The sequence below is a fragment of the Trichosurus vulpecula genome, chromosome 7 (assembly GCF_011100635.1).
Source record: "Trichosurus vulpecula isolate mTriVul1 chromosome 7, mTriVul1.pri, whole genome shotgun sequence".
In the NCBI taxonomy this organism is placed as follows: domain Eukaryota; kingdom Metazoa; phylum Chordata; class Mammalia; order Diprotodontia; family Phalangeridae; genus Trichosurus; species Trichosurus vulpecula.
In genome coordinates this window covers 263,206,850-263,331,055 of record NC_050579.1, presented here as the reverse complement: position 1 = coordinate 263,331,055, position 124,206 = coordinate 263,206,850, and the positions used below count along the sequence as shown (strand labels likewise).

The 124,206-nt window shown below is 42.0% G+C and overlaps 5 protein-coding genes across 7 annotated transcripts; 2 read left to right on the top strand and 3 right to left on the bottom strand.

The window, feature by feature from the left end:
* The first annotated feature begins 28,671 nt into the window (after window positions 1-28,671).
* On the top strand, window positions 28,672-41,225 carry LAMTOR4 (late endosomal/lysosomal adaptor, MAPK and MTOR activator 4). 2 transcript variants are annotated; one of them, XM_036767077.1, is made up of 4 exons: window positions 28,672-28,746; window positions 30,715-30,795; window positions 40,570-40,687; window positions 40,912-41,225. In XM_036767077.1, exons 1-4 carry the CDS (start codon window positions 28,744-28,746, stop codon window positions 41,007-41,009), a joined length of 300 nt encoding a protein of 99 aa, XP_036622972.1. In that variant the 5' UTR covers window positions 28,672-28,743; the 3' UTR covers window positions 41,010-41,225. The 2 variants fall into 2 exon arrangements, with proteins under 2 accessions (XP_036622972.1, XP_036622971.1); XM_036767076.1 differs by lacking the exon at window positions 28,672-28,746 and adding an exon at window positions 28,836-28,865.
* Window positions 41,226-41,436: 211 nt separating this feature from the next.
* Window positions 41,437-45,380, bottom strand: TRAPPC14 (trafficking protein particle complex 14). Of its 2 annotated transcripts, XM_036767074.1 has the most exons (11): window positions 44,750-45,380; window positions 44,475-44,570; window positions 44,263-44,392; window positions 43,969-44,055; window positions 43,683-43,803; window positions 43,439-43,586; window positions 43,249-43,331; window positions 42,986-43,149; window positions 42,692-42,846; window positions 42,279-42,472; window positions 41,437-42,167 (listed from the first exon to the last, which is right to left on the bottom strand). In XM_036767074.1, exons 1-11 carry the CDS (start codon window positions 45,134-45,136, stop codon window positions 42,014-42,016), a joined length of 1,719 nt encoding a protein of 572 aa, XP_036622969.1. In that variant the 5' UTR covers window positions 45,137-45,380; the 3' UTR covers window positions 41,437-42,013. The 2 variants fall into 2 exon arrangements, with proteins under 2 accessions (XP_036622969.1, XP_036622970.1); XM_036767075.1 differs by lacking the exon at window positions 41,437-42,167 and having other exon boundaries at window positions 42,314-42,472; window positions 42,748-42,846; window positions 44,750-45,191.
* Window positions 45,381-46,207: 827 nt separating this feature from the next.
* Window positions 46,208-54,528, bottom strand: GAL3ST4 (galactose-3-O-sulfotransferase 4). The gene is made up of 4 exons (XM_036766091.1): window positions 54,509-54,528; window positions 53,698-53,805; window positions 53,147-53,462; window positions 46,208-47,293 (listed from the first exon to the last, which is right to left on the bottom strand). Exons 2-4 carry the CDS (start codon window positions 53,802-53,804, stop codon window positions 46,223-46,225), a joined length of 1,494 nt encoding a protein of 497 aa, XP_036621986.1. The 5' UTR covers window position 53,805; window positions 54,509-54,528; the 3' UTR covers window positions 46,208-46,222.
* Window positions 54,529-56,655: 2,127 nt separating this feature from the next.
* GPC2 (glypican 2) lies at window positions 56,656-62,605 on the bottom strand. Its single transcript, XM_036768834.1, has 10 exons — window positions 62,452-62,605; window positions 61,700-61,858; window positions 61,123-61,445; window positions 60,798-60,878; window positions 59,164-59,326; window positions 58,845-58,975; window positions 58,571-58,717; window positions 58,316-58,455; window positions 57,966-58,141; window positions 56,656-57,010 (listed from the first exon to the last, which is right to left on the bottom strand). Exons 1-10 carry the CDS (start codon window positions 62,603-62,605, stop codon window positions 56,766-56,768), a joined length of 1,719 nt encoding a protein of 572 aa, XP_036624729.1. The 3' UTR covers window positions 56,656-56,765.
* A 4,960-nt stretch (window positions 62,606-67,565) lies between these two features.
* Window positions 67,566-109,685, top strand: STAG3 (stromal antigen 3). Its single transcript, XM_036768833.1, has 32 exons — window positions 67,566-67,669; window positions 68,789-68,902; window positions 69,243-69,339; window positions 73,292-73,368; window positions 73,647-73,851; window positions 74,854-75,005; window positions 93,582-93,655; window positions 93,791-93,914; window positions 94,544-94,642; window positions 94,899-94,978; window positions 95,319-95,426; window positions 96,104-96,212; window positions 96,511-96,616; window positions 97,001-97,104; window positions 97,419-97,511; window positions 97,628-97,717; window positions 98,006-98,206; window positions 98,372-98,442; window positions 98,548-98,635; window positions 99,029-99,109; window positions 99,216-99,308; window positions 99,443-99,611; window positions 99,737-99,870; window positions 100,414-100,515; window positions 101,151-101,299; window positions 101,533-101,661; window positions 101,764-101,921; window positions 105,304-105,472; window positions 107,769-107,873; window positions 107,975-108,065; window positions 108,994-109,062; window positions 109,324-109,685. Exons 1-32 carry the CDS (start codon window positions 67,574-67,576, stop codon window positions 109,330-109,332), a joined length of 3,546 nt encoding a protein of 1,181 aa, XP_036624728.1. The 5' UTR covers window positions 67,566-67,573; the 3' UTR covers window positions 109,333-109,685.
* Window positions 109,686-124,206: the final 14,521 nt, after the last annotated feature.

The following is a 124,206-nucleotide window of genomic DNA, read 5'->3' as shown; positions in this document are numbered from 1 at the left end:
AAAAATAATGGAGCTGTCCATAAAGACAGAAGGAAAAATGAAAAAAATTATGCACAAGGATACCATGAAAGGAACCAAAAATCCCACAGACTCCTCGCCACCCCCAGAAAAAGAATTATAGAGATTTCCATCGAACAATAGCAGGAAACTAAAATGACAAAACAGAAGAAAACATTAAGAATTAATATAGGTCCAAAAAATTTTAGTGTGAAATTGAAAAACAAACCAACAGCAGAATAACAAACTTAGAAGACACTGAACATTCTCTCCAAAGGAGAAAAGGTTCTGAAAGAGAATGTGATGGGTTTGGACTTTGAAAGTATAGATGTGAAAGATTCTTGGCAGAGTAATAGTGACTAATATTTATATAGTGCTTACCATGGTATCAGGCACTGCACTAAGAGCTTTAGCAATTATCTCAGTTGATCCTAACAACCCTGTTTAATAGCTGAGGAAACTGAGCCAAACAAGTGACACAGCTAGCAAGTCACTGAGTTCATAGCATTCTGTCTACCACCTAGCTGCAAGAAAGTCAGAAGTAAAAAATATTTTGAAAGAAATAAGCATTTATATAGTGATTATTATGTGCTAGGCAATACATTCTACTCTTTTTACAATTATCTCTGATCTTCATGATGACACTGAGGTAAATGCTATTATCACACCCATTTTACAGTTGAGAAAATTGAGGCAAACATATTAAGTGACTTGCTCAGGGTCACACAGTAAATGTCTGAGTTGAACTTGGGTGTCTTAAGTATCAGACTTGAACTCGGGTTTCTGTGATTTCAGGCCCGTTGCTCTCTCTCCACTGCACCACCAGCTGCCTCAAAACAGAATACCAATTCTGTTCTAATTAAAAAAGAACACATTCTTCACAAGTCAAACCTTGAAGACAGAATGCACAGAGACAACCAGAAGGATGTCAGTTCAAAAAAATCTGAATCTCATAAGAGAAAGTATCCAAAAATTCTGAATAAAGATAAACAGAGCACAGATTAATTAAATCCAAAGATTGAAATAGGAAAAACAAACACCACCCTTGAAACTCTTTTTTTAAAAAATTTATTTTTAGTTTTCAACATTCACTTCCATTAGATTTCGAGTTTTTAATTTTCTCCCCTTCCTTCCCTTCCCTCCTCCCCAAGATGGTGTGCAATCTCATATAGCCTCTACATATACATTCATATTAAGCCACCCTTGAAACTCTTAAGACAATTTCAATATCAAACTTTTCAAGCTAACAGGGGAGAGACCTTCAAACGTGAAAGAACACTAAATAATCTTTAGAAAGAAGAGCATGGAATAGTATATTCTAAAGATCAGGCATTCAAAGTAGAACCTCAAATAACATTCTAATGAATTTTTAAAGTGAATGTTCAAAAAGATAAATGAGGTATTTCTGCCAAAAAAAAAAAAAAGGAAACAAGCAGAATATTTGACTTGTAAGCACTGCAAACAATCCAAATGAAGGTACGATCATTAAGAAAAAAAATCAATTCTCTCTTGTTTATAGGCTATTGCATATATAAAACAAGGAATTGACCTGAGAGATAAAAGAACAAAGAAGGGTCCTCAAGGGATAACAGTAACCTAAGGGCCTAAAGATTAATGGATAATTTAAAGATTCAGGTGAAGGAACTGAGGAAGAGATGAATCAATATTCCAGGGATTTATTGTCAACTGATTATCTTTTTATGGAATGGATAATTCAATGGGAAGTTGTATGAATAGGGAGGGAGGAAATAAAGTAGGGGGCTGGAGCTGGACCATCTACTGAGTTCATATGTGAACAATGAAGCTTCCGAAGCATAGGTATTGGCAGCCAGGGGACAGAATTAAGATCCTAAAGAAACTGAGATAATACCATCAGACCCCTAGGGGCCCCTGGCCAGGACCTTTATGCTGAGAAAGAACTAAGGTAGCTATCAACACTGCTGACCACCTTCCCTAGTTCCCTTCGGCTAGTCTCTGAGGCAGTGATTTGGTGCATTAGTTTCACATCCTTGAATCTCCTTTTCCTCACCAATAATGATCCATGCCCTGCCTCCCACTATGAGGACCAAGTGAGATAAAAGTGCTGGAAAAGTATGGTGCCCGGTGCATGAGTAAGGTAGTAACAACATGCGAAAGCACGTAAGTATACAACGCTATTTGTCCCTCGTTACCGAGCTTTCCTCCTTCCATTCTCAGCCCCAGTTCATCACTGAAGAATTTATGTTGTATCCAGGCCTTGGTATTCAAGTCTGATGAGACCCTGGAGTATGGGCTCTTGGGAATTCTCAAAGCTTTCCCAAAGGATTTCTAAACAACTAAGAGACTCTGGGATTAATTCCATTTGCCCTTGGACCCAAGACATTGGCAGGTGTGCTCAGTGGGGGCAAAGGAGAGAAAGTGGTTATTCATTTCCTTGTGCAAAATGAGGTCCTCCGGGTTGTCAGATACTGGTAGACTGGTGCTCATGTCCCAAGCATCCACAAAGGCCATGCATGAGAAGGCAATTAAGCCGTAGGATGAGCCATATGTTCCCATATCTTAGACTAGTAGCTGGAGCTGGCCAACTTGATCATTACAAGTGTACCAGGGGCACAGGCTAACAGTGCAAGGATCCCTCCTAAGCAGTAGACAAAGATGTATAGAGAGAAGATGGGGAAATGGGCATCCATGCCAAGCACCACTATGATGCCTGTGCCCCCTGCCAATCCTGCTATCTCCCTGACTGCAGAGTGCAATGAAGCCCGAGGGGTGTGGGTTGTATGCGTAGGCCACCCATGGAGACACCATGGTGGGGAGGGGACAGGTCTACACTCTGTGACACTTCTGCCATCAGTGGGCCTGTTGGATAGAGTACATGAAGATCAATAGGATTCAGGGCTGTGGAATGAGAGAAAGAGGGAAGGAGTCAGGAGACTAAGATAGCCCAGGCTTCCATTTATTTATCTTGCTAATTCTCTCTGTATGGTTGTTGCAAACTATTTCCAGCATTCCAGTGTAGAATGCTGCTTGCTATCCACTCATCTGAATCCTTCAGATTCAGGTTATAAAAATATCTCATGTTTTGACAAAGTGATTACATTCACAGCTCCGTAATGTAGGTAATGAAATTTTTATCCCTATTTGAAGATAAGGAAACAGCTTTAAAGAGGTCGTGACTTGGATGAGATCAAATAGTGATTGAGTGGAGGGGTCTCCAACCTAGGTTTTCTGACTTCAAGGCCAGTGCTCTTTCTAACACGCTACACTTCATCTCAAGTCCTCACTCCACCAAACCTTCCTTGCCTGTTCTGATAGCTGAATTTGCATAACATGGACAATCTATATGGTAGACATCCTGTTATACACAGGAGCTGGAAATCAGGCCATTCTTTCCAATTCCTCCATTTTACAGATGAGAAGGGGGTCTTGAACCCAGCTCCTCTGCCTCCAGAGCCAGTGCTTTTTCTAATGTATTACTCTTTTTTAAAAATGTATTTTATTTCTAATTTATGGAACAAAACAAGCACTTCCAGAACATCGTATAATAAAAAAAAATGATTGCACATGAAACTGCAGATCTACCTTGTACAACTTGCTATTCCTTTTAAACATACAACAGTTATGTAAATTTCTTTTTTTCTTTTTTTTCTTCCTTTCTCCCCCCTCCCATCCTAGAGACGGTCACCATTAGACACAAATAGGTATATATAAGTAAAATTATTCTACACATACTTCTATTTACCAGTTCTTTCTCTGGGGGCAGGTAGCGTCTTTCTTCATATGTCCTTTATAATTAATTTGGGTATTTATAATAATCAAAATGACTTATTCACTCAGTTGTTCTTAGAACAATATTGCTGTTACTGTATACAGTGTTCTCTTGGTTCTGTTCATTTCATTTTTCGTTATTTTGTGGGAGTCTTTCCATGTTTTTCTAAAATCATTGAGCTCATCATTTCTTATAGTACAGTAGTTTTTAATAGTTCAGCACTATTCTTTTAACTCTCATCAAAACAATGCCTTTTTGATTTTTTCACATTTACATGTTCTATCTGCCAAATAACTTCCTTGAAGGCAGGAGCCATGCCTTACACACATCAATCGCCACAGGACTTTCACAGTTCTTTTCAATTCAGAAGGCATTCAGTAAATGCATGCTACTGACCAACCTAGGCATTCTGTCTGCCAGCACCCACTCCCTTGACAGGACTGTGGCATCCTGTCCATACTCTGATTCTCCTGCTCCTTTCTTTTCATGGTCACCTACAGGGAACAACATCCTGCGGATACTCCCACCGTTATCAAAGAATAAAGTTCCCAGTCATAGGGATGATGTGGCCAGCCAGGCAGCCCAGGATGAGGTCAGCAGAAGGAAAGTAGGGACCAGAACAAGATAGAGAGGACCACAGGTCTTGGTAGTAGAAGCCAGAAGGTACTAAGGCTGGGAGTCTGGGATTGTGTGGAGGTTGGGAAGACAAGGCTGCAGAGAGGGAGAAGAATCAGTGAGGTCTGAGAGGAAGAGGAGGATATATCCACCCACTGTGGTACAAGAGCTTCTTCCTGAGTAGTCCATTCACCCTGACTGCTGTTTCCCTTAGTGGCTACTAACTTGTCAACTTCCTACAGAGATGCCAACAGGGTAAAACGTAGAGGGCTTGGACTTCTGGGTAAGCCCACAGCAGGTGGGGCAAAGGAGTTGAGGACTGGCACATGGGAGAAGAGAGTATGACAAGGTTGATCAGTTGAAGAGGGGTGGGGGCAACAGCAAAGCCATAAATTTCACCCCTGTGAGGAGAGAGGTTTTGCAGGGAAAGACCCAGGAGAATGGTGTTCTTGGCAATGACATTGCACGTATTAGTATCCAGAGAAGGGAATCAGGGCATGGAGTGGGGGAGAGGAGTTCCCAGATACTGTTCAAGAAACCAGTAGTATGTCATCATGTACTTGGTCACATTTCTGTAACAACCACTTGAATGCCCAACTAATTCATGGCAGGACAGGTTAGCTGGCTGAAAACATAACCAAACTTCACCTGACTCTGACTCCATATAATTACAGGTGACATCTTTGTTCCTTACTGGCAAGGGTTCCACATAGCCTGGAAATATCCCATGAAGTCAAATGTGGCCCAGTGCTCTCTCTAGACCCACTGAAACATTTCTACCACCTCACTGGAGTGGATCAGCAGCCCTTTATTCTAACTTCTACAGTCCAGATCAGGGGAAAGGACATAAGGTATGTGCGTTCTCATAGTCCTTCACTGTTCTCAGTGTTTCTGTCCCCAGCCTCTAGCCTAGCAGATGAGTCTGGAACCAGTCCCTACCATGGGACTTGGGCTTGCCTCTGTGGTTCCAGGCCACCAGAATGGCCTTCCAGAGTATAATTGGCCTGGAAAGATCCCCAAAAGTGATGGGTAGAGGTAGAAGGGCAAGGAGAAGCTAAAAGAGTTCTTAGAGTTCTTGGCCAGGACAGGAGATGGGTTGGAGAGCTCCTCAGGAGGTAGGTACCAGGGGAAAAGCCAGGCTGAGTCAGGAAACTGGGCCTAGAGGTAGAAGATAGTTATTTCGGGATGCATCAGGAAGATGAAGTCGAGATAGTAGATGAACTAAAACGGAAGAAAGAGGAAACTGTCACATGTGGTTTCCTTCCTCAATATCTATCCTTTGCTCCTTCCCCCAAACCTATCTTAATCCTAAAGGATTACTCTTCTTTAGCCTTTATTTTCTGCTCATGACTCAGACATGATAGGCTTGGCCTCTCCCACTACTACTTTCATCAGAAGAAGAAATTCATATTTATAAATGATAAGTTTATTTCCACATTTCACTGAAAGTCAGGAGATGACAACACCGGTCTCTTCACTTTCACCCCCCTATTTCCGGTCACAATCCTTTGCTTTCCAATTTGGCCCCACCAATGGTTCATCAGTGCAGGATGTGGGGGACCTCATCCAGTCTTTCAGGATGAGAAACCTCCATATTGTTTTCCTGGCTTTATTTGCTTCATTTTGCATCAATTCATGTAAGCGTTTCTATCTTTGTCTGTGGCCATCATGCTCATTGTTTCTTACCCCAGTTATATTCATGTACCACAATTTGTTTAGCCATTCCCCATTTGATGGGCATCTACTTTGTTTCCAGTTCTTTGCTATCACAAAAAGTTCTGTTATTAATATTTTCATGTATATGGAGCCTTTCTTGTTAATGACTTCTTTAGGGCATATGCCTGGCTCTGGAACCTCTGGGTCAAAGACATTTTAACTACTTTATTTGCATAATTCCAAATTGCTTTCCAAAATAATTGTTCTGATATACAGCTGCACCAACAATGTAGTAGTGTGCCCATAGAAGATATTTTACTGACACCCGACCTAGTCCATAAAGTAATAAAAATGTTCAGAGTCAAAAATGTGCTTGAAAAAGCCACCGGTCTAACTTTGCAAAGGCTGTCTGTCCCCCATGCCTAGGACACTGCTTCTCCTAAAATCCCTAGCTTAGAATCCCCTTGCATAGACTTTGTGATCCTTCTAGTTGTTAGTATTTTCCCCCTTCTCCTATTATCTCCTCCTTATTTATCCATGGACATGTTATAACCACATCTTCTCCCCCTCCCAGCAAAATCTAACCTCCTTAAAGGACTATTTTTCATTTTTTCCACCCCCCAACTCCCCTGGTTTCTTTCAAGTCCCAGCTAAAATCCCAACTTCTGCAGGAAGTTTTTCCTGTCCTCAATGTCAGTGCCTTCCTTCCCTCTAAAATTGTCTCCAATTTACCTTGCACGTGTCTTAATTGTACCTAGTTGTTTGCATGTTGTTTCCCCCCGATTGTAAGCTCTTTCAGAGCAGGATTTGTTTTTGGCTTTCATTAACGCGGTACCTGGCATATAGTAGGTGCTTAATAAATGTTTATTGATAGTGATTTGATTTGATTTTGTGTTCCCCAGCATAGTGCCTTACAAATAGTCAGTGCTTAATAATGCTTGTTGAATCAAACTGAATTTAGTTGGATGAAATTTATCTGCTCCTGAATTATCATTAGAATAAGAGAAGGAGGAGTAGCAGCATTAGTGCCCTGGTCAGGGGATGGGTGTTGCTTTAGGGTTTGAGGAGGGAGATGTAGAGGAACTTTAGAACTGGGATATGGGGGGCAGCCAGGTGGCACAGTGAGTAGAGCACCAGCCCTGGAGTCAGGAGGACCTGAGTTCAAATCCGGCCTCAGACACCTGACACATTTACTAGCTGTATGACCTTGGGCAAGTCACTTAACCCCAATTGCCCTGCCAAAAAAAAAAAAAAGAACTGGGATGTGTAAAATAAACAAAAAATGGTTAAGCCCAAAATAAGCCCCAAGTAAGTGATGATAAAGGAATACTTACCTTCATTTAATAAGTTTGAGTCACTAGGACCAAATGAATTACATACATCTCACGGTAGTAAAAGAATTTGCATATATGATTTCCGAGCTCTTATCACCGATCTTTGAAAAATGGTGAAGAGTAGGCTAGAATTTAAGTTTCTCAATGGCAAAAACTATTTTGTTTGTTTGTTTGTTTTTGTACACCTAACCCTAGTACAATGTAGATAAATGTTGAATGAATTAATGAACTCAAGATGGGCAAATGTTACCCCAGTTTTGAAAGAGGGTAGAAGATGAATTCTTTTTTTAAATTAAATTTTTTAAATTTAATTTATTTATTTATTTATCATTAATTTATTAATTAATTTATTTATTTATTTTTAGTTTTCAACATTCACTTCCATAAGTTTTAAATTTTCTCTTCTCTTCTCTTCCTCCCTCTCCCCTCTCCCCTCTTTCCCCAAGACGGCATGCAATCTGCTATGGGCTGTACACATACATTTTCACATCAGTCATGTTGCATAGAAGAGTTATAATGAATGGGAGAAACCATGAGAAAGAAAAACAAAACAAAACAAAAAAGAAAATAGTCTGCTTCGATCTGCATTCTGACTCCATAGTTTTTTCTCTGGATGTGGATGGCACTTTCCATCATGAGTCCTTTGGAATTATTTTAGGTCCTTGCATTGCTGAGAAGGGTTAAGTCCATCAAAATCAGCCATTGCACACTGTGCCTGTTACTGTGTACAATGTTCTCCTGGTTCTGCTCTCTTCACTCAGCATCGGTTCATATAAGTATTTCCAGGTTTTTCTGAAGTCCACCTGCTCCTCATTTTTTACAAAACAATAGTATTCCATTACATTCATATACCCCAACTTGTTCAGCCATCCCCCCCAATTGATGGGCATTCCCTCAATTTCCAGTTCTTGGCCACCACAAAAAGAGCTGCTATAAATATTTTTGTACATAGAAGATGGATTCTTAAATCTATTCCAGTAATCCTGCCTTCAATTCCTCACAGAATCCTAGACTGTATTATGAAATTAATTATGAGCCCTTAGAGAAGAGCTGGGTTTACATGGGTTTACAAAGAGCCCATCATGCCAGAATAACATTTCTTTAATGAAAGATTGCCAGATTGTTAATATAGGGGAATGACATTAACATATTGTACCTGAGTTTCAGCTAGGCATTTGGCAAAGTCTCTTGTGCTCTCAAAATAGAGAGATATGGATTAACTAGGTGGATTTTAGACCTAGGTGAAAAACCAGATCCAAAGGGTAATAATTATTACAGTTCAGTTGAGATCTCTTTCCTTGCCCCTGTCCTGTTTGCCATTTGCACTAGTGACTTGGATAAAATATAAATAAAATAAATATAAAAATAATAAATAAAATATAAATATAAATAAATACATATCACATTTACAGATAACACAAATTGGGGAGCAAGAAATACTATGTTGGATGACAGAATTAGGATCCAAAAGTATCCCATAGGTTAGATAGAGAGCTATGCTTAATGAAGTATAAGGAGATACCTGGAAATCAAAGAAAAAATGATAATTAAATCTAATTAGGTAATTGCATTTCAACTTTTCCATTGGCTTCTGTTTGTGTTAGGACATGGCAAAAATATGTTAATTGTTAATTAAAGGAAACAGAGCAAACAGCTTTGTTCTATTTAGGGATAAGCAACATTTTCTATAAATAAAATTTATTTCCTTTGCCACTGAGTCCTCAGTGCAGTTTGCCACAATGATTAGCTGAGACAGTGACTAAAAAGAAGAGAAAAATCAGTGCTCTCACTTTCAGTGAGTATGGAGGGCAAGAAGAATTTTCCAGGGATCTTCAGTTATTACATTTCTGCAAGAACCAACTAACAGATAGTATTCCATGAATGTGAAACCCCTGTATTTGGGCAAATGAATGTTTCTTTTGCTTTTCTTTGATTTTCAACTTGTCCTATGTACTCCAAAGAGCAGAAATGAGGTAGGAAGTAACTGTAACTATAACGTAATGGGAGTGTTATTGTTATACTGAATGGAATTCTTTTTCTTTTTGGAGGGGGGAAGGCAGGGCAATAGGGGTTAAGTGACTTGTCCAAGGTCACACAGCTAGTAAGTGTGTCCAATGTCTGGGGTCGGATTTGAACTCATGTCCTCCTGACTCCTGACTCCAGGGCTGGTGCTCTATTCACTGTGCCACCTGAATTCCACTGAGTGGAATTCTTAAAAAAAAAACAAACCCACAAACAATTTATTGGCTGCTCCACTCATTATATCAGAGAGAGTGACTACTGGTCAGGCGATTTCCTCTCTCTCTGGCCTCCAGGCTCCCCTGAGGATGTGGCTGTGTCAACCAGGAGAAGCCCACTCCTCAAAATGCGGAAGAGTCCAAGCTGAGTTGAAAGCAGAAAAGTTTTATTAGAAGGAAAATCAGACACCAGTGCCCAAGGCACTCCAGTACAAAGTCCAAGGGAGCCCACAGCCCAAGAGAGGCAAGGGAGATTTATGCTTGAAAACTACAAAGGGTAGGTGCAGGGAGGGGTTGGAAAAAAGAATGGACAAGCTTTCCCAGGAACAGGTGGGACACTGAAGCAGTTTTGTAGGAACATTTGACTGCAAGGCTGTTTTGCACCAGTTTTTTTTTGGGGGGGGAGAGGGGGTGGGGACAGCTTCGCAAGGTCAGCCAGCAGACACCAGCAAAGGCGTCTGGTAGTGAGTAAGACTGGCTCACTGCAAGCTCCTGATTGGCTTCTTTCTGGCAAATGGGTTTATTGTGTGTCCAGTGTGCCTGCCTGGTAAGATACCTCATAGAAAACTGATATATTACTCTTAGGGATACTTCCACAGCTGCTAGGATGCTGACAATACCAATCAGACTGCCAGAGTCTAGCCAGAGGAGAAAGTAGAGATGACACGGCAGGTGACTAAGCAAAAATTCCCAGGGAAAATGGCAAGTGGCTGTTCCTGAGAGAAGATCAAGATATCTTCTGACAAAAACTTGGAGACAGTTACAAGAACTGATGCTAAGAGAAGTGAGCAGAACCAGGAGAACATTGTATCTGGTAACAGCAACATTGCGCAGTGATCAACTTTGACAGACTCAGCTCTTCTTGGCAATACAGTGATCTAAGACAATTCCAAAAGACTCATGATGGAAAATGCCATCCACATCCAGAGAAAGAACTATGGAGTCTGAATGCAGATTGAAGCAGACTGTTTTCTTTTATTCTTTCTTGTGGTTTTCCCCTTTTGTTCTGATTCCCCTTTCACAACATGCCTAATGTGGAAATATGTTTAATATGATTGTATGTGTATAGCCTATATTAGATTACATGCTGTCTTGAAGAGGTGGGGGGATGAAGAAGGGAGGGAAAAACATGTGGAACTCAAAATCTCATAGTGAATGTTGAAAACTACAAATAAATAAGCAAGTAAACGAATGAATGAATGAAAAAAGATACCTTTTGACCCTGAATCCTCTGATGAATTGCTTAATGACACACACAGAGAGTGGTCAATATTCTAGCACTCTATAATGTGATGTAAATAGTAGCTCTCCTCTGTCAATGGCCTCTGAGAGTATTAGTTTCCTTGGAAAAACAAATATCTGAATTTAGCCATTAAAGAATTAGTAGATGTTATAGCCAGGCCTGGAGACGGTTGATTCCCTAAGTAGCATGACACTTGGAGTTTTATCACTTGTCTTTTTAATTACAATTTCTTACACTAAAAATATTCTAAACTACAATGGGAATGTGTTTCTTTTTGGGTCACACAGAGAAGAAAGTAAGAATCTTTTAATAGGAAATGAAATATGAACTATATTTTGGGAGATTTTTGAAGAGGTAAATTTAAGAGGAGCTTTTGAAACCGCTGAAAAACATTGAAGCCAAATGAAAACATTTTGTGATGAATTTTTGAAATATTGTATATGAATGAGATTTTATACCAAGTAAATGTAGAAAGAGAAATGAAATTATGCAAAAGGAAATTAATAGCATAAAATCACACTCACATAGAGTACATTATTAATGGCAGAACCATTTTATGAATACCCAGAATTAGAAGGGAACCCAGAATAAGTGTGTTTTTCTTAATTAAAATACATTTTACCACATTGTTTTTTTTTCTGTCTAAATAGTTCCTCTGCAAAAGTTCTACTCCCATACCTCAGAGTTTTTTCTTTTTTTCTTTTCCTTTTTTTATTTTTGCAGGGGGGAAGGCAGGGCAATTGGGGTTAAGTGATTTGCCCAACATCACACAGCTAGTAAATGTGTCAAGTGTCTAAGGCCGGATTTGAATTCGGGTCCTCCTGACTCCAGGGCCGGTGCTCTACTCACTGCACTACCTAGCTGCCCCTCCTCCCATACCTCAATCATGGCATGGAGGTGATGCTGGGCTTTCAAAGGCTGTGTTGATAGAGCACAGGCTCTGACAGGTTGTATCAAACCGAGAAGGCCTTAAATGTTGTCCCAGCGTGAGACTATGACGAGCTGTCTAAGGATCATCCTAAGGAAGCACAGAGAGGTTCCTCACAGACAGGTGGCCTTAACTGCTCTTTAGACTTTGACACCATTGATCACCCCTATCTACTAGATACTCTCTCCTCTCTAGGATTTCATGACACTTCTCTTTCCTGTTTCCTCTCCTGCCTGCTGTCTGACCACTCCTCAGTCTCCTTTGCTGGATTGCCATACAGGTCACGCCAGATACCCCTGGTTGCTCCCCAAAGGTGCCTCTTGACCCTTTATTCTATCTCATTTGGTGAGCTCATCAGTTGCCTTAGTTTCAGTTATTAGCTCTATGCAGATTATTCCCAAATCCACATAACCAGCCCTGACTTTTAGTCCCCCATCTCCAATTGGCTATTGGACATCTTAAATTAGATGTCCTGTAGACATCTTAAACTCAACATGTGCAAAACTAAACTCTTCCTCTTTCCCCACCTATGACTTCTCTCTTCCCAGCTTGATGACTGATCTGAAATCACCACCATCCTCCCAGTCCTCCAGGCTCACACCCTAGGTATCATGCTTAATTCTTTATTCTATGACTCCACACATACAATCTGTTGCCAAGTTCCATAATTTCTACTTTTATGTCTCTCCTTAATGTTCTCTTCTCTTCGTTCATATAGTCACCACCCTAATGTGGGCGCTCAGCATCTCCTACCTAGATTTCCTGCCTCAATGCCTTACTAATGATCATTCTAAAGCACAGGTATGCCATGTCACTCCCCTACTCAAAAAGCTCTGATTCCCTCCAGGACCAAAAAGAGAAAAACAAGGAAGGCAAGGTGAGAGGGAAACTAGGAGAGAAGAGATTACTTACTGCAACCATAAAGACCAGTCCCAAAAACAGTCTCCTTGAACCACCTGCCCTTCAAGCTGCCTAGCTCCTTCCTAGTGTCAGATAAGGATTCAACTAGACACTGAAGTGCTGAAAGACCAAATACATTCATTCTCCTTTACCTTGAAGAGGAAAATGTATGAAGAGAGTCAGATTCTGTTCTTTTTTAAAATTTTGTTTTATTTAATATTTTTTCATTTTCAGCATTGATTTCCACAAGATTTTGAGTTACAAATTTTCTGCCCATTTCTACCCCCGCCACCTCAAGATGGCATATATTCTGATTGCCCCTTTCACCAGTCTGCCCTCCCTTCTGTCACCCCACTCCCCCCCCATCCTTTCTCTCCTTACTTTCTTATAGGACAAGATAGATTTCTATACCCCATTGCTTGTATATCTTATTTCCCAGTTGCATGTAAAAACAACATTTTTTTGAGCATTTGTTTTTAGAACTTTGAGTTCCAAACTCTCTCCTTCCTTCCCTCCCCACCCACCCTCCTTGAGAAGGCAAGCAATTCAGCATAGGCCACACACATATCATTATGCAATACACTTCCATAACAGTCATGTTGTAAAAGACTAACTATATTTCCCTCCAACCTATACTATCCCCCTTTATTCAGTTTTCTCCCTTGACCCTGTCCGTTTTCAAAAGTGTTTGCTTTTGATTACCTCTTCCCCTGATCTGCCCTCCTATCTATCATCCCCCCTCTCTTATCCCCTTTCCCCCTACTTTCCTGTAGAGTAAGATACTCAATTAATTGTCTATGTTATTCCCTACTTAAGTCAAATCCGATGAGAGCAAGATTCACTCATTCCCTTTCACCTACCCCCTCTTCCCTTCCAATAAAACTCCTTTTTCTTGCCCCTTTTATGTGAGATAATTTGCCCCATTCTATCTCTCCCTTTCTCCTCCCAATATATTCCTCTCTCATCCCTTAATTGTATTTATTTATTTTTAGATATCATCCCTTCATAGTCAACTCACCCTGTGCCCTTTGTCTATAATATGTATATTCCCTTCAGCTACCCTAATACTGAGGTCTCATGAATCATACACATCATCTTTCCATGTAGGAATGTAAACAAAATAGTTCAACTTTAGTAAGTCCCTTATGATTTCTCTTTCCTGTTTACCTTTTCATGCTTCTCTTGATTCTTGTATTTGAAAGTCAGATTTTCTATTCCACACTGGTCTTTGGCAGCTTCTGTTCTTGAGAGAGGCAAGGTAGGCTTTGCCAAATGACATCAATCATTTTTTGTGTAATGGTGAGGGACAGCATTCCACTGACACTAGACTATCCTACTGTGGAAAAAGAATCCACAGTATAATGGAAGATATTGTGGAAGTCTAAAGACACTAGGGCCTCCTAAATTTTATAAGAGCCATTAGTTTGAGGAAGAGTTCTTAACTTTTATGATAAGCTGGAATCACTGATCATATCTTACCAAGGTTATGCTTACATTATTAGTGTTCTTCTCTGAAATATTATAAATTCATTTCTGAAACCTGCAGATTCTGTCCTTGTTATCTGTGTTTGTCCGATATTGTTACTTCTTATTATAGAAAGGGAAAAAAGGCATTTAGTGGAGTTGTGAACTGATTCAACCATTCTGGAGAGCAATTTGGAACTATGTTCAAAGGGCTATAAAACTGTGTATGCCCTTTGACTCAGCAATACCACTTCTATGTCTGTATCCAAAAGAGATCATAAAAATAGGAAAAGGACCCACATGTACAAAAATATTTATAGCAGCTCTTTTCATATGGTGGCCAAAAATTGGAAATTGAAGGGATTCCCATCAGTTGGGGAATGGCTGAACAAGTTCTAGCATATGAATGCAATGGAATACTATTGTGCTATAAGAAATGATGAGCAGGCAGACGTCAGAAAAACCTGGAAAGACTTATATGAACTGATGCTGAGTGAAGTCAGCAGAACCAGGAAAACATTATACACAGCAACAGCCACATTGTGTGATGACTAACTTTGATAGACTTAGCTCTTCTTGGCAATGCAAGCATCTCAGGACGGAAAATGCTATCCACATCCAGAGAAAGAACTTTGGAGTCTGCATGCAGATCAAAGCATATTATTTGCTCTTTTTTGTTGTTGTTGTTGTTGTTTTGTTTCTTTCTTGCGATTCCTCCTATTGGTTCTAATTCTTCTTTACAACATGACTAATGTGAAAATACATTTATATGAATGAATATGTAGAGCCTATATCAGAGTGCACACCATCCTGGTGAGGGGGGAGGGAGAAAAATTTAAAACTCAAAATCTTACGGAAGTGAATGTTGAAAACTAAAAATAAATTAATTTTTAAAAAGTTCAAGAAGAATTTGCTGAGTTATCAAATCACAGGTTTAAAACTTGATTTTCCTTTAAAAAGTGCTAAATTAATTTTGGCTTGGGATTAGGACAGAATTTTCAACAATTTCTGAAATGGCTCTAAACATACTTCTGCCATTTTGTACTATGTATTTATGTGAAGCAGCATTCTCAGCATTGACACTTATAAAACTAAATGTTGATCAACTCTGAAAAATGTTGAAAATGCTCTACATCCTGCAGTATCAAACATTCCACCAAGATTTAATTTTTTATGTAAAAATAAACAAGCACATCTATGTCATTAGTATGTAAATTTGCTTTCATCTTTAATAAATGGTAAAATTATGTGTATGCCAAAGAATTGTTTTAAAATAAATTTATTTCTGATTCATTATCAGTAAATGTTTGATTTGTGTACCTATTTTATATACCTATATACCTGGGGTCACATAAAAATTTCTCAGGCAAAAAGGGGTTGCTAATGGAAAAAGTTTAAAAAGCCCTGCCATAGACAATGAAGTAATAGCAATACTGAACGTATATGCACCAAGTCGTATAGCATCCAAATTCTTAGAGAAGTTAAGTAAGTTATAGGAAAGAACAGACAGCAAAACTATACTAGTGGGGGACTGTAACCTCCCCCTCTCAGAACTAGATAAATCTAACCACAAAATAAACAAGAAAGAAGTTAAGGATGTGAATAGAATTTTAGAAAAGTTAGATATGATAGACCTCTGGAGAAAACTGAATGGAGATAGGAAGGAATATACCTTTTTCTCAGCAGTACATGACACCTACACAAAAACTGACCATGTATTAGGGCATTAAAAGCCTCACAATCCAATGCAGAAAGGCAGAAATATTAAATTCATCCTTTTCAGATCATGATGCAATAAAAATTACATGTAATAAAGGGCCATGGAAATATAGACTTAAAATTAACTGGAAACTAAATAATTTAATCCTAAAGAATGAGTGGATCAAACAACAAACCATAGAAACAATCAACACTTTCATCAAAGAGAACAACAATAATGCAAAAACAACATACCAAAATTTTATATCTCTATATTTGTATGTATATATATTTTATATATGTATTATATATATAATTTTATATCTCTTTTTATATCTCTAAATGCTTACATGAGTAAAATGGAGAAAGAGGAGATCAATGAATTGGGCATGCAACTAAAAAAGCTAGAAAAAGAATAATTAAAAATCCCCAATTAAATACCAAATTAGAAATTCTGAAAACCAAAGGAGAAATTAATAAAATTGAAATTAAGAATACTATTGAAGAATAAATAAAACTAAGAGCTAGTTTTTGAAAAAAAAAAACGATAAAATAGATAAAACTTTGGATAACTTGATTTAAAAAAAAGAAGAAAATCAAATTGCCAGTATCAAAAATTAAAAGGATGAATTCACCACCAATGAAGAGGAAATTAAAATAATAATTAGGAGCTATGTTGCCCAACTGCATGCCAATAAATCTGACAATCTAAGTGAAATGGATGCATACTTACAATAATATAAATTGCCCAAATTAATAGAAGAGGAAATAAAATATTTAAATAACCCCATTTCAGAAAAAGAAATTGAACAAGCCATCAATAAACTCCCTAAGAAAAAAATCTCCAGGGCCAGATGAATTTACAAGTGAATTCTACCAAACATTTAAAGAACAATTAATTCCAATACTGTATAAACTATTTGAAAAAATAGGCAAAGGAGTCTTACCAAATTCTTGTTATGATACAAGTATGGTGCTGATACCTAAACCAGGAAGAGCCAAAACAGAGAAAGAAAATTATAGACCAATTTCCCTAATAAATATTAATGCAAAAATTTAAATAAAATATTAGCAAAGATGTTACAGCAATCTTTCATGAGGATAATACACTATGACCAGGTGGGATTTATACTAGGAATGCAGGGCTGGTTCAATATTAGAAAAACTATCAGCATACTTGACCATATCAATAACAAAACTAACAGAAATCATATGATTATCTCAATAGATGCAGAAAAAGCAAATGACAAAATACAACACCCACTCCTATTATAAGCACTAAAGAGCATAGGAATCAATGGTGTTGTCATCAAAATGATAAGCAGTATCTATCTAAAACCATCAGCAAACATTACATGTAATGGGAATAAGCTAGAAGCATTTCCAATAAGATCAGAGGTGAAACAAGGGTGTCCATTAACACCACTGCTATTCAATATTGTAAAAGAAATGTTAGTTTTAGCAATAAGAAGAAAAAGAAATTGAAGGAATTAGAATAGGCAATGAGGAAATAAAGCTATCACTCTTTGCAGATGATAAGATGGTATACTTAGAGAATCCTAGAGAATCAAGTAAAAAACTACTTGAAATAATTAACAACATTAGCAAAGTTGCAGTATATAAAATAAACCCACATAAATCATCAGCATTCTATATACATATTAAAGCCTATCAGTAAGACGTAGGAAGAGGAATTTAGTTTAAAATAAGTGTAGACAATATAAAATATTTGGAAGTCTACCTGTCAAGACACACCCAGGAACTATATGAACACAATTACAAAACACTTTTCTTACAAATAAAGTCAGATCTAAATAATTGGGAAAATATCTGTTGCTCATCAGTAGGCCAAGTTAATATAATAAAAATGACAATTCTACCTAAATTAATTTATTGATGCAGTGCCACACCAATCAAATTACCAAAAAATTGTTTTATAGAGCTAGAAAAAATAATAAGATTCATCTGGAAGAACAAAAGATCAAGATTATCAAGGGAATTAATGAAAAAAATGCAAAGGAAGGTGGCCTAGCTGTACCAGATCTAAAACTATATTATAAAGCAGGAATCATCAAAACTATTTGGTACTGGCTAAGAAATGAATGGCAAATCAGCGGAATTGTTGTGTTTGTCCTTTGTTCTCGAAGAGGACCTTGATATCAGGGAAAGGATGACATGACTTGCACCTGACTTTGATTTGAGTGAGAGAGGGCTATGCAAGGTCACCAGCCTCACTTTCTCCTCCAGAGCCATCTGGGTCCAGTGGCCTGATATTCACTAGGATGACTGGAGATGGCCCAGGATGTATTGCTAGACCCTGGCCCTTTCAGGCTAAGGTCTTTTGAGGTTCTCACTTTGAGTGAGGTAACACCCATTCAGTGAAGAAGTTAATCGAGGGATGGCCCCTTTCATCAAAACTCAAAAAAAAAATCAATGTGGGAGAGGAAGATTCTCAGGGTTCCTGGCCAAAAAAGAAACAGTTACTATTTGCCTTTAGTCATCGAAAGGGAGCATGGAGAGGAGGCAGGCAGAGGCAGAGGCAGAGGCAAGGCTACTCACAGGTTGTGTTTGTCCTTCATTCTTGAAAGGAAGGCTTTCCTGTGGCTTTGCTGGAAGCCTCCTGATTGGTAGAGACCAGAGCTGAGAGAGCTTTTCAACTTCTCTGCTGATTAGAGGAAAGCTGTAGTCCTACCTACATCCTGAGAAAGGGGGAAACCCTCTAATGTGATATGGTAAGACAAAAAAGATTATGTGATCCTCAGTTGCATTAAGAGAAGCATAGCTTCCAGGAAGAGGGAGGTGATAATCCCATCGTACTCTGTCTTCATCAGACTATATCTAGAGTATTAGGTTCAATTCTGGGTATCACAGTGTAACTGAAGAATGTCCAGAGGAAGGTGTGAGAAATGTGCTTGCAAAGGAATAATATATTAATTAATAAACCCAGGAAGGCATTTAATTTTGTTCTTGCAAGAGTGGGTAACCTGAACATAGGCATGCTCCTTTAAGGCAAATACACAATTTTTATACCTTGCCCCCGATTTGCATTTCGCTCCTCTGCTCCCAATGGCTGGGAGTCATAGGGTTCTCAACCTATCCAAAAACGCCTAAAACCTACACACGTGGGTCTCTGTCTCCGATTATATTTCCCATTTCAGGCCCCTCTCCCCCGCCCCATTCTCATCTCCTTTACACTTTGACAAGTCATAAATTCTTTTAAAGAATTTCTTCAATTGATGTACCCTGGCTGTTGAAGTTTCCTTCATCATTAACATAAGAAGAGTCCCAATATACACGACAGGGTTGTGGAATGAAGTTTTCCTCTGGACTTTGGGGTTGTGGATGCAGAAGAGACAATTCCTGGATTTTCATTCAAAGTATTCAAAGGAAGGAGGTGTTCACCCTCAGATATATTGATAAGGAGGTTTATGTAGTGAAGTGTAAATCAACATTCTCAAGACTTTCCCTCCAACCTATTTTCCTGCATTTGGCAGCAAATAATAATCTTCCTAGTATTACAGGTAATACATATTTTCTGTGGAAACATAAGTTCAATTCATCTCTTACAAAGGTAAAAAGGAATCTATGTCATAGGTGTATTAATTGAAGAAACTGGACATGTTTAGCTGAGATAACAGAACACCCAAAGGGCTGTCATATGGAAAAGAGCAAGACTTATTTTGTTTGGTCCCAGAGGGCAGAAGTAGAACCTATGAATGACTATTGCAAAAAGGTAAATTTAGACTTAATGTAAAAAAAAAACCTACTTGACAATTAGAGCTGTTCCAAAATGGAATGGTTTGCAAAAGAAGTAAAATCCCAAATATTACAACCCATCCACAAACCTGGGTCACAACCTTCCCACTAACATATACAAGATACATGAGGAAAGTGGGGCACACGCTTAAAGAAACCCAACAAGGAGGTACTTGACTGAGGAAAGCCATGTGCCTGGGGCAGCTCACAACTCTAGATTATGGGCTTTGGTATCCTTGGTCCCTTAACAATTTCTACTCCATGAAAATGCTTTTGTGCAGGTCGCTCCTCCTCTGGTCTTGATCTCTCTCTAGTGAAGTAGTCTAGTGAAGGTCTACCTCTACTGTTGAGCTGCTGAAGCACTAATGAGCTCTTTTTACTCAAAGCCATTCTTAACAGTGAGTTTGAGAATGTTCCCATGAGCCAGAGAACTGCCAAACTCCTCCCTTCTGCAGAAACAAAAAACAACAACAACAAAAAAACCCAAAACCCCAGGGAATTCTGCTTTGTCCAACCAGCTCTAAATTTCTTCTTACAGTGAAGTGCAGCACACAGAAAAAAAATATACAAAACCAATTTTCCCTCCTTTTTCTCTTAAACCACTAGACAGACACCTCTCAGGGGTTTTCCTCCATCTTGGTCTGTAGGTGGCACTAGAGAGCAATAACTTGGATCATTGTACACAACAACAGAATTTGGCTCTTCTACTATCACTAGAAAAACTGAAAAGCTTTCTCAGCTGACCCAGCCTTACTCTAGCCAAACAACAAAGCAAAACCTCTCTCCCAATCAGCAGACTATCAGCAAAACCACTGCAAAGCCTTACTGTCAGTTCAGTTTAGGTTCTGTATTCTGTCTTTTATAAACACTATTTCTCATAGCTGTCTATATATTGTCACCAGTTTTTTGTAACTCCTTAGTTTAGCCCACTCTCCAGGTTCTTCCTCTATCTTTTCCTATAATTTGAGAGAAATGATTAATAACAAATATCTTAGGGAGATTCAGAGTTCTCCCATTCTTCCAAAGTCCTGATTTTAAGCTCAGTTGCTTGAAGGACATTATTGATAACCAGATTGTTGAGGGTTGAGGGAGCTCAGGTCCAGGAACCACAAGACCGGAGTTCCCAGAAAGGGGTCATTGAGAGGGAGTGCCCCTCAAAGACTCAAGTACTTAAGAGGGTCGGGGGTGTCTGGAATGAATTCATGATCTCAAACATTCTTCATCAAGGTGGCAAAGATTTATTATGCTTCACAGTGGGCAAGAGTTCTTAGGGAACCTGCAACCTTACAGGGCTACAAGGAAAGTTTAAGTACGAGATTTGGTGGTGAAACCTGTCAATTAGGTGTTTTGGGGTGGGATTAAGGAGTAGTTAAGGGGTGGTCAGTTCTTAAAGGAACATGCACTTTTTGTATCTACTGTGCAGGTACCTTACCCAGAGTTCACTGGGAAATAGCCCAAGGGGGGGCTACTTGGGGGTGTGGTTTTGACTGTGAAATGTCACCAAGTCAACAAAAAGGTCATGGATGACTGGGAAGATCCAAGTGACTTCCATCAAATGTCTTGTTAGACAAGATGAACATAAGGGAGTATATATTTGACTGTGTCTAGGATACATATCAGGAAGGTCAGTAAGTAGTAAATATTGTTATGTCCCGATGCACAGCCAATTAGCAGTACATAGGGAGTTGGACCAATAAATTCTGTATGTGCAGCTGGCCCCAGTATCAGGAGGAGAGATAAGTGTTTGGCTAAGGCATGCTGCCCTTGAACTGGAGAGGGACTGCTAGGGCCAATGCTTTGAAGCTAGGGAGAGATGTGATTTTGGAATTGGAGTCCAGGCACAGGCACTCAAGCAGAGACTAAGGAGAAATGTGATGTTAGAATTAGGGTCGAAGCACAAACACTCCAGCACCCCATCAAGACTGAATTAACTCTTCTCATCTTGGTCAGACCCCACCCAATCTTACAAGGAATTTAATCTTCTACTCAAGCTTGGGTGGAGGCAGATCCTTTTTGTCCAGATAGCCCAAGGCTGGGAATGGTCTGAGTGTAGATATGGTTTCTCTATGAGCGAGGATGTCACTCTCAGCTCTTCCAAGGGGGTATAAACTGTGAGGCCACTGCCATGATTGTCTTTGGTCTAAGAAAGATGGCCAAATGATTATCCTTTTATTAATAGTGTGCTGGCCTTATTAATAAAATAATTAAATTACCCAGAAATTATGTTTCTCAAACTTTCTTAATGGTCGCAAATTTCTTCTGCCAATTTCTTCTATAGCTCCTGGTAGACAATGATTCATTTTTATCTTATGAGGTGAAATTCAAGAAATCCATCTTTTTACTAAGCATGAACTCCTAAATCCTTATATAATTCTCATTATTCCCAGTTATTTTATTTACAGTTTCCCAGTTATAAACTCTAAAAATAGTCATATGCAAATGAGTTTATAGACCACAATGTAGCTGTTATTGTAAAGAATGATTAAACTTTTGTTTCCATAGAAATCATGTAATACATGATTTGCAAACCTAAGGAGTCATACGTGTCAGAAAATCTCTCACTTATTGGTTACTTATGGTTAGTGCAGGAAATAAACTGGTTGTAGAAAATGTAATTGGGGATGTTGCTTCTGCATATCACTCATCAGGTTGTTGACACCTACTTATCAGCACACTTGAGAGCAGACATTCACTTCTTTGTTCTCTGAGTAAACCCAGAAAATGCCTTTTCCTGTGTCAACAATTACAAAGCCTGGTGAAGCTCCATTAAGGATGAGGTGCCTTAACCCAAGACACTATCTTGAATAACGGGACTTTTCTTATGTTAATGGTAAAGGAAACAAAGATATCCTGGGTTGTATTTTCAATGGACACTTTGTCAACTCTTCTATCAATTGAGAAAATTCCTTTCTCAAGCTATAGTTAAACACATATGGAGATCATAAATCTGAACGATGTAGACATCCTGAGTTGGGATTGTTCTAAAATGTATTTGGGGCTTGTCATTCTTTTACCAAATAAAGTATAAAGAAAAATAAAGATGAGGGGCTGCTGAAATGTGGGGAATAGGAAATGTAAACAGGAGTAGAGACTCACATGGGGAAGGGGAGATGGGGTTAGGTGTTCCAGATGGACTGTAAACCCTGCAGTACCCAACCAATGGGAAACCAAGGGAGGGATCTGGTTTGGGACAGGAAAAGAAAAGATTGATTTTGCACTGCAAGGGTGTGCCTACTTATTGGACACCCATTCTTGCAAGACTGTAAATAAAGTCATTTCCTGGCTTCACAAGCAAGGTCGCAGAGTTCTTGGCAAGATGCACTTATTTCTTACATTATTATATTAGTAATTGATCTATCTTCAAACATATCCTCTCTGCACATTCATCTGAGGGCATGTCTTTATTTGATTGTTCAACCACTCTGTCTCTCTTCAGTGTTTTATGTGAGACTATGTTTTTTTAGAAGTTGATTGCATCATTTTTCCATGTAGAAATATACTTTTCCTTTTTTTTCTTTTTTTGTTTTTGGAGGGGGGAGGGCAGGGCACTTGGGGTTAAGTGACTTGCCCAAGGTCACACAGCTAGTAAGTGTGTCAAGTGTCTGAGGCTGCCCTTGAACTCAGGTCCTCCTGACTTCAGGGCCAGTGCTCTACTCACTGTGCCACCTAGCTGCCCAGAAATATACTTTTTCTGCCTCTTTCAGCAACCAAGCTGTTCACATATCAAATGAGAAGTACCTTACACTTTTAAAAAACATCTTTCACTTGACTTTGTCATTCTTTCAAGATAGTTTCATATACCTTTCTTCTATTTTACTGTCAAACTCTTAGAAGGCACTCACTTCTCAACCTCTAGTAATCTGATTTCTGATCCTTTTGCTCAATTGAAACTTCTCTCTCCAAGGCTACCACTCATTTCTTAATTGAAAAATCTCCACCTTCAACCTCCTTGACCTTTATACATTTTATTTATACTGACAAACCCCCAGCTCCTGGTCATTCCATTCTCTCTTGAATTCTGTGACTCTACTCCTTCCTGGTTCTCCTGTTACCTATCTATTTGTTCTCAGCCTCCTTTACTGGATCATCATCCATTTCTTGCCCCCTTAGGATGAGTAGTTCTCAGGACTCTATCCTGAGTCCTCTTCTCTCAATACACTCTCTTCCTTGGTGACCTAATCTGTTCCCATAGGTTCAAGTATGACCTCTACACAAATGCCACCCAAACCTATAGATACATCTCTGAGCTCTAGGCATAGGGTAAAAGAAAAGTTCTTTAGCCAGAGATTTAAAAGTCTTCCATAATGTCTCCCATGGTCTAGGAACTCATTAGTTTAGAACCCCTCTGCTTAGTTTAGTCCAGGGATTCTTAACCTTCTTTGCATAGACTTTTATGTCAGACTTGTCTCCTTATTTATAAACCAGTACTCCTTATTTCATACTACTCCCCTCACACTCTTTACATGCTAGTCAAACTGGAGTTTTAGATGTTTCTCCACCTCCTGTCTTCATAAATTTGCCCTCCCCTCAGCCTCTTAGAATCTTTGTCTTCCTCTGAGTCTCAGCTCAGGTTCTTTCTATTCTGTAAAGACTTTTTTGCTCCCCCAAATTGTTAAAGCTCTCTTCCTTCACAATTTTTATACCACACTTTTTTGGTGTCGTGAGTAGAGTAGGCACTTAATAGTAACAAATGGTTATTAGCATCATAGGATCGTAGATTTGAAGCTAGAAGGTAGGCCATTTAGTCTATACCATTCATTTGACTGATAAGAAAATGGAAGCCCAGGGAATGTAAGTGAGATGCCCAAAGTTACATTGGCCATAAGCATCAGAAGTAGGCTTTGAATTCAGATCCTCTGGATCTGGACCCAAGGCTCTTTCTGCCAGATTATGCTCACCCTTTTCAGACAAAGGTCCTTAGTATTAATTTCTAGCCAAGTTAGGGGCCCCGAATTGCATTCAGACCTTCCCTTTCTCAGTATGAAAAGTGTGTCCCTTATCCATCATAAGCCCCTCTGGCAGAGTCCTTGAGGCTAGGGAAAACACTAGTGTCTCTTTCCACTTGCCTTCCAAACTCTCCTCATCTCCCCACAGTGATTAATACCTGAGCCTCAGAGAAACCAAGGGATAGATAGCACTAGAAATGCTAGACAGGGAGAGGTAGACCTGTCAGCCACTGCTGACAATTTTACTGCAAGAGCAAATGCTTGTGTCCATGTTACATTGATTTCTCATTCAATTTTATTGCTTTCAACATAGTGCTCAGGTATGTCTCATTAGGAGGATCTCTAGAATAAGGTATAAAGTTCCCTGAAAGTCAATTCCTCAGAGAATACAAATTCCTTTCATCCAAGTTCCTTTGTCCTGAGCTCCTTATCGATGAGGTATTATCTGAGAAGCAGATGATTCTTGGTACACTCAAGCAACAGATGGTGACGAGTTTGAAGATGTAAGAAGAGTAAATGATAGAGGTTTGAGCCAGTATATCCCAAAGGATATGGATGAGACTGGCGTTTCTGTGGCCAGTCTTTCAGTACATATACATTGGTGGAGAAGGATGATAATAAATTGAGTGAAGCTTTAGGAGATGGGGCAGAAAATGGGGAACAAAGTGATTTGGAAGAAAATGATGAAAAACAACAGGAAAACGGAGTTATTGGTGCTGTTTCTGTTGATGAAAACTTTTTTAATGGAGAAGATTTAGATGAACTAGAATAATTAAACACACTTGATTTAAAGGAATGACAACAAGCAAATCAGATAAAAAAAACTGTCAGCTCAACATAAACTGAAATTGACCACATCGATTTCTTCCCCTCCTTTCCAGAACTCTTAAACAGGACGTTTATGGTTTCTCACACTGATTTGGGGAAGGTGAAAAAAAAAAGAAATATTCACTTCTATCACCTCTATTCCGACCTTGACTACACCACATAGGGTCATAAGTAATCTGAAACATAATGGTCATTACAGAAAAGATTTTGTAAACAATTGAAATAGCAAGCATAACCACTTTTTCCCAATTTGTGAGTTTCATTGGACACGTGTTATTACCCAGCACAACAAACATTGAAAATATCACTCATTTAAGCTGTATCTTTTAATGAGTGATTTGATTTACTTTGTATTTATTTTTTTTAAAACGACATCTTAAAATAAGAGCACTGTTCCTTCAGAAATACACTACTTATGCAGATTCAGTGTTGTGTTTCTTTGAACACTTGATCAGATGGACATTAAAGATGCAGGTTCTTTAAACTAACAGCATCATCTGGAATGCCTTCTTTAAGCCATTTAACATTTTCCCTCTACCTTTTTTTTGGCGACAAAGTTGTAAATAAAGACCACAAGCGTTGTAACAAACAAACAAATAAACTAGCCATTCTCTTCTCCAGGGCTCCAATGCTCTGGCACTGATGCTGTATCTTTGACAAGGTATGAACTCTTTTTGTCCTTGTCGTCCCTATTTTCATTATGTAGATGATTACTGGTTGATGATTCACAGCTAGTTTTTTAATGCCAAAGATACCCCTTGGGTTTGTCCTTTAAAAGACACTTGGAAAAGATGGGGATAACTATGGCAGAGTGCAGCATTCATTTTACTGTGTTGAGATGTTTTTGCTTAACTGTTCAATTCTAGGTTGGGGGATGTATATCCAGCAATGACTTTGATATAAAAATAAAAGGTATCCGTGAAACTTAAAAAAAAAGAATAACTCCCCCTTTAAAAAATAATAAAAGGATGCTGCACAAAGACTCCAGAGACTAGAAAACTGAGGTCACACAGGCCAGTGAGGCAAGGAGGTATACAGATTCATTTCCTGGGAGGAAGATCTGCAAAATCCATGTAGCCTCTCTAAGGAACCATGTGAGCCCTCCAGGAAGCATTATATCCATTGCCTAATAAAGAGGACAAAGCAGCAGAATTCTTGGATCACACCTAATATCTAGACCAGGGATTCTTAATTTGGGATCTACAAACTTGTTTTAAAAATTTTTTTGGTAACTATATTTCCATATAATGTTTTCTTTGTAATCCTATGTATTTCATTTTGTGCATTTAAAAACATTATTCTGAAGAGTCCACAGCCTTCACCAGATTGTCAGACACAAAAAGACACAAAAAACCTATGCAAAAAAGGTTAAGAATTGCTGGTCGAGACCAAGCAGAGGCATTTCTGAGTAGGGGAATTCCTGGACCATGCCAATTTTCTGGATCAAGCAGAATTCCAGGACCAAAAAGACAGAAGCTTTTTGAACAAGCAGAAACTTCATCCAAGAATCAGCAAGGGACAGAGACACAGTGAAAGAGCAAACCTAAATCACCTTCCTCACTGGTACTGTGAGTTATATGGACTGTGCAGGTCTTATAGAGGTATAGTAGCTTCCCCAACCTGCTAAATGAAGAAGCTCCGGGGAAGCTCAAAAACCCATGTCACAAGACCTACAACTCTGAGTAAACCTCCCTTTTGCTACTGGTAGGAGTGTGAATATCAATTAGATACCAGTTTCCTAGGCATTCCCCCTCCCTTCCCCAGCAGTGTCAGTACTTACACCCCAGGTCTGAGCTCCCTGCTTCCTTTTTATTTCTCACACAGGTTGTAAAAAATTTTATTTTTTAAATTTATTTTTCTTATTACATTTTAAGTTTCAAATTGTCTCCCGCCCTCTCCACCTTGCACTAGAAAGCCACCATTTGAAAAAGAAAAAATCTATTATCTATCTATCTTTATACACACACACATATGTAAAACTATACTACCTAAACTTCTATTTATCGATTCTTTCTACGGAGGTGGATAGCATCTTCCTTCATGGGTCCTTTGTGGTTGATTTGAATATAATACTCTGAATGGCTTAGTTATTTACAGATATTTTAAAAACAATATTCTGTTATTGTATACCACATTCTCTTTCTTCTGCTCATTTCACTCTTCATTATTTCATGCAAATCTCTCTTATGTTTTTCTAAAATGAACCAGCTCATCATTTCTTACAGCACAATAGTATTCCACAAGCTCTGTGCTTCTTGTCCCCAATGCCTGTTCCTATTTGACAGCGATGAGAACCCTATAAAAAACTAACGGGCTTCACCTGTACTTGCCACTTAACTCCATCCAGGACCCAAGGGCCTGCCCTGTGTTCGTCTTCTCTGATTGCCCCTTCGTTTTGTATTTCCTCTCATTTACTGAAGCTTACTTTTTTCCCCCACTTTCTTTCTATACTCTCCCGTCTTGTGCTGAATTTTGCATGGTGACACTCCACCTCCCAGCCTCTCCAGGTCTCTTCTTAGAAGCATCGGCTTTCGTACAGAATTGTCACTAATGATTTCAGCAGACGCACTTAAATCCCGAGTCTTTGACTTAAGGAATGTAGAATATAAAGATTGTGACTAGTGGCCCCAAAATGACTGCTTCTTGAGCCTCTTGGGTTTTTCCTCTGGCAACTAAGTATCAGATAAGAGAGATTGTGGCCTTTCTCTGTGCAGAGAATTCCCTAGACCAAAGAAATCGCAGATTTATTAATAAGAGTTTTGAGGGACACGTACACTCAGTAACTGCAGGCTGTCTATGGACATAGGGATGGCTAGGTGGCGCCGTGGACAGCGTCTGGAAGACATTAGTTTAAATTAACCCTGGAAAGGTCACTTAACCTCTGTCTGCCTCAATTTTTTCATATGTGAAATGGGGATAAAACCACCTACTTCCCAGTTAAGTTAATATATAAAAGTCTTTCGCAAGCCTTAATCAGTTCCTCTGAGGGCACTATGTTTTTCTATAGAAAATAGTAAGCGCTACCAACCATAAGCAACCCCCAATCTCGATCTCCGGCTCCTTTAATAACCCCGCCCCACTTTCCTCCCCATTCCCCAAGCCCAGCCAATCATTCCCATAGTTAGGGGTGGCGGGGGAAAGGGAGAAACGAAAGGAACGAGCGTGCGCGACCAATAGCCAGCCTGGGGAGAGGAGGCGTGGAAGCAACGCGGATAGGCTGAATTTTGAGTGGCGTCTCGATCGCCCAATCAATGAGTGGTGTGAGCATGGTGCCCAAGTCCCTACAGAAAGGAATGGTGGGGAGTAAGGAGGCCACGTCCCGGCACGTGATATAGGTGACAACCCGGAAGCGACCTCACTTTTTGCCAGCTTTCTCCGCACCTAGGGCTTGAGATGGTGAGAAAGCGATGGCGCATGCGCATTGGTCTTTCCCTTCCCTTTCTTCTCTCCTTCTCCCCTTCTCCCCCTCCCCCCCAGCGCAGCGCCCCATGCCCCCCCAACCGCCCTTCAAAGAGGTGGCCCCGGGGTGGCGGGCCTGGGGGAAATGGAGGTGGCAGAGGATGCAAGGGCCTGGGAGTGGGGGGGTGGTCGGGTCTGGTGGAGTCTCGGAGGGAAGAAAAGGGGCCGGAGAGGGGTCTCCTGCCAGGGGGGTGGGCGGCGTGGGGAGGTGGTGTTTTTTCTGGGAGCGATGGGATGTGGGCTATGATTTTAAAGGGAGGAGGCCGAGGCGGGAAATGGCCCGTAAGGGTTGCGGGCTGTATAGGGTTTCTTCTCGGGAGAACAGAAGCTCTTTGAGGACAGGGCTTAAGCCATTTTTGTACCCTCAGTGCTTGGCACGTAATCACCGCCTAATAAATAAATGCTCGTTGATTTGGAGACGGAGGGGAGGGGGTGGGAGAAAGAAATCCCTTCATTTTTCACCCGGATAGCTCCTGCCCCTCCTCCTTCGCACCCTCTCCTGACTGCCCGGCCCCTCCAGAAAGCTTCGAGAGGACGGAATCTGTTTCAGTTTTGTCTTTCCTAGTAGTAACGTGCCTAACAATCGATTTATTAACTAGGATTAAGCATTCGAGGGCTTGCTTTTCTCCGACTGCTGGGGATAGAAAAAGGGAAGCTGGCCCTGCGCTCAAGGGAATGACTTTGTTTTGGGGAGGACAGAGGGACACGGGCAGAGCAAATTAAATGCAAATTGTAATTTCTAAAAGGGAAGGCCCTAGCAACTGGGGCAAACTGGGGCAAACTACGTCCTGTAGGACGTAGCCCTGGAATCGAGTTTTGAACAAAGCTGGCGTTCTGTTAGGACGAGATTGTTGTCTGGGAAGGCAGTGTGGTGCGGTGTCACGAATGACTTGGAGTCAAGACCTCGGTTCAATCACCCACCTTCCCGGTTACCTGTGAAACCTTGGCTTAAACTTTCTGGGCTTCATTTTCATCATTGGTAAAATGAGGGGGTTGGACTAGATAACCTCTAAGGTTTCCAGCTCTAAATAGATGACTCTATGATCCCCTGAGTACGTTCTAAGCAAAAGCCCTCAGACTGTCCAGATTGTAAGACAGGAGAAAGAGCGCTGGCCAGCTTGGTTGAAAAGAGTAATGTGCAGTAAGCCTACAAAGAGGTAGGCTGGAGCCAGATTGTAGAGCTTTAGAGAGCTAAGGGAGGAGTTTGCATTTTATTTTAGAGGCAAAAGGAAGCTGTTGGAGCTTCTGAGCAGGAGAGGGATAAGGTCAGACCTGTGCCATAGGACCATCGATTTGGCAACTTTATGGAAGATACATTGGAGAGGAGAGCCTTGAGACAAGGAGATTAGAAAACGGAACTCACATAAGTGAATGATCAACTTTTGTTGTGATTGAATTAGCACATCGAGGACAGGGGAAGATTTAGGTTTGTGAGTGGAAGGGAAGGAAACAAATCCGAGCATGAGGGAGGGAAATCAGGCACTTGGGCACTGAGTAGAAATAGTGTATTGGGCATCACAGCATGGCGAAAAGACAGCTGGACTGAAAATCAGGAGAGACTTCAAATTCCACCTAAGACACTGTGTGACTGTGAGCTAGTCCCTTAACTTCTCTTGATTCTGTTTTCTTATGTTTAAAATGGACACAATAATTAACCTGTAGTAATTACTCCCTACAGGGTTGTTGTAAGGATCAGAGGTGCTTGCAAAACCCTATATAAATGTCAGCAATTATTGTTTATCCTAGTCTAAAGTCTTGGCAAGGTGGGGAGATGTGTAAGGAAAATAGGGAAACAGGGGAGATGTAGCACCAGCAGCAGGAGGAATATAGTTTGCAAGTAAGTTGGAAAGATCTCAGTTTAGCTCTCTTAAGTCTGATTTTTCCCTTCTCATAATTTATTTCTAGACATCTGCATTGACCCAGGGGCTGGAGCGTATCCCTGACCAGCTGGGCTACTTGGTACTGAGTGAAGGAGCCGTGCTGGCGGTAAGTCTTAGGGAGAAAAGTAGAAAGACGACCTGACTCTTGATAGCTCCTTCATGATTTTACAACCTTTCCATTTATCTCTTCCTTCCTATAGCTTCTCCTAATTTGAACTATGTGCTATAGTTTGATCCATAAAGTATGCATAATCCTTATCTTTAAGTTCCCATGAATTTAACTATTATCTCTGTGCAGATGACTCCCAAATCTATGCATCTCTGCCTTGTATTCCAGTCTCCCATCACTAACTTCCTGCTAGAAATCCCCACCTGCATATTCTATGGGAATCTCAAACTCAGTAAGTCCAAAACAAAACTCATTATCTTTTCCCATAAAACCCACACTTCTTCCTAACTTACCTGTTTCTGCCAAGGGCACTATTATCTTTTCATTTATCCCAGGTTCAGTCCCAGGAGACATCAGTGGATCTTTACTCACTCTCACCCACCATGTCCAATCAGTTGCCAAGTCTTGTCAATTCTTTGTCCTAAATGTCTATCCCAATCTCTGCTCACTCCACAATCCCTGTAGCCCAGTTTATATCACCTCTCTCCTAGGCTCTTGCAATAGCCTTTCAGTGTGTATCCCTGAATCAAGTCTCTCCCTTCTCTAGTCCTTCCCCTCCATCAAATTGATATTTCTCAAATGCAGATCTATGTCGTTACCCTGCTCAAGAAGCTTCAATACTGTTTTATATTTAAAGTTTTGACTTCAGTCTGAAGTTATTCTCCCTCACATACCACATTCCAGCCAAACTGGCCTACTTAGTGTTCCCAGTACACAAAATTCCATTTTTTGCCTTCTTAACCTTTGCAGGCTTACTTTACCAGGCTGAACTCTATCCTTAGAATTTTCCCCCTCCTTGGAAACTCTACCTGTTTAAGGCTCAGCTCAAGTATTACCTCCTTCAAAAGGCCTTTTCTGATTCCTCTGCTTGTTAGTGCCCCTCTCATCAATTTGTATTTATTTTGGATCTCTCCTGAATGTACTTTATCAGTGAACATAGGACTGTCTAGTAAACTGTGAAGACCTTGAGGGAATAGGCTGCCTCTTTTGTTTTTGTATCTCAATTGCAGTGCCTGGCACATAGTAGGTCCTTAATAAATGCTCATTGATAGGTTAATTCTAGCTTTCATAGTTGTGTCGCAGTTCTCCTGATTCTTCTCCTAGATGTTTAGCTCCTCAGAATCCTTTGCTGGATTATATCCATATCTTGCCCCCAAATTCTGGCTGTCCCCCAACGCTATGTGCTGGGCGCTTTTCCTTATATCCCCTTGCCTAGTTCTACATTTTCAGTTTCCACGTACAGATATCTCCCAAATTTATCCCAAGAGAGTGTGTGTGTGGTCGTCCAAATCCCTCTCAAGCTTCAGTCCTGAATTACCAACTGCCTGCTAGATACAGCTAGCTACCCGAATGACTCATAGGTACCTCACACTGCACATCTAAAATGAAACTCATTTTCTTTACCTTTCCCTCTGCCTAAAACCAATCCTCTTCTGTTTCTTTTTGGTATGTTATTATCCTGCCAGTCACCTAAATTCAAATCTTGCCTCATTCATTCCCTGCCTCCTCAAATCCACAATTCCAGTCATTTGCCAAGTCCTGTCGGTTATACCTGTACAACATTTCGTATCCATTCCCTTCTGTTCACTAGGCAGCTAGCAGCCCAGTTCAGGCCCTCATAGCTTCTGCTTCTCTGGGGGAAGGATGGGTAGCAATCTCTAATTACACCTAGGACCAGCTCTTTTAGGACCTGAAAGAACTTACTTAAACATTGAGTTCCTGACCACTGTAGTCAATGCAGAGAACCTTGGGAACAGATTCCAAGGCCTAGACATTTTTTCTATGCTGCTCCTGTGCATGTACTTTTTAGAAATGGGACAGGGAAAGCAACCCAGGCATCTCTACTACTAGTTAGGTACCTTAACTGAGGCCCACAGGGTTGAAGAGGTGGGAGAGAAGTGGAAAGAAAACAATGACTCTGAGGAGACTGGGGATGAAGAAATGTCCTCTTTTTTTTTAGTTACAAATTTATTTTTTATTTTTAGTTTACAACACTCAGTTCCACAAGTTTTTGGGTTCCAAATTTTCTCTCTCTCTCCTCCCCCTTCCTCTTCCTCCCCAAGATGGTATGTAATCCAGTGTTGGTTCTACATATACCTTCATGTTGAACTTATTTACGTAATAGTCCAGTTGTAAAGAAGAATTATGACCAATGGAATGAATCATGAGAAAGAGGAAATGAAACCAAAAAAGAAGGGAAAAAAGCAAAAAGTTTGCCTCAATCTGCATCATTCAGATTCCATAATTCTTTCTCTGGATGTGCATAGCTTTTTCCATCATGAGTCTTTTGGAGGTGCCTTTGAACCTTGATGAGAGGAGCCAAGTCTATCAAAGTTAGTCTTACAGATACCATGTATCTGTAATCATGTGTAATGATCTCCTGGTTCTGCTCCTCTCACTCAGCATCAGTTCATATAAGTCTTTCCAGGTTATAATGAAGTTCATCTGCTCCTCATTTCTTATAGCACAATAGTATTCCATTACATTCATATCCCACAATTTGTTTGGCCATTCCTCAATTGATGGGCATCCTCTTGTTTTCCAATTCTTTGCCACCACAAAAAGAGCTGCTATATTTTTGTACATAGTGGTCCGTTTCCCACTTGTGTGATCTCTCTGGGATACAGCCCTAGAAGTAGTATTGCTGGGTCAAAGGGTATGCATATTTTTATAGCCCTCTGGGCATAGTTCCAAATTGCTCTCCAGAATGGCTGGATCCATTTACAACTCCACCAACAATGTAACAATGTTCCAATTTTCTCTCAAGCATTTATCATTTTCCTCTTTTGTCATGTTAGCCAATCTGACAAGGAGAGATGTGATACCTAAGAGTTGTTTTGATTTGCATTTCTCTAATCAATAGTGATATAGAGCATTTTTTCCCATGCCTATAGATATCTTTAATTTCTTCCTCTGAAAACTGCCTGTTCATAACCTTTGACCATTTCTCAATTGGGGAATGACTTGTATTCCTATAAATTTGGCTCAGTTCCCTGTATATTTTAGATATGAGACCTTTATCAGAGATACTAGTTGTAAAGATTCTTTCCCAGTTTTCTGCTTCCTTCCTAATCTTTGTTGCATTGACTTTGTACAAAAACTTTTCAATTTAACATAATAGTAATTATCCATTTTGCATTTTGTAATACTATCTTTTGTTGGGTCATGAATTCTTCCCTTTCCCATAAATCTGACAGGTAAATTATTCCTTGTTCTCCCAAACTGCTTATAGTATCAGCCTTTATTCCTAAGTCAAGAACCCATTTTGACTTTATTTTGGTATACAGTGTAAGATATTGGTCTATGCCCAGTTTCTACCATACTGTTTTCCAGTTTTCCCAGCAGTTTTTGTGAAATAGTGAATTCTTAACCCAGAAGCTGGATTCTTTGGGTTTATCAAAAAGTAGATTAATATAGTCGTTGACTCCTGCATCTTGTGTACCTAACCTATTCCACTGATCCACCACTGTGTTTCTTAGCCAGTACCAAGTAGCTTTGATGACTGCTGCTTTATAATACAGTTTAATACCTGGTATGGCTAGGCCACCTTCCCTAGCATTTCTTTTCATTAATACCCTAGATATTCTAGACCTCTTGTTCTTCCAGATGAATTTTGTTATTACTTTATCCAGCTCTGTAAAATAATTTTTTGGTAGTTTGATTGGTATAGCACTAAATAAGCAAATTAACTTTGGTAAAATTGTCATTTTTATTATATTAGCTTGGCCTAACCACAAGCAACTGAGGTTTTTCCATTTATTTAGATCTGACTTCATTTGTGTGAAGGAAATATCCTTTCATTAAAAGGACAAGGGTCAGGCCCTGAGATTCCCACTTCCTGTTTCTTTCCTGTGCACTGGGTGTCTTCGAGAAGCCTGTTATTTGTTGAAATGTTTACATGGAAATGTTAAAATTTTGATTTGTAGACTATTTGTTCATGTTTAATAAAAACTGCCTTGGTATGTAGAACAAAAATAAAATCAAGGTCAGCTGTATCTACGATGTTTCTTTGATCATTAGATCAGGAGCCTAGTAATCCTGTCCAAAATCAGGAAATACGGTTGCTTTCTTTTTGAGATTTCATCTCCTCAACTTGCCCAAGGTGGAAGTGCAGTGACCACCAATGAGCATAACCCCTCTGCTGACTGACAGAAACTTTGACCTCTTCCATTTCCAAACTGGGTCAGTTTGCCGCTCCTTAAGCAGCCTGGTGGCAACCGACTCCTCCCAAGGACTCAACCATATTGTTGCCAGACTTGTTGCAGGTACTCAAGCAGCTTTAACTCCACTGCTGCTCAAAACTCCAGGGCTCTTCTGCCTCCCCAGTAACAAGGATTATAGGTGTGCACCACCGTGCTTTCTTGTGTAGATATTTACTAACTACATCAGTAATGAGAACAGAGTCAAAGTCAAACTCACTAGTTGCCTAGTGATCACTGACAGTAGCTTATCAGTTATGCCTTTCAGTTCTTTCAGTACCCTGAAGTGTTATCCAGGTGACCTGGACTCATTAAGGGTTTCACCTCTAGTAGTCATCACTGTGGTTTCCTTTCCAGTTAAAAGACCATGCCCCTTGTTAGAGAAAACAGAAATGGTCCGTATTTATTAAGCACATGCCCATTCAGGCCAAGGATACAAACAGAGTGAACTTAAAGCCCCTACTCGAGAGGAATTTACATTCTAACAAGACAGAGATGACCATCCGTGCCATCTGTTATTGTTGCCCCCTCTCCTCGGAGCAGTAGATTATCTCTTTGATCCTTAGGGAAAGAGCTCAGGGTTGGAGTAAGGTTGTCCTCCCCTCTCCTGCCCCGGATACTTAGGAACTGCGATCAAGAGCTAGTCACATATGTGTATTTGATGAATCTCAGTTTCCTCATCTATAAAACGGGAAGAATAATCCTTGTATTACAAGCTTTGGAGAGTCAATATGAAGGTCGAACGAGAGAATATAAAGTGGTTTGCAAAAGAGTGCTCCATAAATACCAGCTCTCTTCGTCCCCCCTTCTCCAACATAACTTAGACTGAAAACAGCCTTTGAGGTTTATATTCCTTCACCAGTTTCAGCACCTCCTGGACGGACCATGCCATGTACTCATATTCCTCCTGTTACCTGCTTTCTGTCTTCTGTCTGTATATTTAAAAAAACCTAACTTGGCTTTTCACTTCCCTGTGCCCATAATTAGTCTCTTTAGACAACTCCCACTTTTCCTTCTCATTGGATCTTCAGAATTTCATTTGAAAATTTCCCATCCTTCTGGACTCACGTTCCTTGTAGAATTCGGTTCATACGATCTCTCCCAATTCTTTCTCTGGGTCTCCTCAAATTAAAGGGGGAATTGTCAGAATATGCCCAGCTTTCATCTTCTGTATCATAAATTTTAAGATAAAGTAGTAAATTCAGATTCCCATCATTCCAGCTTAGCAAGAGCAGTCGGGAACATGGTTTGAAGCCTGAGTACGAGATTTAGTAGCTTTGTAACTGGACGTCACTTTCTGAACTTGTTACCTGTAAAATGAGGTTATTTGTCCTCTGTACTTCGTAGGGTGGTTGTGAGGAAAGCTTTTTGGTAAATCTCAGGGCATCATATCGGTGTAAGTTTTACATGTAAAACTTATAAACTGAACCACAGAATAAAGAATTGGAAGGATACTTCAGCTGCCATCTAGTTTAACTTATGGCTAAAAGTATATCTCCATTTAGAACATAAATGGCAGGTGGTCATCTTCAACTGTAAGACTTCCAGTAAGGGGAAGCTCAACAACTCCTAGGGCAGCCCAGTTCCACTTTTTGAACAGCATGGATTGTTTATTTTTCCTAACATCATGGCTAAATTTGCTTCTTTGCAGCTTTCACTCTTTGTTACCTCTAGAACTAAACAGAACACTCTCTCTCTTAAACATGACAGTCCGTCAATATTTGAATACAAACATCATGTCTCCCCTGAGTCATCTGTACTCCAGGCTAAACATGCCTTCAGTCAATGCTCATATACCATACATCCTACTTGTCCTCTGGACACTTCCTGGTTGTCATTGTCTTTGGCTTGGTGTCCTGAACCTAAAAGAGTACTCCAAATACGACTAGGGTAAAATACAGAGGGACTATTGTCTGGTTATTGGAAGCAGTGTCTTTTTTTCTTTTTCTTATTTAAATGCCTCTCTTCTCAGTCTTGTTACAGATTTTTTAAAGGGCATGGGGTGGGGGAGGGGCTGGGAGGAAGCCCAGTAAAACCAAACGGTATTAACTGAGTTTGAGGGTACATATGATGTTCCACACCCCTATTTCCCCATACTTCTGCAAAGAGGGAAGGGAGGTGGATTTTCTTCCTGTGGACCAAGCTTGGCCATTGAGTTTTGTTCCCTTTGTGGTGCTGTCATTGTGTATATTATTTTCCTGGTTCTGCTTACTTCATTCTGTGCCAGTTCGTATTAAGTTTTCCGTTGCGTCCAACAATTCTTTATATTCATCATTTTATTCCATTACTAAATGTACCACACTTTGTTTAGTCATTCTCCAATTAGTGGGAATCTGTTCTATCTCACTCAGCCAGTATTCATTTGGATATACAAAAAACAAATACAATCCCTGCTGTCAAGGAACTCATATTCTCCTGCATGCCTAGGGGGCACAACATGTACATACATAAACAGGCGGATACAAGATAACTTGGGAAGGCACTAGCCATGAGAGTCTTGGTTTTCCAAGCCTCCTGCTGAAAAAAGTGCTCAAGCTGAATCTCAAGGAAGCCAGGGATTCTCAAATGTGGAGGTGAGAAAGGGGAGAGTATTTCAAGCATGAGAGCCAGTGCAAAGCGTGGCATTGGGTGTGTTACATGTGAGAAATAGCAAGGAGGCCAGTTGGGTTGGAGCAGAGTACGAGATTGGGAGTAATATTGGAAGAAGATTGTAAAGACAGAAGAGGCTATGTCATACAGATCTTAAATGCCAAACAAAGGAGTTTGGGAGACACTTAAGTTGATTGAGTGGGGGTGTAGCAAGGTTGGTTAGAGCTGTGCTTTTTACGGTACTCACTTTGTGTGAAGGATGGATTGCAGTGGACAGATTTGAGGCAGTGGGAGCAATTAAAAGGCTACTGCAGTAGTACAGATGATGAGTTGCCTGAGGTGGTGACTGAGTGGAAAGAAGAGCATCTATCCGAGAGATGGCATTTCTTCTATCTCCACAAGATTTGAAACTGGAACTATTATGGCCAGTTTCTTAACTTTTTTTATCACAAACTCTAAAAGGAAGTGTTAAGTCCCCCCCCACCCCCAAGCCAAATTCTTAGCATTTCCACTCCTGGGGCACCAGTTCCTCCCTCAGTGAGAATCACATTCCATGTAGAGTTTGTTGTTTTGGGTTTTTTAACCTTTTGAAGGATGAAATTAAGGCAAATCAAGGTTATTAGCTGCTCTGCTTTTGGCAGAGAAGAAAGATTTCCAATAGACAGCTGGTAATCGTGCCTGAACTCATCTACTTACTTTTTCCATCTAGTCCTTCTCTAGTGCACCTTGATGACAGAGTCATTGGCTTCTTCCTCATGTGGTTGTTACCCAAATGGTTTCTTTGTTGTCTCCTTGACTATTTCTCACGAGAATAACATCTTAATAGAGTACCTACCTCTTTTTATCTGTCCTTAATAAGGTTTTTTGGTATTTAACAAAAAAAAACCCAATACACATTTATGAGGCAAAACATTGTGTTAAGTATGTAGGGAGAAACAAAGATTAAATATGAAACGTGGTCCTGCCTCCATGGAGCTTATGGTATATTGCTCCTGATGAAAGAAAGTTGATGTTAAAACTATCGTGAAGAATTAGAATTCCACATTCTCCTTCACACCCTTGGTAAAAGGATAGATCTACTCAAAATCAGAATTTAGACTAAAGACTGCCTAGTCTCTAGGGCCCAGAGTAACAAAGAAAATTATTAACTTAAGCCTATTTCCCAATAATGGCACAGTGAATAGAATCAGGAAGATCTGAGTTCAAATCCAGCCTCAGACACTAGCTGTGTGACCCTGGGAAAGTCACTTAAGCCCTGTTTGCCTCAGTTTCCTCATCTGTAAAATGAGCTGGACAAGGAAATTGCAAATTACCCCAGTATCATTATCAAGAAAACCCCAAACGGGATCACAAAGAGCTGGACAAGACTGAAAAGACTGGCCATTTCCTAATAATAAGGCATAACTATCCAGAGCCATATTCCACGTATGGGTATCAGCTGGCCTCCTTGTGTTCCTTTTCGCTTCTTGTGTAAACTTGGGCATTTGCGTATAGATGTTTGAAGCTATCAATTTATAGTATTTAGCTTTGTTGATATACTTTGGCAGTTTTCTCCCTTCATCCTTTTTCTTTAATGCCCTTTAGATTTACATTGCAAGACATCCAACAACTATATCGTTAGGCTAAAATTTAATGTAAATATAAGGCAATATTATTTTAGACTTGAAGTTTGAAGTGACTGTGGAATATTCAAATAAAAATGTCCAGTAGGCAATGGGAGGTGAGTCTAGAATTTGGGAGATTAAGCAAGGCTGGAGATGATAGATTAAGAATCTTCTATGTAGTGTTTGTTAAAGCCTTACAAGCGAAGGATTCAACATATGCTATTTATAGAACTCTGTGTAGAAGCAAAAAACTAGAACTAAAGTGAATACCCCTTTATTGGGGAAATGGCCAAATAAATTGTGGTACATGAACACAGGGTAATACTCTTTGTGTCATAAGAAACAAAGTATATGAAGAATAAGGAGGGGGAAGGCAGCATGGGAAGACTTATTAAGCTGATGCAAAATGAAGTAGGTAGAACCAGGAAAATGACATCCACAGTGACAACTGCAATGGACGTCCAGAGAACAACCAAAACAATAAAAGCTGAGAGTTGTATAAATGGAGTGGTTAAACTTGGCCTTGATGAAGAGATGTGAGAATGCATCTTTAACCATTTTTGGATATGGGGGTCTGTGGATGTAGAACCTGGCATGTATTGTGAGCTTTGATGAATTTTTCAGAAAATTTTTTTCCTCTTATAAGAGATGGTTCTGTAAGTTGCATTAATTTTTTTTTGCTTTTTTTTTTTTTAAAAGAGTTGGGCTTTCTAGTAGTGCGATCCTTTGAATCATACAGGGAGTTAAGAGAAGAAATGAAGGCTACAAAACAGTGAGCTAAGTGCTAAACTAGGTCTGTACAGCATCACCCAAAGTGAGAGAGGACAAGGTACTCAAGGTGTTGGATGTTACAGTTAGTCAACAAATATTCATGAAATACCTTCTGTGAGTTAGAAATATAAACAAAAAAACAGGTCTTTATCATCTACTGGAGGGGGGGGGCAGGGAACCACAGAAATGGGGGAAATGAGAAGTCTGTTGGGTTGGACAGGATCGATAACCTTTGCATATAGTTTCAGTAGACTGAAGGCTATAGAAGCCAAATTGCAAGGGGTGTTGGGAATGAGAGAGGGCAAAGGTAAACCACTAGTCCATCCAAGTGATGACAAAAGAAAGTTATGTGGTTGGTCACCAGAATAAGTAGCGGGTGCAAACAAAGATTTTTTTTTTGGTGTCCTCCCCCACCCCCCTTCCCCTAAGCTGGCCAAAAGGGGGAGGGGGGGGAGGGGTGTGTGTGTGTGTGGTGGGGGTCACTGATTAAAAATACTGTTTTGTTCGTGTGATCCTTAATTTTTGGTCTCAACTCTTTTATCATCTAGTCATCTGGTGATTTGGAGAATGATGAACAAGCAGCTGGTGCAATCTCTGAGCTAGTGAGCACAGCCTGTGGTTTCCGGTTGTACCGTGGCCTTGACATGCCCTTCAAGCGCCTGTCTGGTAAGCCCCTGACCCCTGGAACAGGAAAGAAGCTCTCACAAATCTTCTTTCCTCAAGAAAATATAAATCCCCTCATTGCCTCTTCCCCAAGTTCCTGGCCATTCTTATTCTGCCTTTTTACCTAATTAGAACCATTCACACTCAAGTCTCCAACCCTCAGGGTGGGGTCCTCTGGCTTTTGATTCTAGCCAACTTTTTGTCTTGGGGGGGGCCTTTGTTCCTAGTGGTCTTCGGGGAACACACGTTGTTGGTGACTGTGTCTGGACAGAAGGTGTTTGTGGTGAAAAGACAGAATCACAGCCGTGAACCCATCAATGTCTGAGACTACAGGGGATTGGAGGGGAAGGTTGAGATCTCTGTAAGCTTCCTGCTTTTCCACATACCCAATCTGACCACTTCCCCTAATAGAATCTAGGCATTCTACTTCGTCTTCATCTCTTCTCCCCCATCCCTGCTCAGTGAGGCAGAGGGGATCAGGGCAGCAGGGACGATCTCCCTTCTTTCTAATAAACATGGTGTCTGACACTAGTACCCTTGGGGTGTGTGTGGATATGTCCTATTTCTTTCTTCCCTTTCTTAAGAATAATATTATCTTAGGTTTACAGATGGAAGGGATCTTAGAGACCATTTAGTCTGACCCCTCACAGATGAGGAAACAGGCCCAGGGAGTTAAGTGACTGGCTCACGATCACCCCAGCCCTGACACTTCTGCCCACTCCTTTAATAGACAGACAGCAATTAATTTCTCCTTCCTCCTGGGCAGACATTTAATGGTCTCAAATTTAGTTGGAAGCAGTAGGAGGAGACATGAAGAAACCACATGGACAGACAAAAACCTTTAAATTAAAGTGCTTGAGGATATAAACATGAATTGGGGGAGCGGAGGGAAACATGAACATCGCTGCCCCCCCCCCTCCACCTGAGTCTGGGGGGCAACCATTGAGATCCACTGAATCATTACCACCTCCCAAATTCAGCCCCTGCTGGTTGGGGGAGGGGAATGTCATAGGCATAAGAAAAATATTTTGTAAACTTAGAACCAGAAAGGGGGGTGAGGGAGAGTGGGGAACAGAACTGGGGATGGGACCAGCCCTCCCAGACAGGAACATGAGGAAATACTGTTGGCTTTTTATCCCCCAGCTCTAGTTCCCAATTCAACTTCAACCCTTTCCTTTAAACAGCAGACACAGACAGACAGCTACATTATCTCCCACATGTTCCATAGGGAGCATCCCAGGAGAGACAGCAGCCACAAAATGAGGACCCCTTCCAGGGGGTTTCCAATTTCTAGGAGTGTCTGAATAGGGAATAGGGATCCAGCTCTCCCTACTTGACAGGTTCAACCACCAGGACCTTGCACTCACGCTTGGCAATCTTGTCCAGAGAGAGCATGGCCTTATCCGGAGGCAGGTAGAGGGGACGGCCTACAGGGGAGGCCACAGGGGGTGTGATGGCACGGCGTTCCATCACACTGCCTGACCTAGGGTATACAGCAAGTGGTTAGTGGATGAACGCAGCCTTGCTTCTGGAACCTTCCCAGGTCCCCAGATACCCAGAACACTACTAAGAGTTCCTTTTCCTGGCTTCATACCTCATGAGGTGGCTTCGGGAGGGCTGCTGGTGGGAGAAGGACTGGGACCGGCCCAGGCTACCCTGATGTCTCTCCATGAAGTCTCGAACAGCAGGGCTGCTAGGACTGCTCTTTCGTGACAAAGGCCGGGCCTCAGGTGGGGGGTGGGATACACTGGCAGTAAACTGCAACTTCAGCTTCATGTGCTGGCTCAACTACAGTAAGGAGACCAGAAGGGTTAAGCATCTGTACTCCAGCACCCTTGCAGTGCTGGAGAAGCCTTGATCTTCCTTTCTACTGGAAAGTCTTTCTTAAGTTCTAGTTTCTACCTCTACCATGCTGCAGCTTTCAGTTTTCCATCCACTCTGAAATCCCCTCTACACCAGTCTTCAAGGTGTCCTACTTCTCCCCCCACCTCCATTACCCCTAGTTACCTCAAAGAGTCCAGCCCTTAGGGCTTGGAAGGCCACACTGAAAGTAAGCGCAGTACCCTTTCTGGAGAAGCCGAGATTGTTGAGAGGTGTGTGACAAACAATAGAATCCAAGGCAGCCTGCATAGCCCGGCGTTCTTCTTCACATAGCTGCTTTCCTGACAAGAGGGGTAAAAAATAGGTCAGTAGAATTTCTAAGACCTTTCATTCTTATCTTTGGTTTGTGGGCCCCCAGGACCTAAGCTGTCTTCCTCTCTTAAAGACTCCAGTTGCTTGGACACTGGCATGAATACCTACCAGTTTGTGCATTCTCTGGGGTCCAGACAAGCCTAACAGCAAGGAAGTCCTGTAAATTGTTGAGCAGTGTATAGGTAACAGTAAAACGCTCGTGTACTCGCACGGGGGATTTACATGAGGCAGTCATTACAAAACATGGACGGTCCAAACGGATGCTAGGCAGCCTGAGGTAGAGAAAGCAGGAAGAGCAGAAAGTGAGGTCTGCAGAGGAAAAAGATGGAGCCTACTACCCATGGGGGATCTGAGAAGTGGGGGATACTCACCGATAGTGGGTATAGATGCTCTGGGTAAATGGTAACTTAGGCGTAGACCACTGTACTATAGCAACCAGAGACACCTCTAGGCCCTGAAGAAATAGAAGGAACAAGTGTTCTTTAGAGAACCTTCCTTTCATCATTCATTCTACAGAATACCTAATTCCATCCTCCTTTACACCCCACCCCCTATGCTTACCTCCTGGCCTTTTGGAGGGGGTTGTTCACCTGCCCTCAGTTGGAACAGGAAGTTATGTTCCTCCAGAGCACTAAGGGGGCATGGGAAACAGCCAGAGGAACCAGGGAGACGACAGAAGGAGCCCATGGAGACCTCCCCAGACTGGTGACTAATTCAAGAGGAAAAAGGGATAGGACATGATATAACAGACCCTTCCAAATCCCTACCCTGTTCCTCCCACTTGTTCCCTTCCTCTCAGCCTCACCAGACGTTGTCCACCAGCAGCACAGAACCATCAGGCATGACAGGCAGATAACTGGCATTGAAGTTTGGGAGGATGCGGATGTCCCAGATAGAAATTTCCTCTTGTGAGGAACTATTCAGCACTGTAAGAGTTAACTGGATTGCTGAGGTTCAGGGCACCTGGATCCCAACCTTATACCCCAAGGACTCCACCCTAACCCCCCCTCCCCAAAGCATCTATCTTAGGTCCAGTCATTCAGGCCCCCAAGCATCCCTCCCCACAGAACACAGGCAGCCAGCCTGCTCACCCTTGAGCACTGTCAGGTGTTTTCCAGCCACAGTGATTTGTCGACATTTCAGAACAGGAGGGGGCAGTAGGGTCAGCAGGGTACTCACTGTAAAGTGAAAGTAAGGACGGATGGATTAGTCTAGTAGCTGTTAATCCAAGCTGCTTCACCTCTTCCCCATCACCCAGTCCCACCCCAAAAGTTAATTGTTTTTCCCCCAACCTGGCACTTAAAAATATATCGCATGCATCCCAAACCCTCTAGCCATTGAAACACGTGTGCCCCTTCTCCCTAGCTTGGCTCTGAATTCCACACCTTGGGCCTTGAATGCATTTTGCTCCCCTCGGAATGTCTCCCCGGGGGCCCGGGTCTGCAGCAATCTCAGGTAGCCATGATCTCTGACCTCTGCTGTCTCAACCTCCCTTTTCCACACAGTAACTACAATCTGGATGAGGGAGAGACAGACAGATGGATTCCTGGGGAGGGGAGAGTTTTTCTGGTGGGCAATAGCACCCTCCCCGTCTCACCTTGGCCTTAAGTGTTCCTGGGGGTAGTTTGTCCAGTGAAATGGTTAGTGGAAAGATGACTTCATCTGTGGACACAATTGGTTCTTCCACAGGCAGCTGAGGGGGGCGAGTTCACAGAGGTCAGCAAGGCGTTACGGAGCTGTCGGTCTGGAGCCTTCAGTCCCACCCCCTTCCTGGTGTGCAGCGCCCACGCCCAGACCTTTCCCACCACATCCAGCCTCCCCCCGCCGCCCCGAACATTTACCTCGTGGGCACCCGCACCCCTGGCTCCTCACCATGGTTGTTCCCCCGCCTGTGGCAGGGCCCGGGCCATGGGTGAGAAGGGGGCTGCAGTCGGAGAAGAGCCCCGCAGCCCCGGGGGATTGCCCGTCCAGGTCTCCGCAGCCCGGTGCCCCACTTCCGGCGCTGACCGAGGCCAGGGCCGCCAGGGCCGCGGCTAGTTCGGCCCAGGTACCTCCGGGGACTGCCCCGGGCCCGCCCCCGGCGCCCGCCTCGGCGTTCCCTCGGCAGCGCAGCACCAGCAGGAAGCGCACGGTCTCCCCCAGGTAAAGGTGGTTCCTCCGCGGCAGCGCCCGGTAGCGCCCGGGATCCCCGGCCAGCTCCGCCCGGGGGGGCAGCGGCACCGCGGGGAAGTACATCGAGTAGTCGCACTGGGACTCCATGGGCTGCGGCCGGGCCCAGCCTGGGGCCGGGGCGGGGGGGAGGGCGCCCCGGGACCCGAGACCGCAGTGCTGCGGGGGGAAAGATCCAGAGCCGGGGCCGAGGGGGCGGGGCGGAGGCCGGACGGAGCGGGAGGAGGCTGCAGGCTGAGGGGCGGGGGCGGCGGCCCCGGGAGCCGGTTCAAGGCGAGGGTCCCGCCCGGGAGTAAATCCGGAACCAAGAAGGGGCGGGGCCGGAACCCGGCGGGGGGGGGGGGGACCGAAGGGAGTAGAGGAAGAAACCGGAAATGATGGAGGGGGCGGGGCTTCCGGGGTTCTCCCGAATTTGTCTGGCAAGACCTCGGTGAGATCCGAGGTTAACTTCTTGTGGGTCCGGTTAGTTCTCCCTCCGCGCCCGCCCCCGTACTCTGGGGACTTGGAAGGCTAGCCTAGGAATGCTGGATTTGAGACTTCAAAACCTGAGCTTCACTCAACTCATATTTTCTTTTGGGGGGTGGGGGCAGGCACTGGACTTAAGGTTTTCCCAGTTTGTGTAACTCCCTGTGTGGTTAACTCGCTCCTGCGGTGCAGATCTGGGATGTATAGTCCCAGTCTCCTGAGTAGTTTAGTGACTTGTCCGTGGTCACACAGCTAGAATGTAGCAGAGTTCTACTGCTCTGCCTCCCTAATGGGGTTGTTGTGAAACAAATGAAATAATGTATGTGAACTGCTAAATGTAGGTCAGCTCTCGTTATTTCATTATATTCCCCCTTCGGATTTCAGCATCAACCAGCACTTCTGCATGATGTAAATTTCTGAGTTTATTTCACATGGTTCCACCACTTTTAACCTTTTGACCCCTCCAGGGAGTTGAGAATTGCTACATGGAGCCTGCCATGGGGGCTTGAAAAGGAAGCAGTAGGAGGTGATAGGGGATAGATATCTGGAACCCTAAGGGGAATGAGGAAGAGTTGGGGCCTTGGAGGCAGTGGGGCCCTGTTTGGCACTTGCTGCCAAGGAGCTGCAGGATCTACAGATTGCCCTGTTCCTTGCCCTCTTTGGCTACCCCAGCCCTTTTATTGTTAGATTCTGTGTATCTCCTTTCCAGTCTCAGCTGCCCTTGGGGCCTGGGCTTGTGGCATTAGGAAGGTGGGAAGGAGACTGAACAGTTTTGGGAAATTGCTTGGCATCCAGCTTGTCTTTATACTGCAACTCTGGAGTGGCAAGGCGCTCACACTCTTCGTGGTCTTGGGGGCTCAGTCCCTTTTTCAGTACATAGCCCAGAACCCCCCGGGCCCCGAACTGGAAAGGACGAAGCTGGAGGTTAGCTATTTGACTAGGGTCCACAGCTCCTCCCCCCAAAAGGCAGTGGGATGCCAATGCTGACCTTCGGGCCCGAAGTTTGGCTACTGCTGAAGCAAGCCTCACCCTTCCATAACGGTCTGCACGGTTCCATAGGCTATGATTGAAGTGGACATAGAGAGCCCAGTCTAGGTTGTTCCAAGCTCTAGCCCGAGCAACCAATTGTTTATCGTTGATTCCACCATGATCTTTGACCCCCTTATGACCTTTGACATTCTTCATACCAGTTGCCTGGGCATTGTGTACAAAGCCTACTACATCATCCAGCCCCCAGCACAGGGCGTCTGCCAGAAGCACCAGTGACTCATCAAAGTATTCTGCCACCAAGACCAGGTCAAAGGTTGAGTCCAGCCAGGCCAGAGCCCATTGGATTAAGGATGAAGATACTGAATCTGTTATAGAAGTAGGACTGAGGGACATGGAGTGGTCAGCTGCTTGGACACGGGATGTAGGATGGGAAGGAGATTTGAAGAGGGAGTTGGGATCAAGTTTTGAGGGTTGGGAGACAGAGCTAGATGGCCAAATATGTATGTCTGAGGACTTGGTTCTTTTGAGTGGTTTGGGATGCCTCTTCAGTGCCCTTATTTCTCGGGGAAGAGGGAGGCCAAAATCAAACCAGAGCAAGTTCCGGGCATAGTGGTCTCCACGGCCCCCTGGCCGGTAGAAGGCTCGTGGTGAAGCCAGGAAGGCAGCCAGAGATGGTGCTGCACGGAAAGCAGATGATACAGATTTGTAGTAGGAGAAGGCAGAAATTGCCAGTGCTGCAGGATCTCGGACAATGGAGAAGAAGAAACTGTCAGGGGGCATGACCCGGAGTACCTGTAGGGCATAAAAAGGGATGTAGAGAGAACAAAATGGGGAGTCAGGAAAGCAATAGGTGGGCTGTTATCCTGGCACCTCAGTTTCACCATTGCTTCATTGCTTAGTATTGTAGTAACACAACAGCCCCCAACAGGTCTCCTTACCCCAGTCTCTCCCACCATCTTACATACCACAGCCAGATTAATCTCCCTAAAGCACCACTTTGGAGTACTCCCCTGTTCAGAACCCCTTATTGACTTCTCAGTGACCTAATAAAGAACCTTGGTATCAGAGAGTTCACTATTTGACCACTACCTGTTTGTCCATCCTTACGTCCTACTACGTGTCCTAACTACAAACTGGATTACTCAGTATGTCCTAAATTTGCCTTGTGTTTTTTCCTTGCCCAGTGTCTTTGCTCTTGCCATTCATTCCCTTTACCTACAATATTCTTCCTCTATGCTCTATCTATTAAAATCCTATTTTGTCATTCAAAGCATAGGTTGTGACCACCCCAAGTTAAAAATAACTTCCTCCTTTGACTTAAATAGCACTTCGCAAGGCACACGTGACATATTATCTTGTACAGAGACATCTCAATTAACAAGCACCTCTAGGGATAAAGCCTGTTTAAACTGTCTAGGTATAGAGAGAGTGATGGAAAGTTCTGGTTTCAGCACGAGGTTGGTGGAAGAAAGAAGAAGGTGTGTCTCTCAGTTACAGGTATTTCAAGGGTGGCTGAGCTAAGGCCTGATCTCTGCTGAGGGTCTCAAATGGTTAAGTTCCCTGGAAGCAATAATACCTTAAATTACCTTGGAGAGGTTACATTGGCCAGGCTGCAGCCTCAGGGTCACTAAAAAAGTGACTCGTGGGCCATTATCTCCCCCTACCCCACCCCCATACACCACATATACTTTGCAATCTAGCCAAACTGGCCTTCTGTGCCTCCACTGGCCCCCTATGCTGCTCCCTCCTTTTCTCTGCCTCATATAATCCCTTTTTTCCTTTAAGATGCAGCCATTTTCTTCACGAAGCCTCTCCTGACCAACCATCTGCTATTGCCCTCTCCCCCCAAACTACCTCGTACCTAATTACTTTGTGTGCAGTCATGATGACCATAATAAGACTATCTGACATTTGGGCTGCTAGTGGACACAATGAATAGAGTGCTAGGCCTGGAGTCAGGAAGAACCATCTTCCTGAGTTCAAATCAGTCCTCGGACACTTAACTGTGTGATCCCAGGCGAGCCACTTAACCCTCTTTGCCTCAGTTTCCTCATCTGTAAAATGAGCTGGAAAAGGAAACGGCAAACTACTCCACTGTCTTTGCCAAGCAAACTCCACATGGAGTAATGAAGAGTTGGACACTACCGAAAAAAAATGTTTAGAGCTGACATTTCTATTATTCCTGTGTGCTCTACAGTTAGATTATCCGATCCTCACAATAACTAACCCTGAGAGATAAATGCTATCATTATCCCCTTTCTACAGATGAAGAAACAGACAAGCGGAGGTTAAGGGATGCCCAGGGCCAAGCAGATAGAAAGTGTTCAAGGCCAGATTTGGACTTGGGTGCTTCTGGCTCCAGGCCAGTTGCCATATATGATAGATATTAATTTTATATTTATGCCATATACATACAGTTTTATATGTATTTGTCTATCTCATTAGATATAACCTCATTGAAAGTAGGAATTCTTTTCCAAAAGATTCATGATGGAAAATGCTATCCATATCCAGAGAAAGAACTATGGCGTCTGAAAGCAGATCGAAGCACACATTTTTCTCTCTTTTTTTCTTTCTTTTGATTTTTCCCTTTTGTTCTGATTCTTCTTTCACAACATGACAAATGTAGAAATATGTCTGATATGATTGTACGTGTATAGCCTATATGAGATTGTAAACTGTCGTGGAGGGAGGGAGGGAGAAAAATTTAGAACTCAAAATTTTGTAAAAGTGAATGTTGAAAATAAAAAATAAATTAATTTTAAAAAAGAAAATAAAAAGGAAACCACAAACTATGTTTAAAAAAAAAAGAAAATAGGGATTGTTTTGTTCTTTTTACTTACATTCCCAAGAGCCCAGCATAGTGCCTGGCACATAGTAGGTGTTTAATATATACTTGTAGATTGACTGATCAATGATTCCCATAGATAGCAGTGGACCACGGAGCCACATGTTGTTTGGGGGCAAAGAAAGACAAGGAGAGAAAGGGCATCTACAGCCTACCTCATATATTACTTCTGTCTCTGGTAACAAGCTTTCTGAAAGGAAATATATCAGTGAAGCTTAGCCTCTTCAGAACAGCAGCATGGCTATAATGTTATGTCTCTTTAGATTGGAAGCTCCTTGAGGGCAAGGGACCACATCTTACCTACATATGCCTATTGAATGGTAAAAGCCATATGGTACAGTGCTTAGCACAGCGTATCATATCCTGTCAAAGGCTTTAATAAAAGTTTACTGAATGAGTGAAGAAATATATGTTAAGCGCCTGGCAGTAACCCAAGAATCCTCCATGGTTCTCTTTCTACATAGTAGACTATCAGAATATATTATAGCCATCCACTAGGGTGGTCATATCTTAAACCTCACCATCCCTTTTAACTTCACCTCCAAGATTTCTTAAACTCCAGAATTTCCCTCTGATTATAATTGCCTATTCTTTTTCTTCCTCTTCTCAATCCTCTTAAACTTGACTCAAATACCTAAGATCTCTCAATTCTTTCCTGTTTTCTAATTCATGTGGGGAAGCAATTCCTATGGAGAAGGGGCCCCAGCCATCCTCAACAACTGCCAACTAACTGCTACACATATAGAAAGAGAAAGAACCTGGAGGCAGCATTTATTTTATTTTTTTATTTATTTTTTTATTTTATTTTTTTTGGCAGGGCAATTGGGGTTAAGTGACTTGCCCAAGGTCACACAGCTAGTACATGTGTCAAGTGTCTGAGGCTGGATTTGAACTCAGGTCCTCCTGACTCCAGGGCCAGTGCTCTACTCACTGCGTCACCTAGCTGCCCCAGGAGGCAGCATTTATCGGACAAATCAAATTATGACCACCTTGACTACTTTCTTCCCTCAGATCCTGGTAGAGTCAGCCTGGGACCCTGTGTCCTAGAGACTTTAGGATAGCAGTATACACTGCAAAGCACCAGACCTGCTTCACACTCAGTCCCCACACCATCACTGAAGGGAGAAGCCATGGTGAAGAGGGGACCCATTATCTTAATCGCCGGTGACAACTGCTGACTAACTGCCACCAACAGTCCAACTGGTCTGCTTCTAGGCCAGCTCTCTCAGCAGTCATCCAGGGAAGAAGCTCTTGTGTAAATGGGGACAGCCACCTGTGCCAACTACCAAACACAGAGCAGGCAAGCCAGCCTTGCTGAAACAGTGGGCACCCAGAGAGAGAGACAGGAGGCAGAATGGACCAGGTAACTCAGACCACCACCAGTACCACCACCTTGACCTTCAGATCTCCCTTCAGATCTTGATGGATCCAAAAGCCTTGGAACTAGCAATGCTTCCAGCCCAGTGCCCTCAGACATCATTCTGGGAAGCAAATCCTGTGGCGATACAGCCTTGTGACTACTTCTACACTACACAAGTTTCAGCCATAGCTACTGAAGACCAAGAAAAGAAAGTTCTTGCAACCAAAGACTTTGGTCAATGGCTCAGCATCAGAAACTTATTTTATCAGTGGAAATGACATTAAAAAAGAGGCCTCTGCTTTGCTACTGTGCCCTGAGGACCGTGGGACTTTTCCATTTGACTTGTAGCTGAAATCTTCCATATTTGTTGTTTTCCTGATTCGAATATGAGCTCCTTGAGAGTAGGGACAGTATAACTTTTCTATTTGTATCCGCAGCCCAGTGTTCTGCACATAGTAAGTATTTAGTAAATACTTCATACATTCCATCACCCCTGTTCTTAAATACTTTCCCTCTCTACTCAGTTTTGCAATAATATCCAGTCATTTTGATAACATCCACTTCACCTGAGCCCTCATTCCTACTCTGTTGATCTGCTAGTCTCCAATGTGGGTAACAACATTTTTTTCTCCTATCCCCCAAGCAACTGAATGCCACTAAGAGAATTCAGAAAACATGCTGATGGGGTCCACTGGAAATTTATATTAACTTCAGGGGACCCCCATGGCTAGAGAGCATTCTTTTCTCTCATTCACTACAACAGCTGTTCTTAAACCTTATCTTTTCAAGCCTCCAACTCCATTTCTCCTCTCACCTGTAGCAAATGTCCTCACTTCCTATTTTACTGAGATGATGAAGGCTACCAAATGAATTCCATCAACTTCCTTCTTCCTCTCCTCTCTTGCTTCACCTATCTCCTAATACTTTTCATGCCTACTGAAAAAAAAGTACTAACTGGCATTCAAGGCTCTTCACAATCTGGTTCTAGTCTGTCTACCCTTTTGTATTCTACTTCCTTTCACATCCAGTTCTCTGCAGCTCTCTATATAAAGTGTTTTGCAAACAAAGGATTTCTTCCAGATTTCTCTTGAAATCGCCCACCTCAAATTCCACTTCCTTCATGAAGCTTTCCTGGATGCCCCATAACTGAAAGAGATCTTCATGTTCTCACCATGCTGTGTCCACACGCTTCCTTTGTACTTGCATATATTACATTCTACTTTGCATTCTATATTTACATGTCTCTCATTTACATGCCCCATTCGATAGCTGCTTGAGGGCAGAAAACTTAGATTGTGTGTTATTTCTTTGTGTAACCCCCGAGTCTAGCATGTTGTTCCATGAATGTTTGGTGAATTGTATTGATGATGAAGGCATGATTACTCAACTGGTCTTCCTCAAATATAATTTCCATCATATCAGAGAATGAATATAAAGCATTTTGCAAATCTTAAAGCTCTTTATAAATGTCACTTGTTACCCTCATCATCATTATCACATCTTTCTCTGAGCATGGCTCACTTACTCAGTGGATCAAATTCATACTCAGCCCGACATTCAAGGTCCTTCTTTTAATTCTCGTTTTCTCACCCAGTCATATATCTCAGTCCTTAATGTTCCCCAGAACAGCTCTTCTGTTGCAGATAAGCTTGTCACTGTTCCATATATACTTATTCCCAATTTCCTTGACTTTGGAGAGGTGGAAGAGTTGGACTTTAATCCAGATGCTACTTATTACTAGCTCTTATTACCTTAGGCAAGTTATTTCCCTTTTCTGGGCCTCAGTTTCTTTTTTTTTTCTATAAAAGGAAGGAGTTGGACTAAAGATACTCTTAAGGTCCTTTCTAGCTCTGACACAGTTTAATTCTAATGCCTGCCTTCCTCCTTGCCGTTTGTCTCTAATTAGTACATCCTATAAAACTCTTCTCCTCCAGGAGGCTTTCTCTCCTTTGCCTGCATTCGATCAACACCTTCATTCTCTTTTCACTATAATTCTTTATCCTAAGGCCTCTTCCTGTGTGTCATGTTTTCTTCCTTACCTTCCAGTCTCCCTCCTAAACAGGGCTCAGTACACAAGGGACTGCTAGTAAGTGACAGAAATAGTTGATAAGAAAACACGTCAGGAGGCAATAGATAATTTGGGGGCTAGGCCAGAGGGAAAAGGGATGTAATATAAAGAAATAGGTTTTGAGGGGGCATGAGGTAACCAGTGAGAGTATGGGGAAGGGAAAGAGGATCTAGAGGGAGGAGACAAGCAATGAGGAGACCTTAAGAGGCTCAAAGTACACATGAAATTCCTAGAGGGAGAACCAGGTAAAGGTAGAGTGTCAGAACTTGCCTTGGAACAACTAACGTGGAAGGAAAGAAGCACCAGGTAATGAGACAACCCTACTTCTTGTGCTCCCATTCCCACTCCCTCCATCCTTATCAATCTTACCTCTGGTAGGTTAAACCTCATGTGGTGACAGAGGATGTGGAAGGCAGGCTGGGGTCCCCCACCATGAGGATGGTAGCCTTTTACTGAAGTAGCCTGGAAGGACTTTGGGTACCCAAACTGGTAACGGACAGGAAGGGCAAAGCGTAGGCTGTGCCGGTCCCCATACTGATGGAGAAGGCTTAGTACAGAACTGCTCCCAGACTTATGTGTCTTCAGGAATACAAGCTGCTGCTGAGGATGGCAGGAGGGGGCCAAAGAAGAGCCAGGGGAGCCAGAGGTAGAGGCCCACAGTTGGGGAAAATGTAGCCCAGGAGGCCTAGAGAAAGAGGGGAGAAAGGGAGTGAGAGATGCGTAGCATTTATTTGGCACACAGTATTTATTGATTTTATTTTATTTGGAGAAAGGTCAGGGAAAGCATAAGATCCTCCTTTAGGGTAGTCCCCATTATGCTAGAGTTTTTTCCTTTGCATCCAGAAGGCTCAGAAACTGGAAGGGTAATATTGGGGTCTGGAGCCAGTAATAAAGGAGCATTGGGAGTAGGGGGAGCTCACCTCCTCTGGAAGGGCCATTGCCAAATCTGGAGTACTAATCCAATGGTCACGAAGACTATCAAAGCAACCCAGAGACCCCTGGACCCCCAGAGCCAGAGACGAATCATCCTGATGGGAGGACGGAAGGGTCAAGTAAGACACAAGAACACAGACAGAGAAATTGGTAGATTTAGAAAAAGGCATAGAGAATCGGAGCTGTTTCCAGATGGGTAATCATTCCCCCTCCTCATTCCTTCTTACCTCTGGCTCTGGATGTTTCCTGAGTTGGCAGATTTTTTACACCCTCAGCGTCTGGAAGGGAGTGGGGGTGGGGGTTGGGAGAAGGGGCTAAGATTATAGCCAAAACCTGAGTAACTTCACTTTCTTCATCCCTTGCTCTCCATTGCCTTCAGGCCTCCTTGTCCTGATAGATTCTCGATTCAGCTTTCACTCCTCTCACTGCACCCATCGAATTGGGTCCCCTTTCTGTTACTGATGCCCTTCAGGAGGTGAGAGTGGGGGCATAGGGCCCCTTGTCAGCACCACCACCCAGGGCCCCCACATGAGGGGAAACTGATTGCCTCCCAGCCTCATCTGTCTCTCTGTCTCTGCCTTCATCCCTAATCTCTTCCTACTTCCTGACTGCTCTCACAACAGTGGCTAAGAGAATTTTAGAGAAGGGTAAGGAGAGGGTGACAGATGAAAAATGATGGAGAGTGAGACAGAGCTAGGTCAGCTCTATTAACAGACAGTAAGAGATTATCCCTGTCATAGAGCCATAGAATTTTAAGAGTTGTAAGGGACTTCTGATGTCATGCGGTCCAGTTGCTGCCTGAAGCAGAAATACTTCTGCAACAACTGGGGCAAGTGTTCGTGCCGTCTGGACTTGAAGACATCCAGCGATAGGCAGCCCACTCCATTTTTGGATCACTTTAATATAGTTAGGAAATTCTTTGTAGTAAGCCAAGGTCTGTTTCTCTGTAGCTTTTACCTTGTCATTGGCTCTTTGAGAACAAGTTGGATCTCTTACTCGGACTCTTTTCCAAATCCCAAAAAGCAAGCTGGCTAAGTTTGCACAGCTTCTTTGAAGAGAAAGGGAATGCTTGGTAGGGAAAGATGAGAGAGGGAGCGTGAGGATAAGGAAAAGGCCCCGTGGTTAGACAGCTCTGATAGAGTGGGTGGAAGAGAGGGATTGCTTGGTAAGAATGTAGGAAGGGGACTGAAATTCAGGTATCTCTTCCTCTTCACATTCCCTCAGCAGAGAACAGACAGCCATCGAAGTTCTATATAATCCTCCATGCTACATCCCCCCACCCTTGTTGCTTCTTGAGGTTCCAAATCCCTGACCACAGCCTCTCCTCTGGAATGTGGAATGAAGAGATAAAAAGAGTGGAATTCATTAGGGGGTCTGTCACCAAATTATGGGGCAGCATTGATACAGAGCCTCTGAGAAAGACGGAGAAATAGGGACAGATATCCCAAGAGAAAAGAGAGTGGGGGGGAAGGAAGACAAATGTTCACATTTTCTCCAGACTACCAAGTTGATGGGCAGGGAGGCTCAGCCTCAGGCTCCCACATGTACATACTATAATCACATCCTCCGACATGCTGACAGACAGCCTTCTGCCTACATCGTCTCTGGGACATTTGCCGTATCTACTACCACTTGACATACCTGCCTTTCTTTTCTCCCCATTCATACTTTGTAGGACTCACCCTAATATCTGAGCCACAAGTTCCCTATATTTCAGCGCTTCTACTCCTCTTTCCAGTCATCTCAACCACAGCTGTCTATCCTAGCTGAGCCCCACATCCACCCATCAGTGTAATATCTCTCCACCAGCTCTCTGTGCCCGAGTTTGCCCCCTCCCCGAAACCTCCCCCACTACCCCGCTGTATATCCCACCCCTACCCCCCATCATTCTTTTCCTCTTGCCTCTTGGCTCACTAGCGTCACTTACAAAATTGTTCCAGGGGAGTGGAGTAGAGAGCTAAGCCCCTCTTTACCTCTCCCCCCAGCCACAGCTTGCTTCCTTGGAACTCGATTTTTTCTTCAGAACTTTTTCCCAGTTCAGCTCCGCCCCAAATTCTCTTCTCCCCCTCCCTTTCCCTTTGTCCAGACTCCATCTCAGCAGCTGCATCTGTGTGTCTTCCTCTTTCTACATCTCTCCCAGCTGCTCGCCTCCTCTTTGCATCTTTCTTCCTCCCTTCTCTGAGTCTCTGCTTTTGCCCCCCACTTCAGTTTTAGAAATGTGAAAGGAAAAAGTAAAACAGATCCCAACACCAATAAAACTTAATCAGTAGGAGAGAGAAGTAGAAACAAAAGTCAGAAGAGCAGATCTAGTTGAGACGTTTATAAGCACGTTAAGAGACAGGAAAACAAATAGGCAGCGGCAGACGCTGTATGCAGAGAAGCCAGACCTTAGGCTCTGAAGTCCCCACTACAGGCAGTTGGGGGCAAGATCAGGGATGACTTTGGGAACTAGATACACCAAGCAATCAAGTGATACACACACAATATCCAATAAGTTAACCATTTATTTGCAGAATTAAAAAAAATTAAAACATCAGAGGAGATGGGGAGATGGAGAAGGGGAAGGGATAATTATAGTGATAGGTTGTTGTTGTTTTTTTTTTCCATTTGTGTTTTTCTTTAATAAGAAACGCAGAACTGAAAAAAGCCAACGGACCCTCTAACCTCCTTCCTACAATCAAGGTGGCCTTAAACCCCATTTTTTCCCTTTCCCTCCCTTCTCCCCAGTTCCTTGGATCTACCTTGACATTGACAACCCTATCCACCCAAAGGATTAACCCTCCCAGCCCCAGGCTGGAGAGGCCTAGAGAACAACCCCCCCAATAAATACCCCCCCCATCCCCTATCAAATGGAAAAATAAATATTGTTTGACTCCCACCCACTTGTCCAATTGAATTTGGGACTCCAGCCACTCACTCCATGCTCTTAGGTGTCCCTACTCTGCCCACACTCATTTGTTCCCTTTAGCTCCTCCTACAGGGCTTTTGCGGAGGAGAAGGGAAAAGGGTTATTAACCTTTTAGTTGCTAGGGTACATCCTTTCTCTTTGCCCCTACTACCAAGGCCTGAGCAGGACCAGGGCTAGGGGTAGGAGAAGTAGAAGAAGGAGGTGGGTAGGAAGATTCCTGGAGGCCACCCCGCTCCTGGCACCACCGTGGTTGTAGCGACCACTGCCACCACTTCCTTTACCCACAGGAGCATCCCTTCTGGGGGGCCGGGCTGGTGGGGCCACAGCTGCTGCTCTTGCTGTCCAGTCATCTGCATAGGGCTGCCCTTCCCCAGAACCACTAGCATCCTCATCTGAGGGAGAGAATCAGAATGTCAAAGATGGAAAAGTCCTTGTAGATCCAACTGAACTATGAGCTGTCCCCCAAATCCAACATGCCATCTCTAGTCTTTGCGCATTCATATAAGCCAGCCTCCATACCTAGAATACACTTCCTTTCCTCATACCTGCCTTTCAAAATCCTTATCTATCTGCAAGGCTTGGCTCAGGTGCTATGTCCTCCATGAAACCTTCCTTGATTGCCCCAGTTTTTAGTGTTTTCTCTACTAAAATTTTTCTAGAGCACTTTATGAGCTCTCCTTTACCACCCCACCCCGGCCACCACTCCCTACCTTGTATTTACTTATCTGTATACATTTTGTATCCCCTAGTTGACTGTAAGTTCCTTGAGGGTAGAGACTGCTTCATTTTTGTCTTTGTATCTCCAGTGCCTAGCATAATGCCCTGCATGTAGTAAACTCTTCATAAATATTTATTTAATTTAATGTGTCCAGTCCCCCCATTATAAAAGTACTCAACCCCCACTCATTTTATAGAGGAAGCTCAGAGAAAGGAAGCGAATTTTGCCCAATGTCACAGAAGTTGTAAATCAGGACTCCTGCCTGCCTCCAAGTCTAGTTCTGGACTACACTGTCCTCCATCTAATTGTGGGGAGGATAGGAACAGGCACACAGAAATGGAGACAGGGAAACAACACCAAAGGGACATACAGAAAGATAAGATGTCAGGGGAGGGAGTGATGGAGAAAAGGACAGGAAGTAGTTATGGACCTTAGGGGAGCTGGTTCACTTTGGCCATCAGGAAGATGAATCAGTTAAGAATTAAAGGTTGGAGCTTTGGTTAAGATTAACAGTGGGAGCTATGGGCCATGAAGGGGTCAGGAGTGAGGGGAGAGGTCAAAGTCCCTGAAAGGGGTCAGTGTCAAGTCAGGGGTCAAAAGTCAAGGTCAGATGGGAGAATGATCCTCACCTGCATCTTGAAGGTCCAGGTCATGCCCAAGGGCGGCTGCTCTCATTCGAGCTGTGGCTGCCCGCAGCTGCAGCCTCTGCCTCCTGGTAGAGAGGCTGGGTCCTGAGACGTCCACTTCCAACTCAGGATTTTTTATCTGCTCAGCCAAGGAGCTCCCTACGACAGGCGGAAGGTACCTGGACCATGAACAGTCAGTAAGCATGGTTTTCTTTTCCTCTTTTCTCTCTGTCCTACCCACTCTTCACTTTCTAACTACCAAACATCCCTACCGTCACTCCATAATTCTCCTCACTTGGATCTTTGTGGCTCTTTGCTTATGCATTACTCCCCACATCTTGAGAGGGTCTTACCGTCCCCATCCCGCTCCTGTCCAGCAGGGCATTGCCTCCTCTGTAACATCCATTGACATCCGTGGGTCTCCACATAGTGTTAGGGGCAGCCCTGTCCAGAAACCCCGGACCCGCTGCAGCCGCTCCCGAAGCTCCCATACCTGATGGGGAGGAGAGATGGAGCTACGGAGAATGCAGGGCCCTCTACTTTTCACAGTAGTTCATGTCATCCTCATTCACCCTCATCCACCTATCTTCTGTTAGAGATTCCCTCACCAGCCGGGGCAAATTGGTTCCTGCAGCTGTGGTGGGCCACTCCTCCTCAGGAGGAAATGTCCACAGTTGATTGACCTCATCCTGGGGTGAAGGAGCTCTCCGAGAACGGACAGGTGCTGGATGAGGACCCCCACATCCCTGAAAAACCTAAGTGGTACAGTAAAGAAAAGAGTTCAGAAGATAATTAGTTGCTGCCCCTTTGCTCCTTTCTAGTAATAATGGCAATACTCTCACTTTCCCTTGGTAGAGTCCCTGGACTCTGATCCTCTGATACCTGGGCTGAAATCCCCACGCTGTTTTCCTGCAGAAACATCAAACCCTCTGAGATTTTAACTCCAATGGACTCAGATGCTAACTCAAAGGAGAAGGGCCCTTGGAGCCTCTCTGCCAGGAGCAAGAGTGTGTCTGGTAGGGAGGAAAAGAGACAGGACAGTATGACAACCCTTTATCCAAGATTCTTTCCACAGAGGCCTTAATGTGAGGATATTCGCCTTTTAGACTTCCTGGTTAGCCTTTCTCAACATCTCACCCCTCACCTATGCCCTTTTCACCCTTGTAGTCTCACCTCCCAGTACTCCCTTGGCCCCTCTCACCCAAGTAACTTCCCCAGTCTGGCTCCAGCCCCCCTCCACTGAGACAGCCTCGAGCCACATTGATGCAGAAGCCCCGACAAGGCCGCAGGGAAGGAGCCCCTTGGCACAGGGGACAGCCAGTCAGACGCATTACAGCCTGGACGCAGCCCTGAGACATCGGCACCTGGGGACAAAGAACACCACCACCATCATCATCAATCATCAACAACAAACACTTATTAAGTAATTACAATTTGAAGGCTACGGTGTTAGTCACTAAAGGAAATAATGGAAGCCTAAGACATACTTCATGATCTCCAAGATGTACAATTTTGTTGAAGAAAGATATTAAAAGATAAATGATGATATTTGAAGGCTCTGTGATTTTTTGTCAGCTTGGGAAATTCCTAGAATTGTAACCTATGACTTAGTAGATTATCTTAGGAAGTTGCTTAAGACACACTTTCTCAGTGCGACTTTGGCAAAATCACAGTATCAGAGGGAGGCTTTTAACCCAGGTCTAACTCATTCCAAGCCCTGCATGCTTTCCATGATGCCAAGCTGCATTCATTAACAATGATCTAATGTGTGATGAATATCAATGGGAGGGTAGGAGTTCCTGAAGAATAAGAGATCACTGAGGACTAGGACAGTCAGAGAAGACTTCCTGGAGGAGATGACCTTAAGGGTGATGTTCAGATAAGTAGAAAGAAGGGAAAGGATAGATATTTTAAGTGGAATGGTAGGAGCAAGGGCACATAGGTAGGAATGACTTTTGGTATACTGAACTCAGGGGATAGTACCCCCTTTGGTCTAGCTGGAGGAAAGGATTCAATGAAGTATGAGACATGGTTGAAGGCTTGGGTTTAAATGCTAGGCTATGGAAAATTATCTTGTACAAAGCTTGAGAACAAGTAACAAGGGTTGGAGGCTCAAACGGACTTGCAAAAGCTGAGCCTTAAGATTTCAGTATGAACACTTACATTTTGATAATTGGCAAATACTATAAACCAGGACTTGACTTATTGTTTTGTTGATTGTCTAAGGCTTAATAAAGTGATGGAGAAAATGTAAATAATGCTTATTAAGCTTAAAAATATGTTGGGAGGAATACTTTTTTTTTTTTAAACCAGAGAGCCAATTGTTAAACATTTACTAGCATACCTCAGGTTAGAAATCAAAGCAATTAATCTCCCAAAATTCCAAAATAGCCATAGTCTGACCGATATTATTAATCAATTTTGTAAAAACACCATCTTAGATGAAACAATGTTAAATAGCAGAAATTTTCATAAAAACAATAGTATAAAATTGGACAAAAAGCTAACTTATGTCACAATGAGTTTCAGCAATCCATTATGGGATTCTGTTATAATACATTAGTAATATGATATTACTGTGAAACGTTAGTCAAAGGCTAAGGATGAGGGACAATGCTTATGTGACCTCCAGAGAGGCCAAGAGAGCCAAGAGTCAAAGGAGATTGTGGTAACTGGAATTTGTCTCTTAGCCCAGGACAGAGAAGGGACCTAGTCCTTTTACCATAACACAGTAAGTAACATGGGTCTGTTAAATTAAAATCTCTCTATTGGAGTCTCTCTCTGGTCCCCACTTCTTTCTCTGGGGCCTCCTTCTTCCCTGATATTCTTACCAACCTTAAGGGCTGAGCTGACCACATCTCTTCCAGTTGCCAGTCCCTGGACGAAGGCACGAGCAGCCACGAGAGCTCGAGTTACCTAGTCAAGAAAGGGATATGGGGGAAGTAGAAACAGTTAGACTTTAGAAAAACGGATCTTAAGATCTAAGGGACCTTAAGCCCCAAGGCTGGTAAGGTTTGAAGAGGCTAATTTTTTGTTATCCAGCTGGTATGAAGGGATCAGAATCTTGGGGAAACTGAGTCTCACATAGTAGTAAAATCAGGAGTTTGAATAAGTACAGACTTGTGAAGGTTTGTAGGACCAGAGTTCGGCTGCCCCTTACCTGCAGGCGGAGGCGTCGAGGTGAGTCCCCGAATGGCTGTAGCTGGCCATTTGGGGATGCGGACAGGCGTGCAAGGCAAAGCAGGTAGTCAGGGGGAAAACTATACTGCGGATGCAGCAGGGGAAATGCCCTTTCCAACAGCTGAGCCCAGAATTCAGACAAGGCATCATCTAATCCTGCACTGGTCCCCCGGTAGTGGCCACGTAGCTGTGAGAAGAGCTCACTGAACACTGGTGCATGCTGGACAAACAGGCGGCCGTATGAGCGAGAGAACAACTGGGAGAGGGAGCGTTCAGATGCAGAGAGCAACTCCTGGAAAAACTCTATCAGACATAAGGATGGTGGGGAGTGGGGAGGGACATGGGAAGAGAGTGACCAAAAGACAAGAGACAGGCAGACAAGAGGAAAGGAGAGCAAAGAGGAAGAGACATAGTGAAGAGGAAGAAAAAAGACAAATTAATTTGGAGTTCCACTGTTAAGGTGCTAAGGGAAGAAGAACTGGTTATCTTGAGAGGAAAGTGGGTGTTGAGCATAGAGGGAATACAAAAAAGCTAGGTTTTTGGACATAGGTCCTCACCGTTGAATTTCCGATGCCGGGCGGCGAAGGTATGTACAAGGAAGGATCCACTCTCCTCCACCAGACCCCGAAAGGTATCTTCTGTCTCTCTAGTCAGCTTCTGTTCTGTGTCACTGGAGCAGCATGTGTATTCCTGAGGGCAGATCCGGAGATGCTCACCTGAGGAAGAGTGATATTTCACAGGGAATATTATTAAGAAAATTTCTTCCCTCTCTTACCCTTTTCCTTCCCTAGCTGGACTGCCTGCCATTGTTTCCTCTTGACTCTGTTCTCTCTTCTCAGTAGTCACCAGCATTCCTCAGTTCACTGGCCAATGGCCATCTATGGTTTCTGCTCAAAAGGAAGCCCAGATGGACAATGACATTCCCCAACCATTAGCCTGACGCATTCCCAGGGCCGCAAAAGTCTCATAGGATGGGGAGTTATAGGGGAATAAGATTAGGTAGAAACAGGAGAGTATTGTTATGACTCGGTCTCAGGCATGGATTTATGGGAGAAGTTGCTATGGGAGGAGTAGAAAATCTATTATATGATTGAGAGGGAAAGGGTCTGCAGGAATAGGGGGAGAGGGGCTTTCGGACAGGGGGTTCAGTTATCACGGGCTTGGGCACAAGGGGGTCTTCAAGGATGTGGGGTTACTATGGAGTAACCAAAGAGGGGATTGTTACGGGATAGGGAGTGGTCTTTATTAAGGATGGGCTATGACGGGACGGGGAAGAGTCCGTTCCCCAGCCTTCTTGTTCTCCCCTTACCAGAGATCAGTGTGGAAGGCAGTAAGCTCAGGCTGTAACCCCGGGCCCCCAGCACCTGCCGGGTCTCAGCGCAGCTCCGTGTGGCCTTGGCCTCGCCCCCCGGCCCGGGGCACAGGGGCAGCAGCAGGAGCAGAAGGGGCCGCAGAGAGGACATGACTGCGACTGCCTCTGGGAACGGGAGTGGGTCCGAAGGATGAGGGAAGAACCACCTGAGCGTGCAGAGCCAGCTCGGGCTGTGGGACCACTTCACCGTCCAGAGAAAGAACAAGCCTGAAAAACACAATTGCCCAGCGCTGTTGCGGGTCCAGGCGGCAGCGGTGGAGACAATGGGAGCCGGGAGCCGGCCAGGAGGCAGGGCCAGAGGCAGATCCACCCAATGAGAGTATGAAACTGGCCTCAGGGGCGGGGTCAGGGGCGGGACTCAGCCAATGTGAACGAGGAAGACTACCCACGGGGCGGGACATAGCAAAAGCAAGTGGGTAGGTGAGATCGAGGAGGTGTAGCCCGCGGTGCAGCTCAACCAATGGAAAAGGACAACCAGGTTTGAAGGCGCTAACCAGACCCTGGGCAGGGACCGAGCCAATGGGAGCCCAGAGCCGGGGATAGAAGGCGGTGCCTTCGGATAGATTTGCACTAAATAGGGGGTCGGGGTAGAGTGGGAGGGAAAAGGGCGACCCACGTGACAGCTTCTCGAGGGAGAGTCTGACACGTGGATTGAGAAAGACTGGCGGTTAGAGCGTGGCGGGCACGTGTCCTGGGTCCTTAGCCCCAACCCCAGGGACCGGGCCACTAGGTCGGCGCGTGCGCAGAAGTCTCCTCGCGACTTCCCGCGTTTTCCTCGAGGACTGAGATTCCGGAGAACTGGAGCCTTCAGGTACTGGCGGGGAGGGAGGAGCCGCCCCTTACGGGACGGGACTCACCCCTCCCTCATCCCTGAGGGGCGGGGATGCGCCCCTCTCCTAGACGGGCGGCCTTTACTTGAGTATGTGATTTCTGACGGCGCCTATTTTCTTCTCCCTTGCAAACAAGCTAAGGAAAAACCCTGTACCTGTCGTATATGAGGTAAGGAGAAAGAAGGAGAGGGGGGAGAAGCAGCTGCCGAGACTGGCCGGGAGACCCTAGAGGCCGGCGGCGGTGGCAGAGGAGGGGGAGGACGAGGAGGGGGCGGGGGAGGAGGAGAAAGAGACCACGGCCGGCGGGCGGGAAGGCAGGTCACTCGGTGCCACATTGGGGCTGGGTCGAGCTGTGGAGCCGAGCTCCGGCAGGGCCCCCAGGTCGGGCCTCGGGGGCGTCCCCGGGAGACCCGGGGTCCAGCGGCCCAGCCGCCGCAGCAGCCCCGGAGTCGGTGAGGGTGGGAGCCCCAGGACAGGATCTTTCCCATCCAGTGGCCCAAGAGTGAGGGAAGCTCCAACACTTTACGAATGGTGTCGCTTCACCTCAACGAGGACAGGGGGCGGTAGGTGGGTGGGGTGGGAAATAATATCGCGAGGTGCTGCTGTATAAAATGTTCATTTGCTGGTTGTGCTCCCTGATAGGAAGGTTTGCTTTGACTCCCCGCCCCCTCCCCCTCCCCCTCGCTATTTCAGGCTACTTTGGCGGCTGATTCCTCTTCTTCCCGGATCCTCCCTTCCCTTTTAGCTTTTTTTTGGAGAGTACCCCTTGACCCCGGAAGCAGTTGGCCCCTTACCGGTGTGGCGGTAGACTATTTGTCACATGCCCTCCATTAGCGGCTGTACCGGGTCTAGGACAGGGAGAGGGACTCCCCTCCGAGGGTTTCTTTGCAAGAAGAGGAGGCTCTAGTCTGGACTAATGCAACACCTTTCATTTGGTCTTTGCGCCTCAAGTTTCTCCCTTGGCAATGGCTCACCTGCCGTTATGACTTTTGTAAAGTATTGAGGTGCCGGTATCGGTAGGTTTCTGCCCCCAACCTCTAGGATAACGGAGAGAGGCCTCTGTCTGGCGTCTAGGGCTGCTCACAACCGTCTTGTTAAGCGCATCCATTCAGACTGCATTTCCTGCCTCTTCCATGGTTGTCTCTGCACCGTTTGTGCCAGTGCCTCCAATCTTCCCTTTCCTCACCTCAGCTTCTTAGGGCGACTCACGCTGCTGTATGCCTTCTTCAGGAGGCCTTTCCCACACATCCCCCAGCGGCTTGTACGTTCACCTTCCGTCTGAGGCTGTGTGCTTCTTTTGTGTATCTAGATATTCACTTATCTCCTGATTTAGAATTTGAACTTCTTAAGAACAGGGACTGTTTTTTTCTTACTCGGTATCCCCAGTGCTTAGCACCGTTCCTGGCACACAGTAAGCGCTTAATAAATGCTTTTTGACCGGCAAGAACTTGAACTTGAAATGGTGTCCCCTCTGCCTTCTTCAGAATCATCACTATGCCAGTGATGCGCTCCTCCTCCCAGGGCCATGGCTCCTCTTCCAGTTCTGGATCACCTCCATGCCAGAATGGGAGGCCAGCTAGTCAGAGGCTGTCATCCGCTTCATCTACCTCTTCTGGCAGTGTTCCCTGGGATGAAGAGAGGAATTCTGTTTTGGTTTCAGATGTTGGGTGAGTAGGGCCGAGGAGTAATTGTGTAGCCCTGTGCCTGTGTTCTGCCTTTGTCTGATCTCCATGAGGGTGGGAGAGCGGAACTTTATGTGTCTCCCCCAGTACTTAGCAAAGTGCCTTGCACATGGCAGATGCTTGATTAGTTATTATTAAATGAGTGAATGAATCCCTTCTATTTTCCCAAACTAATCATCTCTTATTGCATTAATAACAATACAATTATATTTTTGTATAAGAATGGAATAAAATCCATGTGGGTTCAGAACAACATGGCCCAGAATTTAGAGTGATGTTGATATAGGAAATGCTTTGTAGCATAGCACATGTTCGATCGTCTGTTATTCACTCAACAGACATGTATTTAGTACCTGCTACTTGTAGAAAACCGTTGAGCAAAGTAGATTATTTTACGATGATTGAACTACTCCTAAGAGTTCACAGTCTACTAGCGTAAGATATGCACAAATAGCTACAAGACAAGCATGTGATAATGATTTTTTCTTCTAACAAATATTCTGTTGTCTTTTCTGCACTATAGTTATCATATAATTAATCCTTCTGTAGCATTGCACGTTTTTATACATTATCAGCCAACATACATTTATTAAGAGCTTCCTGGGTATCAGGCATTGTGCTAAGTGCTGGGGAAAGAGCTCATATTCAGGTGAGGGTGGCAACATTCGAATAACTATGTACATACAAGATAGATACAGGATAAATTGGAGATAATCACAAAGGGAAGACATTGGCATGAAGAGGGATGGGAAAGGCTTTTTTCAGAAGGTAGGATTTTAGATGAGACCGGAAGGGAGCCGGAATGCAGAAATTAAGAGGAAAAGCATTCCAGGGATAGGGGACAGCCAATGAAATGCAGAGTTGGAAGATGGAGTATCTTTTATGAGAAACAATAAAGACACCATTGTTACTGAATTGTAGAATACATAGAGGGGGGAGTAAAGTGTGAGAAGACTGGAAAGGTTGGAAAGAGCTAGGCATATGTCTTCTTAGCTAGGCTGTAATCTCCGAGAACAGGGACTATGGTCATACTCATCTTTATGTTTGTCCTAGGGCCTAGCAATGTTCAGCATATTGTAGGTGCTAGGGTTGCCAAGGAGAGGGAGACATCACTTAGACCTGAGAGCATTAGAAAAGATGGATAAGATTTTTTACAGGTGGCAATCAGGGTGGTAAATTCCAGCCAAGGGAACAAATACGAGCCTTCTATGATGTAGACATCAGTTTTGGGAAGTATATTCCTAACTTAGTCTGAACTACCTGTTACAAATTTGTTACCTGTAAATTTATTGAAAGTATTCTTGAATACTTCTTTTATGCCTCCAGTTCTAATGTGTTAAGTTTGGGACAATAACTTACACGTTTGTCTTATCCACAGAATTCATCCATATCCCTTTCTCTGAGCCTTTATCTTTCCAAACACACATACGTAATCCAGCTTTAACAAATAATATATCCTCATTTCATCCCAATAGCTCTCAAAGACAAGGTTTCTTAACCTTTTTTGTGTCATGGATGCCTTTAGAAGTCTGATGAAACCTGTGGTCCTTTTCTTGAAATGTTTTTAAATGCATAAAATAAACTACATAGAATTATAAAGAAAACAATTTATTTTAAATACAATTGTCAAAATATTTTTAAAAAACAAGTACATGGACCACAAGTCTATGAATCCCTGTTCTAAGATTATGTTACAGTTATTTTACTGATTTGCTGGTACATGGAGTTTCCATACTGGGGTTTTTACTTCAGTTCCACAATGAAGAAACTAAAGGTCTAGATACACTCTCCTCTCTCCCCAGTCTTTGTGGAATTTATTTCATTGGCTTGATTATTTTAATCATCTTCCTTTTGAATCATTTTTACGGGGTCACTTAACATTGCTTTTGGGGAATATAACTAGCAGTGATGCTTTAAACTAACCAAGTTCAATTGGGCCTTTAATATGTGTCATTATACTTTAAAGGGTACAATTCAATTTATAGAATACCTAAGTGTTCGGCTCGTATGACCAATATAGCCATCTTTGACTCCCTGGCACCATTCTCATGTTCCAGGGTCTGCCATTCCCATAGGCAGGATAATTCCTATGCCAAATTGGGCAATTGCATGTATTCCAAGGGATCTCTAGGAAGGAATTGTATCAAAAACTTTTTACTTATTCGTTCTTGGGTCTCATGCTGTCAATTGAGGGATAGGGCTATACACCTCTGGCTACAGTAAACAGACCTCTCCTTTCCTTAGAAAAGATGAAGGATAGTTAGCCCTGGAGGGCAGATATTTTTTTCATTGGGGAGGGAGAGGTTGCAGGGGTGGGGAACCTTTGGCCTCCAGGACACATGTAGCCCTCTAGGTCCTCAGGTGCGGCCTTTTGACTGAGTCCAAGTTTTATAGAACAAATCCTTTTATTAAGGGAATTTTTTCTGTGGAGTTTGGATTTAGTCAAAGGTTCCACATCCCTGCTAGGAATTAAGAAAGAAATGTAACCCAGTTTCTTTACTTCTGTATAATAGAATGGGGATGAGACATTATAGCTAAGGGGAAACCATGCTCTCCCATAGGGATAGTGATGATGACTTCGAAGATGTCTGGAAGCAACAGATGAAGAAGAGGGCGGCCAGAAAACAACCCAGGACCATCCCAGTGAGTCCTAGTCTTAATGTTCTGCTTTGGAAAATGGGGGTGGGCAAATGAACTGATAGAGAGATGTCGAGGATGGGGTTGATGGAAATGATATCTGAAATTCATATTGAGTGAGACAGAACAGAGGTTGGGGATAGTGGAGAGGAGAAATAAAGCTAAAGAAATAGAAAAAGGGGTAGAGCAGTAAGGATATGGAGGGACCAGGAATAGGCTTTGGGGGCACTGGGGGAAAAAACAACAATGATTGCTCGTGATCCAATTCCATTTAGCTATTAAATAACATGCAAATCAGTATGATAAAGGAGCACTAGCCCAGCAGTCTGGAGATTAAACTCTGCTGCTACTTAGCTGTGGGACCTTAGGCATGGGACTTCACCTTCCCAGACCTCAGTTCTCTCATTTGTAAAATGAGAAGTTTGGACTAAATTATCTTTAAGGGGCCTCTCATGTTAAAATTCTGTGAAATCAATTTAAAATGAATTGTGTCTTTAGTAGCTTTAAAAGCTTCAATTTAAGCTAAGAGCTGAAATATTTCCCCTTTGGTTTGTAATTTCTTGTTTACTCTTAGTAGATGGGGTGGAAGAGAGGAAAGAGGGCTGGAGCTAAACGTTGTTCTTTTTTCCTTTCGAACTCTGTTTTTTCTTTGTTGATAAAAGTTTGTTTTGATATCAAACATACTTCTCAACCAACTCTTATAAAGTACATCCTTGAAAACTGTTAGTCAGAATTTTCTAATAGCGTGGTTTGAACTTGTTGTACATTTCACTCTTATTAAAAGAGAGGACGTACTGCAGCTTGAATAGTTTGGTACAAACATTGTACATTTGAGCTGATGAGTGTTGTTTTTATTTTCAAAATCATCGTTATTGTTCTTTTGACTCTGTTCCTTACTCTCTGTCACTTCATGCAAATGTTCTCATGATTTTCTGAATGCTTCATATTTATTATTTTTTACAACAGAGTAACATTCCACTACATTTAGTTTCTTTAGCCATCACTCAGTCATTGTCCGCATATAACCTTTACCCTTTTGTTGCTCATGGTAGCATTGTTTGTAGCATTTTTGTACACAGTGATCATAATCTTCCATTCTCATACCCTTTCTCTGCACTTCCCCAGGTGGCTAAGCGTCCAAGAAAGGGGTCCCGAAAGGACTGTGATGGACTTAGGAATCAGAAACCCTCTGCTGGTGATCTCTTAGAGGCTGTGAAGACTGCCAAGAGTGCCATGCAGGTAAAAGTCACAGTTCCTGATCACTTTCACTTGTTACTGACTTACTCTTTGCCTAATGGGAAGATAAGGCAGGTGTCTGCAGCCTTGGATTGGTATAGATATTTTAATGGACTCCATATTGGACCTCAGGGAAAACTCTCAAACATTGAGGCTTGGGAAGTGAGGTGGGGGTGTCTCCTTTCTGGAGACTTCAGGATAGGAGACGCCGTGATTGTGGGCTAAGGAAGGAATGAGCTATAGCATAAGCCAGGGAAAGAACTGGGGTGTGAGGTACATGTCTGGATTTTATCCTTGTCACCTCTCAGTTCCATTTTTTCCTTCCTGACATTTCCTGCTCTAGGTTGTGGTGGATGACTGGCTGGAGGGCTACAAGCACAATCAAGATGCAGGATTCCTGGAGCTCATTAATTTTTTCATTGGGGCTTGTGGGTGCAAAGGTAAGGAGACTCCCCCTCTTCTTAATCCTTTGGCCTATTTTCCAGCTCTCCTGAATTCCCAGGCTGTTACTCTTTCAAAATAGATTTCCTACTCTACTTCCTTCTGTGCTAAGCCCTTTCCACAGTATCAGAATTGAGTTAGAAAGGACTTCAAGTGACCAAGTAGTTCAATCCATACATGAAAGGAATCCTCGCTATGACATAACCAGCTACCTACTCTCTACTTGACAATCTTCAAGGAAGAGGAACCTACCACCTCTTTTGGCAGCCTATTTCACTTTTGTTTCTGCCTTCTTGGGCCAAACAGAACACGTTTAATGCCTCCTCCATATGATACCCTTGAAATACTTGAAGACAGCTATCATGGCCCCATAATCTTCTCTAGTTTAAACATCTCTAGTTCAACTCATTTTCTGTGATATAGATTCAAGGCCCTTCACCATCTGGATGCCTCCTCTGGACATTCTCCAGATTATTAGTGTCCTTATTAAATCAGGGTGCCCAGAGCTGAACACAGTAGTCCAGATAATGGAATGGTAATCTAGGTGAAATACAAAGGAACTATCCCCTCTCTATTTCTGGAAGCTGTGCTTCTTTTAATGTAACCAAAGTTTGGAAATAGTTTTTTTTTAGCTGCCACATCATACTGAAATCCCCAGATAATTTTTTGAATAATATTTTTTCCCAATTACATGTAAGAGCAATTTTCAACATTCATTTTAAAAAATTTTAAGTTCCAAATTCTCCCTCCCTCTCTTTCCTCCCCCCTCTCTGAGATGGGAAGCAATTTGATATAGATTATATATGTTTAATCATGAAAAACATATATCCATGTTAGTCATGCTGTGAAAGAAAACAGAATAACAAAAAAAAAACCCAAGAAAAAATAAAGTGAAAAATAGCATGCTTCATTCTGCATTCAGACTCCATCAATTCTTTCTCTGGACGTGGGTGTTATTTTTCATCATGAGTCCTTTGGAATTATCTTGGTTGATTGTATTGTTGTGAACAGCTAAGTCATTCACAGCTGGTCATTATACAATATCGCTGTTACTGTTTACAGTGTTCTCCTGGTTCTACTCACTACTTTGCAGCAGTTCATGTAAGTCTTTCCAGGTTTTTCTGAAATCAGCCTGCTCGTCATTTCTTATAGCACAATAATATTCCTTTACGGTCTTACACTACAACTTACAATCATATATGACAACTTCCCAGATAGTTTTTTAAGACTGTTGTATAACATGCTTCCCCCATCTTTTATTCATGAAATTGATTTCTTTTACCCAAGGCTAAGAATTTGTTTTATTCTTATTAAATTTTATCTTGTTAGATTTAGCCCAGTGCTACAAGATCCTTTTGCATCTGGACTTTGTCATCATTAGCTCTCCCTCCCAGCTTCGATTCTTTGCAGATTTGATAAGCATGCTATCTATGCTTATTTGGGCACATTATTGATAAAAATTTTTGATATTGATCCATGTTATACTGATGCAAGTTTTTGACAAAGTTATTTTCAGTAACTTAGTACTTCCTTTTCTAGATTTTCATCAACCATATCCTTAATGATCTGTTCTAGAATTTTCCTAGGAGTCAAAGTCAAGTTCACCAACCTAGTTTGTAGATTGTCTCCTTTTCTCTTTTGAAAATTGAGACATTTACCCTTCTCCAATATGGTGGCACTTAACTTCTTTTTCATGACCTTTCAAATATTACTGTCTCAGTTCCTGACTGTGATTTCACTGGCGTAGGAAGCTCCCAATGAGTCACTACTATTACTACTACCATCACAGCTAGTACCCTTACTACTACTACTACTATCACCACTCTACTACTACTACTACTGCTAGCTAGCTAGCATTTATCTATAGCACCTGCTATGTGCCAGGCACTGTGCTAAGTGCTTTGCAAATATCATTTGATTTATCACAACAACCCTGGGAGGTAGGTGCTTTAGTGTCTCCTTTTATAGTTGAGGAAATTCAAGCTAATAGAAGTTAAGTGACTGGCCAGGGTCCCACAGCTAGTAAGTATCTGAGGCCAGGTTTTAACTCCAGTCTCCTGATTCCGGGTCCAGTGCTCCAGCCACTGTACCTCGAATGCAGGTCAACCCCTTCTCCATAACTTATAGCCTTACAACATTGCCTCCAGGCAGCCTAACCTCCAGAGTTTAAGTGATGTGCCCAAAAACACATAACACATTGGGATTTAAATCCAGCTGTTGCTGGCTTTGAGGTCAGCCTCCTAGCCAGTATACCATTCTGCTCTGTGTTTATGATGGTTATGTAACTGAGTCAACATTTTATATACTACAGGAGAATTCAGATGATGCGCAGCAGAGCTTCAATGGCAGTCCTCAGAACGTTGTTACTGCTTACAAAGGGAGGAGAAGAGGTGCAAAAGGAATAGCCTTAGTGTGTGTCCCCTTGGCCTTTAGTCAAGGGCAGTGCTTCCATAGGAGAAGCTTTGTACTGGCCCAGGTCTCAGGTGTAGAGAGGGTTCTAGACAAAAAACCACCATGTCCCTAGTAGAGACTGCCCTTTCTTCCACAGGGGAAGACAGTAGTAAAGATGAAAATTGTGAATGTTGGGAGAACTCTGCCCACTAATGCCCTGTGAGTTTTTGACTTGTTTTGGAAAACAGCATGAAAATATATTAGAATAGCCACCAAATTGCCCAGACATTTACTCTAAGCAGGGTAGATAGGGAAATGTCACCTAGAAGAGCTAACATTTAGATATCACCTTAAGGTTTGGAGAGCACTTTATGTATGCCATCTTATTTGATCCTCAACCCTGTGAGAGGGATGTTGCTGCTTTCACTTTACAGCTGAGGAAAACTAAGCCAAGAGGTTAAGTGATTGGATTTGCCTTACAGTCAGTGTCTAAGGCAGGGTTTGCACTCAGTCTTCCTCCCTGCAAGTTCAATGCTCTGTCCACTATACTACCTAAAGCCACCTTTTTTGGGGGGGAGTAGCAAAGAACTGAAACAAAGCAGAAATTCGTTGATTGGGAAAAGACTGAACAAACTTAAGATAATTTTTTTGCATTGTAAGAAACTATAAATTTATAAAAAATTCCAAGAAAATTTGGGAAGATTTGTATGAGCTGATTCAGCATGAAATAAGCAGTACATGGAAAACAGTTTATAAAATAACCACAAGTATGTAAAGAAAAACACCCCTATTCAGTACTATCACCAGTCTTGAGCCCAGAAGACTGATGGTGAAGCCTCTTCCATCCTCTTTGCTGAGAGATGGAGGGATGGTGCAGAATGAGGCAGATTATTGCCAGTGGTTGATGTGTTGGTTCTGCATGTTCATTATTACAAGGGAGAGGGAGGAGGATGCTGTTGCAGGGAGTGGTTATTGGGAATTGACACTGTATTGTTTTTGAAGTATCAATAGAACTTTTTTTAAAAAAAAGTAAGTGCAAAGTCAGCACCAAAGGAAGAGAAAGCCAGTAACACAATGTGCTATAGGTGAAGATTAAAGGACACCTGGAAAACAGCATGAAAATATATTAGAATAGCCATCTCTTCTTTCCTCTCCTGTTAGTTTCCTCATTTGTCCAACGAAGGAGTTAAACTAGACAACATTTCAGTTCACCTAACCATAGCAACAATACTATTTATATATTGTTACATAAATGCATTCTGTACTTTATCCTGGCAGCAAGGCATAGTGGTACCCTCCTGTCAGGCTACTACTTAAGAGGGCAAGTCACTGACCTTTTCTTAGTCTCTGGTTCCTCATCTGTGAAATCAGGATGACTTTGTGCTCTTGCCATCACAGAATTGTTGTGAAGCTTAAATGACAAAATGTGTGTAAAATGTTTGTAAATCTTAGAATGCCATATAAATGTTAAGTTCTTGTGTTACCTCATTCCTTAAGGTGCCTGCAAATAGCTAAGCTACTCCTTCTGTCCATTAAAACCTAAATTCCTCTGTCCTTCAGGTGTAGTAACCCATAAGATGTTCAAGACCCTGCAGAATTCAGAGATCATCCAGCATCTGACGGAGAAGTTTGATGAGGTGGGAACAACATGGGGATAAGGAAATCAGGAGTTCCTTGTACTTTATTGAATTGAAAAACCATTTTCCTCTTCTTATAGTATAGTGTTTCATGAGAGTGAGAATGCCTGAATGCAATCGCAGCCTTTCTTCTTTGGTGGGAATGGGGGAGGTGAGAAAACAAGAGTGAGTAGAGTCTTATGGAATAACAGAGAGGCACTCCCAGAATTGGGCTTTAGACATAAGGGGCCCCTTCTACTTTATGAATTTCCCCATTGAAATGTTATTTCTTTCTGTAGGATTCTGTAAAATACCCACTGGCAGCATCAGGTCCAGCCTGGAGGAAATTCCGAAGCAGCTTCTGTGAATTTGTGGCTGCACTGGTGTGTCAATGTCAGTATAGCTTCCTCTATGATGACTTCCTCATGGATACCCTCATCTCCCTACTCACTGGTCTGTCTGATTCTCAGATCCGTGCTTTCCGTCACACCAGCACCCTGGCTGGTAAGTATACAATTAATGAGGTGGACTAAGGGCATTGGGTTTAGGGTGTGTTGGCGTTACACTAAATATTGGGAGTGGGGAAAAAATTCTTTGCTCAGTATCCAGGCAGCCTGCTTTCTAGTCCTGGATCTTCGTAGTAGCGTCTTAGTTCTTCAGTCGAAAGTTCTGATTCTTTGGTACCAACATTGGGGTACTTAACACACCTTTAGTCTAGGACTCCCTATTTTACTAAAGGTAGTCTACAATTAACTGGATTAGTGGTAGGCACTCTTCCTTGGTAGGAAAAGTATGGGAATGTTTGGCTTCCCATGTTTCGTTTAATGAAATGTGAAGGTGGCAAGGAGTGGGGAGTAGCATATGGAATATGGTCAAGACCTTCTGACCTAGGGACCGTTAGCTCATTTTCAGTTTCAGGTGAGCAAAGTACTTCTTTAATATAGTAGAAAGAATACTGGGCATGCATTCAGAAGACATGAGTGTGAGCCATAGCTGCTGATACTTACCTGTCAGACTAGAACTGCAGCCAAATCTGTCCTCTTTAACTACATTAGGATTTCCAGTCTTTTTAATTTGTTAGTTCTGTGCTTCATACATTGTTTTATTTTACCTTTTCCCCTTAGGTGCTTGTCAAGTTCTTTTTGACAAACCTCACCTTTTTCTTGGATACAGTAAGGAAAGAAAAATGCTTAACAGTGCCTAAGCCAGGAGAACTGTTGGATACCTCAGTCAGGTTAAGATTAATTAGTGACAGTAGTACAAAGAGAGGGACTGCCATGACAACAGCACTTGGATATAGGTCCATGTTAGAAATAGAGAGAACCCTGATAAGACTAGGCCCAAGGTGCTCCTCTCCACTCCCCCAACTTTGTATCTGGGTTTTTTTGCTTTATAATCCTCTCCTCCATTTCTTCTTTTGTGACATCCTTTCTTCCTTTGTACAAATATTTTTCCCGATCCTTTTTGTTCTGCTCTTATTTCCCTCCTCTCCCGCTTCCTTTATAGCCATGAAGTTAATGACTGGCCTAGTAAGAGTTGCCATTCGCCTGAATCTCCAAAAGGACAACAATCTACGACAGTATGAGGCAGAGCGCAGCAAGGGGGTGGGCCACAGGTCCCCAGAACGTCTAGAGATCCTGTTGGAGAAACAGAAGGAGGTGAGGACTTCTTGTGCAATTCTTCCTCTCTGGTCTATTTCTATGGCAAATTACTGGACTTGTCCTCACTTTCCCATTCCACAATTGTATCAGATCCTCATATAGACCTGTAAGTAGTCATCAAACAATAACTAAATAGACCTTATAGAAATCAATATATTTAATCTTCTTCCTCTGGGATATAAGCCGTGCCCCCCCCCCAAGCTTTCTAATGGAAATTTAAGGTGATTCTGTGCTTTGACAGAATCCATTTTAATTTTCATGTCTGTCCTCAAAAGTATACGTGTATTAGCATGTGATCACAGGCAAAACATCTAAAGCTTGATGTTTATGTGACAAGTAGGGCAGCTAGGTGGTGCAGTGGATAGAACATCGGGCCTGGAAGACTTATCTTGTGGAGTTCTAATCTGGCCTTAGACACTTAGCTGTGTGACTCTGGTCAAATCACTTACCTGTTTGCCTCAGTTTCCTCATCTATAAAATGTACTGGAGAAGTAGATGGCAAACCATTTGAGTATCTTTGCCAAGAAAACTGTGAATGAGGTCATGAAGATTCAGGCAGGACTGAACAATATCAGGAAGGTCTCTGAGGCCTGCCCCAGCCCCCAAACCCCACCCAAGTGGTTTAGGACCCATATCACTGAGAAAATGGAAAGTTTAGAATTAAGAAGACACTAGTAGACCATGTTGAGGTTCTAATGAATGCTGAATGTAAAACCTTATGATGGTTTTACAGTATATCTATACTGTCAATCACACTTACATTTTCCCTTTCTTCTGAGGCATCACATTCTCCCTTTATTTCAGAGTCTAGATTCACATTATGTGATTGACAAGACTTTCCTTTGTGTACCTGTTAAAACAAGATTTGTCTAGTAGGGTCTCTTCCATGATGAGATCTCCAAAGAAGGAGCCTTCTTACCTGTTCTGTTTTCTTTGCCCCCTCTAAATTGTCATAATATCAGTAGTCCCTACAGACTATTTTCTTTGTACTGATACATCAGATCTTAGAAATCTCTTTATAGCACTCTCTTCCAGGACCTTGCTTCATAAATTATGACCTCTTTATTCTCTTCAATTTTTTTCCGGTACCCATATATAATATTCAGGCAACTTCTAATCTTCAGAGGGAAAAATGCTTTCCTACTTTTGTATTTTTTCTCTTTCACTGCCAACTGTCTTTTTTTTTAAGCTTTTACTTGGTATTTTATTTCTCCCCAGTTACATGTAAAAACAATTTTAAACACTAATTTTTAAAACCTTGAGTTTCAAACTCTTTCCCCTCCTCCCTCCCGACCCTCACCACCTTCATTGAGAAGGCAGGCTATAGGCTATACTTGTGTGGTCATGCAAAACATATTCATATTATTTATGTAAAAAAAATAGACAAGAAAAAAGTCAAGAAAAATAAAGTTTCAAAAAAAAGTATGCTTCAATCTGTATTCAGACACCATCAGTTCCTTCTCTGGGGATGGAGAGCATCCTTCATCCTCAGTCCTTCAGAGCTGTCTTGGACCGTTGCATTGCCGAGAATAGCCAAGTCATTCATGGCTGATCATCTTACAATATTGCTATTACTTTGTACAAATACAGCTCAATTTGTATCAGCCCATGCAAGTCTTTCCAGGTTTTTCTGAGAGCACCTCGCTCATCACTTCTTATAATACAGTAGTATTCTGTCATAATCACATACCACAACTTGTTCAGCCATTCCCCAACTGATGGGGATCCCCTCAACTTCTAATTATTTACCCCTAGAAAAGAGCTGCTCTGAATATGTTTGTACATATATGTCTTTTTCCTTTTCGTGTATCTCTTTTCAGATATAGACCTAGAGTGGTATTGTTAGGTCAAAGGGTATGCCTGGTTTTATAGCCCTTTGGGCATAGTTCCAAATTACTCTACAGAATGGCTCAATCAGTTCACAATTCCTCCAACAGCGCATTAATGTCTCATTTTCCTCATGTTCCCTCCAACATTTGTCATTTGCCTTTTCTGTCCTATTAGCCAATCAAATAGGTATGAGGTAGTACCTCAGAATTGTTTTAATTTGCATTTCTCCAATCAATAGTGAGTTAGAATATTTTTTCATATGGATATAGATAGCTTTGATTACTTCATCTGAAAACTGATCATATCTTTTGATCATTTACCAATTGGGGAATGGCTTTTATTTTTATACATTTGACTCAGTTCTCTATATGTTTGAGAAGTGAGGCCTTTATCAGACAAATTTGCTTCAAAATTTTTTTCATAGTTGCTGTTGCTAACTGTATTTCCCTCCATCCTATTCCCCCCAAGCCCATTTGTTCTATTCTCTCTCGTTTCACACTGTCCCTTCTCAAAAGTATTTTGCTTCCAATCTGCTCTCCCTTCTGTCACCCCCCCCACCCTTCTCTTATCCCTTTCCCCTCCTACTTTCCTGTAGGCTAAGATTGATTTCTATGCCCAATTGAGTGCGTGTTATTACCTCTTTGAGCCAATTCTGAGGAGAGTAAGGTTCACTCCTCCTTGCCTCCTCCCTCTTCCCCTCCACTGTAAAAGCTTTTTCTTGATTCTTTTATGTGAGATAACATACCCCATTCAACCTCTGCCTTTGTCTTTCTCCCACTACATTCTTCTCTCACCCCTTAATTTTATTTTTTTAGGTACTATGCTTTGATATTCAATTCACATGTGTCCTCTGTCTATATATGCTCCTTCTAACTACCCTAATAATGAGAAAGGTCTTATGAGTTACAAGTATCATCTTCCCATGTAGGAATGTAAACAGTTTAAACTTCTTATGATTTCCCTTTCCTGTATTACTTTTTATGCTTCTCTTGAGTTACTGCCAACTTTCTTAAGAGTAGTCTATATTTGCCTCAGTCTCCTCATGGCTTTTTAAGTCCTTGAAATCTGTTTTCTGTCCTACCACTCTAATGAAACTAGTCTCCCCAAATCAACAGGATCACAAATTTGACAGCAGGAAGGGATCTTGGAGATCATAGAATACAATCCCATCATTTTAATGGATTAAGAAGCCCAGGTTCTCTGAATCATCAGTACTTATTAGGTCCTTGCTATGTTAGGCAGAGAATAGAAATATAGTGAATGAAATAATTCCTCTTTGCGATGAGCTTACATTCTAACCATCTCTATTCTAACCATTCTCTATCAATCTACCATTCATCAGTAACCTCATCCTCAGATCCTGTGTTATTTTTTCAGTCTTCATTCATTTCAACTTTCTTTGCATTTTTCACTGTTAAATACACTTTCCATTTAAATAACCATATATCAGCAGTTCTCAAGGAATCTGTGGATAGAAAAATATCTTTGTTTTCACTTACTTCTACCTAAAATTTAACATTTCCTTCAATTAAGAATGTAGGCAGCAAAACAATCTGATAAAAAGTCCACAGGTTTAGTATCAGATTGCATGCCATCTTGGGGTGAGGGGGAGGAGAGGAATGGCAAGAAAATTTGTAACTCAAAATCTTATGGAAGTGAGTGGTGAAGACTAAAAAAAATATTTTTTTTTAAAAGAAAGAACTCACATGGTTCCAGACTCTCTCCAGGTTCAACTCCAGACATATGGGGGGAGAGAGAGTCTTTGCAAACAATAGATAGGGGAAGTCAGCTCCTCAACAAATCTTACATTTCCTGCTTGTCTCCCAGAAGACTTCAGGGTATTTCCCCTTCAATGAAATTGGGACCTCTGCTGTTGGTTATAGCTGAGATATTTCACTCCTAGCAGGAGAGGTCATTCACTCTGTGCATGTTCTAATATATTACAATCTGTATAACTTCCCCGATTTTTTGTTTGGTATTTGCTTGGATAAATGGATTTGCTTGTTAAAAAAAAAAGTCCATAGGCATCACTAGACTGCCAAAGGGGTCCATGACACAAAAAAGATTACCTACTACTATATATGTGTGTGTACATGTGAGACATACTTCATATTAAATACGTATATGTATATATATATATAGATATAGATATAGACACATATTTGAGAAGCAACATGATACAGGTCACAGAGCATTGGACTAGGAGATTCCTGCCTTAGATACTCATTGGTAGGCATTGTTGACAAGTCCCTTAACCTCTTAGAGTCTCTATTTTCTTGTTTGTAAAAACGTAGTAACTGTACCACCTTTCTGATAAAGTAGTTGTGAAAACAGTGTTTTGCAAATGTTAAAGCACTGTGCAAATGTGAAATTTTAAAAATTATAACTTAACACTTTCAACAAATATAAATAAGTAGAATATGAAATAAAATCCCAAATAGAGGATAAAGACTAGACCATTGATTGAATTCAAGTCAGCAAGCCTTTATTATTCTGTACCGGGTGTTATGCTAAGCCCTGGTATTCAAAAAATTATCCGCCAAAAGGCCTTGCTCTCAAGAAACTTGCAGTCCAACGGGGGAGACAACATGTAAATAACTAGGTACAAACAGTATATATTTGTGTAGTTGTTCAATTGTGTCTGACTCTTTGTGACTCCATGGACCACAGCAAATCAGGTTCTTTTGTCCTCCACTATCTCCTGAAGTCTGTCTAAACTTGTGTTCATTGCTTCCATGGCACTGTCCATCTCATCCTCTGCCATAGCCCTCTTCTTTTGCTTCCATTCTTTCCCAATATCAGGGGCTCTTCCAATGAATACTGTCTTATTATGTAGACCAAGAATTTAAGCTTCGGCTTCAGTATTTGTCCTTGCAATGAATAATAATTTTTTTTTCCATTTTTTTAAAAATTTATTTAACATATTTAGTTTTCAGCATTGATTTTCACAAGAGTTTGGATTACAAATTTTCTCCCCATTTCTACCCTCCCCCCCACTCCAAGATGGCATATATTCTGGTTGCCCTGTTCCCCAGTCAGCGCTCCCCTCTGTCACCCCGCTCCCCTCCCATCCCCTTTTCCCTTCCTTTCTTGAAGGGCAAGATAAATTTTTACACCCCATTGCCTGTGTATCTTATTTTCTTGTTGCATGCAAAAACATTTTTGTTTGTTTTTGAACATCTGTTTTTAAAACTTTGAGTTCCAAATTCTCTCCCCTCTTCCCTTCCCACCCACCCTCCCTAAGAAGTCAAGCAATTCAACATAGGCCACATGTGTATCATTATGTATAACGCTTCCACAATACTCATGTTGTGAAAGACTAACTATATTTTGCTCCTTCCCAACCCATCCCCCTTTATTGAATTTTCTCCCTTGACCCTGTCCCCTTTCGAAAGTGTTTGTTTTTGATTACCTCCACCCCCATCTGCCCTCCCCTCCATCATCCCCCCCCATTTTTTTTTTTATCTTCTTCCCTCTTCTTTCCTGTGGGGTAAGATTCCCAATTGGGTATGTATGGTATTCCCTCCTTAGGCCAAATCTAATGAGAGCAATGTTCACTCATTCCCCCCTCATCCGCCCTCTCCCTTCCTCCCACAGAACTGCTTCCTCTTGCCACCTTTGTGGGAGATAATCCATCCCATTCTATCTCTCCTTATCTCCCTCTCTCAGTATGTTCCTCTCTCATCCCTTAATTTGATTTTATTTCTTTTAGATATCTTCCCTTCATCTTCAACTCACCCTGTGTCTGCTCTCTCCCTCTCTCCCTCTCCCTCTCTCTCTCTCTCTTTCTCTCTCTCTCTTTCTCTCTCTCTCTCTCTCTCTATATATATATATATATATATATATATACACATATATATATACATATATATATACATATATATATATACACATACACACATAGATATATACATATATACACATTCACCCATATATATACATAAACATATATGTATGCATATTCCCTTCAGCTACCCTAATACTGAGGTCTCATGAATCATACACATCATCTTTCCATGTAGGAATGTCAACAAAACAGTTCACCTTTAGTAAGTCCCTTGCAATTTCTTTTTCTTGTTCTTTTTCTTGATTACCTTTTCATGCTTCTCTTGATTCTTGTGTTTGAAAGTCAAATTTTCTATTCAGTTCTGGTCTTTTCACTGAGAAAGCTTGAAAGTCCTCTATTTTATTGAAAGTCCATATTTTGCCTTGGAGCATGATACTCAGTTTTGCTGGGTAGGTGATTCTTGGTTTTAATCCTAGCTCCATTGACCTCCGGAATATCGTATTCCAAGCCCTTCGATCTCTTAATGTAGAGGCTGCCAGATCTTGGGTTATTCTGATTGGGTTTCCACAATACTCAAATTGTTTCTTTCTGGCTGCTTGCAGTATTTTCTCCTTGATCTGGGAGCTCTGGAATTTGGTGACAATATTCCTGGGAGATTTCTTTTTGGGATCTACTTGAGGAGGTGATCGATGGATTCTTTCAATTTCTATTTTGCCCTGTGGCTCTAGAATATCAGGGCAGTTCTCCTTGATAATTTCTTGAAAGATGATATCTAGGCTCTTTTTTTGATCATGGCTTTCAGGTAGTCCAATAATTTTTAAATTATCTCTCCTGGATCTATTTTCCAGGTCAGTGGTTTTTCCAATGAGATATTTCACATTATCTTCCATTTTTTCATTCCTTTGGTTCTGTTTGATAATATCTTGATTTCTCATAAAATCACTAGCTTCCACTTGCTCCAATCTAATTTTTAAAGTAGTATTTTCTTCAGTGGTCTTTTGAACCTCCTTTTCCATTTGGCTAATTCTGCCTTTCAAGGCATTCTTCTCCTCATTGGCTTTTTGGAGCTCTTTTGCCATTTGAGTTAGTCTGTTTCTTAAGGTGTTGTTTTCTTCGGTGTATTTTTCGGTGTTCTTTTGGGTCTCCTTTAGCAAGTCATTGACTTGTTTTTCATGGTTTTCTCGCATCCTTCTCATTTCTCTTCCCAATTTTTCCTCTACTTCTCTAACTTGCTTTTCCAAATCCTTTTTGAGCTCTTCCATGGCCTGGGACCAGTTCATGTTTTTCTTGGAGGCTGTTGGTGTAGGCTCTTGCACTTTATTGACTTCCATGGCCTGGGACCAGTTCATGTTTTTCTTGGAGGCTGTTGGTGTAGGCCCTTGCACTTTATTGACTTCTTTAGGCTGTATGTTTTGGTCTTCTTTGTCAGCAAAGAAAGAATGCAAAGTCTGAGACTGAATCTCGGTGCGTTTTCGCTGCCTGGCCATATTCCCAGCCAACTAACTTGACCTTTGAGTTTTTCAGCGGGGTATGACTGCTTGTAGACTAGAGAGTTCTGTGTTCCACGTTTGGGGGGGAGGTGCCAGCTCTGCCACACCAGCACTGCTCCTTACCCAACCCCCAACCCGGACTGGGCTTAGATCTTCAGCAGGCCGTGCACTCCTGCTCTGATCCGCCACTTAATTCCTCCCACCAGGTGGGCCTGGAGCCAGAAGTAACAACAGCTGTAGCTGCCCCACCTCCGCTGCCCCCGGGGCTGGAAGCCGAACCTCGAACTCTTTCTACTCCCGCAGCTTTTCCCACTAACCTTCTCCGCAGTCTTTGGTGTTTGTGGGTTAAGGAGTCTGGTAACTGCCGCAGCTCACTGATTCAGGGCGCTAGGGCCCCCTCCGCCCGGCTTCTGGGCTGGATGGTCCATGCCGTTCAGGCTGGGTTCTGCTCCACTCCGTTCTCAGCTCCTAGCTCCCAGCTCCGTGTGGGATAGACCTCACCCAGAGACCATCCAGGCTGTCCTGGGCTGGAGCCCTGCTTCCCTCTGCTGTTTTGTGGGTTCTGCCGTTCTAGAATTGGTTCAGAGCCATTTTTTATAGGTTTTTGGAGGGACTCGGTACGGAGCTCATACTAGTTCCTGCTTACCAGCTGCCATCTTGGCTCCGCCCCCCCAATGAATAATAATTTGCCCTTCGTTGGAAGGACAAATAAGATATATAGAGGATAAACTGAAAATTATCTCAGAGAGCATGAAGATTAAGGAGGACTGAGAAAGGTCACTTGCAGAAAATGGAGCTTTAGCTGGGACTTGAAGGTGGCCAGGGAAGCCAGGAAGGGGAGATGAGAAGGGAGAAAATTCCAGGCCAGTGAAAATGTTGGAGATGGAGCATCTTGTTTGTGGAACAGCAAGGAGGCCGGTGTTATTTGATCTCAGTACACAGAGGGGAGTAAGGTGTAAGAAGAGTGAAAAAGTAAGAAGGCACAAGATTGTGAAGGGCTTTAAAAGCCAAACATAGGATTTTATGTTTAAATGGTGGTGTGTGAAATGGTCAGACCTGCACTTAAATGAGATAGAATTGATGGATGAATAGAATAGTGGGAGAGAGACTGAAGGCAGAGAGGACAACCATCAGGCTATTGTAATAGTTTAGGTATGAGGTGAGGGTCTGAGACAGGGTGGTGGCAATGTTGGGGAGAGAAGGCACAATTGAGAGATGTTACAAAGGTAAAATTGACAAGACTTGGCAAATGATTAGATATGGAGGGTGAGAGAGATAATGAGGAATCCAGGATGACACCTGGATTTCAAGCCTGTATGACTGGGAGGATGGTAATATCCTCCAAATGTATAAAGGAAGTTCAGAAGAGGGGAAGGCTTACAGGAGGTGGGGGGAGGTGAGTTTAATTTTAGTCATGCATTTAAGATATCTGTGAGACATCTAGTTTAAGATGTCTAATAGGCAATTGGAGATACAAGACTGGAGTTTAGGAGAGAGGTTAGGTCTGGACAAATGGATCTGAGAGTTAGCTGCGTAGTATGAGATGATAATTGAATACAAGATTCAAGTGAAATAGGATAGAGGAAGAAGAGAAGACCCATGAAAGGACCTTGGGGAATAGTCATAATTATCAGGTATGATCTGGATGAAGATCCATCAAAGAACACTGAGAAGAAGCATTTAGATAAGTAGGAAGAGAATTAGGTGAGAGTAATGTCTTGAAAACCTAGTCAGAAGAAAGTATGTAAGAAGAGGGGGATCAACAGTATACGTAGTTGCAGAAAGGTCAAAAAGGAGGAGGATTGAAAAGAGGCCATTAGATTTGGCAATGAATTATTGGTAACTTTGGAGAGAGCAGTTTCAAATGAATGACGAGGTCAGAAGTCAGACTGCAGAGAGTTAAGAAGATAGTGAGAGGGAAGGAAGTGGAGGCATTGATTATAGATATCCTTCTCAAGGAGTTTAGCCATGAAAAGGAGGAAGAAAATGAGGTGATTGGTCTGGAAAACTTCTGTCAGTAGAGGTCAGCATCTTTTCTGCAACTTAGGGTTTCAGAGTTCCCAAGAGCACTGAGGTTAAGTGATTGACCCAGGGTCACATAGCCAATATGTGTCCAGAGGAGGGACTTGACCCCTTGTCTTCTTGGCTTTTAGGTCAGCTTTTCACTAGAGACTGCCTCACTGCCTCTCAAAAATCCCAGTAAAACCATAAAATTTGAATCATTTACTTTTTTAGTTTTAAAAAAGGGAAAATCATTTAAAGAAATTTTAACAAAGTATTCTGTCTTTTCCATATATGTTGTCTTCCAAAATAATAGTAGTAGTGTTTGCTATTCTTTTCTTTCTACTCTCTGCCATTTTATATGAGTCTTTATATATCACTCCTGCCCTCCATATTGTCCTATTTCTTTTTCTTTGGTTGCCAGCTTTCTCTTTCAATTAATTGGTTTTCCAGGTAAGCCCTTATTTTCTCTCATTCCCACTTCCCCCATTATAAAAACAAAATAAAACAAAAAAAAACCCCAGGTAACAAATATGCCTAGTCATGTGTAAGGAAGACCCCAAATGTAAGAGAGGACCCCATATGAGAGAAGCCCACTGGCATTGAGGGCTGTCCTTGTTTGGCTAGAAAGGAGGCAGAATAGATGGACTCTAGCCTCTTCCCCCTCCCCCTCCCTTCTCCAAGGGAGGCTTTAATTCCTCCCAAGAAGAGAAAGCAGGAAGTTGGGTCAGAGGCTGTTCTGCTCTCCTCAGAGAGAGGGGGTCTAAGGCTAGAAGTGTATTTATCTGCTCCCTTAAATATTGTTACCTAGGGGATATGATTGACTTTTTTGTTTTTATTATTATTATTTATTTAATATTTTTAGTTTTCAGCATTAATTTCCACAAGATTTTGAATTACAAATTTTCTCCCCATTTCTACCCTCCCCCTCACTACAAGATGGCATATATTCTGATTGCCCCGTTCCCCAGTCAGCCCTACCTTCTGTCACCCCACTCCCCCCCATGCCCTTTTCCCTTACTATCTTGTGAGGCAAGATAGACTTCTATGCCCCATTGCCTGTATACCTTATTTCCCAGTTGTATGCAAAAACACCTTTTTTTTGAACATCTGCTTTTAAAATTTTGAGTTCCAAATTCTCTTCCCTCTCCACCCACCCTCCCTAAGAAGGCAAGCAATTCAACATAGGCCACACATGTGTCATTGTGTAAATCCCTTCCACAATACTCATGTTGTGAAAGACTAACTATATTTTGCTCCCTCCGATCCTGTCCCCCTTTATTCAGTTTTCTCCCTTGACCCTGTCCCTTTTCGAAAGTCTTTGCTTTTGATTACCTCCACCCCCATCTGCCCTCCATTCCATTGTCTTCCCCTTTATCCCCTTCTTCCTCCTTTCCTGTGGGGTAAGATACCCAATTGAGTGTGTATGTTATTCCCTCCTCAAGGCAAATCCAATGAGAGCAAGATTCATTCATTCGCCCTCACCTGCCCCCTCTTCCCTTCCAGCAGAACTGCTTTTTCTTGTCACTTTTATGCGAGATAATTTACCCCATTCTATCTCTCCCTTTCTCCCTCTCTCAATATATTCCTCTCTCATCCCTTAATTTGATTTTATTTTCTTAGATATCATCCCTTCATAGTCAACTCACCCTGTGCCCTCTGTCTATCTATCTATCTATCTATCTAGATATATATATATATATATATATATATATATATATATATATGTATATTCCCTTCAGCTACCCTAATACTGAGGTCTCATGAATTACACACATCATCTTTCCCTGTAGGAATGTAAACAAAACAGTTCAACTTTAGTAAGTCCCTTAAGATTTCTCTTTCTTGTTTACCTTTTCATGCTTCTCTTGATTCTTGTGTTTGAAAGTCAAATTTTCTATTCAGCTCTGGTCTTTTCACTGAGAAAGGTTGAAAGTCCTCTATTTTATTGAAAATCCATATTTTGCCTTGGAGTATGATACTCAGTTTTGCTGGGTAGGTGATTCTTGGTTTTAATCCTAGCTCCATGGACCTCTGGAATATCATATTCTAAGCCCTTCAGTCCCTTAATGTTGAAGCTGCTAGATCTTGTATTATCCTGATTATGTTTCCACAATACTCAAATTGTTTCTTTCTGGCTGCTTGCAGTATTTTCTCCTTGATCTGGGAGCTCTGGAATTTGGTGACAATATTCCTAGGAGTTTTCTTTTTGGGATCTTCTTCAGGAGTCAGTTGGTGGATTCTTTGAATTTCTGTTTTACCCTCTGGCTCTAGAATATCAGGGCAGTTCTCCTTGATAATTTCTTGAAAGATGATGTCTAGGCTCTTTTTTTGATCATGGCTTTCAGGTAGTCCAATAATTTTTAAATTATCTCTCCTGGATCTATTTTCCAGGTCAGTAGTTTTTCCAATGAGATATTTCATATTGTCTTCTATTTTTTCATTCCTTTGGTTCTGTTTTATAATATCTTGATTTCTCATAAAGTCAGTAGCTTCCACTTACTCCAGTATCATTTTTAAGGTGGTATTTTCTTCAGTGGTCTTTTGGACCTCCTTTTCCATTTGGCTAATTTTGCCTTTCAAGGCATTCTTCTCCTCATTGGCTTTTTGGAGCTCTTTTGCCATTTGAGTTAGTCTGTTTCTTAAGGTGTTGTTTTCTTCGGTGTATTTTCGGTGTTCTTTGGGTCTCCTTTAGCAAGTCATTGACTTGTTTTTCATAGTTTTCTCGCATCATTCTCATTTCTCTTCCCAATTTTTCATCTACTTCTCTAACTTGCTTTTCTAAATCCTTTTTGAGCTCTTCCATGGCCTGAGACCAGTTCATATTTTTCTTGAAGGCTTTTGATGTAGGCTCTTTGACTTTGTTGACTTCTTCTGGCTGTATGTTTTGGTGTTCTTTATCACCAAAGAAAGATTCCAAAGTCTGAGTCTGAATCTGGGTGTGTTTTCGCTGCCTGTTCATGTTCCCAGCCAAATACTTGACCCTTGAGTTTTTTGTTGGGGTATGACTACTTGTAGAGTGTAGAGTACTTTGTCCCAACCTTGAGGGGCTGTGCTGTTGTTTTCAGAGCTATTTCTACACAGCAAGCTCTGCCACACCAGCACTCCTTCTCCCCCAAGAACCGCCAACCAGGATTGTGGCCCAGATCCAGGCAGGGCAAAGCAGGCTTTGCACTCCTGCTCTAATCTCTGCTTAATTCCTCCCACCAGGTGGTCCTGGGGCTGGGAGCAACTGCAGCTGTAACTCTGGAAGCAGCCTCAGAGCTGCACCACCTCCACTACCCTGCCCCAGGGCAGTGGCCAAACGGCAAAGTCCTTTCACTCTGTCCTAGAAGCTTTTCCCACTAACCTTCTCTGTTGTCTTTGGCATTTGTGGGTTGAGAAGTCTGGTAACTGCCATAGCTCACTGATTCAGGGTGCTAGGGCCTGTTCCACCTGGCTCCCAGTCTGGTTGTTCCTGGTGCGACCCACGCTGGGCTCTGCTCTGCTCCCAGCTCCGTGCACAATAGACCTCACCCAGCGACCATCGAGTCTGTCCTGGGCTGGAACTCTGTTTCCCTCTGCTATTTTGTGGGTTCTGCAGCCCTAGAATTTGTTCAGAGCCATTTTTATAGGTGTTTGGAGGGACCTGAGGGGGAGCTTAAGGAAGTCCCTGCTTTCCAGCTGCCATCTTGGCTCCTCCCCCAATATGATTGACTTTTAATTAAAAAATTTGTTATTTTTGAGGAAGGGAAACCCTTTATAACCAAGGCTTGACCCACTTGATTACCAGTTCCACAAATGAATACTCATAGTGAATAGCAAAGAAACCCACTTATCCAAATAGGTAGCAAAACAGAATATCAGAGGCAGCAAGGTGGCACAGTGAGTAGAGCACCAGCCCTGAAGTCAGGAGGACCTGAGTTCAAATTCGACCTCAGACACTTGGCACGGTTACTAGCTGTGTGACCTTGGGCAAGTCACTTAACCCCAATTGCCTTGCCTGCATCCCTCCAAAACAAACAAACAAAACAATACCAAAAAACACAGAATATCAGAGAAGGTATACATAGGAGAATATATACCACAGAGTGAAAGGAGCTGTCCCTTTGAGATCAAGGTTACTAGGCTCAGCCAAGAGAAGGAGTCGTGGATCTCGCCTAAGATTAAGTTCTCTGCAGTCTCTAGTGTAGCAAGCTAGAGATAGGGATATGATAAAGTGGGTCAGGTCCTTTCATGTCTTCCCAGTGTCTTTTCCTTCAATAATCTAAAGTGGGGTTGGTTTCTTCCCTCTTCCTTCTGAAAGCTGAAAATAAGAAGCACCTGAAAGCAACTTGCCTCAAAGCTTGAGGAGTCTCAAAGGGAACTGGTACTTGAAGAGTCCCAAAAAGGGACTGGTGAAGTCTGGAGCTTTCTCACCTCTTGTCCAACTCTTCCCCACCCCTCATCCAGGGCAGGGCATTCTTCTCCACCAATAAGAAGAGAGACCTTGAACAGGGGTTACACATGACAAAGTTTCCCATTATGCTGCTAACTTTCTTTTGAAAAGTAGTGTTTACTTTCTTCTATCCCCTCATGACTCACTTCTTAAAACCGCTGCAGTCTAATTTCTGTTCTTACTACTACTTTACTGAAACTCTTCTTTCTGCTTTCTTATATACCACACTTTATCCAGCCATTCCCCAGACATCGGGTCTCAGTTTCCTCCTCTGTAAAATGAAAGGGTGGGACTAGATGATTTATAAGGTCCTTTCAGGAAAGGCTATGAATATTTTTACTCTTTTAAAAATTTTGGTAATGTTCTTAAGAGTCCTAGCAAATAGTGGCTAAAAGGGTCAAAAGGTATAATAAGTTTTCTCGTATGTTCCCTGCTTGTTAAAAAAGCTTGCATCAGAATTAATAGTTGGTTCTTTCATTGCAAAGGTGAACTCGGAGGATACGTAATAAATAGTATGTTGTGAAAATATAGTTTGTGATTAAGAGATGAAAGATGCCAAATGTTTAGAGCTTATTTCAAAAAACATGTATACATGCTAGACTTCCTTAAAGAAGAATCAGAGGGTGAAAGCACCAAACAGCATCACAGAAATGAAATTGATTATCTCATAAAAGAAAGGAAATGACTTATTGTTAAGGCAGAAGAGATTTTAGAATCAATTGTCTGCGTGTAATCAGATCATTGATTTGATTAAACAATGGTCAAAATATCAAATTAGAAGAAAGAGTAAAAATGACAAAATAGTGTCTTGTGTAATTATGACAACTTCAATCTGGCCTATTTAAATAATCTACTCTGGGAAATGGATAAAAATAAAGACATTGTTTATCACGTTTCCTTAGAGAAATACAACAAATGTAAAAGAATTGCCACCACAAGGCCAGAATAGTCCAAAAATGTCACAGGAAGCAAATCCTTACCCAATAGAGAAACATACCTTCTTCCCCCCACAAACACAATTGAAAAGAATGATGGAACCTTACAAATTTCATCTCATAAAAGAGTTAATTCAACTAAAGGCCCAGCTTATTTACCAAGTTCATTATCTGTCTAAGGTATTCACTAATAGCTATATTGTCACTAGCTATATATTAGTAATCTAACTATGTCATAGTTTGGACAATAGACATTATCCACTTGGGGAAAATCAGATAATGTTAATGCACCAAAAAAAGGTAGCCCAGAAGACATTAGTATTTTGTCTTCCTGGAATATGCTTTTCCTTACCTCTAACTCTTAGAATCCATAGTTTCTTTCAAGGCTCAACTCAAAAATAGTATATAAAATCCCTTAGTTGCTAGTCCTCATACCAATCCTCCTTTCCCCATCACCTTGTATCTACTTGATATATACCTATATATGTAAATGTTTCCTCCACTAATAGAATGTAAGTTCCATGAGATCAGAAACTGCTTCACTTTTGTCTTTTTAATCCCTAGAGTCTAGCACAATTCTTTGGTGTGTAGAAAGTGCATAATAGATTCTTGTTGATTAGTTGACCCATAGCCATTGAAAAGATATTTTATTTTTCCTTTCCATAATTAGTAGACCAAATGATGAAGAGCATCAGATTATGATGTATGAATTAATAGCCTATTGAATTAGTCCCTAAGGACAGAGATTCTGGATGAAATCTTGAATGAGTGTGGACTGGATCATCTTTGGGAAATTGTATGGTGCTTGTTATTAAAACCCATATCATAAATGCATTTTACTGGTATACTGTGTGATTACAAGACAGAAAACTACAATCTCTGAAGAATTAAAATTTCAAGCGACCAAAAGAGTAGTATAAGTAATAGTATAATAATAGTGTAAGTAAAAGCAGCAACACGTTACCATTGATTCCTTTGCAGAAGAAATAGCATAAGATACATTATTTTTTGACATGTGTGATCAGAAAAGGAAGTGGCTCAGTTATGTATTGAGAGAATGAAAGATAATGAAAGACCCCAAAGACAGCCCCTGGTAAGTTAGGTAGACCCTTTATTGAGGCTTAATGGAAGCCCATGGATGAGACTCTTAATGGCTATCAATGAGAAGCAAAAATATGAGTGGGTTACAGGCTGCACCAATAGAATGAACTTCCCGATCAATAAGAATCATAGATAGATTCAAGTACCAAAAATGTCCATTTCCTTCATCCCCACTAGTGCTGATTCTTGTTTTAAACTATTTTTGTGAATTTGATTTATGTGTGGCAGCAACTCAGAGTTGTTTTAATTTGTATATTTCTCTGATTGTTAGAGTGTTTAAATGATTTCTCAAGTAGTTATTTTGTCCTTTGAAAATTGTAATTTGACAATTTTTATGTTGGGAAGTGAATATTGCTCTTGTAGATTTGTATCTCTTCTAGATAGATCCTAGAAGCAAAATTTTTCTTAGATATAATAACTGCAAGAATTGTTTTCTTAATCTGTTTCTTTTTATTTTGAATATGTTACTTTTTCTCTTTTAGAAAATCTTTTATTCTTACATAATAAAATCCAGAGGCTTTATAGCATACTGTGAAGAATGATGAGTTCGTACTAGGAATATCTTTGTTCAAAATCCTGCCTCTGACACATCTTGTATGACCTTGGGCAAATTTTTTAACGACTCTAGTCTTTAAGCAACTCCCCAGGACTCATGTCTTAAGTCATAAAAAGTTTGTGATCAGTGTAGATAGCAGGAGTTCTCATACTTTGAATTCCTTAAGTGAGAGAATCCTTTGCTAATTGCCTATATCATTAAATCTATTTGTTTTGTCTTTAATAATTTCTTCTATTTTTCTAAAGATAGTTTTTTTATCTTCTCCAAAACTAAGTAAATGCATTATTCTTTTTTCTTATTTTTAATTTAAAAAAATAGCTTGTTTATAAAATCAAGACACATTATATCAGACTTGCAGAACTTGAGGCCTTTGACAGGATTTTGGGCTGCCCCTGAAAAATGTAAAGGAAAACATCTGCATTTTTCATGGGCTGCCTGAAATACTTTTGGCCACTAGGGCCCCTGGGCTGCAAGTTGTAGAGGCCTGCATTATGGTATATGAGAGGGGTACATACCATATTGTTATCCAGTTTTCAAAAAAACACCATTATACAAGGTGTTGTGATTTGGTCCCACTTCTGGATTCTTTATTCCATTCCAGTGATCTACAAGTGAACTTTAACTCTTTTCCTCTCAAACCAGACTCTAAAACAGATCTACCGTATTTATCCCTGGTGCTGTGTGACCATGGACAAATTACTTAAGCTCATCAAGCCTCAGTTTCCTCATCAGTAGAGACAGTAACACTTGTACTATCTATTTCCCAGGATTATTGTGAGGAAATTCCATTCTGCAGATGGAATCCATTCTCAGATTTGAAACCTTTCAACTATACCTAGAGGATCATAGGATCAAAGATTTAGAGCTAGAAAGGACTTTAAAGGTCATTTTTATAGATGAGGAAGCTGAGAAACAAAGAATAGAACTTTTCCAGGGTTTTACAACTAACAAATGTCTAAGGCAGGATTTGAACACAGGTCTTCCTGACTCCAAATCTAATATTTTACAGACTACTTCCTCTGCTTCTATTAAGTCCTAAAGTCCTGTTGATTTATTATATCTTTCACATTTGTTCCTTTCTTTTTATTCCTATTTATATTATATTTATTCCTATTTATTATATCCTATTATATATATCCTATTTATATTTATTCCTATTTATAATACCTTAGAGCCAATGGCTTATTCCTACATACAGGTAGTCTTATTCCTATTTACAACGCCTTAGAGCCAGTGGCTTAGTGGATAGAGCACTGGGCCTGGAGTCAGGAAGTCAGGAAGATCCGAGTTCAAATCCATCCTTAGATGCTTCCTAGATGTGTGACCCTGGACCAGTCACCTTACCTCTGATTACCTGACAAAATGGATCCACTGGAGAAGGAAATGCAAACCACTCCAGTATCTTTGCCAAGAAAACCCCAAATGGGGTCACGAAGGTTCAGTCACAGTCAAAACAACCAAACAACAAAATACCACCTTAATCCAGGGCTTCATCATCTTGTGCTAGGACTATTATAAATCCACTAATTGGCCTCTCCCCTCTGCTTTCTGCCTCTAATCAAGTCTGAACATGTCACAGACAGATTGAGTTTCATGAAATACTGCTCTGTTTTTGTTCTACTTCCATCTAGAATCTTTGAGTGCCTCCCCATTTGTCTGCAGAATAGAGTTCAAGATCCTTAGCCTGACATTCAAGGTCCTCCATAATCTCTCCATAATCTCCGATCTCTTTTTCTAACTTTATATCCCATGAATGCCCTCCATGTACCTTTTACTTCAAAAAGAGAACCCTCTGCTACTGACTTTCTAGCATGCCTTGTGCGTTCTGTCTTGGTACCTCTCTTACTCCCTGCCACCACTGGGGAATGCCCTCCCTCTTCCCCTCCAGTCATCTAAAGTCCTTTCAAAGCCCAGCTCGAATCCTTTTCCAGTAAAACCTCCTGACTGCTTAATCCACTGTAGTTCTCTCTCCTTTCTATCCCTATAGCACTTAGTGTTTATATCATTTCTTTGGCTTATGACATATGCTACCTTATATCTTTGTTATCTTATGTATATTTTCAATATCCTCAACTGGGTTGTTACTCCAGTGAGAGTGGTGACCATGTCTTAAAAACCTTTTAAAAGTGGTAATTGTGTTTATTATAACAGTCCATAGATAAAGTCTGAAATGTGAATCAGATACTTAATATCCTGGTATCATTGCACATTTGATAATGGGAATCACAAAAGGGGAGCATAGGACCTCCCAACCAGATTATATGCTGTTCTTAACATGAGATAATAATGGTGCAGTGCGGGGTTGTTGGGGTGGTTGGTGGAATGAGGCTCCCTTGGACCTCTGTGGCTTCTGTGCCACTGGAGGACCCAAGTAATTGGCCTGTGTTGTCAGATGCAGCTACTGTTGCCTCCCTTTCCAAATGTCTCTCTCTTTCTCTCTATGTGCCATGTCTTAGCTCCAGGAACACCAAGAAGAGATTGAAGGAATGATGAACGCCATCTTCAGGGGTGTTTTTGTACACCGGTACAGGTGAGGCAACGGCTCCCTTCATATGATGCCCCTGTTCAGTAGGAAAATTAGGTGAGGGCTGTTTTTTGTGGGGTGGGATGTATCTTGCAGAATAGAGAGAAGGTGGCTGTGCCCTTTTATTTGTCTTGGCTCCAGGGATGTCCTCCCTGAGATCCGTGCCATCTGCATAGAAGAGATTGGGTCATGGATGCAGACTTACAGCACGTCCTTCCTCACCGACAGCTACCTCAAGTACATTGGCTGGACCTTGCATGATAAGGTTGATTCAGAGTCTCTTCCTTTTTCCCTTTTCTTCTAGTCCCAGTTAAACCCGAAGGCCTCCCAGCTCTTCAAGGTCTTTTTACCATTCTAAGACAATAGCTGTCCTTAATGTTTTCTCTGTCAAGCCCAACACTCAACAAAAAGGAAGAGGGAACTGGGAAAGGGACATGTGGGTGTGCATGTATATATATGTGTAGGAAGTGTTTCAGAGAAGAAATTGAACCTCAGCCTGAGGAGGGATGTGAAGGAAGTTGTGGGTCGCCACATAAATATATTTATATATGTATGTATGTATATGCCTTTCATGGGTATGTAGATATGTTTGTATATATCTTCATGAGTGTTTGTGTGTGGAATGTAGATAACAGGTATGCTAATATCTCAGGAGAAAGATACTGGGCTGAGAAACTAGGAATCCCATCCAGGATGATTCCCAACTAGTTGTATGTCACAGCTCCTTTCTAGGATGATAGGCAGGATAGCTGTACAATCTTTTATGTATTGTCCCAAGTCTTCTTTAAGAGAACCCCCTGGTCAATTCACAGGGTGGGTAAATAAAAGATATCTCTAAGAGATTAGTGAGGAAACGTTCAGCCATCTTTTCTTCCTTTTGGCTTCCTCTCATAGCAGCGGGAAGTTCGTCTAAAGTGTCTGAAGGCTCTTCAAGGCTTGTATAGCAACCGGGATTTCATTTCCTGTCTGGAGCTTTTTACCAGTCGCTTTAAGGTTAGACTGGGATAGTGATGAGGATGTTCCTTTCTTCTCTTCCCCTTGTTTCTCATTTGTTATCCTGCTGCAGTCCTCATTTTACCACTCCCATTGCTCCTGTGTCTTCTTAGACCACTCAGCATAATTTTCCATTCCCTCCCCTTAGCATCCTTTAAGATTATGAGGGTGTGATGGAAAGGATTGGTGGGGTTATCTGGTACCCTGGGATGAAGAGAATGAAGACAATTTGTGGGTTATGTTCTCTCTCTGATAGGATCGAATGGTTTCCATGGTGATGGACCGAGAGTATGATGTAGCCGTGGAGTCCATCAAGTTACTGACCTTAATCCTGAAGTGAGTTCTGAAATGTGGGAGGGGGAGCGTGTGGCTCTGATGATCACCTCGCACCTTTCTAGTGCTGGCTGCCTTTCCAAAGTCTCCACACATCTTCCCCACCTCTAGGTAGGCTGGGCCTTCCTTATGTGCTGATAGATCTTCACAGAAGGAGATCACCTATCTTCATCCTCTTCCTCTTCTTCTCCTTCTTCCTGCATATTCTTCATTTTGAAATTTCTTGTGAGTTTTATCTTCATTTCTCGTTCTTCAGTTTTAGGTCTTCTTCTAGATGATAGCCATCCTGTTTCTGTAATGTATGTGGAATTCTTTAACACTCTTTCCCCCCATTTCTTGGCAGGAACATGGAGGGAGTACTGACAGACGCTGACTGTGAGAGCATCTACCCTGTGGTGTATGCCTCCAACCGAGCTTTGGCCTCTGCTGCAGGGGAGTTTCTGTATTGGAAGTGCGTTACTGATTCATCCTCTGCTTACTTCTTGTTTGTCTGCCATTTTCCCCCCAACTGTTCTCTGCTATTCATCTCCCAATACGCCCTATGTCCTTGAAACAGTAAGGTAATAATAACAATGTAGATAAGTGTCAAAATGCCCGCGTGGTTGTGTATCGCAAAGTATACGAGACTCTCCACCTAGAAGGTAGAAGAAGTAAACCATTTATTCAGATGCCAGAGAACCACATCCCATAACCAAATGCTTAGCTCCTACAGCCAGTCAGTCCACTTCATCATAACAGCAAGGAACCCAAAACATTCGATACACAATATCACAGCCTGGAGCCTCGCCATCCCAAAACCTCTCTGATCCCCTGCTGGGGTCTTCCCCAAAACAAACTCACAGCACAGCTACGTCGGCCCGTTCAGTTCTAACAATCATGAGGGCGGCCGTTAGCAGCCCTCTCTCTCTCTGTCTCTTAGCATTTTCTGTGACAAAACTTCCTTTTTCTGTCAGGAAAGTCCTCCCTCTTAGGCTTCCTGTGATGTAAGCAGGTCACACGGCCTGTTAATTGGTGGGAAAGATTTTCAAATCCGATTGCTACTACAGTCCTCTAGTCTCCCTTTTCTCTTGTCTTTCCCCTTCACTCCCTTCTCCCCCTAGCATTTATTTTGCTCACCATTTCCCCCAGGCTTTTCTTCCCTGAGTGTGAGGTAGGAGTGGCAAGTGGAAGAGAGCAACATCCCGGTGCTCGAAGGAATTTCTTCTATCTCCTGCTAGCTTTCTCCATGGAGAGTGAGGTGACTGCACAGAGGACAGTGGGGATATTGATCACATATGTTTGATTGGATGGTGGTGGTGGTAAGGAGTGGGCCACAGGAAGGAAAGAAACCCTGTCAGGATTGGGTTGTGTATCTGTGGATTTTGTGGGCCTGTTAGTATGCTGAGAGCAATGTAGTTAGGCATTAATGATGGCAGTAAGGTTGCTTAGGAAGAGGGTAGGAATAACTGGCTTACAGAAGGGCAGAGACAATGTACTCTGTACAGTACATTCCCCAGCAGAGAAATCTGTGGCCTATGATTCTCCCTCTTCAATAGCTCCATGACCATGCAGCTTATCTGGTGGACAGCCTGTGGGACTGTGCAGGGCCTCAGCTGAAGGACTGGGAGAGTTTGACAGGGCTGCTGCTGGAGAAGGATCAAAGTGAGAGCTATGTGGTGGGCTGGGGAAGTTGGACTGTGTGTTTTCTGAGAAAGTCAATTCAGCAAATGTTTATTTGCAAGGCACTGTGCCAGATAGATGCTGGGGATACAAAGATGGGTATAACACCTGGATCTATCAAAGAGTTTATAATAAATAAGGAGGAGGGGTTTCTTGGAGGCTGGGGAATATGGACACAAAAATCTGTAATATATGAGAGAGGCTGATAAGTAGATCTGAAAGGTCTCAACAACATGCTGTGAGAACATGTTTCAGAACGGGGAAAGCTATGCCTCTATTTGATTTGATTAGCTCGATTTGAGCTAAGGGTGACTGATTGATTGTGGGCTAGTTTGTGACTTTGTTTTTGTCTCGTTGTTCACCCAGGCTTGGGGGATGTGCAGGAGAACACTCTGATAGAGATCCTTGTGTCTAGTGCCCGGCAAGCTACAGAGGGTTACCCTCCTGTGGGGAGGGTCACTGGAAGAAAGGTATAAACTTGTGAGCAGTATGAATGGTGAGAGGGTGGCTGTATTGAATCAAGACAGGTGATTCGGTCTGGGTCTCGGGTTAGGTTATTCCCTACCTCACACCGAAACCATGTTATAAATCTGCTTCTAGGAGTATAGAATCTCTGAGAGAAATAAGTTATTTCTTCACTCCTGGCAAGTGAATTAGAGTTGTTTGCAAACAAATGAAAATTTTTTAATATTTGGTCAAGATGGGTAGGGTAGTCTTTAGTTATTATCTAATTGGAATTCACCCAGGTTACCTTCAGTTCCTTTTGTACCTCCCTGATTCTTAGGGTTTCACTGCTAAAGAGCGTAAGATCCAGGCAGATGACAAGCTAAAACTGACAGAGCACCTCATTCCTCTGCTGCCTCAGCTTTTAGCCAAGGTATGGCATCCTTCTTAGTATTAGAGAATGAGAAAAGATGAGGAAATTCCCCCAAGGGAATTGGGGCTAGAGCAGGAAATGAAGCAACTTAATATGTGTTTCATTCTTTACCACAGTTTTCAGCTGATGCAGAAAAGGTTTCCCCCTTGCTTCAGCTTCTCAACTTTTTTGACCTCAACATCTACTGCACTGGACGTCTACAGAAAGTAAATGGAGAGTGGGAAGAATGTTCCTCATCATTTCCCATCTCCCATATGTCCTGTCTATTAACCTCTGTTCCCATACCCAGACCCAGGTGCCATACTTTCAGCCCCTGGTTCTCCCTTTTCAGAACTCAGGTATTTTATTGCTTAACATCAGAATTTCCTTACCCTTTCATTTTGTCATTGAACCCCCCACTCCCAAGCCCTGGACTCTCATACGGTGCCTTTTCTTATCCCTTCCAGCCTTTGCCCCCTAAATGCTGCTCCTTACTGACCCTGTCTTCTCCCTAGCACTTAGAGTTGCTCCTTCAGCAGCTTCAAGAAGTAGTGGTGAAGCATACAGAACCTGTGGTGTTAGAGGCTGGGGCCCGGGCACTCTACTTGCTCTGTGACCCAGAGTTCACCTTCTTCGGCCTGGTAGACTTTGCCCGAAGCCAGCTGGTAGACCTGCTGACTGACCGATTCCAACAGGAGCTAGAAGAGCTACTACAGGTCAGGATTGGGTCATGGGCCCAGGTGATGGGGGCTCTTCATTCCTGAAGGGAATTAAAAACCAGAGTCAAAATATTGAGGTCCCAGAAAGGGAATGAAATATAAGGAGGAAGGACAAGTGGATTTGGGGGGAAAATTCTGATGTAAGGACCATTTTGTTCTTAGGGCTCCTTCTTGGATGAGGATGAGGTGTATAATATGGCGGCCACTCTAAAGCGTCTTTCTGCCTTCCACAAGTGAGCACTTTCTCTTCTTCCTCTCTCCTTTCTCTCCCTACCCTAAGTTCTCTCCTGGCACAGTCCATTTTAACCATTTTCTCCTCCCTCCACCCTAATTTCCAGTGCACATGATCTAACACGCTGGGAGCTGTATGAGCCATGTTGCAGACTCCTGAAAAAAGCTGTGGATACTGGAGATATACCAAGACAAGTGAGCCAGAGGGGAAAAGAGGATAGGGCAGGAGTTGTACAAAGGACTTCTGGGTTTACAGCCTTTTCCAAATCCAAGAATATTCCCAGGGACTTAGAGGGATGTTTCTCTTCTTACATTATTGGGAGGTGTCCCACTTCTATCCAGTGAAGAAAACTATTGGTGCAACCTCAGTGTATTCCAGGAGACTGACAAATCTGAGAGTATTGACCAATCTTTCCAATGCCCAAAAGCTTAGGTCTATACGTATTCCCTTTAAAGAGAAATGTGAGAATGTGGTAGGAGATAGTCCCATTCTAGTTGTCTTTTCACCCTTCTCACGTCTTTCAGTTTCGTCTTTTCCTACACCTTCTGTTTTTTCCAACCTTTATTTCCCTTCATTGAATTATGCAGATAATCCTCCCAGCACTGACTCTCATCTATTTCTCTATCCTTTGGACATTGGCTCATGTCTCTGGATCAAATTCTTCACAGGTGACTATGAATGTAATGGGAGGAAATTGGATATGGGGAAAGGTAGTCAAGGAAGCCTGTCTTTGTCTTTATTGTAATCATCCCCCTCCCCAATTCACCTCCATAGGAACAGGTGCTGGGCTTGAGGGGAAAACTGGTGACCTTCTGTGATCTCTGCCAAATCTGCCTTTCGGATGTGGATTCAGAGATCCAAGAACAAGTGAGACCTTTACTGAAGCTTGGGGGTGGGACATTTCCATTAGGGTAAGAGGAGAAAACATACCAAATGGAAATCACCTCTTTAATGTAGCCTGACCCTTTGTTCTTTATCTCTGGCTTTACCTCTCCCATCAGGCTTTTGTCTTATTAAGTGACCTGCTCCTTATCTTCAGCCCTCAGATGATTTTGGGGGGGCAGGATCATCTGAAGCCTCTCATCTTTCTTCCTGAGGCCACCCTGCAGTCAGAGTTAGCCAGCTTCCTCATGGACCATGTCTTCATCCAGCCAGGAGAGCCAGGCAGTGGTACCAGAGTAGAGCTGGGGCTGTGGTGGGAAGAACTCTAAGGTCTGGGGTTAGATCATAGAGCCAGAAGAATATGGCTTTTATTTTACTTGTTTCCTCTTGGTACTCTGGCTTAGATACTAAAGATGCAGAAGAGGAACAGGCACAGATTGAACAGCTGCACCAACGGCGTCGTCTTTTGGCTGGATTCTGTAAGCTGTTGCTCTACGGGGTTCTGGAAATGGAAGCAGCCTCGGATATCTTCAAGCACTACAGCAAGGTATGGAATAGGACTAATTATGGAGGGGGATAGAAACAGTTGAGCATAGAAACATCTTCAGGTACTGCAAGGTATTGAGAAGAAGGCATAGAACAAATTAGAGTAAGAGCTAAGAGAACAAAAGTAGAAAAAACAAAGAGGGGAGATTGGGAAGTGGTGGTCCAGAGAAGAGAGTCTGTTCTTTTGTCCAGAACTTTCTTGATCTTGACCTAGGAAAGGAAGGAGACTGGATGGGTAAATTTTGAGAGGAGAGAGAGGATTCAATGAGATACAGAATTTAGCTCCATGTGCCCCTCCAAAATCTGTCTCCATTTGGTGAGGCTACTAGTACTCACTGTGAAGCCTCTGTGATGTCTGGAGAATGTAGAGATCTAGAGAGAGATGGACTTTCCATTCTTACTTATATTTTCCTTTAGCATTATTTCTTTTGAAACTTCTGTTGGAATTATTTCTTTATATTTGGTGTTTTTTTCCACCCTGACTAAAGAGAATAAGAAATTGTCAGTAGAAAGGGGAAAACTGTCTCTGTGTTTCTCCGCTCAGTTCTACAACGACTATGGTGATATCATCAAGGAAATGCTAACACGGTCAAGACAGATCAACCGAAAACAGTGTTCTCAAACCCTGTTGCTTAGCCTTAAACAGGTATTCTACTTTCTTCTCAGGGCCCCCAGTCTGATCGCATCTCTTCTTCAGAGCCTCTACATATTTCTGCCCAACCTTTAACAATTATATATTAAATTATTCAAGGACAGGAAATTTGCCTCATTTCTTTTGAATGTTCCATATCATTTAGTATGAGGTACCCAGTAAATGCATATAGATTCACTAAGTACATGCCATCCCTACTCCCATGTAACTTTCCCTTCCTGCTTAGAGCTTGGGAGTCCTAGAGATAAGGTAGGGGTGATTTCCTTCTTTTCTGCCCAGTTTTCATTTCCCCAGCCTCTGTCACAGTGGACAGTGTTTCTCAACTTAGTTATTGCCATTGGGTTAGGATAAAGGATCTGCCTTCCTGAGGGGCTGAGCAGAGGTGTGGGAGAGCTGCTGTGCTATCATGGAAGCAGTCCTGGATTTGAATTTAGAAGATCTAGTTCCAACTGTTTTATTATGACTTTGAGGAAATCATTTAACTGCTCTGCACCTGTTTGCTCAATAAGATGGTAAAGAGTATAATGAGATGTCTATGAAAGTACTTTGTACATAACATGAATCCTTATTTTTTTCTGCCTTGCACTGTTCTTCCCCTTTCCAAATGCACCGCCACTGCTGGGGAACAGTTGTACACGGAGCTGTTGCAGGAGCATGGGCCACAGGGCCTGGATAGTCTTCCAGCCTTCATGGAGATGAGGGATCTGGCCCGGAGGTTTGCCTTGAGCTTTGGACCTCAGCAGCTGCAGAACCGGGACCTTATTGTCATGCTTCACAAGTGAGGATGCTATGACATATTGGCCGGGGAGAGAGGTGGGATTTGGGTGTCCAGGACTTGAACACAGATTGTAGAAGGTTAGGAGAAGTAGGAAAATAAGAATCATCCTGAGTACAAGTTGGAGGAATTGTTGGGCTTTGGGGAATAAGCTGGGCTTTATGTACAAGATACATTGGTCCTTGGAGGGATGTGAGAAATGACGACCCTCCTAAGATAATTTTCTCCCTATCAAGAGATGGCATCAAGTTTTCCCTGGCAGAGTTGCCTCCAGCTGGCTCCTCAAATCAGCCTCCCAATTTGGCATTTTTGGAGCTGCTTGAAGAATTTTCACCTCGTCTTTTCCACCAGGATAAGCAGCTCCTGTAAGTTACTGCCAGGAATATGAAGCAGGAGTGTTTATAGGAGAATGGAGTCAAAGGGACATTGGTAACTCAAACCCCCTTTCCCTTTTTCTCCTGTGTCAGGCTATCCTACTTGCAAAAGTACCTGCACCAGGTCCCACAGCCATCTAGCCATTCGTGGAGCCCAGTCATATCCTACTGCCGTTCCCTCAGCTCACAAGAAAATGGTGCTGAGACCAGCCCCCAGGGAAACCCCCAGCCCAAGAGGAGGCGCATGGAAGGTAAAGACCCTTTGCACACCTCAATCCCTTCCCTTTTCTCCATTGGATGAGCAACCGACAAATACTGCTAGTTCTCTTGGTAGTTGCTCACTTCATCACTTGTTTGAGTTAAATAAAGGAATTCCAAACTGATAGGAACAAAAACCCCAGATGATCATAAAACCAAACTCAGTCAGTAACAGTTATTTATTAAATGCCTATTTGTCAAGCATTATACTAAGCGCTCGAGATACACAGAAATGTAAAAGGAGCTCGCAGTCTTACAGTGGGGGAAACAACATGCAAATAACCGTGTACAAACAAGCTACGTACAGGATAAATAGGGAACATTGTTGTTGTGTTCTCCTTCATTTCCGAAGAGGACCATGGCGTCAGGGAAATGATGACTTGACTTGCAGTTGACTTGGATTTGAGTGAGGGAGGGCTGTGCAAGGTTTTAAGAGGAATTAGGAAAAGCATTTTGTAGAAGATGAAATTTTAGCTGGGATTCGAAGGAAGCTAGGGAAACCTAGAGGTAGATATGAAGAAGGAGAGTGTTCCTGGAATGATGACAGTGAAAATGCCTAGAATTTGGAGATGGAGTGTCTTGTTCAGGGAACAAGAAGGAGACCATTGTCACTGGATCAAGGGAGGCAGGTTTGAGGTCTAAGAAGAGTGGAAAAGAATGTGTGTGTGTTGGGGGGGGGCATGGATTATGAAGGGCTTTGAACACCAGAAGAGGCTAAAGGTTATAGGGGTTTTATGGAGTTTATTTAGTAGGGGAATGATGTGGTCAGACCTTTGATTTAGGAAGATCTTAATGGAGGACTGGAGTGGGGAGAGACTTGTGGCAGGTGAATCATCAGGCTATTACTGTAGGCCTAGTGATGAGGGCCTGCATCAGAGTAGTGTCTGTGTTAAGAGGAGGCATATGAAGAGATGTTAGGTAAAGTCGCCAGGCTTGGGCAACAGATTGCATATAGGATGAGAGACAGTGAGGAGTTGAGGTTGCCAGACTAGAAGACTGGGAGGATGGTTATAAGGGTAACCTCAATAGTAATAAGAAAATTTGGAAGGGAAAATAATGAGTTCAGTTTTGGACATGTTGAGCTTAAGATGTCTGATGTCTAATAGGCAGCTGGAGATGAGAGGCCAGAAGTCATTGGAGAGGTTAAGATTGGATGAGATTCATTAGCTTAGAGATGATAATTGAATCCATGGGAGCGAATCTCCAAATGAAATAGTTCAGAAGAGAAGAGAAAAGGCCGGGACAGAGTCCTGGGAGACACCCGCTCTTAGTAGTTGTGACTTGGATGAAGATTGAGCAAAAAAGACTGAGAAGAAGCAGTGAGTTAAGAGGAGAGCCGGGAGAATGGAGAGAGAATGATAATGATTGACATTTATGTAGTCCCAACATAGATAGTCAATCAGCAACTTTTGCTGGGGTAAGGTTCCTAGAAAACGGGATGAAAATAAAAAACACAAATGTTGACATATTGAACCTATGGGAAATGGGGGGGAGGTTCCCATAATTACCCAAAACTGTAATCTTTCACTGGAGATTGCTGAAAATATACTTTTCTGGATAAAATTCTTTATAATAAAATCTGATAATATTACTTTTCCTAACACAGTAACCATGAAATAACCCATAAAATACAGCGCACAAAATAAAATTGGTAACATGCAAAAAATTTTTTCTTGCTAGTAATTCCGTAGGATTCTGTGACCTTTTGTACTCAATTAAAAAAAATGATTTCAGATAATATTTACTTTTCACAACATATGAAATCTACAGTACCACAAATACTGTAATGCAAATAAAATTCTTAACACTAAAACAATTTTTAATCTTAATCTTACCTTCTACCGTGTTAGATGGAGGTGTGAGGGTGTTGTACCATATACCATGCTGCTGTAAACCTCTCTACTTTGGTCACTTTCTGAAAAACCAAGCGATAGGTTGTTGGTACTTAGTCGTTGCTTTTGGAAGACACTGAGATTGTTGGGATCTCAACATCATCTTAGAGCCCAAAGGACTTGCACTATGCTTTGGGAGCATAATTTCAACACAAAACTTGCGTTTTCAAGGCAAACAGTGAAAATATACAACAACCTTTACAACAGAAGGGTAAACAAGACCAATGAAACACCAGTTGCTCCACAAACTTGTATGTATCTTGCTTCTCATTTTTTTCTAGGGCACATAGTCTCAAATGTGTATGGTTGCCAACATGAAAGTGAAAATGAGATTTACTAACAAAATCACAAATACTTGAAGTGGCAGAAGTTAAACATGTGAATGTTGAAAATTTACTATAATAATTATGTTCCAAATCTTAACTGAAGAATTATCCTCAGTCACTTTTTAGTCAGAAATGAAGGGGATAGATTCCACTTGAGAAAGAAATGGCCTAAGAGTCAGGAGACCTAGAGGGTTCAGTTTGTCTCCTAATCTTTGCCTAGGTATTTCTCCTCTCTAGGCCTTAATTTCTTTATAAAATGAAGAAGTTTGGTTGGGTCTCTAAAATCCCTCCCGGCTTTAAATTCTGTGATGCTGATTATTTATTGAAGGCCTTCTGTGTGTGAACCATTGTACTGGGTCCTTTGAGAGATTCAAAACGAGTAATATATGAAAGGTAGTTAATTGTGCTAGGCTACAGATGAGGGCTAGATGAGTAATAGAAGTAATAATTTAAGAGTTGATGAATTCTGAATTCCCTTACCTAATCATAATCTATCATTCTAATTTTCCTTCTGCTCATCACCTCTTCATCTTTACCTGTTCTTCATCCTTACCTCTAATCCTTCCCCTAACTCAGTTCTTTCTTAGGCCATCAGGCAATAAATGTCAGTCAGGCAACAAACTCTTATAAGTCACCTATGTGCCAGGCACTGTGTTAAACACTAGGGATACAAGGAAAGGGAAAAAAAAAGACAAAACCCTGTCCCCGTTATCAAGGATCTAACAGTCCAATGGGGATGAAGACAACTATGTACAAACTAGATGTGTACAGGATAAATTTGAAATAGTGAGTGCTTAACACATTCTTTTAATTCATTCATATCTCTGACAGGAGGCAAGGAGAGGTATATTTTACCATCATCCTCTGAATCCAGATATTTTTTCTTCCCATTTGGAATATGAGCTACTTGAAGTCAAGAACTAAAAAAGCCCTTAAGGCTAAATATACTTCCACAATCCCACTTCAGTTAGCACTTCATCCTATCCCTGGTGATGTGAATGAAATCATTCCTAAGTCCCAGAAGTTGTCTTTCCCTTAGTCCCTATGTCAAACCTTGTCCTGGGCAAAAATAAACTTTGACAAGCCTTGAGAAAGTTTAAGCGATTGGTATACAAGGCCTCTGGGCTAGAAGTTGGTGTGTTTGTCTGTCTTTACAGCCACTTCCAAGCAAGGTCAAGAGCATTTCTGCCCATCTCAGGAACAGAGCCTACTTCTAAGCAGTGTCCCACAGACTCCTGCATTCACCTCTACAACTGTGAAAGGGAATTATTCCCTTTGTAGACAAAAGGATGAAGAAGAGGACTCTGCATCAGAGTTTACCCAAAGGTGAGGACTAGGGAGAGGGCTTAAGTCTTGGTCTCAGTTTCTGTGTCTTGCTATTTGTCTAACCTTTTTTATGAGTTTTTCTCTCTTGATCCCACAATTATCCTGTACTGTTGTTCTCACTTTAATTTTCTTTTTATTTTGCCTGTTCAGTTTTTGTCTTTCAGACCTTCTTCACCATCTCACAAATCCATTTATCTTCTCCCCAAATTTACACTGATCTTTTTTTTGTAATTTTTTAAATTTTACACTTAAATACAAAATAAGAAAAGGAAAAAAAAAACACTGCCATGTACACAGCAGACCATAAGAGAGGATTCAATATAAAACAATAAATTTCCATTTCAAGAAAACATGCATAATAAACACTACACATTGTTTTCAAAGCAACCCAGCTTTTCTTTCTTTTTATTTTTTATAAATTAATTTATTTTTAGTTTTCAACATTCGTTTCCATAAGTTTTAAATTTTCTCTGCCTCCCTCACCTCCACCCTCCCCAAGATGGCATGCAATCCAATATAGGCTCTACATAGTCATTCTTATTAAACATATTTTCACATTATTCATGTTGTATAGGAGAATTAGAACAAATGGGAAGAACCATGAGAAGAAAAAACAAAACTAAACAAAAAAGAGCAAATAGTATGCTTTGATCTGTATTCAGACTCTACATTTCTTTCTCTGCATGTGGATAGCATTTTCCATCATGAGTCTTTTGGAGTTGTTTTAGGTCCATGCATTGCTGAGAAGAGTTAAGTCTGTCAAAGTCAGTCATTGCTGTTGCTGTGAACAATGTTCTCCTGGTTCTGCTCACTTCACTCAGCATCAGTTCATATAAATCTTTCTAGGTTTTTCTGAAGTCTGCCTGCTCACATTTCTTATGGCATGATAGTATTCCATTACATTCATATACCACAACTTGTTCAGCCATTTCCCCAATTGATGGGCATCCCCACAGTTTCCAGTTCTTGGCCACCACAAAAAGAGCTGCTCTAAGTATTTTTGTCTCTTAGTCTTTTTGTGGGCTCTTTATCCAGTCATATTTTTTAACTGTAGGGATCCCCACCACAGCTCTGTGCTAGGCCCTCTCCTCTTCTCTTTCTGTACTGTTTCACTCTGCAGAAAATTCTCAGATTTATTTATCTAGTCCTAGCCGTCTACCTCACCAGCAGTCTCTCATCTTAAACTGGGATGTCCCACAAACATATTAAACTCAATATCTTCAAAATAGGACTCATTATCTTTCTCCTCCAAAATGTTCTCTTCCCAACTTTCCTATTACTGTCAAGGGCTCTACCATTCTACCTAGTCACCCAGGCTTATCCTCAACTCATTCACGCTAACCCCCATATTTAATCTGTTGCCGAGTCCTGTTCTTTTTTCTTCACATTTCTCCTATATGTCCCTCTCTTTCCAGTCAGTTGCCACTCTGGTGCGTGCCTTCACCTTACTCTTGGACTATTATAGTAGCCTGCTGCTTGGATTTCCTCAAATCTCTTTCCACTCTAGGCCATCCACCACTCAGTTGTCAGTGATCTTCCTAAAGCCCAAGTTTGACCATGTCCCCTATTCATTCAGCTTCACTTGTTCCCTAATTCCTCTAGTATCAGACATAAAATCCTAAATTAGTTTATTAAAGCCCTCAATAACCTGGCTCCTTCCTACCTTTTCAGTCTTCTTACTCCTTATACCTCCACGTACTCTTTGATCCAGAGACACTGGCCTCCTTGCTCTTCCTTGAATTAGACACTCCCATCTCCTGCCTCCAGGCATTTTTATTTGCTGTCCCCCATGCCTGGAACTCTCTCTCTCTCCCCGCACTTCCCTGGTTTCCTTCAGTTCTTACCCAGAATCCTCCTTTCTGCAGGAAGAATTTCCCAATTCCTGTCAAGAGAGGTCAAGAAAGATAGTACTAGACAATTTATCCTGTCTTGTTTGTATGTAGTTGTTTACATGTTGGTGCAAATCAAATGTTTAAATATCTTTCTTCCTTTGAGACCCAGCTCAGATATCATTGCCTTCTCCATGGAGCATCCAGGGTGTGCTAAAAGTGATTCTGTCAGTCTTTACTACTGTCCTCTTGTTTAACATCTTGTACTCACACATCACGTTTTAACTTGTATAATGGTTATTTATATAGCTATCTTGTCCTACCTCAAGACTACTAGCTCCTTGAAGGTGGGGATTAAGACATTTTCTTCTGTTTTATCCTCATTGTCTAAAACAGTTCGTTGCACATAGTAGGTGCTTAATAAGTGGTTTTTTTTTTTAATTCCTTCAATATCTCTGTCCATATAGCCAGCCATCCTTTGGTTCCCAGAAGCCCAAACACTCATACCCAGAGGATTTCCACCGCACTGTCCATAGCCACTATGGACCTGGTCTGGGCAATAAGCTAACCCGGTTAGTATCTCCTTCTCTTACTCTACCATCTTCAAACCTTTTATCTTCCCATTGTGAAAGAACTTTCTTCATATCCTACCCTTTTATGTAACCTCTACCAGACTCAGTCTTATGGAGGAGGAGGAGGATGATGAGATAGTAATACAAGAGTCAAGTGAAGAGGAAACAGGGGAATGGGAAGATACAGATAAGGTAAGTGGGGGAAAGAAAGAAAATGAACTTATTCTAGTTCTTCCTTACTGTTTATAAATACATTCCCCTAACTCCTACCGCTCCCACCACCTGACTGCTACTTTGGGAATTTGAGAAAGTCAGGAGAGGGACAGGGGCAGAAAATGAGGAGGTTAATGTTCTGGGGTGGTTTTTACCTGCTTAATAAGGGTACTTGGGTGGCTGGAGAGAATTGGAGCACTCATCCCTCTCTGCCTCTGGCAGCAGTCTCTTTGTCTGCCACATCCCAAGATTCTTCTTCCCCTCCTCCCCTCTCCCGATCCCAGGTTACTCAGCTCACTACAGGCTCCTCATTTCCTCCCATGCTTTTTTCCTTCCTTGTTACTTTAAGAAGGAGAAAGAAGTTGGCTGGATCGAAGGAGGAATAATCATAGGATAACAGATTCATAATTTGAAGCAACCTCAGAAACAATCTAATCCAACCAATAATTTTTAGATGAGAAAATTGAAGGCCAGGGTGGTTAGGGGGGTTCCCCCATTTCACACAGGTAGTAAGTATCATAGGTGGATTTTGAATCCATGTCCTCGACCAGTCGGAGGTCTTCTTTCCTAAAGAGAACTGGAAGGGATAGAAAGTGAAGGATTGGAAGTTTGAAAACAAAAATGAAGAATAAGAACGTCTGCAATGTCTTCTTCCCTGAAAATCTTTTGTGAGAAACTCTTCATCTGTCTGGGATAAGGGAGTGCCACTCTGGCTTGGGATAAGCTTTAGGAGGCTCACTCAGAGAAGATAAAAGCTTGCCCCTTTTCATTAACTATCATTGAACCGGCAGGAGCCATTGGCTCCCTTTATAGCTGGGAGAACAGGCACAGAGTGAGTTGTCTACATAAAGGGAAGTTGTGGAAGTGGGAAGGATACCCTTCAAACTTTTAACTTTACTCTTTCCAGTATCCAAGCTCTCAATCTTCCTTCAAACATGCGAGAGACCTCTTTGACTCTGCAGAAGTAGATGGTGATGTGAGTATACATAGGAGCAGCTATGAGAGCAAGGGAAACAGGCAGTAGGGGTGACAACACATGGGAGGTCTTCAGGTCATAGAACATATTTTAGAGACAGTAAGGTAAAAATCAAAAGCCCCACTCTCATGTTATCTTTGGATGTTTGGAATTAGGATTGTAGGTGGGGGAGGAGGGCTGCCATCAAACTGATATGGAAGAAGATTGAATTATCTGCTTGTCTCTTTATTTTATGGTTTCTTTTCCTTGTTGTCTTCCTAGGATTTCTGACACCACACTGTGCCTTCTTCAAGCTAATTGTTCAATCATCACTATGGCCAATTGGAATATAAAAAATGGGGTCCAAAGCCATGCCAGTCACTGAGGAAAAATAAAAGAGGAGCTTTTACTTGTCGTCTTCTCCCAATTTTATCTTACATTTTCTTTCCTCCCTGTGATTTTTGGATTGGAGAAGCCATGACTTTCCTCCTGGTGCATGTTTAACCAGGGCTTTGTCTCACCTATTACTGAGGTTTACGTTCCCCCACACAATAATTTGGGAGAGGAGAGTCCATCCTCATATTTTTGAAGAGGTATACTACATTTCTATGGGAAAGTTATCTTCATTTCCCTATGTTTGTGGAGATATCTCCTAGCCTTTTCTGTGCATCTTTTGGTGCTTGTTAGCTTAATAAAGGTTGTTGGAAATCAAAATTGGTGTCTGGGAGTATGACTTGTAAGGGTTATACTGCTGGGTAGAAGAAGGTCCCTTTTCCCTTAAGATTCTGTAGAGAATTCAAGGGCAGTGTCTTGTGCACTGATTAATACCTGTTGACTGAATGATGTTGAAGAGTTCTTCGTCACCAAATGCTTTGAAAGTTATTAAACTTGAGAAGTTTTAAGGTGAGTAGGAAGACAAGGAGAGGCACCACGACTATATTGGCTAGGTTGCAGAGATGATATGTAGGGCAAGTGGATTCTTGTGGAATTTTTCTTATAAATTACCTTGATGGGTAGCCACCTATTTCACTTATGCTCAAAGCCAGCCCTCTTACAGGTCAGCTTGTTCTGAAGTCCTCCTACCTATGCTGAGGTATCCCTCTTCTCCAAGGATAATCTCTCATTCTTCTCTCCTTTTATTTTTTTTCTATCAGTCAAATTTATATTTCTCTTGGAAGATACAAAATAATTGAATCTTGGCATCTGGAGAATCTCAGAAATCCTCTTTCCAATCTTCCACCATCTTTTTACCCTCTTTCAGGGTCTTTTTTAATACCAATAGTGAATAGGACAATGTGCTATATTACTTAGGCAGCCCATTCCATTGGGAGGCAGTTCTCATTAAATCATTTGACCCAAAATCTGCTTCCTTGTAACTTCCTATTGGTCTGGGTTCTGCCCTTTGTACCTACACGGAATAAGTCTGTTTCCTCTTCTGTGACAGCTATTAAAATATTTTAAGGGAGCTATTATTTCTCCACTTCATCTTTTTTTTCTCTGAGCAGAACACATTAGTTCCTGTAGACACTCTTACCTAGTTTGTCATTGTCCCTAAAAATATGACTCCCGAAGGAGATGACAGCAATGTGTCATAAGGATCATTATGACGAGCTAGGATTTATAACAGGAATGCAGGGCTGGTTTAGTATTTAGGAAAACTATCAGTATAATTGACCAAATCAATAACTAAATCAACAGAAATCATAACAGTACATGCAGAAAAAGCCTTTGACAAAATATAGCACCTATTTCTGAGTATAGGAATAAATGGAGCTTACCTTAAAATGAGAAGTAATATTTATCTAAAACCAACAGCAAGCATTATTTGTAATGGGGGGTAAGCTGGAAGCCTTTCCCATATAATCAAGGGTGCCCATTATCACCTATAGTATTTAATATTGTACTAAAATTGTTAGCTATAGCAATAAGAGAAGAAAAAGAAAGGATTAGAATAGGCAATGAAGAAATAAAGCTATCACTCTTTGCAGATGATACGATGTTATACTCAGAAAATCCTAGAGAATCAACTAAAAAACTACTGGAAATTATTAACAACTTTAGCAAAGTTGCAGGATACAAAATAAGTCACATAAAGCATTAGCATTTATATATATTACCAATAAATCCATTAGCAAGAGATAGAGAAATTCCATTCAAAATAGTTGTAGGCAATATAAAATACTTTGGAATGTACCTGCCAAGACAAGTGCAGGAACTATAAAAGAACACAAGTATAAAACACTTTTCACACAAAGTTATATCTAAACAAATGGAAAAATATTAGTTGCTCATGGGCAGGCTGAGCCAATATAATAAAGATGACAATTCCACCTAAATTAGACTATTCAGTGCCATACCAATCAAATGATCAAAAATGAAAAAGTTCATCTGGAAGAACAAAAGCTCACGGATATCAAGAGAATCAATGAAAAAAAAATGTGAAAGAAGGTTGTCTAGCCATACCAGATCTCTCAAAACTGTATCATAAAGGAGTAATTATCAAAACATTCTGGTACTGGCTAAGAAATAGAGTGGTGAATCAGTGGAATGGATTAGGTACAAATTGCATTATAGACATGATCATAGTAATCTAGTATGTGATAAAGCCCCCAAATCCAAACTTTTGGAACAAAAACTCATTATTTGACAAAAACTGTTGGGAAAACTGGAAAACAGTATGGCAGAAAGTAGGTATAGACCAGCATCTCACACCATATATCCAGATAAGGTCAAAATGGGTACATGATTTACACATAAAAGATGATACAATAAGCAAATTAAGAGAGCGTGGAGTAGTTGATCTGTCAGATTTATGGCTAAGGGAAGAATTTAGGACCAAAGGAGATATAGAGAGCATTATAAAATATAAAACAAATTTGATTATATAAAATTAAAAAGTTTTTGCACATATAAAACCAATGCAAGAAAAATTATAAATTTTTCCTTATAGGTATTATAGATATTTCCTTATAGAAAATCAGAAAATGGGGAAAAATCAGCATCTCTGATAAAGGTCTCATTTCTCAATACATAGAGAACTGAGTCAAATTTATAAAAATGCAAGTCATTCCCCAATTGATAAACGATCAAAAGATATGAACAGGCAGTTTTTAGACAAATCAAAGCCCTCTATAGTCATATGAAAAAATGCTCTAAGTCACTATTGATCAATGCAAATTAAAACAACTCTGAGGTACCACCTCATTCCTGTCAGAGTGGCTAATAGCACCAAAAAGGAAAATGTTGGAGTTTGGAAAGGATGTGGGAAAATTGGGACACTAATACATTGTTGGTGGAGTTTTGAACTGATCCAACCATTCAGGAAAGCAATTTGAAACTATGCCCAAAGGGCTATAAAACTGTATACCCTTTGATCCGGCAATACCACTGATAGGTCTATATCCCAAAGACATCCAAAAAAAGGGAAAAGGGTCTATTAGTACAGAAATATTTATAGCAGCTCTTTTTGTGGTGGCTAAGAATTAGAAAACAAAGGCATTCCCATCAACTTGGGAATGGCTAAACAAGCTGTGGTGTATGATTGGAATGGAATATTATTGTGCTATAAGAAGTGACAAGCAGGATGATTTCAGAAAAACCTAGAAAGACTTACATGAACTGATGCATGATGAAGTGAATAGAACCAGGAGAACGTTGTACATAGTAACAGCAACATTGTGCAATGACCAACTTTGACAGATTTAGCTCTTCTCAGCAATACAATGATCCAAGACAATCCCAAAAGACTGATGATGAAACATACTATCCACCTCCAGAGAAAGAACAGATGTTGATTTAATACAGACTGAGGCAGGCTGTTTTTCACTTTCTCTCATTTTTCATTTATTTGAGTCTTCTTGTACAAGATGACTACTATGGAAATGTTTTACATAGCAGTATGTGTATAACTTGTATCTGATGGCTTACCATCTCAGGGAGGGGGCGGAGGGCAGACAGGGAGGAGGGGGTAGAATTTGTAACTCAAAACTTTCAATTGTTTTAAAAATTGAAAAAAAAGTGACCTCAACAGTAATAGGGAATCTTGGATGCAGCAGGAGTTTGAGATGGAAAATAAAGGAGTTCGGTTTTGGACATGTTGAGTTTAAGATATCTATGGGACATCCAGGTTGAGATGTCTAATAAGCAGTTGGAAATGAGAGACTAGAGGTCAGGAAAGAGGTTAGGCCTGGCTAAATCTGAGAATCATCTGCGTAGAGACGATAATTGGAAGCTAATGAGATCTACCAAGTAAAATATTACAGAGGGAGGACAAGATAAAGCTTTGGGAGACACCCACAGTTAGCAGGCATCACCTGGGTGATGTTCTAGCAAAGGAGACCGAGAAGGAGCAGTCAGATGGGTAGGTGGAAAACCAAGGGAGAGGAGTGTCACAAAAAACCTAGAGAGGAGAAAGTATTGAGGAGAAGAAGATGTAGATAGGTCAAGAAGGATGAGAATTTATTAAAATTCAGCAGATTTGGTAATTAAGAGATTTTTGGCAAATTTGGAGAGAGCAATTTCAATTGAATAAGTTTGGAAGCCAGACTGTAGAGAGTTAAGAAGAGAGTGAAAAGAAAGGAAGTGAAAGCACAAAAAAGAGAGGAAGAAGTATGTGATAGGACCAATATCTACCAGGATTCCCCCTTCCTTCCACAACAGGGTATGCAAGAGGGATTCATTTTGCCTAAATGGTGACAAAACTGTCCCTGGGACCTGAATGACCCCTGCCTCCCTTGACACAGTTTACTATTCACCTAAGGGGGCACCTAGGTGGCAAAGTAGATAGAACCCCAGCCCTGGAGTCAGGAGGACCTGAGTGTAAATGTGACTTCAGACACTTACTAGCTGTATGATGCTGGGCAAGTCACTTAACCCTGTTTGACTCAGTTTCCTCATCTGGAAAAGGAAATAGACCACTCCAGTATCCCTGCCAAGAAAACTCACTGTGGTCATGAAGAGTCAGGCATGACTGAAACTGAACAAAAAGGGCATAAAAGGTTCCACCCACGTGGAGTTAAGGACTCTCCAACTTGGTAGATGTCTGAAGACCACACCAGCCACCACACCCCACTCCGCTGACCAGATGCTTTTCCATATGGAGAGGAATCTTTAGTAGCTAAATGTCACTATAGTCTTATTGCATATCCTTGCTATGTTAGGGCAAGGTAAACAAACCTCCTTTTATTAACTGAGACTGATGAGTATCTGGTTTCATCCTAAAATAAAGCAGGGAACCTGTGTTAAGTGCATCCCTATCACCTTGACACACAGGCCTAGGAGGGGTTTATAGACTCCTTGCTCCTCACCGCTACTCCCACGTCTTCTGTTTGCCACCATCACTCAGCAACCAACTGTCCTTTAAAGTTTGCTCCATTCTGTCTATATCCTTGTTTTGGTTATCTATGGACCTCTAGGGCATTCTCTAGATCATAGTCTTGTATGGCATCCTCAGTACTGACTACCTTGCTATAGTGGGGAGCAACATCCTAACTCCTTCCCTTATGCAAACTGAACTAATTTTTTTCTGAAATATGATAAAGCTATCATCTTGCAAATATTAATTAACAGGGTCCTGGCATCAGGCTTGCCCCTGCCCCAACAGAATGCTTTTGGCAAAGCCCATAGGTCATAAAAACTCAGAGAAGAGATTGTCTAGAGAAAAAAAGTTATGAGCAGTGTCAAAAGCAGCAAAAAATAAATCAAGGAGGACGCAGATTGAGAAAAAACAAGGCAATTAGATTTGGCATTAAATGATCATTGGTAAACGTGCAGAGTGCAGTTTCAGATGAATAATGAGGATGGAAACCAGAGTGCACAGGGTTCAGAGGAAAGTGAGAGGCATCCACTATAGAGAATCTTCTGAAGGAGTTTAGATGTAAAATGGAAGGGAGACATAAGATGATAACATGACAATTAGATTATAGTAGCTAAGTGCCACTGGACTTAGGGTTTTTGAAGGATGGGGGAAGACACAAATATGTAGGCAGCATGAAGGAGCTAGTAGATCTGGGAAGACTGCAGATAAATGAGTGGCGATGACAGTGAGGACAGTCTTGTGGAGAAGATGGGACAGATGAGATCACGAAGGAGATGACCTTGATGAGGAGAAAGACCTCCTTCATCCAAGACTGGTGTAAAGGAGGAGATATTAGGGAAATGTGCCTGAGTGATGTGAGATGAGCAGAGGATAAGGGGAAGCTCATGATGATGGCCTAATTTTTTTTTCCAGTGAAGTTTGAAGCAAAGTCCTCTGATCAGAGGCTGTAGGGAGGGGTGTTGTGAGAAGTTTGAGGCCAGAGAAGAAAGTTTAAAACAGCCACTGTGGACGGCAGGATAGTGAATCAATTATGGAGCAGCTGACGGATTGCTTTGGTGCAGTGAGGGCTGAGTTGGGATATTGATATCAATGTACAGAAGTCCCTCTTCACATGATTTTGTGATTTCTTCCAGCTCTCTTCAGCAGTACGTGAACAGAAGCAAAGTAGCGGATGGTGGAAGTAATCTAGTGTTGAGATTTGGTATTCGGACAAGGGGGTGCGGTATTCAAGCACAGAGGATAGCGTAGAGTTGAATTGGTTTTCCACATAGTCAAGATATGGAATGGAGCAGAGTATAATCAATGCTGGGAAAGAAGTGAGGGGTAGGTCGTGGAGATATTGGTGAAGAAAAAGAAAAGGAAAGGATGTTAGAACCTGCCTAGTACACGTGTGCAACTCTACCAAGAATGATGCCTGCTGCTGGCTCTGTATCCTATTTGGTGGTGTTTGACTGAGATCCATGCCTACCTACTGACTTGTTTTAGAATCTCTGAAGTCAGAATGACCACAGAAACTCACAACCAGTATGTATGTCCCTCAGCTCAAAAAGAAACTAAAGGGATTTTGAGACCTGGTTTATAACCTCAGCCCAGAAAAAATGCTGAAAGAAATAAATGACGATATATGATGCCCGAGTTTGTTGTTGAGACCTTCTGCTTAGTGACAGTTTTGCTGATAAGTGTTGGCGTTTTATAGGACACTAAACTATTCCATACTTAGGCGTGGAGAGACTGGGCAAAGTGCCTGTTTACAAAATGTCCCCAAGGCTGGAAGAAGGGGCAGGGGAGCCTGCACGGACAAGGCACCACAATCATTTACTACCAATAGATGAATTAGACAATTAGATTTGGATGAGTAGAGACTGATGGACCCTCAGAAGACTCTGAAGTGAAAGGGACTGCCTTCCAGGCATGCAAAGACTGCCTACCCAAACAATGGCTCAGAAACAGATGCTCCAAGTGAAGAACATCTAGTTCATATAATGGCAGAGATCTGAACCTGGAGTCAGGAAGATCTAAGCTCAAATTTGACCTCAGGCACTTACTGTGTGACCTTGGGTAAGTCATTTGACCTTTGTTTCCTCAACTGTAAAATGAGGATAATAATAGCCCCCACCTCCCAGGTTTGTTATGCACAGTGTCTGCCACATAGTAAGTATTATATAATGCATATTCCCTCCCTATAAATATTTCCTTCCTCTCCTTTTCTGCCTATTACTGCTTCAGTCATAAAGATTCGTAGGATATAGTGATACCTCAGTGAGCGTAACACCACTGGCTGGTCTGAGTCTTCTGCAAGTTCAGATTTAGGAAGGCAGAACTATAATTCTGATGAGATGACCATCCACTAGAACTGGGCTAGACAGAGAGGCCAGCGGATCACAGGAAGTGAGGTCTATCCAACCAGAGACAGACTAATGATGTCCCAGGTTAAACTTGGTTACACGTGTAGCCAGATGATGGTACTGTTGTTCACTTCTGCAATACGGGCCCTACCTGACACGTTTATTGATTCACATGCCAATTATTATGCATTTAATAGACCTGTTTTATCGTTTCTTTGCTCTGGTTGGTTTACGTGTATGTTCTGTATATGGCATGCCTTATTAATTTGTTGGCCAGTTTAGTTTTTTTCCGTTAGTCATGTGCAAACAATCTCATTATTTTGTGTATTTTGTTATTTTGAAAGCATGGGGATGTTATCACTTTGATTTTGTTCGCTGTTATGCAAACAACATATAGCCCAAATACATGTGCTGCTGAAACACAACAACTATTACTCCAACATCCCTAACCTAGGTCTATAGTCATTGAAGCAGCCAGTACTGAGTCTACTGGAGGGTTTGGGGTTTGGTTGTTTTTTGGTGTCATGGCTCCCTCTACAGTCTGGTGAAGTTTATGGTCCTCTGAGTAATGTTTTTAAATGCACAAAATAAAATACAAAGGATTACAAAAGAAACATTAGTGAAATAGTGATCTCGTTTTTTTAAAAAAGTTCACAGACCCCAGGTTTAGAACCCCTAGTCTACTGTATACATTACCGACGAATATTTGCTGGGCTGATCATTTTTATTCCATTAAGGGCTGATGTAATTTAAAATCATACTAAGTGCAGATGTTAAATGCACTGCAGTCAATTTTGTAAAGGACTACAAAATTCCAAACATCATTAATAGAAATTTGAGGACTAATGGGATTCTGAGATTTGTAATTCACAGTGACAAGCATTCCTTCTCAATCCTGACAATTATTCTGGCTTGCTATAATAATGCTAGGTGGTGCAGTGGAGTCAGGAGGCCCTGAGTTCAAATCCAGCTTCAGATAATTATTAGCTGCATCCCTGTAACCAGAATGGCCTTTGTTTTCTTTGAGTGACTCAATTTATCTCAGTGAGCTTTACTAGGTGCTAAGCCCCAGAACCAAACCCTATTAGGTGTTAACATAATTCATGTGGATGTGAACCTCCCAGGGTCCTAAGGGGAGGGGCCAACTCAAGAACCAATCACCAGAGCCTGAGCTCTGGTGATTCAGATGATGTTTGATGTCTGAAGCCCTATAAGAAGAGAGGACAGAGCCATTTGTGTGGGGCTCTGGAGATGGTGTTGATGAGGAGACTCTGGGCAGCTGTACCTAAGGAGCCCTCCAGCTTGTAAACCCGGATGTTGAAACTTTGTTGAATTCTGGTAACTATCTGTTGGGACCTGAATCAAAGTCTGTTGATGTCTGTAATTTGTTTGCATTTTATTTTGAAGTTCAGGCTGCTGGGTTTTTTTTCCCCTGAACTAACTGAATGAAATTCGAATTAAAAGTAAGCTTGTCAACCCCTTCACCTTGCTTTCCTTAATTAAGCAGATCGAAAGAACCTGTGCTGTTGGCAGCTTTCTGGGTGCTGGCTGAGGGTGAATCTTATACCCCCACAGAAGCTGCTAGCCAGGTTGTTGAAACAATCCCCCTAAGAGAAGGGTAATGGCAAACAAGGAGGGTTTATTCTAAACTTAAGAAACGTCAACTAAGAGAAGCAGTTTTTCCATATACAAAGCAGAACAGCGTAAGAAGATTGCCCATGCACTCACAAATTTGCACCAGTTTGAATATCCTTCCAAGTACACAATAGATTCACTATGTTCTTCTTAAAGCTTACCTGTATTTCCTCCTGACTTTCCTTCTGTCCTCTCCTGCACATGTAAAAATGCTTCAGTCATCTTCTTTTCTTATATTTCTTCTTCCTTCCCTACTTTGGTAATCCTAGGTGCCCCCTTACTTCCCAACCTCCCCCTCAAAAAAAAAACCTAACATGCTGAAAGTAAATAAAATCCTTGATTAAATAAACATAATCAGGCAAAACAAACTCTCACATTGGCTCCATCCAAAAATATGTCTCATTGTTTGCCTCACTGTCAGGAGGAATGTAGTGTGTTCCATCACTTTTCCCAGGGAGTTTTTATTTAATATTTTTAGTTTTCAACATTGATTTCCACAAAATTTTGAGTTACAAATTTTCTCCCCCTTTCTACCCTCCTCTCTCACCCTAAGATGGCATAAATTCTGATCACCCCTTTCCCCAGTCTGCTCTCCTTTCTGTCCCTCCACACACCCCGCCCCCACCAATCCCCTTTCCCCTTACTTTCTTGTAGGGCAAGATAGATTTCTATACCCCATTGCTTGTATATCTTATTTCCCAGTTGCATGTAAAAACAACTTTAAAAAATTTGTTTTTAGAACTTCGAGTTCCAAATTCTCTCCCTTCTTCCCTCCCCACCCACCCTCCTTGAGAAGGCAAGCAATTCACATACATGTATTGTTATGCAAAACACTTCCACAATGCTCATGTTGTAAAAGACTAACTATATTTCCCTCCAACCTGTCCTGTCCCCCTTTATTCAGTTTTCTCCCTCAACCCTGCCCCTTTTCAAAAGCGTTTGCTTTTGGTTACCTCCTCCCCTGATCTGCCCTCCCTTCTATCATCCCCCCTTCTTATCCCCTTCACCCTACTTCCCTGTAGGGTAAGATACCCAATTGAGTGTGTATGTTATTCCCTCCTTAAGTCAAATCCGATGAGAGCAAGATTCACTCATTCCCTTTCACCTGCCCCCTCTTTCCTTCCATTATAACTGCTTTTTCTTGCCATTTTTATTTGAGATAATTTACCCCATTCTATCTCTGCCTTTTTCCTTCCCCTAATATATTCCTCTCCCACCCCTTAATTTAATTTAATTTTTTAGATATCATCCCTTCAGATTCAACTCACCATGTGTTTCAACTACCCTAATACTGACAAAGGTCTCATGAGTTACAAATATCATCTTTCCACGTAGGAATGTAAACAAAATGGTTCAACTTTAGTAAGTCCCTTATGATTTCACTTTCCTATTTACCTTTTCGTGCTTCTCTTGATTCTTGTATTTGAAGTCAAATTTTCTATTCAGTTCTGGTCTTTTCATTGAGAATGCTTGGAAGTCCTCTATTTTATTGAAAATCCATATTTTGCCTTGGAGAATTATACTCAGTTTTGCTGGGTAGGTGATTCTTGGTTTTAATCCTAGCTCCCTTGACCTCCGGAATATCATATTCTAAGCCCTTCACTCCCTTAATACAGAAGCTGCTAGATCTTGTATTATCCTGATTATGTTTCCACAGTACTCGAATTGTTTCTTTCTGGCTGCTTGCAATGTTTCCTCCTTGACCTGGGAACTCTGGAATTTGGCTACAATATTCCTAGGAGTTTTCTTTTGGGGATCCCTTTCAAGAGGTGATTGGTGGATTCTTTCAATTTCTATTTTACCCTCGGGCTCTAGAATATCAGGGCAGTTTTCCTTGATAATTTCTTGAAAAATTATGTCTAGGTTCCTTTTTTGATCATGGCTTTCAGGGAGTGCAATAATTTTTAAATTTTCTCTCCTGGATCTATTCTCCAGGTCAATGGTTTTTCCAATGAGATATTTCACATTGTCTTCCATTTTTTTATTCCTTTGGTTCTGTTTTATAATATCTTGATTTCTTATAAAGTCACTAGCTTCCACTTGCTCCAATCTAATTTTTAAGGTGGAGTTTTCTTCAGTGATCTTTTGGACCTTTTCCATTTGGCTAATTCTGCCTTTCGAGGCATTCTTCTCCTCATTGCTTTTTGGACCTCTTTTGCCATTTGGGTTAGTCTATTGTTTTAAGGTGTTATTTTTCTTCACTGTTTTTTGGGTCTCTTTTAGCAAGGTGTTGACTCGCTTTTCATGGTTTTCTTGTATCACTCTCAGTTCTCTTTCCAATTTTTCCTCTACTTCTCTTACTTGATTTTGCAAATCCTTTTTGAGCTCTTCCATGGCCTGATACCAATTTTGATGTAGGATCTTTGACTTTATTGACTTCTTCTGGCTGTATGTTTTAATCTTCTTTGATACCAAAAAAAGATTCTATAGTCTGAGTCCTTTTATGCTGCTTGCTCATTTTCCCAGCCAATTACTGTTTTCAGAGTGAAGAGTGCTCTGTCCCAAGCTCCAGGGGTTTTGCACTACTGTTTTCAGAACTACTTCTATTCTGAGGTGGTATGATGCTCCTCTCCTGGCCTGTGCTCTGGTCTGTGAGTGCAAGCACTCTTTTCTACTATGTGACCACCAGGAGGACTCCCTCTCCACAGCCACCACAAAGCTCTGCCACACCAGCGCTCCTCCTCCCCCAAGAACTGCCAACCAGGACCGTGTTGTAACAATTCAGCTAGCTGCTGTTGTGGGGGCGAAAGACCAACACAAGCCCAACAACAAGAGCACTGCCAGCACAGGTTCTTGGATCTGCTTTACTAAGGAAAGTAATGTTAAGGGGTTCACAATCTTACTTTGATCCAACATATACATATAAACTCACTTAGTTCAGGGGAAGAAGCCAGCACCCTGAACTTCAGAGCAAATACAAACAAATGACAAACATCATCTGATTCAAATCTCAATGCATAGTTACCAGGGTTTACCAAGGCCCATAGTTACCAGGGTTTACAAGCTAAGGGGTGCTTAACAGCTGCTTAGAGTATCTTCCAGTCACTTGCCACTTTTCCAGTGAGGGAGACCCCCAAGCAAATAGCTCTGTTCTCTCTTTTTATATAGTCTTTGGACATCATCAAATGTCATTTGAGTGACCAGAGCTTAGGCTCTGGTCTTATTGACTCTGGTCTTAGAAACACCCCTTAGGACTCTGAGGGCTTCATGCCCACATAGGCTTAGCACCTAGTAGATAAGGGTTTGGGCTTGGGGCTTTGCACCTAGTAAGATTCAATCAAAGACACTTAATTAATTTATCATTCTAAAACAGTAAAAAAGTCCTAACTTAATTGATATTATAGACCACGACCCAGATCCAAGCAGGGCAAAGCAAGAGAACCTTGCCTCAGTGCTGGCAAAGTGATCTCTGCTCTCCTGCTCTGATCAGCCGCTTGATTCCTCCCACTGTGTGGGCCTGGGGCCAGAAGCAGTTGCCGCGCTGGTGCTGTTGCTGCTGCTTCTGCTGCAGTCACTTCCACCACTCAGGTGGCGGCCAGACCACACACTTCCCTCACCTAGATCCAGTAGTTTTCCCACTGACCTGCTCTGTTGTCTTTGGAGTTTGTGGGTTGAGAAGTCTGGTAACTGCCACAGCTCAGTGATTCAGGACCCTGTGGCCTGCTCTGCCCCGTTTACTCTGCGCCTCATCTGTCCTGATGCGGTCCATGCTGGGCTGCGCTCCACTACCAGTACAGTATAATAGACCCTTTCCAGTGACTGTCCAGGCCATCTTGGGCTGGATACTTGTTTCCTTCTGTTATTTTGTGGGTTCTGTAGCTCTAGAATTTGTTTAGAGTCATTTTTTACAGGTGTTTGGAGGGATTTGGAGGAATGCTTAAGCCTGGGGGGGGGGAGGGGGGAGCATTTAAAAAGACACATGGAATCTGTGATTAAGTAGACAGAGGATGGGGACCAAATAAATAACAGCAGAAGCAATGGGGAAGACTGAGTCCCCAGGCTGGCCCAAGACTTAATGAGCCAAGTTGGAAAGAACTGAAGGATGTGCTGAGCTGTAGCATGGCCCATCTGGCCTCTTGCAAGTATCCTGGAACAAGTCTCAGATTGAAACTGCCACTTGGAATCACCTCTTCAAGAACGGGGAAAGTTGGGAGAGATTTTTCTACTCTTTCTCTGATTTCCCTACCCCATGCCTGTTCAGTAACCAGAACTATGATACACTCTGCTTGCTTCTTTTACTGTAGCCTGATTTTTTTCTCCTACATAAAGAAGCCAGAGCTGGAAACACACAAAATTTTAATTAGAGACAGAATCAAACCTATCTGAACGTTAGGGATTTTCTTAACTTCTGAGCTAGTATGATTGTTGAAAGTGGATTTTAGGGAGAATATATCTGACTCAATTTTGCCCTGTATGTGCCCTTTTTTACTACATGATGTTGGTTTTTTTTTTTAATTTATTTTTTATTTTTGGTTTACAACACTCAGTTCCACAAGTTTTTGAGTTCCAAATTTTCTCCCCCTCCTTCCCCACCCCCCTCCCCACCACGATGGGACGAAATCCAGCATTTGCTCTATATATAACTTCATATTAAATTTATTTACACAATAATCAAGTTGTAAAAAATAATTATGTCCAATGGAATGAATCATGAGAAAGAAGAAACACAACCAAAAAAGAAGAAAAAAAGAGAGCAAATAGTTTGCCTCAATCTGCACTCAGGGTCCATAATTCTTTCTCTGGATGCGGACAGCTTTTTTCCATCACTATATGATGTCGTTGAGTTGTTTTAGTCCTACCTGACTCTTCGGGACCCCTTTTTGGGTTTTCTTGGCAAAGGTACTGGAGTGGTTTGCCATTTCCTTCTCCAGTTCATTTGACGGATAAGGAACTAAGGCAAATTGGGTTAAATGACTTGCCCATGGTCATGAAGCTAATCAGTATCTGAGACTGGATTTGAACTCAAGAAGATGAGTCTTCCTGGTTCTAAGCCCGATGCTCCGCGCACTGCGGCACCTGGCTGCCATTACACGATCACCTTAAGGCAAACTTTCTCCTCCAAAATTTCCCTCTTAATGGCTTTATGACCACAAAAGAGAACTGAGAGGGCTTTGATAGTTCAAAGAAATTACCCCTTCCTGCTTTAAAGCGTACAGGCGGCACAGTGGACAGAGTGCTGGGCCTGGAGTTAGAAAGACTTGTTCGAATCTGGCCTCAGGCACTTACTACCTGTGGGACCCCGGGCAAGAGTTTCATTATCTGTAAAATGAGCTGGAGAAGGAAATGGCAAACCCCTCCACTGTCTTTGCCGAGAAAATCTCAAATGAAGTCAAGACCTGAATCGAACAACAATAAAAGTGCACGGTAGAATTTAACAAATATAAATGATTAAAAAGGTATTGTCGTCTTTGGGCAGAGAGTATGAATGGCTCTGCTAACAAGGACACATTCCTTCCTTTGTAACAAGTGATAAACACCCTCTTCTGTTTTCAGAAGTATATCTACCTATCTAAAGATCAATCTTCTCAGTAAGAAACAATCTTCCCTTTTGTTCCTGTCTTTGGCTCCAGTAGCTTTGGGGAGGGGAATATGTAAATGTCGTCTGCCCAGTTATCACACACACTCATGGTCATCGTATTCTAGAGGGGCGTGTCTCACTCTAGGGGAATAAACTGCAGTTTTTCCTGTTGGTCTCCTGGGCTAACTTACTGGCAGTGGAAGAGAGAACTCACGCAACATTCTATTAATAATTTTTCATCTGATAAAAATTTCATAAAATATCAGAAAAAGGGACCAAATGGACTTGAGGGTCATTATGTTGCCCCCAAACTAAAAGTGTTGTTAATGGGGTTAAGTGGCTAATTAACT

Excerpts from the sequence above, each read along its gene's own strand:
- GAL3ST4 (XM_036766091.1), bottom strand. The coding sequence starts at position 53,804 with ATGATTCGTCTCTGGCTCTGGGGGTCCAGGGGTCTCTGGGTTGCTTTG. Across the intron at positions 53,463-53,697 it reads CAATGGCCCTTCCAGAGGAG|GCCTCCTGGGCTACATTTTC; the intron begins GTGAGCTCCCCC and ends CTCTTTCTCTAG. Across the intron at positions 47,294-53,146 it reads TGAGGTTTAACCTACCAGAG|GTACTCCGGGTCATGCCCCC; the intron begins GTAAGATTGATA and ends TATGCCCTACAG.
- GPC2 (XM_036768834.1), bottom strand. The coding sequence starts at position 62,605 with ATGTCCTCTCTGCGGCCCCTTCTGCTCCTGCTGCTGCCCCTGTGCCCC. Across the intron at positions 61,446-61,699 it reads CCGGCATCGGAAATTCAACG|AGTTTTTCCAGGAGTTGCTC; the intron begins GTGAGGACCTAT and ends TATGTCTGATAG. Across the intron at positions 58,976-59,163 it reads AGACTGGGGAAGTTACTTGG|ACACACTCTTGCTCCTGGCA; the intron begins GTGAGAGGGGCC and ends CCTCCCTACCAG.
- TRAPPC14 (XM_036767074.1), bottom strand. The coding sequence starts at position 45,136 with ATGGAGTCCCAGTGCGACTACTCGATGTACTTCCCCGCGGTGCCGCTG. Across the intron at positions 44,571-44,749 it reads CAGGCGGGGGAACAACCATG|CTGCCTGTGGAAGAACCAAT; the intron begins GTGAGGAGCCAG and ends CGCCCCCCTCAG. Across the intron at positions 43,804-43,968 it reads ACACCTGACAGTGCTCAAGG|TGCTGAATAGTTCCTCACAA; the intron begins GTGAGCAGGCTG and ends TAACTCTTACAG.
- STAG3 (XM_036768833.1), top strand. The coding sequence starts at position 67,574 with ATGCTCTCCCATAGGGATAGTGATGATGACTTCGAAGATGTCTGGAAG. Across the intron at positions 101,300-101,532 it reads CTTATTGTCATGCTTCACAA|AGATGGCATCAAGTTTTCCC; the intron begins GTGAGGATGCTA and ends CTCCCTATCAAG. Across the intron at positions 101,662-101,763 it reads CACCAGGATAAGCAGCTCCT|GCTATCCTACTTGCAAAAGT; the intron begins GTAAGTTACTGC and ends CTCCTGTGTCAG.
- LAMTOR4 (XM_036767076.1), top strand. The coding sequence starts at position 28,839 with ATGCCCCCCCAACCGCCCTTCAAAGAG. Across the intron at positions 28,866-30,714 it reads CCCAACCGCCCTTCAAAGAG|ACATCTGCATTGACCCAGGG; the intron begins GTGGCCCCGGGG and ends ATTTATTTCTAG. Across the intron at positions 40,688-40,911 it reads GCCCTTCAAGCGCCTGTCTG|TGGTCTTCGGGGAACACACG; the intron begins GTAAGCCCCTGA and ends CTTTGTTCCTAG.